At 39.9% G+C, this 108,692-nt stretch overlaps 1 protein-coding gene across 2 annotated transcripts; it reads right to left on the bottom strand.

The window, feature by feature from the left end:
- Positions 1 to 2,818: 2,818 nt before the first annotated feature.
- On the bottom strand, positions 2,819 to 82,878 carry jag2b (jagged canonical Notch ligand 2b). Of its 2 annotated transcripts, XM_041804958.1 has the most exons (26): positions 82,552 to 82,878; positions 81,616 to 81,936; positions 47,012 to 47,066; positions 36,036 to 36,293; positions 35,242 to 35,302; positions 31,016 to 31,146; positions 28,810 to 28,929; positions 28,370 to 28,483; positions 28,178 to 28,291; positions 22,952 to 23,065; positions 22,435 to 22,481; positions 22,179 to 22,352; positions 17,511 to 17,673; positions 17,269 to 17,430; positions 15,231 to 15,344; positions 14,999 to 15,112; positions 14,726 to 14,839; positions 12,320 to 12,436; positions 12,056 to 12,083; positions 11,406 to 11,491; positions 9,623 to 9,736; positions 9,380 to 9,495; positions 8,776 to 9,033; positions 8,548 to 8,679; positions 6,715 to 6,865; positions 2,819 to 6,589 (listed from the first exon to the last, which is right to left on the bottom strand). In XM_041804958.1, exons 1-26 carry the CDS (start codon positions 82,618 to 82,620, stop codon positions 6,063 to 6,065), a joined length of 3,774 nt encoding a protein of 1,257 aa, XP_041660892.1. In that variant the 5' UTR covers positions 82,621 to 82,878; the 3' UTR covers positions 2,819 to 6,062. The 2 variants fall into 2 exon arrangements, with proteins under 2 accessions (XP_041660892.1, XP_041660893.1); XM_041804959.1 differs by lacking the exon at positions 22,952 to 23,065.
- Between the last annotated feature and the right edge of the window lie 25,814 nt (positions 82,879 to 108,692).

Genomic DNA, 108,692 nt, shown 5'->3' with positions numbered 1-108,692 from the left:
CAGGAGAGGAGGTCCTATTGGAGCAGTGGGGGCGAGTGTGATGGCAGGACGGAGGAGAAGTCGGCGAGGTTATTGAATGGATCGATCCAGAACGTCTTTAGCCCACACAGACGAGGGCAGGGGCAAGGACTGCAGAGTTTTACAGTTCTTTTTCTGGTTTAAAGAACAACACAGAAGAGGATGGAAGTTGTTTTCATAAATTCATTTTTTTTTCATGTAGCTCTCATGTTTCTACAGTAAAAAACTTTAGTCGCTTATGCACATGCTCAAAATAATTTGTTTTTGACAAGCACCAAACACTGAGGAGAAATGTCCTTAGTGTTACAGAAAAAAAAATGTTATAAATAGAAAACTAAAAGTGAGTATATCAAATGTTATAAAGTATATAAAGTGCCCGCGAGTGTACTCTTGCAGTGGACAAAGAACCCTCAATGGTGCACTCCAAGTGGCCAGAATGGGATCACATGCCCTCTGGTGTGCCTTTTCACTGGACAAAATGTACTAAAATTCTATCTAGGGTGCCCTATACCAATGGGCAAAATGTGTCAAAGTACTCTCCAGGGAGCTGTCCCAGTTGACAAAATATGATAAAGTGCCCTCAAGGGTGCTTGCCAAAAGGAAGAGAGGGAACAAAGTGCCCTCAAGGGTGTCCCCTCAGTGAAATAAACAGGACAAAGTGCCCTACAGTGTGCAAAACCCGTATACTTAACTAGATAAGTTGCCTTCCAGTGTACGGTCCCAATGGACAAAATGTGACAAAGTGCCTTCAAGGGCAAAATAGACCATGATAAGGTGCCCTCCAGGTTCCCTTCCTCTAGACATAACATAAAAAGTGCTGTTTGGGGTGACCTCCTAGAGGACACTGTGTGACAAAGTGTCCTCAAGGGCGCCTTACCAATGGAAAAAATACGCTGAAGTGCTTCCCTGTAGACAGAACATGATAAAGTGCCCTCCCAGAGGACAACACATAGGCTAATGTACCCTGTAGGGTGCCTTCCCAGATAACACTGCATGACCAAGTGTCCTCCAGGGTGCCTTCCCAGTGGAAAGAATGTGGAAAATTGCTCTCCCTGTGGACAGAACATGACAGAATCATGTAAAACCTTAACACAAAAGGCTTAGTAAAACAGAGTAAACAGTCTGCTTGCAGAACAGATTGTTCTCCATAGAATCACTCTAACATAGCAAAGGTAGCTTACATAGCTCTGTTAGCTGGGTAATCTTTACATAGATAACACAGCTACTTAGCTATGTGGAGCTAAAGCTAAAGCTCACCAAGATCATGGACATCTGCTAACTAAGCTACTAAGCCAGCGTTAGCTGCATCAGTTACGTAGCTTTAATATCGACATACAATAGCATTAGCTATTAGCTTTCTTGGCTAAAGCTCATGTTGCTCAAGCTAAATTAGCGATATTGGCATATATAGTAAAGTTAACAACAGAGCTAAAGTAGCTGTCAGCTTTAGCTAAGGAAAACCACTGTTTATGTATCTTTCATGAATGTAACTTCTAGACTTTGTTTATGAATAAAGTATATAAATAAAAGAAATATAAAACCAGAAATACGTCATTCCCAAAAATTACAGCACTTCAGTTCTGCCAGACATGGCGTCTCACAGTAACAGTCTGTGAGGGGAGCGTCTGAGATCTGCGGTTCTCAGGTAGAGGGCCTTGGCTTGACTGGGCTATAGTCTTTCTTAAAGTAGTAGTCCAACTTCAGCATCATGGAAACTACTGAAAGTTCAGTTTGCTTAAGGCTAGCCACTCATCTATTCAATATTAAACTGTTGATACTACTTCCTGCAGTCTGGCATTAGACAGGTTGTGTATAATAGTGTTTTTTTTTAGAGATTTAATCCACAGAATGAGCCATTTTTAGACTAAAGTGGGGTTTATGAGAGTAAACAGAAGCTGTAAAGTTCTGAGCTCTAAAACTAAAACAATTTATGAAAGGCTCAAACATTTTAAGCCTTGTGTATCTACATAATAAACCTTGTTCTAAACTCCTAAGCTCACTTGGACCTGCAATTGGCATGCTGCCCAAGTAAACATTGATGATTTTCAGTTGGCTGGGCTATAATTACAACCTTAACACTGCAAAATACTCAGCTGAAAAGCTGATAAGTTAATGCTATGATGCTGAAGTTGGCCAAATGTTGGCAGGTATCAGGCATCTTATGATAAAGTTAAGTAGCAAAGATTGCTGAAAACTGATGTTATACTGTATTTAATGTTACAGACATTATTTATGAGTTTACATACTGGTTATCTAACACTATGTCGCCTTACCTCAGAACAAATGTAGACATCCTTGGCCATCTTTACGTTGAGTCTGCCACAGAGATTAAACCCAAAGGGACATTAACTGTGCTTATGTGAGGTGTAAGGAGCAGAATAAAACACTTTGTTCTCTAGAATCGCAGTATCTTGCATCAGTGTTTTCTTCACTCCATGGATATCATTTGACCATTTTTTCTAAATTACAATTTAATAACACTAAAAACTTCAGGAAAATCAAAGTTTCTACTGTTTCTTGTTGGGGTCTAAAAGCCTGATGTCACCTGCAAAAAAGGGTGATTGCTAATGGATGAGTCTTAGCATTGGCTGAGTAAGACAACAGTTATGTGTGAAACCTCTTACATGCTACATCCTTACATAATGATATGATTAAAAATAAGTTCAAAGAAGTGGACTATAGGTTTGAATTTTGTGAATTCCTCAGCACACTAGCTTCCCATCTTGAAAAGATTTTTCAGCTAAACTTTTCCAGTGTTGTGTGCTGTAAACCAAATATTACAAGCGTGATCAAGAAGTGTCAAAACTGCTTTAATAAATAACTGGGATGATTATTTGGAACAATGAAACATCCACTTAAAGAATGGAAACCTTTGCACTTTGTATAAAACCAACTCCATATCCCTTGTAGAATAAAATGTATACAATATGCATATTTAGCTTTAAACACCAGCAGTTTCTTTAATTCTTTATTTTGCGGTGTCCCATTTACAGAAAATACGATGGCGTTTTGAGACAATGACAAGATATGAAAGGGGTTACTTTGAACTGAGTTGGTAACTTAAAAAAAACCAAAACATCTGCATGGTAGCAAAAAAACATCTGCAAATATTGTTCCCTTCATTAAAGCCTTGAAACCAAACATTATTACTACTGACATCCACATTCATGACACTCTAAAGAGCCATGGTTGTTGTATTTTTTTCCAATCCTCCATCGAGTGTTTTATTCGAGAAATCTCCATGATAGCAAAGTGAGACGAGGAGAGCACTTTACTCAGGCGAATAAAACACGCCACTATACACCACACACTGTTTTAAAGACTTACTTTCCTTAATAGTGAAAACAAACCAACAACTTAAAAAAAAAGATGACCGCTGATTAAACAAATTATGCATTACATTAAGGCACCTGAAACAAAAGGGGTTTGTGATGGGTTTAGAAATGGTTTGGAACTTTTTAAGGCTATAATGTTGGCAGGTTTAGACCACTAACTGCCAAAAGGTACTGTAGGATTTTTATTTTTAACATCATTCAGATTAAACAAAAACACTTTTATGTATCAAAAGCAAAATAAAAGTAACTTAAGAGTGGAAAGGAAGTAAAACCTGGGTAAATGACATTAAGAGTGGATAACGGTGTTATTTTCTACTAGATGAAAACTTGACATTTAAGTAAGTACTAAGTAGGTAAGGTTATTAACATTCTGGTGATGCCCTATTTGTGATGTTTTTAGTGTATAAGCTACTTTATTGAACATTTTTACACCAGCATTAGTGGGCCTTGTCCGCTGGCTCTACTACTTGGATGTAAACACGCACAGTGAATGCAGAATATCTAGTAGGAGCAGCGATCTGGTATTATTTTGATCTATGAAATGCAGATGAAGTTGTATTAGTCCAACCTGTAAAACAGTCACAAAAATATTCACAGATGTGGCTTGCTTGCCCTGGCTAGTGGACCTTCTCCTGAAGCTCTACTATTTGGATGAACAGAAACATGTGGTAGGAGCACGACATCTGGAAGGAACTGTAATGAAGCTGTCTGCAACTAGCTAGAGTTGTACAGTAAGCTGTAGCCCTGACTAGTGGACTTTGTCCTCTGGCTCTTCTACCTGGATGTAAAAAAGCAAGGGGAATGCAGGGTATCTCATAGCAGTAGGACATCTTGCAGTATTTTGATCTATAAAATGGTGATAAAGTTAAATGAAGAATGTGTGCATAACCACATTTAGTGCAGACATAAGGACATTAACCCGCAAGGAGGGCCAAAGGCTGGAGGTGCTTGCACTGCTAGCTGTAGCCACATTGGGCAAACCAAATGACAATGGTTACCTGCATGCAATTCTAAATACATTTTGCTAAATCTTGACTGTTTTCTGGACTTGTCACCTGGGAATATCCCTGACTTTGACATGACTGGAGAAGGTGTTTATTGTATATTTAACTTTAATACCCTATTTTTTTTTACAAAGTTCTGACTTTCTCCTTTAAAAATAACAAGGTTAAAATGTTTCTGCTCCATTTGGCAATGCCTTTATGAAAGACACATTTTGCATCATCCTAAAAAGATACCTTAAATAGAGAATACTTTGTGGAAAGGAATTTGGATTTATTTGTAGCATTAACAATGTCATATTTTCAGTAGACCAACTTCTGTTAAATTGTTAGTTTTTGCATGCTGGTTGACGAAAATCAAGGTAAGAAAAGAGACTGAATATTGTATGTTGCATTGTTACACCATGCAAAATTAGGGAAAATTATAAATGGAAGAATTGCTTTGCCGACCCTCCTGGTGATGGGTGGTGTATGGGAAGATCTGAGTAAAATAAGATCATCCTTTTGATAAGTCGAACAAAATTATGTGGAAAAAATATAAATACATCCTTGATGACAAACCATTTTTAAACCCTTCAGAAATTCCTTCATAGGTGGTACCTCATTGTAAAGATCCTTAACTTTGGGACTCTGGATATGAAGCGTTATAAAACGTGCCTATTTTGACTGGCATAAATAAAAGGAATGGCATTGTAAAAAAAAAAAATAATAATATTAATAATAATAATAATAATAATAATAACAATAATAATAATAAAAATGTGTGACTTGTCTTTAAGTTACTTATTTCAAATATACACAGCGACTCCTTTAGTATTTACACATATGTACAGAGCATTCATTTCTGTTTGGATCAAATACCTTGAATGGCGTTGCTGTGAAATTGAACTCTTTAAATGTACACTTATATCCCTTTGAGATTTGACAACAAGGAGGTCAAACTGGGCAGCGCGACTTGAAGCCTCGACATGGCTCTTAGAAAGGCACTTGCTACCAACTCAAATACTGCAAAAAAATCCTCAAACAGAGCTTTCAGCCAAGACAACTGAGAGACAGAGAAAAAAAATGGAAGGCCACATAGTAGGCACTGGGGTTTCTGTCCCCTCTCCCCTCCAGGCCAAATGTTTTGGTAAGGCTGGCGCATGACGGCCACAGGTGGAAGAGACAGAGCAAAGGCAGGGTTTCCTCTGTTACTGTGGCTGCAACAGTCCTTTTCCCTCAAAACCCTTCCTTTACAGTCTCTTTATGTGCGTCTGTCCCCACACAGACACTGATCAGGAGCCTGCTGACATTTTAACAAAATCATAATCATCTGCAAACCAAAAATCTTTATACAGGTTGTTCTCTTTCTCCATTTCCATGATTCACTGTTTCTTAAACGGTACAATTCCTTAAACAAAAATCACAGAGAGCTCCTTTTGCCTCCTGACAAACATTTTAATATCAGCTCCCTCTGTACACATAAAAAAAAAATAAGTGAACAGAAGCAAAAAAAGGATGTTCACTGTACTCTGGCCTCCTGAATCAAAAACCATTTCAGGTGACAGTGACGAAAACATGAAAACAAAGCAAAGAATGGCTTATTAAAACACAAAGCCTATTTTTCTTCCAAAAGTAGTCCAAAAATAAGAATAGTCGCTGCCTAGCAGCTTCTCTTGCTTCTCTTGCTTCTCTCGCTTCCATATTGCGAGTCCTTTGTTTAAATTCCTTATACACAATGGTCTCTGAGGTCTTTCTGACCTGTCAAGGCTGCACTGACATTTTTCCAGCGGTTGTCTTTGGGGCTGTAGCCTGGGGTCCGGTGGGGTGCTTTTAGGGGTGAAGTGGAGCTGTGCAGGGTATAGATCACTCCCTCACTGGACTGCACTGCAGTCTCAGAGTACTTATAAACTTGCTGCTTTCCCGCCTCCGCTCCACCACACTCCTCCTCGAGCTCAAGCTCACCCTCTGTCTCCTCCTCCTCCTCCCCATCATCACACGTCCGACAGGTGGGGCCCATGAGCTTTTTGCGCTCCTGCTCGGCCTCCCTGTTGCTTTCTTTCAGCTGCTGTTGCTGCTGCTCACGTCCCACAATGAGCCGAAGTGGCTCCCACTGGTTGTTCACGTTGGCGTCGGCAGCTGATCCTACATTCCTCTCGCGTTCTTTTCTCCGTTTGCGCGTCCACCAAACACATACAATGATGCAGAAGAGGCAGAGCAGGCAGAAGAGCGCACACAGCAGAGGCACCAGGTAATCTATCGATATCAAGAGAAGAAATAAGGCCATATAAATCACTTTAAACAGTAAAAGGTCACAAATAGGGACCTGAATGGGGCCCATAACAAAGCCCTGTGAGACACCGTTGTTAATTATTACTCACCCACTGAGGGGGACGTGATTTGTGTTTCCACTTTGACCTCAATGACTGCAAGCATGATGGTACTGTTGTGTCGCTTGGACAGGGTCCCCACTATGGCGCTGGCTGCCTGCTGGATCAGACTGTGGTCTGGTAGATCCTCTGGCTGGAAAGACTAAGAAACAAAGCAAAGAGGATGGAAAAATGACTCAAGCACCAGGAAAAGTTCAAAGTTGCATCTAAAATACTTCTCCTGCTCTATCTAAATGTGTTCACTGCCAAAGTGTTCCTCTAAAGAGTTTTTCTTATTTGCCATCTGAAATTAAAACTGAGACTAAAAGTAGTGCAAATAGATGATCTGACCTACGCTGGCTTTGTGTTAGATAGCTCAACATCACCTTTACAATTCACATAAAAAATGGGAAATAGCAGAGGCATTATCACAAAAATGTCTCACTTTGACTGTATGCAATTAAATTTCTAATCTTTGTTCTTATTAAAAGCAATGGATTGTGTCAAGTGTAGGGATATTTTTATTACCATTTTTATTATCATAATTTTTCAAAGAAAATGTCGCATGTGATTGCAATTCTGGGGGGATGTGAGGGTGGAGTGTCCCATCATGCCCTTGGGCAGAGTGTTAAGATGTATTTTAGTTGTTGCCTGTTAAACACTGATCTCTGCCAGTGTTAATTTTTGCAGTTATTTTTAATTTTAGTCTTAGTCTTAGTATTTAGATGGAATGTATCAGAGTTTCAGTCACATTTTAGTAATTTCTACCCTTTTTAGTTTTAGTCTACTTTTAGTCGACAAAAACTCAAAAACATTTTAGTTTATTTTTAGTCCAAGCACTTATTATCTTGCATAAATCTGGTACCAAATCATGGTAGTATGTTCTATGCACTCTGCTAAACCTGCGGTCCCTGCTTTCTACAGCCGAGAGGCAGAATAGCTACAGTTGCATTGATTTTTGACAGATTTCCTCACAGTGGAGAAATATCACAGATTTTGAGTGTCTGACAAAAACTACATTACATTTTAGTCTAGTTTAAGTCATCTTGAAGAAAACTAAAATTACTTTTGGTCAGTTTTAGTCATCACAGATCTGTTTTTGTTAGTCTCAGTCTAGTTTTTGTCATGGACAAAAAGGCTGTCGAAGGACATTTTTAGTCATACTTTAAGTTGACCAAATTAACATTGACCTGACGGGGTTTTTGGTCATTTTGCTGTTAGACACATTTGCACTGTGTGTGAAGTCATCCAGTGAGTTGGAGTTCCTGCCTGTGACTTTCACTGTTCCCAATGGACACTTGTGTGTTCATCAGTATGCATTGCCTTGCTATGGTATTGACTCTCTGCTTTGTTCTTGCAAGAGAAGACCGTCTTTGCACACTGTCAAGTAAAATGGTTTAAGTGCAGAGGTGAGCTGCCTGTAGGGATTAATAAATTGAGCCCAAATAATCAACAAATCAAAGGGATGCACCATGACAGCTGTCACTCTTTTAAACTGAATAAGTACATGAGAGGGAATTCTTAAGGGCTTGGGCTGTAAAATATAAGTTTATGAGAGGAATTATGCATTTCCCTTATAACTATTATGTTCACTTATATTAATTAAGTTTTCATCAATTTCATTGAAAAGCTACATGTTGTTTGAAGAGTTATCTTCTTAATATATTTACTGCATAAGAAGGGAAGGACTTATTCCTGCTAATCCCTTCATACCACTCTGATTGTATGCGCCGTGTTGTTAAGGATAAGAAAACAGGTAAAAGTAAAAGAGTAAAATAAAAAAGGTAATTATAGGACAAAGAGCACACTCATATTTGATAAGCATAGTTTGAATCTTTCACTTACTAGAGCCACCTCTACAGCATCCTGGTTGGAGTGAGAGAGGTCACAGAGCAGGAGAAGACTGTGTTTTTTCGCCAAGCTTCGGGTGTCAGGGAGATACCTCAATTCATAGCAAATGTTCTCCACTGTTGTTCCCTGAATAAACACAGTTCAACAACAGTGTAAAAAAAAAGGTCTTGAAACTATCTTCATCACTGCACCACTACAAGAAGAATCACAGAGATGACTCACTATTGGTACTTTGTCTCTGTTGAAAACAAGCGTTATCCGGCCACAGCTGTTGTCCAAATGCCCGCTGTTTGGCTGGCACTCTGTGGTCGTTCGTGGGAGCGATCGTCCTCCCGTGGAACAAACCCCCCACTCATGGCAAGGGGGAGAGAAGCAGGTGAGGTAGCTGTGCTCCTCACACTCTCGTCCAGCCGGGCAGGACTGATGTCTCTGGTCCTGGGCTGATGGTTTGAGCCGACAGGGGCGACGGCCACACAGCACCTGGCGTCACAGTGTTAAAGTATTCAACATCAGTACTGGTTATTTTTGTAGACGCTTCAGATTGCTAGTTTTAGTGTTATTTAGTTTCCTGCATAATAACAGAATTCATGAGCATGTAAGACTGGATTTCACAGACGGGGAAAAGCTATAAAATTAACAAACAAAGGGGAAAATAAAATCATGATAAGCAACCCTACGTATCACAGCTGTTCATACATTTATTTTTGTCTCTTTGGAAAGATTAGCTGCTTCAGCTTAGTAATTGAACATCTTTTTCCAGGGTGTTTATTTGTAAGTGAGGAGCAGCAGATATTTGCTGGCGATGCTTTTAGAAGGGCCATGTTACCTTTGTACACTCCACTTTGCCATTGATGCAATGGCAGCTGTTGCACTCTTCCTCCCAGCGGCTGCTGTGGGGAAACTGCAGCCCTGCATAGTGACAAGTTCTCCCAATACCGATGACTGTGAACAGGAAGAGAGACAAGTTGATCTTCAGCTGCAGGAGTTCAAAAGAGCAACCGTATTAAATGATCAAATACTAACACCATAAAATACGTCATGCGTTGATTAAAAAAAGAGGTGTATTTACACTCTTGGCATCGAGTTCCTGTTCTACCAAGCGGACAAATGCAGCGGAAACCGTTGATTTCGTCCACACAAGTGGCACCGTAGGCACAGGGTGAAGACTGGCACTCATTGATGTCTGAGTGAGAGAAGAGCATGAGATTTAAAATTAGACCAGAACACTTCTTGGCAAGAAAGCTTGGGTTCTAATGCAATAATAGGTGCAAATTCTAGCAAACAGATTTAGATTAAGTTTAATCTTTTACAACTTGATTTTCATCAGTTAGTTCTTTTGCAAGGCACCAAATCATGGCAAATGTTACCCCAAACCACGCTATTTAATTTATAGAGGAAATCAAATATTAATCCATCATGAGAACATCACTTAGCAACATTTAGCAAAGTTACAATAGGAGAAGGAACTGCCTCTTAGCAGGCAGAAACCTCAAGCAGGACCATACTCATGGTGAAAAGCTATTTACTGCAATTCTGTTGGGCTGCCAGAGTCAAGCACAACACATGTCAACACATATGTGTCACTCAGCAGTCAAGGTCAAACTCAACAGCATGTATTTTGTCTGGGCCTTTTCACTTTCTGGGCTTGTGGCAACCCTAATTCCTGCCCAGACAGTACCTTAGGCCATGCTTACTTGCCACATCCACCCCTTACTCCATCCTAAAAGGCATGGACGGTGTTATTTTTCCAACAGATTCTTTCCCCATGCCCCTGGTAATATGCAGGACGTTAAGAGCACAGCTGGAATTATGTCAACCCTTCTTCCCGATGGTGCCCTCAGGTGGCGTACTCCCTACAGCTATACCTTACTTTAGCCTCGTTTTTTGGCCGAAACATGCCTTAAAGTTCTGGACAGCACTGTTTACATTCATATCCAAGAAAAGTCTGATAACATCCAATCAAAATGCTGCATAACTACAGTGAGAAAAACATTATCTACTGGGTCCATCTCCAGTCTGCACACATGGGTTTTCTGCAGTACAACGGCATCATCCTGCAGTCCAAAGACATACCCATCAGGTGAATCGGTGACTGTAATTTGCCCTTAGGTGTGAGTGTGAGCGTAACTGCTAGTTCGTCTCTCATTGCCATGCGTAGTTCCCACCTCTTGCTTAACAGAAGCCAGGACTGGCTCCCCAGACAGGATAAACAGTATGAATAATGGATTAATCGATGCTGTTTTAATATATTGGAGCATGATGCGTATTGTATATTTTCTTGGAGTAATATCTATTGGAACACTAACCCAACACTATTTCTCTCCAGGGTTCAATACCTCTGATTTCATTCTATATAAGACTAAATTGTGCACATTCTCATCCACCAACTCCTCTGCTTTCAGACACCTCTTTGAGCGACACATATCAATAATGCCTTTTCACTAAAATCATTGGAAACCTCCACTATTGTCACTCAGATTCCACATGAACACAATTTGGATGAGAGTTCTCAAATTCAATCCTGACAGAAAAGGTGAACGCTATCCGGTGGAAACAAAGGAGCAGAGAAGAGGAATTTCGGGGTCACTGGGTAATTTGTCTTCAGTGTGTGTCTGTGTGACTGTGTGAGTATGGAGGAGGGACCACCTTTGACCTTTTGGGCGCTAAAGGACTGAGAAAAAGGGAGAGGGCGGCGTCCTGGTCTTATATTTAGGTGTCAATGTGTCCATCTCCTGCTTGTACCCATTTTTCTTTCTGGTCCATTTCTCTATCTCCTTAATGGTGCTGAGCTGCTGTGGTAATGTTTATGGTCTCATGTCCAAAATTATGTGTCAAATGTATTTATTACTCACTGATTCTGCAGTCAGGTCCAGCAAAACCAGGAGCACACTCACACCGAAACCAGTTAACTCCATCCACGCAGATCCCGCCGTTATAACTGAGAAAAGGAAAAAAACAAGAACAGTCAAATGCAGCAATTTAAGAGCCACATCCTCTCCAGCTGCAACAAAGCACATCCTTTTTTGTAGGCGTGTGAGCGAGGGGGGGGTTCATCAATACAAGTCCCCACCTTTCAGATGCTAATCGCCGTGTCCAGTTCCTCCCCTCCCCGCCTCTCATCATACCTCTCATCCATCCCTCCTCAAAGCTGAACTCCTCCCAGGTCACACAGGAAGAATGGACACGTATGCCCCCCCATACCCATCACCATCACTTCACCCCCCACCTGAATTGCCAAAGGGAAGGTGGGACTATTTTTCCCTTCATCCCAAACAAAATGCTCTCTCTTCACCCTGCTCTGTCCTTTAGAATATAAAAGCTCATTCCTGTGAGAGATTCCTCTTTTAAAGACAACTTCCACCGCTCTAAGCAGCCCTTCACCCCTCATAAAGGTCTGTGTGAAGTGTGCAGAGAAGGATCCAAAGAGAGGATAGGGAGATGGGAAAAAAGGGCAGGATGATTCAGATACATCAAATGATGTGAGGCAGAGAGAATTACATACCAGGGATGAGGGTTGCAGTCGTTTGTATCTGTTGGAGAAAAAGGCAAAAAAAGAGACTTTAAAGGTTGCATTTTGTCATTTCCTAACATGTTTCTGACATTGCAATTTATTTTAGTTTGCTAAACTGATAGAAAATATTGACAGCCGAGTATTATAAAAACACAAGCTAAAACATTAACGGCCCATTAAAGCCATTACACGTATCTTACAGTTAGAAATGTGAGGCTACTTTTCGTGTATGAATCGTTCTGCAGAGACACTAACTTTGTCCGCAGGTGGGTCCCTCCCAGCCCTCTTTACAGATGCAGGTGAAGGTGTCTCCTCCTCCCACACAGGTTCCACCATTAGAACAAGGACTGGAGGCGCAGGTGCTGTTCTTGGCTGTTGGAAAAACAAAGCATGAGTCAATGGACAGAAACACTGTGCAGTATAATGAGATGATAAATCTACAATGGCAATTTGCTGGACCACATGTGACTGCAACTTTGCAGTCCTTAGACTTCAATTTTACAGGGAAAATCCCCACAAAGGCCTTTGCACTCTGAGGGTGGCATGAATCAGAAAAAGAACATTGCTAATTATTCTGACAGTTTCACTGCAACTTTTTATGTACATCAGGGGCAGTACAGTTTTCCAGATTAGCATGCATGGATAACCAGAATTTTGGTCTCAACCTGGTTCATGCCAACGGTGTGGTCATTCCTGTTTTATATCTCTGTGTCACGACTTTGTGGAGCACCGCTCCCTCTCTTTAGCACCCTTGGCTCATTCATATCATTGGAAATGTGTTGGGCTGCCTGTTGCCTATCCCGATCTCTGACTAGGCAATGTAATATCATATGAAAAAGCCCTAGGTAGAGACAAATACTAACATAAAAAGAAAAACTTAATGTAGTACTGACAAGTGGAGAGGACGTTGTTGCTTCTGTGTTATGCCTGCAACTCTTTCACTGTAGACAACACTGAGCATTTTGATTGGGCAGATCTGTGCTTGTTGGAACCAAAACTTTGGACAAAAACAACAAATAAATTAAAGGCATGGTTTTGTTTGGCAAAATTGCTTTGCTGGTTTGAAAGCTTGCATTGGCTGGCTACAGGTCCAAAAGAACATTGTGAGAATAATCACCTGAATAAAATGCATCTCGTATACAAGCCATATCCTGTAATTTCCACATACACCTACTGCACTGCGCTCTGCAGCACCACAGTTTTGCCCCAGCTAAAGATGAGGACAACCTCCCATACTGGAAGTGAGTCCAGGGTGCTGCGCCAAGAGAGCATAGATCGCAGGGAACTGCAGGTTCATGCAGGAAAAGTATTTTGCCTTTTTGAGATTGACCTGCCCTTTATTCCTCCATAATTGCATGACTGTATTGCTTCCGCAATGAGTGAGTACATTGTTAAGTCAAATGGTTAATGTTTGCTACAAAGGATGTATGGTCTCATGTAAGATTCTGTGGTTTTCAACTCAAAAGTAAACTTTTAGTTGTGGTCCAATGGTGCTGTCATAGCACTATGACCTACTGACCTCTTGATGATCTATTGCTTGTGCTGCAAGGTCAGATTTAATGTTGATACAGTGATGATTCACAGTCAAGGTCCATGCATTGTGTTGATCTGCTCTTGGTAGGTGACAAGGTTTGGCAGCTGCTGAAAATAGACCTGAAGCGTAGCTCCAACGGCGTAGCACTTGTGGGACGCCAGGCAAATTGCAGCGCAGCCAGTGTATATGGAAATTGGAGGTTCGCTTTATTATTATTTTTTTTTTCCCTAAAAGCAAAATCTCTTCTCTTATACTAGTTAAACTAGTTAATATGCTTGTATTTTATTTGCGCTTACAGTGGATTAAAAAAAAAAATTCAGACTCCCTTAATTTTTTTCAATTTTGTTATGTTGCAGACAGATACTACAGTTGTTTAAATGGGTTTTTGTCCCATTAATCTACACCCAGCACTCCATAATGACAAAGTGAAAACAGAATTATAGGAATTTTACCAACTGGATGGAGATCTGAATGTAGTGATAATGCTTTCACACCATTTTTATGCAGTAAGAAAAGCTAAAGATAGCTACCAGCTAACCCCAGATTAATTTACGATGATTTAGTGGTGAAAAAAAAGGACTTTAATATAGAAGGATGTTTCAAAAACAGTCATTGTGTTAAACAAGAACAGCAGAAGGAAATAAATATGAGATATAGCTAATATGCACTCTTTGATACCTGTTAATGTACAGTATTATTCAGTTTAATGATTCTGTAATATTTGATATTTGAATTGCATATTGCATACTTTTTCATGCCTTGCAGGCCTAGTCTAAAACTAGCTTGCTTAAAAAATACAGAACCACTTAGAGTGGTAGTATACAAAATAAATGTAAACAAATCATCTACACTGCTTCCTCTGGCACCTCATATCATTTGCCAAACCCTTCCCTTAAAGTGATGCAGCCAGGTACACCAAAACTTTCTGTGTCATCCAGTAGCTTTAGACTGACGTAGTGTAAAGAAACCACTGACGGTCAATCAATAACATCAGTAAAAAGTTAAAAAGATAGCTCTAATACACACTATTCATCTGCCAAAGCAAAACTACCTAATTTTGTGCTGAAAAGGATTTAAGTTCTCCAAATAACTACAGTCTCATAGTTAAAACCCTTCTGAAGCCTCACCTGTGTTGCATGTGTTTCCTCCCCATCCTGGTGGGCAGGCGCAGCGAAAGACGTCCCCATGGTCGTAACAGGTGCCTCCGTTACTGCAGGTTGTCGGGTCACACTGGCTCTCCCCTGAACAACAAACACTGAGGTCTAACTCTCTTCATACAAGGCTTCAGTTAAGAAAAGATCATTTTAGCCATCCAAACATTCAGAGACATGCAGTATGCTGGAGCTGCAGTAAGCTTTGAACATAAACGCACACATTAACACAGAGCTAACATAACTCACGGGAATGGCAGGTCTTGCCCTTCCAGTTGTTGGCACACTCGCAGTAGAAGTCGTTCAACAGGTCCACGCAACGCCCACCGTTCTTACACGGGTTGTGTCTGCACTCATTTACATCTGAGGAGAAGTTTATTACATCTTTATTACACTTCGGTCATGAGAAGTCTTTCCCCAGGCATGAATTTTCTTTAAAATGATGGAAAAGATGAACATTTAGACTTTGAGAGGAACTCACTGAGGTCGCAGAGTCGACCCTCCCAGCCGTCAGGACAGAAACACTGAAAGGAGTTTATTCCATCGATGCAGGTCCCTCCGTTTTTACAGGGGTTGTTGATGCAGTCGTTGATGTCTAAAAAAGTTTGGTGCAAGAGTTAATCTAAAACTTTTATCAGGACAGGATTATTAAGTCCTTTTATTTAGTATTTACACATGGTTAACAAACCTTAAATTGCTGTGTATAAAGTTCAACAACACATTTATATTTATTGCTGAAAACCTATTACTACACAAAATGTATGTTTCTCATCACAGCTTTCTTGCAAAGTTAAATATTATTGAGAGCACTTTCTTTTTTTGGGTGAATTGCTTAATTTTACCACTCTATTATTATTACAATTTTTGTAGAGCTGTCAGCATAATGAATTCATAGTAAAGTAATTAAGGTCCAAAATGAACTCACTGAGTCTGTCTTAAAAAAAATAAATAAATAAATAAATGCCTGCTATTTTGTCCTTTTAGGCACAAAGTAGTCAAGTTACTGTAGCAGTGTGGCAACTGGGCACTGTTTAGCATCTCCTAGCTCTCACAGTCATGGAAAATAAGTACAGTGTTCTGACTTTTGACTGTTTAATTTCCTTTTAAAAAATCTCAGAGACTTGGCATCTTCTAATACCAGTCATTCACTTTTCACCTTTTCATTTATTCTATTTTCAATGGTTATGTCCTTAACCTATGCTGTAACTTTTGATCTACCAGAATTTCTTTTTCCCTTTAAAATAAGAGGGTTTTTATTTAGACACAAGAATTACAAAGTATAAGCATAACAAAGCAAAATTTCTTGAGAAAATCTCTAAGCTTAATTGTTAAAAGGTAAATACCGTCACATTCAGTGAATCATTTTGTACATGCATAGCTGTACACTGGATTACATAAAAGCTGTCTCCTATTTCTAAGTCACAATTTGATGCCACAGTGGTGCAGCAGGAAAGCACTCATTTAAACAGTAAATCAGAATGTCAAGATCATGAGATACGGTACACAGATGGCTGAGTGGTTTGGTTGCCCCCCATGTACGCTGGCGGTCCGGTCTTAAGTCCAGCCTGCAGCTCCTTTACTGCATGTCTCTCCCCAAGTCTCTCACCCCTGTTTCTGATTAATCCACTGTCCTCCTCTATCTATTAAGGCATGAAAAGCCCAAAAATAAACAAGAGGATCTGGCTGCAGACCTCTATGATGGGGCGACCTCAACCGTGAAGCAGGAAGTGATGTGCATTACCCAAGCTGGAACCAGAATGATGTATTGAATTACGTATATTTTCAGCTCACAGTCAGAGGTTACGGTAAGTGGCTATTTTTCACAACAGCAGAAATTTATGACTGAAAAATCAAAAATATACTGAGAGATAAAATTAAAAATAACACACCTCAAACTAAGGAAAATCCCAACAAGAGTTAGTACGTCACTCCACCCCCAGATGAGGACCCATTTGTTAGCCCTACTAATTTGACCATCTTCTCTAATTTCTTATGTGTCAGCATGCAAAATATTAAACACTTCTGTTTCTGTTGCATGGAGGAAATCATAATATCATAATAGAAAAAAATTATGTTGGTATTTACTATTATCTATGTTACTAAAGCTTAGTTTTTCTACATTTATAAAAATGTTATCTATTGTTTTCATCTGTAGGATCTTTTCAAAATAAGATAACATTTATTTCTTAATAGGTTTTTGATTATAGTGTAATTGAGTATTAACCACTGATTTACACTCGTTAAGTTAAATACTAGATTGGGATAAAACAGCACTTTATTTTAACAGACTGATGCTAAGTGGCCTTGAAATTGTTTTGGATTTTTTAAATAAAAGCTTACAGACTAAAAATGCAATACTTTTAAATTAATTCAAATAAAAATCTCCATTATAAACAACTCCAAACATTTGTTACCACTTTGAATAAGGAAAATACAAACAAAGTGATGGCTTACTAAAACTAATTGAAAATTATCTCTTTGTTTACATTATTTTTAAATCTCTGTAAGTCTGTACGTACTCTCATGACAGTAGACACCGCTGAATCCTGGGTCACACACGCAGGTGAAGTTTCCTGCTGGTTGGCTGATGCAGCGTCCTCGAGGGCCGCAGACGTTCGAGGAAATGTGTCGCACACCAGCGGAGTTGTTTGTTGCTATAGCAACAGTGCAGCTGTCAATAACTGCAAGGAAAAAAAAGTTTAAACTCATTTCTCTGAAAGTTTGATAAATAAAGCTTAACATGGCGGGAGACTTTGGTCACCTTGGCATGGTGTGGTCTGGCAGTCCTCTCTGAGTTGCTCGCATGTTTTCCCCTCGTAGCCTTCAGGACAGGCGCAGTAAAAGTCCTGATCCATGCTGTGACATTTTGCATCATTTTCACAGGGGTTTGGATCACAGGCATCAGAGGGGGACCAGCTAGAGATCTAAAGAGATAACGTTTAACATTTACTGCTGAGACATTACATGCTAAATGAAACATGGAACTGAAATTTAAAGACAGAAGATAAAGATAAAACAGATTAAATTACTGTGGGTTTATCCCTACAAGTTTCACCTTCTTATAGGAGAAAGACAATCTATTATGCAAGAAAGTCTGGTCATTAACAAGGCAAGAATGAAAATAATAAATCAGACAAAGCACGTATCATCACAGAAAGAACCCATGGTAACATTTGGCCATTTTACATACAGTAATACAGACATGGAGTAAAAAAACCTGCAGTTTTCATAAACAGTAGCCTACTGTCGCACCCGTTTGCCATGTATGGTGCTAAACATGGGAGTTAAGAGTCGGGGAACATTGTGGGTGAAGTCTGCGGTCACACACACACAGTTTATTTTACCCCGGGTGTCATGGCCACATACATTTCTTTTCTTTACTATTTGCACGTGTGTGGTCAGAGGAGCATGTCTGAGGGCAAGAGAGGCCATAAATCTTCAGCCACATTAGTCTTACCGTTTGCATCGTTCACAGCACAGGAGGCGTTTTTCACTGCAGCATATATTTACAACCACAAGGCATCATGTAACTTAATTGTGGTGAGACTAAAAACAATTTCTGTAGTAAAATGTATTTATGTTGATTGCCTGAATCCATCCTTCAACTGAGTGCTTTACAAAAAGACTTCTAAAATAAATTAGAACTACTGCCTGCTGGTTATGGGCCTCTGTGAGTTGTACAATTGTCAGACAGTGCAAGGCTGTGGGGGTATCTGTAAGGATGAACATGAGGTCCAGTGACCTTGATGTTTCACCTCCTACAACTAACCTCCAATTCAGACTGGGTGCAAGTTTGCTGCATGCTGGCTATGTCTCCCTGCTGTCACAGCCCTGGCTTATCTCAAAACTTCTTAATAAACCTCCCTACAGCCTAAGAAGGCATGGTCAAGACGATTAGCTGAGGTTCAAAAAAGCATCAAAATGGGGAAGAAAGGAGATTTACGTGACTTGAACGCGTGTCTGTGACAGTTTTACTTTCACAATCAACTTTGTGGAGGTGTAATGGGGGGGGCAATGTGATCCCGTCTGTGCAAGTTTCAGAGGTAGTAACAGAGGTGAGCTGAGGAGGGCAGACTGTGTATATGTGGAGCTCATGCTGTGCCGTGCTCCTCTGGGTTTCTGCAACAACGTAATGCAGTGTGACGGGGACACCAATATCACAGTGTTGTGGAATCAATATGAACATCTCAAGATGTAAGGTTCGTTATTGCACTGTCATAGAAATTCACTTTAAAAAACACCTAATGAGTGATATGTTTTTTGATGATTCACCATCTGCGACAATATTCTGCCTGGATGAAAGTTTTAGACGTACTAAAAGAGTAACTGTGGTATCCCCACTGGGATTCGGACTGCCCTTATTTCTCCTGAAGAAACCATTTAGATCAGGACAGGCCTAAACATCTTTACACAATCAACTCCATGGACCACAGAGGAGATATTAATCACTGAAATATGAAGTCGGAGGCGTTGTAGTTTTGGCTCTGCAGGGCAGGAATGTACACCGTGCCATAGCAAGCTTCAGAGAAGTGTAGTATGCAGGCAGAGATCCAACGTCACCTCATTCACAGAGGCTCGTATTTATAGTAGGGATGCTAAAACAGGACTGGCTCCTGACCAGCAATGTCCTCCATTCAGGACCCAGGAGATGCAGAGGAGTGTCGGTTTCCTCACGGCTAACCTACATTAGATCCAAACACACACACTTCAGATAAAAAAAACCTGCAGCTATGACACACACGTGTTTTGTACGTGTGATTATTGATAAATAGAGAGGTGTGCAGTCAAACCTGAGCTTGGCCTTTAGGGTGTGGAACATACTTTACAATTTTAAGGAGGATGATGGGAATAAACTGGCACACCGCAGTCAGATTTAATGACTGTGAAGTATTCACAAAGTTTGTTTACTTCAGGAGTTTTAAGAACATTTGTGCACAGTTTCCAACATGCAAATAAATGGAAATCAGTCATCCATATGTTGTCAACATAAATCACTATAGTAGTCAAACTGCTCTTATGCTCGAGTCCTTATGAGGTTTGGGTTAACTAAGGTGAAGGGTTGTTTCAATGTATTTATTTTTATGGCTCATTTTGCTGTTGGGCTCTTATGCTTTGTTACTCTTTTTTCCTTTATGTTAAAGCACTTTGTAAGGCCTTGTTTCAAAAGAAACCTGTGAAATTAAGTTATTATTTCTATTGAGTGTCTCAACGACATGGTCATTGGATAAAATCATTTACTAGCATGTTTTTCCATGGAAAAATAAACTTTTACTGGTTAGTGGCCAAACGTCTTGATTTAAATAATTTTGTAATGAATTAAAAACTGTTTATACCAGTGGTTCTCAACTGGTGGGTCGGGACCCAAAGGTGGGTCACAAAGCAGTTTCAGTGGGTCGCGACTAGATGTCTGGGAAAAAAAAAACTGTGGCAAAAGTCCTGAAGTCCTTATTGGACATGCATCAATACTTTTATTTTACCCTGTTTTACTTTGAAATTGGGTTAACTTCAGTGTTTGATCAGTATTTTAAGTAATTAATCTCCTCTTGCGTTAAATTACTACTTTTCCCATGATAATTACGTAATTTCACAAGTTCTCTGGAAAATTGACAAAAATTAACTCATAATCATAGAGAAAGAGGGTGTAAAATTTGTCAGTTCTGTGTGTTTTCTTTTTTATATCAGGTGTTTTGGTGCAATTATGCTCCAACTGCTCCAACTGCAACATATTCAACTAGCTAAACATGAACTGTTGAACGTTATTTAGAAATTTGGGTTGCGATCTGTCATAAGACAGACTGCTGGGTCCTGAGGCCAGACCAGTTGAGAACCACGGATCAGGTTGGAATTTAAAGGTTAAAATTAAGATATACAAGTAAGATTTTTTTAAAAATCAGCCATGCACTAATGCAGAGAAGCATTTCTGTTAATTCCATTTTGCTTTGTTTTCATCAAATGTATTCTCTTCATTACCTACATGATACCATACAAGATGATAGAATTAAGGATGATACAATACAAGATAACAGGATGAGATATGATGCAACAGGACAGGACTGGATAGGACATAATAGGATGTGATATGGGATTTGATACAAAAGGATACAACACAATACGACGCAATACAGTTTACTCTACTTTTGGGAAAATTACTAAAGGACTTTAGGAAGCTACTACACCAGCTATATATACAGCACTGTGCAGAACTTTAAGGCATGTCTGGGCCAAAGATTGAAGCTGGAGTAAGGCATGTAATAGTGAGTAAGCCACCTGAGGGCATCATCGAGTGGGAAGGAGGATTGACACAACCCTGGTCATGCTCTGGAGGTCCCTGCAAATTACCAGGAGCATGTGAAATTAATCTGTAGTAGAACACATACACTACACCTTTAGGATGGAATAAAGGGTGAATGTGCGACTAAGAACAGCCCCGGGTACCATCTGGGTGGGTAGTAAGGCTGGCATGAGCCCCTGGTTGTGCAGTGGATGTCCCAACGGCCTGAAAACCGCCGGTGGTCTCTGGGCATATTGCCAGGGGTGAAAAAGTCCAGGAAAAGGACATGCCATTGAACTTGACCTTGGCTGCCAAGCAACACTAATAACTGTAGCGCTTACTTGACAACCCACCCAGTCCACCCCAGGTTGTGGCACATCCTGTGGGTCCTGTCATGAATTCCTACTGCCCTTTAGATTATGATTATATGATTATATTAGATTAGATTAGATTCCTTTAAAGTCATTGTAAGACGAATACAATGACATTCAAGGCACAAGATAAAAAAAAAATGGTGCATGTTAGTTTTTATTTGGAGAACTTATGCACAGCACCATGGGGGACACAATCAATATTCATGAGACAAATGCATGCTGGGCCATAAAAAGGATTTCTCTCGCTTATGTCCTTATCTTCTGTTGATAGTTTGAATCAAGAAGGCAGGATGTAAGTGTGCCAATGTGCATGACAAGGCCAGGCATAGGTATAACTGTTCTCAGTTAGACTTGGTGCACCTGGAGTAAATTTAGGTCTGCAAGTCGGTCATAGCCAAGAGTGATTTTGGAGACAAGACCGACCTTGTTTACACCCAGCTGGAGCGCTTGGCTCCACTGCTGCACACATTCAGCTGATTCTGCAGCCGTATTGCCACGCTATATACCATCTGTAATCTTAAAGCAGCTTGAGATGCTTTCTTGTCTGATATGTGCTTTACAAGAAGGATAGAAGTGTAAGGAAATAGAAAAAGGAGAAGTTCAAAATAAGTACCACACGCCCAAAATTATGTTTCAAAACATCCAGTCTACATGGGCTCTGATGTCTAATACACCACTAGTTAATCCACAGACTATTAATAAAACAGTCTGGCACTGCTGTCTTAACAACTATCACTCTAACCACAATAATCCAGAGCTGCGATGAGAGCAACACGACACTCACCTCACACAGCTGTCCAGCAAACTCTGGCGGGCACTGGCAAACAAAACCATCTAACACCGCGTGACACACTCCTCCGTTCTGGCACGGTTTGCTCTCACACTTATTCCTCTGGATCTCACAGTGAGTGCCAATGAAGCCAGGAGGGCACAGGCAGTGGTAACCCTTCGAGTCCTCCTGGAGGAAAAAACAGAAAAGTTATGTATTCAAGGGCAACACAAGGTGCAAGGTCGTATGGATGCTCTTAAGATAAAACTACCTTGCACGTAGCTCCATTCTTGCACTGACCACGGCAGCCGTTGAGGTCTAAAAAGGAAGAAGAAAGAAAAATTAATCCTTAAACATTAGAGGGACTTAAAAAAAGTTAAAAGTGGCACATTTTAGTAGCTCAGTTATCATTTTATCCTCTATCAGGTGATATCTATGATATAGGATGTGCACGGATTAAGTCAAAGCTTTGAAAAGAAACTAGTGCAGTCAGGAAAGTGCCAGAAAGACCTTGCATGGATCTAAACCTGCATGCATTGGATCCAGATAGAGGAACTGGGCATGCAAGTTGAGTCATGATGAACAGAGCTGGAGCTTCATTTTGCCAAGACGAGAAAGAAACAGGTTACCACATGTGGGAAAAGTGAGCGAAACTACACCTATGTTCAGTGTCCAGGAAGTGAGAGGAGGCATTTTAAAATAAGCCAGAAGAAGAGGGCGTCAGTGGGAAGACAGGAGTTCAGAGGTGACTTTTGTTTGTTTTTTTTTTCAAAGGAAGAAATACTGACTGATGTCACAGTTTTGTCCGGACCATCCCCGAAAACAGTCGCAGTGATAGCTGCCAATCAAATTTTTGCAAGAGTAAGCGTTCACACAGGGCTTCCCTGCACACTCATTTGCATCTGTGAAGGCAGGATGTAGAAGGAAACAGAGTCCATCATTTGGAATAAACCAGGTAGAGAGAAAAGAGAGAGAAAAGACACCAGAAATCTACCTCTGAGGTCAAGCAGCACATAAATATTACAGAATTAATACAAATTGCAGTGGTATTATTCTGTATTTCATATCATAATAATAACATATGTTATCACTTATATGAATGTTATTTTAACTTAAAAAATGCTGGACTGCTCCTTTAACTTATTTAAAGATATGATACAAAATACAGATGGTTCTATTTACTTGCTATGTACAAGTTTTTCTTTATCTTATCATTTTTATTCATTTTACCCTTAACCCACAATGATGTCGGTACAGAAAGCGGCACATGAAGCAAAGAGTTCTGCATTTATGATTAACATAGAGCATAAGGCCCAGAGGGCATATCACAAGACCTCTGAAGTCTGAGTTCAGACTCCATGTAACATCCCCCTCTTTCCTCACTAAAATATACAGTCTAGACCAGTGGTTCTCAACTGGTGGGTCGGAACCCAAAAGTAGGTCGCAAAGCCTTTTTCAGTGGGTCCCGGATGTGTGCCTGGGAAAAAATTGCGCCAAATTGTCTATGAGACCCTATAAAACATACATTTTGTTTCCTGTTTCATTGTTTTGATCAAAAAAATCTCCAAAATTTGGGTTGCAATCGTTGGTGTTGGTTGAGAACTACAGGTCTAGACTGTATTATTCTCCAAGAAATAATTCAATTCAGTAATTACACGTCTGTTCACTCTTTGCCAATAGAGGACTTAATTAACTGATCTCTACTTAAAGCTCAAGCTGCGAGTTTTCAGCTGGTTAAGAATCAGTAAAAAAAAAAAGTCAAATATTAACATGGAAGTCTCTTTATAATCTAAAAAAGCAAAGGAGTCCATCAGTAAGATGTTTAATTATAACAAATTTTTTTTATCACCTGCAACCACTACAGTGGGGTAGGTGACTGATAACAGATCAGCAGAATTTGGTGGGTGTAGACAAAATGTTCTGTATTGACAACAATATTGGGGTTTGGAGAGGAAATGTAACATTTAATTTCATACTTTTTAGTACCCTTTTCAAGCCTCTCACATTTTGTTACAATTTTGTATCTTCAATTTCTAACACATTACACACTCACACATGTGTTTTGTGCTGATTTTAAGATACAAACATAGAAAAGAAAATGTTGGTATTTCTTCTTGTATGTGAATTAAGCTTTTTTGGAGCATTTTGAGATCAACCTATGAGAAAAAAGGACACTGGTTTGATACCATAAAGCAGCAGGAGAGGTCTGATTTTCTACTGAAGTGGCCTAAAATATTTAGACCAGAATCATGAAGTTCCTTTTTTGCAAGTTTTGAACTGCATCTAACACTTATGTACAGCTAAGACCTTATTAACTTGCATTTAAGGTTTTTCAATAGCTTTTAAAAACCTTAATTTTTGCTAAATAGACTTTTCACCTCCGAACACTTCTAAAAACTAGCAGATGCCCTGAATAGATGGATAGAGCTTTATCCAGACTGACTAATCAGCTCCAGTCAACTGTATTCTTATTTATTTGTCTTTGTAAATGGGCATCTCCACTAAAGTAGGACGATGATCTATTTTCAATCAAACTTTTCATATTGAGCCAAAAATCTGCCAGTAAGCCGTTAGATTCCCTCACTACATGAAACACATCAGAAAGAATCAAACCAACCTTCATTTAAAAAAAAAAAAAACATGACAGATAAGAGCACTTGTCCACTTTTAGCGCTTGCAGCACTCACACCCTCAGTTTCAGAGCGCTTCTCACCAACATTTATAGTTGCTTGGCTTTAACACGCTGCAGCTGTAGACTTAGGAACTTTACCTTCAAGAAGGCGAGTCAGATCAGTTTCTCTTCTGGCATTATCTAAAGTCCCGCACCTTCTTGATTTTGATTGGCCAATGAGGGAGCAGTGATAATGACGAGCGTGGCACTGTTCCAAAAGTTTTCAAATGAGAGTGCTGTGAGATAGGAAACAGCTGAGAGACCTGACAAAGCTTGACTTGACTTATCTACATCATCATAATGATGTTTTTTTTGGCAAACTTGATTCCCCCTTATTGTGAGAAAACCAAATTAAAATGGTTTTCTCTTTTGAGCTAATACAACTAAAGTTAGCACAAGTAAAGCCCTTTCATAGTTGACATAAATGCTACATGGAGAAAGAAAGTCCTGCCTGTAAGCTGTTTAACACTTATTATGGGTTTCACTCGACTAAATGCCTAAACCATCTAACAGAGGGTGCTTGCTGATGGGTGCTGAGAGTGCTTTTCCAGAGATGAGAGGTACAGCTTTGTCCACAGGGGGCACCAAAAGCAACACATACCTTAAGTTCCTCACAGGAGCTTTAAGATATTATCATGTAAAACAATATAGCGGTATATTAACAGGTAGAAATTTCTTTTGAACAGGATAGGATGTAGTCCTGCTGTGTGAATTATAATGTTAGATAAAGCTAAATTTCTCCTTAAACCTCTATAATGATAATAATGATACGGATAATAAAGTTTTACAGAGCTACTGGACTGCAAACTTAAATGTCCCTAAACTTAACAAAAGAAGTTGGGGGGACAGCAGTCACCAACACATTTTTAGTGTCAAGAATAAATGCTTTAGACATCAAAGGTGTCAAAACAAAGACCAGCAGAGCTGCTGAAATATTCAAAAGGAGGAGAGAGGTGTGGGGGTCTTCAGGGTGTCCTGCTGTGCTCATACACACACCTGTCTTTTTTTGTGAAACCTTAAACTCCACACACACAATCACCAGGTAAGACAGGAGGCTAATGGCTGCCTGTAAGCTGAGATGTGAGCTGGTAAGATGATACTGAACTGCTGGGATCTCTTTCCTACCTTCAGCCCTCCACACGCTCACATTCACACAACCCAGCGTTGTTTACTGCTCGTAATCCATTTCCTGGCTTCAGTTTGGTCACGTCCGCTTTTTGGGACAGTAGCAAAATGGAAACCAATGTTACCACCCGCGACAAACAAACAGCCGGATATAGACTCACTAGTGGCTCATAAAGTCATTGAGAAAAAAAAGGCGGCAGTGCAGCTGCCAGCGTGTACAGGATATCCACGGCTTGTAGTACAGCCATGGGGCTCAGGTTGCTGCTTGCAAATTTGAATCTTGAAGATACAGTCAGCCTGAGTGACTGGAGCTAAAAGATATTTTATTTGTATGAGGAAGAGGAACAAAAAAAGGAGAAAAAACTGCATATAAATATACAAATACAGTAGATATATAAATATACAGACATATGCATAAGTCTTAGGCACGATGGCACTGAGGATTTATCACAGGGCTCGGTGTGCCAAAAACCAAGGGGCTGGAGAGTGGAGGTAGGGCAGCTAAAGTCAAGCTCACATGAGTGGTTGCATGTGTTGCTCAGCAGCCAAGGTCAAGCTCAAAAGCATTACTTTTGTCTAGGCCTTTTCACTTGTGGTGATACACCGGGAGATGGCTAGCGGCGTTCTGGCCCTTTGGACATCCACAGCATTATTGTGGGGCTCATGGCATCCTTACTTCCCACCAGGACAGTACCCTTGGCCAGTGTTCTCCAGACCTTTTGTCGGATGACCCAACAGGGAGAGGGTTTTTTTTGTACGTATTGCTCATCAAGTCTGCCTTCAGCATCATCCATTGGTTGGTTGAGCTGATGGCCAATGCTTGATTGGATACTGTTAATTTCAGACTCAATTTGGTCCTGACCTGGCACTTTCCATGTTATGAGCCTGGAAGGGACCACTTTTCTTTGCCTGCTCAGCCCCTTGGGCCTTCAGTGGCTTTCCAGTGTGGAACAATGTGTTTCCTTTTTGATTAGCCAAGTATCACTGACTGTGACTTTAAGTCTTTGCCATCCAGTGGCTGGTAGAGTCTTGTTTTGGGTTTTAGTATGGTTGACAGGGTGAGTGTGATGGGGTAGAGCACCCTATTGTGGTTTTAATTTGTACTGCAGACAGAAATGTCCCATTAAATATTGTAGAAAACAAATTCTGAAAACTCATTTTGTCACATGACACCGAATGCCAGTTTGAATGGGATTGGAAGAAAGTTAGTATTTAACAGATCTAAATGGATCTCTAGCTGCAAATATCATCAGAAAATTTCTACATCCGTTGAAAACAATCCCTAAACTTTACCAAAAAAAAAGTTTTTCTCTGCAATTGAACTGATTTACCTGGCATAGAGGCGGTCAATATCACAAATTACTCAGTCCTACAGACCTCCTAGTGTCATCTAGCCAGATGAAGGTAGAAAAAAAATCTAGTGTCTAGTCCTGTACTGTGCATAGAGGATAGCTGAGCCCCTTCAACATTTAAAAAGTCCTCATTTTGTACCTTAAATGCTTTTAACTGAAACAGTGATCTCCTTTCAACCAGTGACTGAGCAAATATGTGCCATTCACCAACAAGCCTGTTTTACTAAACAGCTCTTTTATGCTAGCTTGTAGCTAGCTCCCGTTAGCTTCCTCCATCCTTTGTTGTCATCCATTTCACATTTAATAAACCAAACTGGTGCCAGATGAAGACCCATTTGTGAGCCAAACAACCAACTCAAATGATCTAGATGTCTAAAGAGACAGATTTCCTGTAACAACAAGCAATGCTGGACAGACGTCAGATGAGAAAACACAGTAAAATCAGAGTTTAATGAGCTTAACCATGACAAACCTGCAAAACTAAATCGGACCAAAAATGGACTACACACCAGCAGCTTGTTCAGGATTTTGACAGAGGCTTTTTAAATTCCTGTCTGCTGTTGTTTCAGTGACTTTTTAAAAACTTTTTTATTTTTTGCCCACATATTTCACTACTTTCAGGAGACAAAAGTAGCCTAAGACTTAAGAATGTTTATATTTCAGCAGTTTAAATGCTTGTCACAGTTGTAGCTAAAAACATGTCCTTTAGGTAGAGTTTCTCTATGCAGAACTACTTGCACCCCCAGGGGAGTTCTCTGCTGCTGTGTGACATCATCTACAAAGAACCTATAATCAAATGTTTTGTTCTATTATTTAAAACCTTTCCATAAAGAAAGTGTTAAAAGAGTAAAAGCTGCATCTCTCACCGATCTGGCACGTCTTCCCCTCCCACTGTGGAGGACACACACACTCAAAGCCATCCTCCAAGTCGACGCAGGTTCCTCCCTGTGCACATGGACTTGAGGCACATTCGTCCAAATCTAAGAAAATACACAAACTCAGGAATTGCTTGATTCTTCTAAAAGTATGATTTCAGGCCCTAAATGTGGACAACTCACTGTTAGCACAGGTGGGACCCTCCCAGCCAGGTGGACACTGGCACTCAAACCCAGTAGTGACTTCATGGCATGTACCACCATTGGCGCAGGGGTTGGATACACAGGCATGGTCAGCTGGTTAGAGAGGGATGTGTTCAAAGATAGTTTGTTTGAAGACATTCAGATTATAGAAGTGAATGATTGTGATTGTTGTGTGGTAATCTACATCATTAATTCATATGAAATAAGTGATGCATGCAGTACAAACCGTTTTATTAAAAATTCAACTGAGCTACTATTTTTCATGAAGTAGTAGTGTCCCTATTTATTGGGTTTGTACAGTCTTTCTTCTTTTGTGAGGATGAGGAATTTGTAGCATTTGTGTTTAAATGTAATGAAATGAAAGAATCTTAATTATTTGCAGCAAAAAAAACAAAACAAAAAAACAAACGTTTTCTTACCTATCTGACAGGTTTCTCCAGAGTATCCTTGTGGGCATACACAGGCGTACTCGTCTGGTTCGGTGTTCATGCAGGTTCCTCCATTTACACAGGGTTGGTGTCGACCACAGTAATTCAGATCTGGAAGCAGGGGCACATTCAGAGACATCAAAGAATTAATATATAACTATTTCAAAGTTTTCACACCACATTTCCAATTTAGCCCTAAATAATAGCAATCTATGAATACATGCATGCATCTTGAATTCTAACACAATTTTATACTCCTAAAATCTTAAATGTGACTCTTTTCATCTGTACAGTGCCTGTAAAATTATTTACCCCATTTGGATTTTATAAAGCAATCATGGTCAATATAATTTGGCTTTTTTTATTTATTTAACAAAAAAAAAAAAACCTCTTTACTGTCAAAGTGAAATCAGACAACAAAAATACACTACATATAAATATATAAAAATATATATAAATATATTCATGCACTTTAAGTGACTGACCTAACCCAACAGAGGTCCAGCCAAATGCTTCTTGTAGTCAATTAGTGAAATGTGTCTCAAGTGATAATAGTATAAAGACATCTGTGTCTGGAAGGTCAAGTCACTGGAAGATCAGTATTCCTGGCAACCATTACACCATGCAAACAAGAGAACACTCCAACCAACTCAGAGAAAATGTTATTGGAAATTATAAGTCAAGGGATGATACACATTTTTTCCAAGGCACTGAACATCCCCCAGAGTTCAGTTAAATCCATCATCAAGACATGGAAGGAATATGACACGTGTAAATCTGCCTAGATCAGGCCGTCCGCACAGAAAAATGCAAGAAAGAGACCAGTGAGAGAGGCCACCAAGACACTTATGACTACTCTGAAGCAGCTGAAATGGGAGAGACTCTGCAACAACTGTTGCCCAGGTTCTTAACCAGTGAAAGCTTTACACAAAGCCACTGTTGAATTAAACTCATATCAAATCTCCACTAGAGCTCATCAGAAGGCATGTGGGAGACTCCATGGTCAAAAGTCCTTTTGTCTGATGGTCAAAAAACATAATTTTGGTCTAACCAGTCCAATGGAAACCAAACACTGCACGTCACCATTAACACACCATTCCCACTGTGAAGCATGGTAGCGACAGCATCATGCTGTTGGGGGGCAGCTGACCCTGGAAGGCTTGTAAAAGTAGAGGGCGAAATGAATGCAGGAAAACACAGGAAAATCCTGGAGGACAATCCTATTCAGTCTGCAAGAGAACTACATCTTGGGAGAAGATTTATTTTCCAGCAAGACAATGACTTAAAGCAAATAGCAAAAGCTCTACAGAAATGGTTTAAAGACAAAAAGGTGAATGTTCTGGAGTGGCCGAGTCAAAGCCCAGACCTCAATTCAACAGAGAATTTGAGGCTGAACTTGAAAGAGGCTGCAAGCCTGACTGAGACCGGTCCACACAGACTCAGTGCTGTGATTGCAGCCAAAGGTGCATCTACTAAACACTGACTTAAAGGGGTGAATATTTATACAGTCACTTATTTTACAGTACATAATCTTATTTAATTGACAATACTTCTAAAAATCTGTTTTTAGTTTGACATTGAAGAGTGGTTTTGATTTAAAAAAAAGCCAAATTATATTGTCTATGTTTGACTTATTAAATCAGTAAAAGGTAAAACATCCAAGAGGATGAATACTTTTTACAGGCACTATTACTAAAATAAGCTATGTTAACAAGTGATATTGGTTTTACTGCAGAGAACTGCCTTAACTTGTTAATTAGCTGAGTTTTATTGTAGCCTGCTAGGAATGTAGAATCTTCTACTTTTTGTCCATTACAGAATCAACTCAACCCTCAGTGATCCTCTCCCACCATGCTCAGGTTGAAGGCCAGCTCGTCCTGCAGCCTGGTAAATAAAAGAGCAGGGATCTGTCTCCACTGGGGATCTTAGGACTAGTTCTCATCCCCTGAAGAGCCCTCAGTGACGAAGAGATGAGAGCAGATCGAGTGTCTCTGCTGCTGCTCACATCTCACAGGCAGTAAAACTATCCAGCTGCTGCTCTCCAGTCGCAGAAAGCCAAGAAGAACCTTGGCTTAGGTGCGTTACCTCTTATGTTAAGGGGTAAAGCACAAATCATCTCTTGTTCTGCTTTTTCTACTCTGCATCATATTTTAGGGACTGAAGCTTAAGGGGGCACTAAAAGGAAATGTTTCCTTACCTTTATCACACAGCAGACCTCCCCAGTTCCTCTCACAGTTGCACTGCCACGGCATGTTGCAGGTGCCGTGCACACAGCCGGGATAGACCATACATTCATCACAGAACTGGCCCTTCCAGCCGTAGTTACACCTGTCAGAGTCAGACACAGACGCCAGAACAAGACATTTATCATTGCCTTTCATTTATCTGTTGACTTGACGTCTCAATATTTCATTCTATTTAATTTCAAGTCTGAGGTGCAGCTTTACAAGATTTGAGCAGGTAATTCATGCTTCCTAATACAGATTTCTATTGATATTAACTGTGCACAAAAGAACAGAATTAAGAATCACCATGAATCTAAACAGAGTGGATTGAAACATGTCAAAACAGTGCTCTAAGGGTATTATAAATAACTTAGAGAAACATTGTTAACCTGGCCAGTTGTTTTGCAATAACCTAAAACCCCTGTCCACTCAAACTTGTACCGTGTATGTTTAAGACACAGTAACTTCCTTTTTGCTGGCCTCAGGCCAAAACCTTGCATCTCCATTTTTCTTGATATCAATTCTTTTTTCATAAATCAGTGCTAATGGTCTCCCTATACATCTATCAGTGAGATTTAACCAATTTTAAAGCAATAAAAGTGTCAAAAAGATGCTGAATTTGCCCACTCAGTGTTAAATCAATTACAACGGGTTGTTGTAATAGGTTGTGATTTCAATCTTCTTTTCTTAATAAAAACATTTATAAAAGATCCATGGCTCTACCAGTGTTTAAGACAAACTACTAAAAAACTACTTCCTGTTTCATGGCGAACAAAAATGGTCATGAATATTTTTTTGCAATGAGCACAACTTTCATTATTTAGGTTTATGTTACATTTGTGAGAAGTTAATTTGGAAAGACAGTGATTTTTATCTTCTTTTAAACATAATAAATTCCTGCAAATGTATTAGTGATTAAGGTTATGTTTGCCAACAAGATTTTCAGGTGTCAGACTGGGCCGCAGCATATTAAAGTTTGGGAAAGGCTGAGGGATAGCATTGTAAAGCATTTTGCATTACTTTATATTGCATTAAAATTTCTGGACAGAAAGTCTCAACCCTTATAAATAACAATAAACAACATCACACAAAGTCATATGGGACTTAAACCACTGAGTTGCTAGAGGTACAAACGGTGCAAAAAGCGTCTTCTTGTGGATTTGGCGGGTCTGTCAGTTAAAACACACCTCACACTGTATCTGCGTCAACCTTCCCCAAGGCCTCCTGCCAACTAATCTTAGCGGAGAGTGACATTCCAGGGCAGGAGGGGTTAAGAATACTTCCAGCGGCTCCCCGTACTCCCGTTGGAGTCCACGACTGAGGACTACGAGGGTGGCACAGCGGCTCTGGAGACGGTTGTGTGTATTTACCGTGTGTACGCGACAGCACTCGACTATTCCAAGGCTGCTGTGTCGTCGCGCCAGCTGTCTTGTCAATTGACGGCTATTTTGAGTCTCCTGCAGACGGCACCGCTGTCTCTATGAGAGACTGAAGGAAAGGCGGGGGGGGGGCACTGGGGAATACTTGACATGCTTCTTCCACTGTATATGATTAGCTTTAGAGGGTCTGACAGCAATGTAGCAATAACACTAACAGGACTTTGGCAAGAGCCTTGATAACTGCTTTTTAAGCTTGTAGGTATTACAAGATGTATTCAGTGGGTTAATTCTCGATCGCATTGACATCATAATCACTCATCTTCCACTTACAGGTGCAAACAGGTAAGACTTCAGAGTTTTAGCCTGAAATCTAGAGCTTTCTGTAGTGAAAACACCTCAAACCAAAGTGATTCTTGAACACAGAAAGCCTTAAAAGAATTTGTCAGTACAAGCCTCATGTTTGCTAATAAAAAGAGCTTCAATCAGCAGCTTAACATACAGCACGCAGCAGCTTTTGTGATTGTTATAAAGCCAATGGCAGAAGGGGCACGGCCTGTGAAACCTGTGATGAAATAAAGGGAATAAAAAGGAGAGATGGCACAGGATTGAACACCAGGTTTCGTGACCTGAGGCGTCTTTAAATTCATGCCACTGCAGGATGATGATTGTTCTTCTGCTGTTTTCTATTCATGTCACTCTTCCTGTTGATGCTGCGTAGGAATGAGGTGCTTCCCGCTGTCATCTGTCTGCGCAGTGGAATACGGATGCAGCCTACTCATCCATGCACTCTAAAAAAATGTGAGACAGTTTCCTAAAAGTGGTCATCCCCTTGTTTTCCTTGGCTCCGAGCCAAGCTGTTCTTCCTAATTACGGGAGGTGAGTGTCTCTGCCCATCTGGCAGGTGGGAGAGAGGGGTTAAAAATGATGACAGGAACTTCCACATCCTGCTAATGTGGACTGATGGGGACTATTTCCACTTGAAATGTACATAACACAGTGGGATATTCATTTCCTTTTTCTTGCCCCCTGCCCTTCAAGGAGCACCGCAATGCGGATGAGGAGGGGATATGACCATTCCCAGCACGTTTACAGCGGTCAAATTCACACACCGACAGCTCCCTTTTCTCCAGTGTGAGCTGTAGAGATGTTTGGTATTCTGCAGAGGATTTCAGGTGGCTAAAAATACAAGAAGGCAGGCGCGGCATTGCCCTTTTCTTCTGAACTGAGGTGGAGATGCCCACGAGGGAAGAAAAAGGCTGAGATAAAACACAACAGGCCATGACAAGTGGAGGAGTCTCCGTTTGGCAACGAAATTCCATCCTTTTTTATGTCTTTCACACATTTCTCTTGGTGTTTGGTGCAGTTTTGAACAAGTCTTCTGCAGTGACATTTGAGTTTTTACCAAAAGTAACTGTTGTTTTTGTTACAGGAATGATCTTATTTGTTACAAAGAGCATCTTTTTATTAACAAGAATCTGTTCTCTACCAGGAAGACCACAGCTATTGTTAAATTAACCATTTTTTAACAGCAATAACCTTTTGTCTCAAAACCCCTCACACTTAAAGTATACTTTCCTACCCGTCCATCATGTGCATTATGTTTACTGTGCAATGTTTTGAAGGCTAAACCTGCAGAAGCACATCAATCACTTAAAGGCTACCAAATCCACACAGATTATCATTTTACGAGCCCTGACAAGTTAAGTAAATACATTTTTCATCTTATTAAAGTGGCATTTTTTTCATGGGTGGGATATGTTAGGCAGCATGCGAACAATTTGTCCTTAAAGCTAACATGTGGCAAGGAGGCAATATGGGTGAGTTGTAAGGGTAAAGATGTAAAAGAGTCTGGGTCAGAAAACTGAGGTTTTCCCAGTAATACACATTTAAGCTAATGGTAAATGCAATCACAATCCTATTCACAATGAGGCTGTGCAATTGTTTTGCTTGAAAGGTTTACAAAAAAGTCTGGTTTACAATTGTGCTCCTCCACCTTAGTGTCAGATTTTGGGATTATCTCAGTATCCAGAGTGTTTTTTTGATGTCATGAGATTTCTCAAAGTTTACCAGGTTCTCCCAACATGCGTAGATTGTACTCATCATGCCAAATAAAATGCAGATACCGATGACTGACTAAATCCCAAATATAGGCATCAATATTCAGACAGGCCGATAACTGGTCTACCACTAGAATATAGTAGAAAGTATAGTAGTTTTTTGAGTGAGAAAAATAGGTGTTAAAGTGTTTCATATACTCCGTTTTTCAGTAGTTTAAAGTGTTGGCTTGGCCTCAGTAGACCCTGGATCTCAATCCAACAGAAAAACAACCAAATGTGCATGACAGCCAAGTCCTATCCACGGAGGACCCACTTCACTACATACAGGATTTAAAGGATCTGCTCCCAACATCTTGGTGCAAGATCACAGCTGGTTTCACCCTAATATAAGGAGGAGGGCGCCTACACAATGTCAGACAGGTGGTCATAATGTTATGGCTGATTGGTGTGGAAACAACTGTACTGTTACTCTTAGACCACGGTTCTTTTCAACAGGAGAGATTTTATAGCTTTATTTTTACTTTATTTATTGCTCTGTTGACTTCTTGTTGTATTGTTTTTCTTTACTACACCGGAAAAAAGACTTTTAATTTTAACTGTACCTTTATATAGGCACATTTAAGTTTATTTTCATTCTGAAACAGATAAAATCGAAAAAGCTAATTACATGTACAGTTTTATGACTCTAAACACCAGGCAGTGGGAAAACTGCATTAGCAGTACATAAAATTGACAGATAAAATATATTCCTTTTAGGCTTACGTGCATTCTCCTGGGGAAGCGCAGCCACCATGTAAAAGGTTGCAACCCTGCTTGCAGATAGCTGTGAAAGAAGAAGATAAAGATTTTAAGAGGTAATTCCACTGGGAGAGACGTATCATTATTTTTCTGATTAGTGTTTAAAAGGAAGGCCAGAGAAAAGTGGGAGGTAAGACGAGAGGCAATGAAACAGAGAGGTAGGAGCTTGTTTGTTTGCCTTCGTTCTAACAAGTGCAACAAGACGTGAGAATTCATGGCACCCTGACTGGGGCTGGGAGCACAGGGGGGCTGAAGATGGGACAACTTTATAGCCTGCGTGTACAACACTCCCCCTCCTCTTAAATACAAGCCAGCCTCTCTCCTCTCCCCTCCTCTTCTCACCCTTCGTCTTCTAAGGTCAGTTGGGTGATTTATTGAGGCCCCCCACTCTCTCCGACACCACCCACAAGCATGAACCCAACACAGTGCAGCATGTAACATCAGCAGGCAGCGTAAAAGGCATTTCCAACATGTCTACTTACATTTACTTACAGAAAAGATTCTGGGTAAAGTAAAAATAAGATACTATCATGCATTCTCAGGTTATTCATAATCCTCAATGCAAAATAGGGCGGCTCATGCTGCACATTGATTCATTAATCTACTAAAGAAGACATAAAATAAAAACCATCAAAGCTACAACTTTACTTCATTAAGGTAAGGCCAGAAAGATTTCATATAAACAGCAAAAATGTAAACTATATTTACACGTTTAATACTATAAATGCAGGTAAAATAGGACCTCAGTTGAGGCTCACCTGTCCTGCAGTCCGTGCCCATCCATCCGTCCAGGCAAACCTGTGCCCCTGAAGCCTCACAGCGGTAGTGACCGAAGTAGTCATCCCGGGGCGCACACACCTTGTTGCACTTGCTGCTGTAGTAGTTTTCATCACAGCGCACTCGGATACGATAGATGATACGAGCCACTGGTCCATCGTGAAGAATGGTCTGCCAGGGGTCACCGGGGTTGATCATACCGGTGTGAGTGCTGCGCTCAATCAGAAGCTCCTGTTCATCTGAAAAAAATATATATGACAGATGAAGGCAAGTTAAACTAAATTCTTTGACTTTATTTTGCTTTTTCAACTAGAGAAAATGCTTATAAGCATTGAAATGAACCCCACTTTGAAGAGCTGCTTTAGGAGCTTTATAGCACATAGGCAGTTAACCATATCTATTGTCTCGGTTCACTCTTTCCTAACAATGCATCCAGGTGCAGCAAGATATTTTCAACAGAAGAGCTCTAAAAACCAACCAAAGATGTTCGCTCACACACAGAGACACAAAGACCAATGAGCTAAGCACACTTAAGCATTTAACATTTAAAGAGTTAGATAGTTTCTCAGGTACTGTGATCAAAAAAAAGAGCTTCAGGGCCCCAGATCAGTGAAATGGATGGATAGAATTTCAAAACAGTAGCCTACTCTTCATATTGCACTGCACAGCAAACTGGTCAAGATATTTGCTGCCACACCCACCACAAGCCAAATGAGAGTATTTTTGAGCACTGTCAGATCAATCTGCATAAATTAAAACCCTTTTATCTGCTCATTCTTACTGACTTTATGAGCAAAGCTGAGCAGACCAGAAGTCCCCTGGCCTCCTCCTTTCTGTGTCAAAGCTGCTGTCAAATATTTACAGGCAGCTTTTGCTGGGATGGTTTGACTCAGTATCATAGGAAAATAGTTCCCCACTACAACTAGCATATCTGCTAAAAGTGTGTTTGAACCAATGTTTTGCTTGTTGCATGTCGAAAAAAGTTAGACAAAGCCTGAATTTTGGCTTGAGACTGCAGAAAATGTGCAAAAAATTTTACATTCTAGCTAGTCTAAAACTTCTAATGACAGACAAGCCCTATCAATTTACAATGGCCATGAAGGGCACAACCATTTGTACGGTTGAGTACAGGACAAACCGGTAAAAAAAAAAGAACAATTTAAAATGAGTGACAGTTCAGATTATAAGTGCAACAACTTCCTCTCTTATTAAATTGTCTCTAACTTAAATATGACAAGCCTTGATTTTCATATTACAGCTCATTAAATAATGCTGCTTGTTAAAGTAGAGTGGCTGGTAAAAAAAAAAAAAAATTCTGCAGATAGCAAATGTTTGAATCCACAAGTTTCAGTAGGCAAAGTTAAATTCCAGCCAGTAGTTTGTAATTTACTAGTCCTCTGACCATTCAAAGCACCCCGTGCCATGTTCATCCATTCATTCCATACAATGATATAACTTGATGCTGCAAAAGAAGCCCTCATTATTAACTAACCCCAATCATGCACATTAAGGATGCTAGCTGGGCCGCCTGAAGGCAACTCTGACTTCAGTGTCTTCCAATACGTGACTGGATCAAACCCCAAACCCTCCAAATGACAGATGACCAACTCTTCCATTCATCCACGTTGCCCCCAAATTGTTGTAGCATGCCTGTGACAGGGCACGAGAGTGCCTAGTATCTGTGTTTGGTACTAGATGATGAAAGAAAGATGAATACTTCAGGTCAATTTTGACAATAAACTTAACAAAACAATGCTAGCAAAAAGTTTGAAATAAGTCAGAACAGCCTGTTATTTCAGTTTGGCAGTAAACATCAATGCTTTGGCAGACAGCACATTCTAAGGGGAAGTATGCACAGAATTGACCAGGTATATGGGTTTAATGTACAGGATCATAAACTGCAACTACACATTGACACAGGGTTAAGTGTACATGAAAATATTTAAAGACCTTTTTGTTTTTCCATCTGTATAAACAACACTGCCAAATTTTCTTATTTACAATAAAATATGGTGCTTATCTATTTTTACCATCCAAGAAGTGGGCTGGGTTCTATGCACTGGCACAACAAATAGACCAGTAAAAGTGGTAAAATACACACCATCATTACCCCAAGTGTAGCTGCCCCCATCACACCAAACACTTCCCTTTACTGTCCTACTTTATTAGCACCCTTCTGTAGGGGTGCAAAGCTTACCCTAAAAAATACAAACACAAAGCCTGCTGAGTTTAAACATGCCATTAAGTTTTAAAGAAGAATATCATCAGGAAGATTTTTAAAATAAATGATGTCAGCACGTAATACCACCCAATGGACAACCTCGGAGATGCAGACCTTGCTGGCAATTGTGTGAAGGTAATCAGATGGCACTGCAGGCCACCATAAAGCGTTGTATCTAGTGCCATGGTGTTGTCATCGTGCTTACAATGACGCCCACCAAGCAAGGGTACAGGTGTCTGTGGAAACAATCTTGGGGTTCACCATACCAAACCATACTTAATCAAACCAGACCACCAGCTGGAAAAGGTAAAACATGTGCTCTAACATCTCTTGATCAGCTTATGTATGAGTTACTTGACCTTGGAAAGTCAGCCTCTTTAATATCATTTACAAGATGTGATAAAGCCAAGAACTCAATGTCCCTCATTTAAAGCCTTGAAATGGATAATGATGATTTGTTAACATTTAGCATAATCTATTTTGTCAGAGAAAAATCAGAAGCCCCTGAAAGCTAAAGCATTTAGTAAGGGTTTGTAATTTTCTTCTCTGAAACACTGACATTGGACAAAAGTCACTCCTTCATAAGAAAAGCAGTTCATTCTTATTCAGCAGACCGACACTTTGATACTGAAGTGTGCGAGGAAAGTACCCTCTGAATTTTAAGTATGCCATTGAAATTCATTGGTTGCAAATTGATCCATTTTCTGGAGATGGCACACATTAGCAGCTCCACTCTGAGCTCTCTGTATGTGCACCGTCATGTCAGGAGGTTGCTACCATTTAGCCTCCAGCACACCAACACTCCCATTAAAACATAGTTCTTCCTCGGTGGTGCCTCGCTGCAGCACCAGTCTCTAGAAAGACAGCAATCTTTGTCACAGTGGGATCGAAGCTGGCAAACAATCTCTGTGGAAAGAGGGGGTCTGATTTCCTCTCCTCCATGCCTTTAGGCTGCAGTGTAGAAGTGAGCGAGCAGGACACACTCACACATACACACACCTTCCTCTGCTGGGGACTGACACAATGTCTGACAGAATTAAGCAACAATAACAGAAATAACCCCCGGCCGTTGCCAGATAGAGAACAATGGGCTCCGGGCCCGAGCCGGGCTCTGCTACATCGGTGTCTAAACAGTGAGCCGGGCCGCCCAGTCCACTCCACTTCCTGCTCGATAAACACAAGGAAAACAGCCGGCCGCCTTTCCTGAGGACACAGGGGGAAGGGATGAGAGGCACAGAGGAGGACGTGACGCTGGAGGAGAAAAAAATCTCACTGACAGACAGACTCACTCACTGGAGAGCTCTTACGTAGGACGAGACGAGAGGCTGCTGCTGAGTCAGGCCAGAAAGAAAGATACACTGTCTGACAGGGTCTGCTGGGGCAATTTATATACAGGACTATGAGAGCTTACATCTAACTTTTATTCTTTTTATTTATCTAAGTTGACCATAAAACCTAGATTAAAGTTGTCACAAATTTTTTGATCCCACGTATGAAAACTAACAATCTTTATGTTTCAATTATCAATATAAATTAGCAGTTAAGTCGCGCAAAATCTGACCTGTGGTTCCTTTCAAGCATGTCTCTCACCCCTGTTTCTGACTCTATCTCAGTCCTCCTCACAAGATAAGGCATAAAAAGCCCAAAAATATAACTTTAAAAAATTAAATACAAATAAGAAATAAAGAAAAGTTCCTAGAAGATGGATGAATCCATAAAAACTGCTGGAAAACATTGCCAGTCTTTATGTAAAAAAATATTTTACTATACTATATATACTTTTTACTTTAAGCTGTTTTTGTGCAGAAAAGAAGTTACTGGCAAGACTTGGGCCACTCTCTTCAAGAACATAAGCAAATGTGGACGTAGTATGCATAACAACTGGGCTATCTGTGTCCTCAGGTCTGATACAGTTTGGGAGCATATGTCGGTTGGCGCTTCACCGCGTCAGCCTTCATCCTGTACTGCTCTGGCCTCATGATGGCCAGAGCACCAGACTCATGCCCCATCTCTTCAGGTTCTCCCAGACGCCCCCTCCACGCCACATGTGGTCACCCCCTGCATCTGGACCAGCCCACTGGGTCCTGGGCTCCCAGTAGTGAGCTGGATCAGGCTCGGCAAAGCGCACCAGGTGCAGCCATTCCCATATCAGGCAGCTTACCCTTCCCATCTTTGCTCTCCTGAGCACAACAGCATTACACACGAGAATTTTTCACAAAGCAGTACAGCAGACACCTCTGGGTATCAGTCAACACCCAGGCTTCACAAAACTATAGTAAGACCAAGAAGACCAAGGACCAAAAGACTCTGACAGATACAGGGAACACCACACTGTGTTTTTCAGCGAACCCACTGCTTCATGTGTGAGTCCAAATCTGCAGTTGATCTCAACCTCGTAGTCAGCGTTACACTGCCAAGGTAGGCGAACTGCTCTACAACGTCCACACTCTCACCATTCACAGACACATCTAATGGCAGCATCGAAGAATCCCCAAATGCCCAGATGTTTGTTTTGGTCCAGGAGTCGTGCATTCCCAACACTTCAGCCTCCTCACTCAGCATGTTAAGAGACCCCACAAGGACATCTACAGTCTCTGCAAGGACCACAGCATCATCAGCGAAGTCCAGTTCAGTCAGTGAATTGAACATCACCTATTGACACTTCACAATTCACTGCTCCTCTTACCAGCCCCATTATCCTGTCCATACAGGTACTGAAGAGTGTAGGAACTAAGAGCAGCTCACCCAAGAATCAACAGGGAAGAAGTCAGAGAAGAAGGCCGTGTCACCTTCCAGGAGTTTGCCAGCATATTTGAATGAAAAACAAAAAAAACCTCCAGTATTCAATGACTGTCACAACTATTTTTGTTGCCATGGTTTTCTAACAGGTAGAATGGCATCATAGTTAAAGGATTGGGTGGTATCCAATTTTCATTATTGGTAAACCTTGCCAAGCAGGAAGAACCAAGCACTTGCCAGTGTGCAAACACAAGAACAGAAAGCACCTTTACACACAGGTCATTAGTCATCCAACCAAAAACTGTGAGGATGTTTATTACAGGGTGCTGGAATTGATTACAATTTCAGCATTGTTTTCGTACTTCAATAGTATAAAATAACAGTAAAACAAGAAGCAATTCAGACCAAGCACTTGTGGACATGTGGAGTGCAGTACATAAAGAAACTGCATTAAACAGCCATGATTCTGAACAAGAAATCACTGCACAGGCTCAGGAATATTTCATAAATCATGGTCTGTCAACAAAAATGCAAGTCAACGTTGTATCATGCAAAGAAGAATCCATATGTGTACATGATCCAGAAACGCCACAGTCTTCTCTGGGCCAAAGCTCATTTTAAATGGAAAACTGTTCTGCAGTCAGATTAATCAAAATTTGAAATTATTTTTGGAAACCATGGTCACATGTCCTGTGGGCTCAAGAGGCTTGTTATTAGCATACACATGACAAGAACGGAACAACATTACTCACCAAAAACTCCAACAGCTGGTCTCTTTATATCCTTTCTACAGACAAAATATATTTTAAAAAAATCCAATAAAAGGGGTCTACTTTAATCACCATACTGGAGTCATTTTATGCATCAAAGGGCAGAATTCAACATTTATAATAATGATAATAATAATAATAACTTTCCTTGTATTGCCTCTTTGAAAACAGGTTTACAAAGGTTGTGACAATAAGCAGAATCACAAATAAGATAAAACATCATAACACAACAGAAGCATAAGAACACAACAAGAAAGACATCAATATAGCAATTTAAAATATATCTTGATATTGGTTTTAGGACATATTGACCAGCCCTACTTTAAAATAAATTGTTTAAATCTAACAAAACTTTTGGCCAAATTAATGTACAAATTTGAGTCAAATAGCTCAATGTTCAAAGAATCAGGATGTGGCAGGATCTGAGTATGCAGATTCCTGTTATATCTGAGTTTGCTGCGAGGAAATTGTTGTGTTGTCACTGCTACTGAATCACCTAAAACATTCAGTGAGCCCTCAAACAGCTCTAGAGAAGTTTGTAGGGGGAAACGCAGTAGGTAATGATTCTTTAGAATTATTTTCATTAATCTACATTCGAAAAAAAGAGTTAGAAAAGGGTCTTCACGACACTAAACCAAAATAACGGTGGTACTAGACAGGCTGGGTTAAATTTTGTTCATTTACTGCAATTTTCCCACACAAATATCTCCAGGGTTTTCAAAGAATGATGACAAAAAGAGAAAATATCAAGTGTTCCTTGGGTCAAACTGCCTTTTTGAAGGCAGAGGTCAGAAAAGAATGACCAAACTGCTTTAAGCTGATAAAAAAGCAACAAAAACTCCAATAACCACTCATTACAACCACAGTATGCAGAGATAACCCTGTAAAGGAGATTAATTTACCAGACTCCATCTCTGTCATCAGGCAAATCCATCTTAAAAAGCTCCAGTCCACAATGTTTGAGCTGACCAATCAGCTTCATTTGAACGATGTGGCAGTTATGGGCAGGGTTTAGCTGTGCCAGCCAATTATAATGGCTGCCACAGCAGCAGTTTAACTGGAACGGGACCACATTTCTGTGTGAAACAAAGAGTAAAACAACACTTAAAGCTTTTCATGATGGAAAAGCTGTTTTTGCTGTTCTGCTGACCTGCTTTAACAGGGGTTTGTGAGTTACGGGGTGGTGATTAGGCTTACTGTGAGTGGTTGTTTACAACGGCTGCTAGTGGAGTGATTAGCTCGGATGTAGCCACAGCTGCAGTTTTTTCAGAACTGGACATTTCTTTTTTAAACCAAGTGAAAAAAGCCCCTCTGAAAGCTTTTCATGACAGAAAACATGTTTTTGCTCTTCTCCTGGTCTGCTTAAGTATGGGTCTGAGATTGTCACAGTGGGGTCTGCTGGTATATCCAATGGCTGCTGCTGTGGGAGCTTTTAGATTGGATGTAGCTGTAGGAAAGCAGCAGTCTAATCAGAACAGTTTCCCTTGAAACAAGAAATAAGTCACACCAAAAGCTTGTCTTGGCAGAGAAGATGTTTTTGCACGTCTCCCAACGGAATTATTCACAGAAGAGCTCAACCATTCACAACTATGGCAACAGTGTCTGCTCAGGAGAAGTGCATGAGCACTACCTTTCTTTGTCTTGTCCATCTTAGCCTGGTCTGGTTTGTCTTAACCTCTGTTGCGACATTTCAATGATAGGGTCAGAATTTAACACAACATTCTGGATCACGTGACTGCAAACAACCTATTGGAATGTTTACTATATGATGATAAGTTTCACTGACGCTTTTGGGACTGAAGAACTGGGGACACCTAAGAAATATGTTAAGGAATTTTTCACAGAAACTTTATGGGTATGGAATGAAAAATTTCCAAGAAAATCCTGTTCTAAGACAAGGCTGCTGTTTTAACTTATTAGGTCCTCCTTATCCCAAATAAGTGGGACAAACTAAAATTTAATTCCACACAAAATCTCAGGTCTCAGGAGGATAGATCAGCTTCCTCTCCACCCTGATGCTCAGTTTGACACTGATATGTGATTGGCTGATAACATATTTGTTAATGAGCAGGTGAACAGGTGTACCAAATAAAGTGATAGTTCATGCCCATGCTTAATCCTACAGGCACTTTAGTCACCAAGAAACCTAATGAGGGTGTATTGGGAACGAGGCAGGAAACAGGAGTGCCTGTAGAGGACCCCTTATATAAAAGGGGAGAACATGCAACTCCACACAGAGGGGCACCAGTCTGACGGGGATTCAAACCAGAATCCTTCTTATATAGTGAGGTGACAGAGTGAACCTCCGCATCATCAACAAATCTAATCAAAGATCTACAAATTTGTCTTTCATCACAAATTTAAAGATTTCCTCAATATGTCAACAGAGTGATGCATCTGCCACATGGATTCGCATGTCATCCTTGCAGCTCATCTAAGGCCCTGAGTCTAAAACTGTGCTGCTCCTCACTGTGTCCTCAAAGAGGTGTCACACTATGAGCAGACTCCCCTTGTGATCTTCCACACGAGGGTAAAAGGAGCATTTGTTCCTGTCGTTTTGGTTTCTTGAACCCATGACATTAAGGCTGAAGTCAGCTGATGTTTGTGACCTCACAGCAGACTCCGAACAAAGACAGAATCCAACCTCCATGAGCTCCTCTTATCACCTCGATCAAATTCCTTCTACACTTTGGGGAAAAAAAGGAACATTTTCCTTCCTGATTGAGAAAAATCAAGCGTTTTTTTTATTCTTGTGCCTTTACACCCAAACTGGATCTAATTTGCTCATTTAAACCAATTTCACTGAGGCTGAAGTACGACTATCTGACAGGAAATCAATGGGACTGAACTAAATCAGCTCTCAGACCTTACATCCATCAGAAACATCAGATCTAATTACTGTAAACGTACACAACGTGCAGAAACAGAGCTTCCACAGAGTCTAATCAAAGAGCTGTGATGTCAAAATCTATTTCTTCTCCATTGTCCGCATTCATGAGTGGAAGTGCGTTTGATGTTATGGACAAAACAGGATGTAATGACCTCATATAAATGAGGAACAAGCTGAGACTGGATAGGACGGTGCGGTCCAGTATATAAATGCATTCATGTACATGCTTGAATACACAGAGAGGTATTGTACAGGCTGGTGAAATATGCCTGCACAGATCAAAGCTGCGTCCCCTCACTCAGACATTAGAGACCTGAGAGGGTCCTCTTCCTCCCAGACTCAGCTACTGCTCAGACGGAAAAGAGAGGCAGTACAGGAGCCCACCCAGCGGACATGAGCAAAGGAAAACAGGAAACAGCTGGTCACAACTGACCGCCACAGCAAGCATAGCTAAGAAAAACTAGTGCTTATTTTCTATATGAAGAATCTTAGACATGTATCAGCATGTTTTCAACCTGCTACCTATAGAGTGTAAGCAGAAATTCAATCACGTTTCCATCCATGACATGCAATGTATGCGGGTAGGCTCATATGCAGATAATTTCTCATCATATCAGCATGAGAGAGTAGCCAGCAACTCATTCCAGATCTACCACTTAAACTCGAACCACCTTCTTTGGGCCAAAGCTCATTTAAAATGGACTGAGGCAAAATGGAAAACTGTTCTGTGGTCACATGAATCAAAATGTGAAATCCTGTTTTGCAAACCACAAATGCAGTATCCTTAAGACTCAAGATGAGAGGGACCATCCAGCTTGTTATCAATGCACAGTTCAGAAGCCTGCATCTCTGGTGGTATGGGGTTGCATTAGTGCCTATGGCGTGGGCAGCTTACACATCTGGAAAGGAACTATCAATGCTATCAACTAAGCTTCAGAGCAGCATATGCTCCCATCAAGAAAATTTCTCTTCAGAGAAGACTTTGCATATTTCAGCAAGTAAATACCACATACATAAAAGCACATACCATATCCGTCACAACAGCATGGCTTCACAGTAAAAGAATCCAGATCTTTCACCACTACAAATCATTTGGTGCATCATAAAAAGAAAAATTTGGCAAAGAAGTCCCTTGTATGCTTAGCAGCTAGAGTCCTACATCAGTCAAAAATGGGACAACATTCCTCTCCCAAAACTCCAGCAACTAGTCTCCTCACTTCCCAGATGCTTACAGACTGTTGTTAAGAGAAGAGGGGATGCTACACTATGGTAAACATGGCCCTGTCCCTAGTTTTTTGGAATGTGCTGCCGCCATCAGATTCAAAATGAGATAATATTTCAATGAAATGGTAAAATGCTTTGGTTTCAACGATTGATATGTTGTTCATGGGATTATGAGATTTGTAAACAATTGCATTCTGTTATCTACATTTTTAACCATGTCCCAACTTTTTTGGAAATTTAAGTAAATTAACCATATTAAAAATATTGCTCATAAATGGTTGAGGCTTTGAAAAAAACACTCAGAGGGTGATTGGATGAACGTTCTGTCGGTCACATCTTTATGGGCCAATCAGAGCAACAAAACATGTGATGTCATAGCTGCTACCAAGGTGCACGAGCGCCACTACCGAGAAATAAACTGGGTCTGATGTTCCACAACCCCGGTCTGAAGAGAGGAAGGAGGGCGGCCAGAGTCAGTGTCGACACATTTGACATGTGCATGTGTCCCTCAGCAGACAAGGTCGAGCTTAACAGCATTTCTTTTGTCTGGGCCTTTGCACCCCTGGTGATTCGCCCAGCAACCACCAACAGTTTTCAGGTGCTTAGAACATTCACACGACAACCAGGGGGTTGTGGCAACCCTCCTACCCGCCCTAACAGTACCCTAGGCTATGTTTAAGCACCACATCTACCCATAACTCCGCCCTAAAGCTGTGGTTTTTGTTTTGTTTTCATCAGATTATTTTCCCATGCCCTTGGTAATGTACAAAGACATCCAGAGCATGACCTGGGTTGTGTCACTCCTCCTTCCTGCCCGATGGGACCCTTAGGCGGGCGTACTCGCCATTACACGCCTTACTTCAGCCTCAAATTTTGGCACAAACATATGTATTCTATCACACAATACAAAGAAAAAGGGAAACACCCCTCACAATAATACACTCTGTCTAATGGAAACTGTTTACTTTAGTATAGATGGACTAAGTGGTCAAACCATTACGTTTCTGGAAATGAACACACTGTCTGCACTTCTAGAAGGAATAGCCAACAGCATTTGTTTCTCCCCCATCAGTAAAAACAGCACTGATGAGAATGTGTCATGTTCAGACTTACTGTTTCGTGTGCCGTTGTCCCAGTCAAAGGCCTCTACGATCAGCGTGTACGTCCGCTACAGACAAGAAAACAAAAAGAAATCAAGTTAAGTCTTGGTGAGTAACATCCAAACTATCTCGTCTCTGTCTACTGTATTTCCCTTAACACAAGAGTAAGATTATACATTATCTTTGACAAAGGAAGACCCTAGAGCCTCTGGCTGATAAGACTCTTTTTAATCATTTAGTCTGATGCTGAACCAAAGTCGAGGGAAATACAATCAGCCCTAAAGGGAAAGCAATATTGATGCATCTGCCACATGGTGGTTCATGATTTAAACATTTACGTAGTCTTTCATTGTGCACCTGCATGAATAGGATACAAAAACCCATGCAGCTGCTATCAAATGTTCTCTAAATCATGTTACTTTTACTTTAAATGATTACTATAAGTAATCACATCTAATTTGTAGAAAATGCTGCTATTTCAGTTGACTAGAGTATGATAATACAAAAGAAACCCACATACTTTAATTGTTTTACGTAGTTATGTAGTCCATGGCCCCCATGTGAGAAAAATTATAAACCTATTACAAGACAGCATCAACCTCTGGAGGTTAAAACAGTTTCGATTTCATGTAATTTGATGTTTTTTTGAAGTCAAATTATCATCCATGAGAAGAAGGAACCAAAAAGAGAAATCTAAACAGAGAGCCATTATTTGTTAATGTATCCTCAAAGAGAAGTAAAGTTCACCAGCCATCACAATGTCCACAATAACAGGGGTGATCATTAAAGCCAGTCATGCCACTCTCCCACAAGCCTCTGCGTTCACAGACCCACATACAAGCACACACACACTCTCTCTGAGATGATGCAAAAATCGATTTCGTTGCTACTACACAGTCTCATATGAAACTTGGCCCTGTTACCAGGAGGTGTGCTTGAGTTACAGTGCCAGTGAAACCCAATGATTCAGAAATGAGGAGAGCCAGATACGGTAAGTACAACTATGGGAAGAGGCCAAGAAAGGATGCAAAGATGAGATGTGGAGAGAGAGAGAGAGACACAAGGGAACAGAAAGTGTTGGGGATGTACCAAACTTTCCTCTAAAATATCTGCACTCTCTGGATATCCTGAGGCAAGCTAACTTTAGCAACCTGACTTCACAAACAAGTCCTCTGGCCTGTATCTATTTATCAGAAATAGTGTTTTACTATTTTAGGACAGGAAGTGCGTAAAACTGATGCAAGAACAGCACAGAAGTTACCTTATATGTGGCTGTAACCGAAAGTTGTGCAGTGATTCTTAATCCAGATTCAAATCAAGATCAGGATAAATTTATATACATTTCATTTATAGTGTTTTCTGTCTAAATCAGTGGAGCTCTATTGTACAGGCTGCTTTGAAGCACTGGCTGCTCTAGTTTCCTGTTTAGGGGCCTGTGACAGCAGAGGGTGAAGTGAATAGTCAAATAACCAACTTCTATGACAAAACAATCTTAAAAACATAGAAATAGCATGTTTTGAAGACAGGTCACCTTTAAAATTACAGACTTCTGTGCGCATACCTCTTGAGTTTTTGTTTGCTTAATTTATTTTTCCCTTTACTTAAGCAGAGCTGGGTGCACATCCATTAATGAGTTAATTGCTGATTAATTTTTATTATTTTGATCAATGATATCCAAAACCTTAACGCTTCTGTTTCTGTTCAGAGCAACAGCATGCCACCTCCTGAACTCTGGAGAGAAAAATGAATCACCAGAATGCCTGGGGTGCTTTTATTGTGAAATGCTGCTTGACATAAAGTTCCGTACTTTCAGAGCTTTGTTAGGCAAGAGAAGACTAGTAATAGATCAAATATTTTCTATTTCTTGTACATCTGAAGTAATTCATGGATCTTTTATGTATGTGGTATGTTTGGATTACAATTTTATGATCAGGAAAGTACAAGAGAGATTCAAACAGTGAATAGTTTATCACAATAATCAACTTTCTAGCAATGAATGGAACAAGTAAAGCAGGGTGCACACAACAAGATTACTGACAATTTAGGGCCCAATTCCCCCTTTCTTAACAAAGTCAGGAAATGTCCAATGACCTAATGGTTCTTGCCAGGTTTACTTGTGGTGTATTAAGAGTGATTTTTCCCTCTCCAATCTGCCTGGAGGACAATCAGAGCTGCCTGATTTAAAATAGTAAATACTGAACATGTTTTTTATTTATGATCAGAAATCCTGTTGTGTCTGGGAAGGAGAGCTGAGCAAGATTGTTACATGGAAGGAGGAAGCACAACAAACACAGCCATGACAATGACAGTAAATGTGAAGTATAAAGTTAGACGTCCCAAATGAAGGAGCAACTTAAGTGTGTATCTGACATGTCCTGTAAAATAATCAAACTCACAAGGAAAGGAGCTGGACTGAAATTACTGCTGCAATGAATGTAGCAGGTAGCAAACAGCTAGTTGCATTTAATTTGTTTACTCTGAAGCCACACTGGACCGTGTTTGATTTGCAGTTTTAAGAGTGTAAACTCTGGTTGTTAGTGAATGAATCTGTATGTGTGTATTGCTGTATTGGTCATCTGGTAGCACATCACACACTATAAGAGCAAAACTAATAAATCTGTATTTGTCATCATATGTGGGTACTCTCACACTTTCAAATGTGGTTGAGATTTTTAAAATCTTTTAAAGATTAAAAAATGTGTTTACTGACTAGTCTAAAGTGGGGAGAAAATGCTCAGGAAATGGTCTAATTCATCCCAGGGTTACTGTGTCCGCAGGTATACAATTCAAGTCTGGTGTGCTGAGTAGAGTGTGGCTAAAGGTAGCAGCTAGCCCCGCCAGCCTTCGTTCATCCTTGTAGATTAATACTGTGCTTAATGTGGTAACTCATCAGTTTGGTTGCGTCGTTAATAGGACAGAGTTGAAAAAAATCGATTCTCCTATTCAGATCCATTCTTTTTTTAAAAAATACAATAATGATTCATATAATCCAAAGATCGATCTTTAAATATCTGCCTTTTCCTTCTCCTGGCGACTCCTCGCAAGAAAGTGACTTATCTCTGTTAAAACAAACATGGTGGAGCCTGGCAGCTCTGCTCCACTTAATGAACCACAAAACATGAAAGAGGATATCAGACAGTTTTTTGGATATAAACACTACAAAGACAGAGGAAAACTGGACGAAGAGGCCATATCTAGGATGGGCAACATGTAGGTAAAATAGTGATAGAAATACTACTAGTTTAGGGTCAATTTTTAATGCAAACCCTGACATTTTTAAGAATGTGCCTAGTCAGAACATTCTTTGTGCTATCTCCAACTCTGAATTCTCTGAGAATCTCTTAAATGTAGAAGCAGCATAGGTTTGGTTACTAAAATATCCCTAAATGAATCCATATTGAATTGAGAATCGAATCGAATCCGGGCCTTGAGAATCGGAATCGAAACGATGCATGCAATCAGTGGCAATACCCAGCCCTAGCCAATAAGCATGAGTATAACCCTCAACAGCCAACGACCTTATTTCTGTTTTCTAGTTCAAAACAACCACGCCATTCCTACCAGATGCTTACCACTAAGCTTCGCATGTTTATGCCTGGCACAGTGCGGGGGAAAGCTCTGACAGGGAGACAGCGGACGTTAGCTACATTTCCATTACAGTTTTTCGCAAAATAAAAGTGATATCTCTTAAATTTCAACTAAGAACAATTGCGCTTTGAATGTGTTGCCATTGAAGGGAGTTTTGGGCATGAGCCTCATAATTCTCGTAAAATCTCATCTTGCGAGTCTCCGCTGCAAGGAAGCTGGACGCTCAAAACCTGTTGCATGTTGGTACGGAATGATTACATCTACAGCAGTTGCCTTGATAATTTTGAACAAAAGACTGATTCAACGGATGATGGTTCAGAGGCAAAGTCTGTATGGCAAAAGCCACGTATAAGGGTATAAGTATGATGTTAAGAAAAGCCTCGTCTCTTCTGTCTATACATTATGCGCCATGTTGTCTAGGAGTGAACAGGTCATGTGACAACGTATATTACATCCTGTGACGTGTCAATGTGGAAAAAGTGTTTCCATTGCACTTTTGCGAAATACTTCTATATTGAAACGTCTGAGAAACCTCCTCATGAGAGCATAAAAAAGGAATTTGCGATATTTGAGTTTTTACGAAGTTCAGGTGTTTCCATTACCAGTTGTTTATTGCGCTATTTAGATTTTATGCATTTCTCAGGGTGATGGAAATGCAGCTATTAATTGAACCTACAGAGGCTACTAGTGGCCGGAGGCTTTATTACAGTTTAAAAGAGCATTCGACCAAGATATTAGGTCAGTGTTTATCTAAAAATGATAGGTAATTGAGATTATTTAATATGCAAATTTATCAATTTAGTTAGCCAAGTATGGACACACGTTACTATATGTAGGCATTGATAACAGTACTGGCTAAAAGGAAATTGGAGGTATTGGCATTTTGGATGAAAAACAATATCGTACATCCCTAGATACCACCCTTATCAGTGAGAGAGGGCCCAGTGTTGGTCCATTAGAATTTGCAGGTTTGCAAACAATGACATTTCTAACCATTGGACGTCTCATAAAGACTCATACCTTTGGTGTTTTTTTGTTTGAAATATCAAGCAGAGGAGGTGACAATAACCTAACCTAATAGCCTAATGTATGTGTTAAAAATGCTAGTATTATTACAGCCCTGAAACAAAATATTACTTTTGAAAATGTATCAGGTATTTCAAGGAAATCTGCATTTAAAATGATAATCTCATTTGGAATATTATTAAACTTTTTAATAAACAAAATTTTAACTAATTTGCATTGATGCAACATTTTACACAGCTAAAGCTCATGCAAGTAAACAAAAGTCCCACAGGCACAGATAGATACTAACCAAGCTAACCAGCAGCAAAGGAGTAATCTAGCTGGTGTGCTGCAGGGCACACTGCTAGGCAACCAGCTGACCTAAATAGCACTCATTACGTCACCACTAGTGACAGTTGTAGTAGCCACAATGTGACTGCTTTGACCTCTACTGTAATGTCACTGATAGGACGTTGACATGGGGGGTGGTCAAGAAAAAAAAAAAACATAAGGCAAGTATTTGAGGGAGTTGCGGTTGATTCAGTGACGCGGGAAAGAGAAGTCACAGGGAGGGGGATTGGAAAATGTGTGTCTGTGTTGTTGATCTGGGGGACCAACAAGCTGGTAGGCTGGTTGCTGCTGGGCTGTGGGATTAAGTAGGCTTGTCTGGCTGTGGGTGGTGGCGGAGGAAGGGGAGGGGAGTGTTATTGTGGAAGACCACGGGTGACAAGAGAAGGGGATGGAAGATGACGGGACAGGGGTGAGGTAAAGGGCTTGGGTCACAGTTTGAACATGGGGGGTACAGCTGTTTGAGACTACCAGTAGGACATTAGAGGCTTGGCTGGGGTTGGAGAGGAGTTTGTCAAGGAAAGGGGATAGGAAGGAAAATCTGTTGGGGGGGGGGGGGGGGGGGTTTGTGGCGACGGGTAATGCTCGTGCTGCTGTTGCCGGAAGCTCGAAACAACCGGCCCAACCGCAGACGCACAACAGATGCAGCCTCGAAGATGGATTATTTGACATGAACGTGGATCATCCCATGACATGTCGCTCGGCTTCTGACCTTTCCACCCATTCCCCCTCCCCCCACCATAAAAGGGTGGGCTATCTGCCCCAGTCTGAGCATGTGGGTGGGTGTATGCATATGCCAATGCATACAAGAGGAGCCATGAGTGCTAGTGAACGCATTTGAGTTCTTGGGATCATGCCTGATGAATTGTGAGAGCTGCAAACAAACCTTGTAATGGGAGCCATCATGGAAAGAACAAGTGGCCTTATTGTGACCTCCACCTTTTAGGCTTACCTAATATCCCGCTTGCTGCATGCCAATGTGTTGTAAATGTTCAGCTAAATAGATCCCTGAGTCAGTGTGTGATGAGGTCGAGCAAAGCCACGGACTAGTCTGGTTTCCCACAGACCATCCCAGTCTGTGATTAGCTGGATTAAGTGACAGCTGCCCAAATGGTTGGAACAAGATAGATGGATGGGCAGGGGGATAAAGGGGAGGACTGGGGGGAGGGAAGGGGGGAAGGCTACTGAACAAAGACCCTTGTCCCAACACCATAACTCACCCCCATCCCAATCAAAACCATTGTGAGTGAAGAGACACAGTCAGCACGAGAACAATTAGTGTCAGCATGGGTGCTACTGAGCCTTGACGGGGCAGTTGTGTGTGCAAAGTCAAAAAAAAAGTTGCCAGTGGTTACTATACAAGTCATAATCTCGTACCCAACTGTGCTTCAGCTCACTTAATTTCATTAACCTGCCCCTTTTTCTCAACTCAAAACATCCGTCAGCTACATCTGACAGTGCAAAATACTTCATCCGAGACTGTGAAGAATCCTCTGTCAGTCAAATCTCCAAAACCCTTGGCGGCCCTTCCCCTAATGGATTAGAGGATTTACTCAGAGAAATCCTAGTTTTCAAGTCATGAAGGGGGGCATGGTGAAACAAAATTGGATGTTTGTGTGTCATGCACTGAGTGAACCTATGTTTGCTTGGAGTGACCTAATAATCGAGCCACATCTGACCGACTGAAAGGAACCAAGAGTCGTGAATGCACTAAAGGCAGGTAGAGTCCTGGGAGTCAGCCTATTCTGGTTAAGACAGAGGCTGTGGTGTTGATGTCTGGGGAAAGCCACAGGTGTAGGTTCCCACGCCAGATGAGTGGTGGATGGATGATTGGATGGTGACTGGTGAAATAAAAAAGAGACAAGGGACAGAGAGAGGTGGCTTTGGGAAGTGGAAGCCGGGGCAGGTTGGGGTCACCAAGCATGGGATCTACACACTTCCTTCTCAAAGGAGAGGTCAGCCCTCTGCATGTGGGGTGATGTGCCTGTTTGCATTTGAAGAATACTAGGAATGTGAGATCCAGGCCTGCTGTGTAATCCCATGCAAGATCCCAGTAGTCTGCCAACAATTCAGGGGTGCATCTGCATTGAGGAGGAACTCTGATTGACTCTTTTCTAGTCCAGACCAAAGATGTTGGGAGTTATCCCAAGGAGCTGTTCTTACAGCCTCCCATGCATTAGCTATAAAATTCACAAATAAGCACTTCCCGTAAAAACTCCGTCTGCAACCTTGAGCTATTTCTGCTCCCATGTCATTGAAAGGTGACCTGAATGTCCACCTCCCCGTTCCCAGCTCTTCCTCGCGGGAGTTCCACAGACATCTACTGATTTATTGCCTTCTGATGGGACATGAGGTCATCACGATTCATCCCGTGGCCAGTAATCGCTGCATGTAATCTTCATTAATCTGTGATGTCAATCCCAGCTTTTGGTTTTACTAGGGCTGAGTCTACACTATTCCAGCAAGGGCATCGAGCTACACCATTTCTGCTGAATAGTAGGGGCAGTTGGAACAACAGCATATGATGCTGTTTTGCACACTCTTTCAAAATACCCGTGCATTGTGGATGATACCGAATAATGGACAATTGTTGTGTCTTAACAAGGAATAGAAGAATGAATGATGGGCCCAAAAGTCCTGTTAATCAATTCCAAATTGAGCAGTTGCACTTTTTTTTCTGATAAGTTGCTAGGACTAACTAAAGGCAGCAGACCAGCATCAATGCCTCCTAATGAAAGCGATGCATTAATGCAACAAGGAACATGCTGAAGATTTCCAAGTCTACACTGCCTGCAGCACAAATAAAGAGGTTTTCAGTGAAAGGGGAACTTGCAAATGTGAGCTACATCAACTTCCCATCACTTCTACCTGGAGGGTGGACTCGGATGCAAATCTGTCTGGGTCTAGCTCCTCAATCTGTTCAGAGGCAAGGATCAAAGACCCCCAGTGGCAAAATCCGTGCAAATATGGAGATGATGCTGGCAGGCAGGGAAGTGCAAGGTGGAGGAGTTTGACCCTTTTAACACCCATACTTAACATATCTTTTTCCTGGATTACAATCTTGTATACATAAAAATACCACTGACATGTATAATGTATTAAAAAAAAATTCAGCCTTATTCATAATACACTTCTCCTTCAAGCCAGTGTAAAATCCAGAACCTTGTTTGAGCACGCCTTGTGCCATATGAGCAGTTCAAAGGCCTGCAAGATTTATGCAAGCATTTACATAAACTACCTGTTCTTTTAAAGAATCCTAGGGGCTGTCAGCTAATCAGAGTTAAAACTTTGAAACGATATCAGTTAAAGTCAAACAATGTCAATACTTGGACACCAGTTGGATTGGATGATTTCTTAGTTTAATGATCCTCCATCTCACCACCTAAATTACATCTAAATCTAAATGTTGCATGGGAGTTTGACTTTAATACTTGATGCACTCATTCTACTCCTGCACAACTCTACCTTAAGTGACAAATGTCGCATTTTCCACAGCCTCTTATTGCTTTCAATAATTAAAATAACAGGAATTGGAATTTTTTAACCCCAGTTTTAAATAAGTATTGATCTATCAACATTTTTGACCACCGTCTATAAGGTTCACTCAAGTTCTACTGTGGATCACAAGAAGAAGATACATTTTATACAAACCCTACATCTAAAAAAGCTGGGATGCAGTATAAAAATGTGAATAAAAGCAAAATGCTAATTTGCAAATCATTCTCAACTTTTTATTTACTAAATACAGCTTAAGATAATCAAAGTTCCAACTGATGTTATTGTTTTTGTGGAAATAGAAACACATTCTGAATTTGATGCCCACACCATGTGCGGGCGCAAGAAAATACTTGGAAAGATGTGGAAGGAACAGCTGGAATAATCAACAAGTAAACAGATTAAATGTAGGGATGCACAATATTGGATTTTTGCTGATAACCCAATATCTACAAATTAGCTTTAACTGATACTTAAATGTAGTGCACACCTAAAACTTCAGTTCTTAACAAATTTCAGTCCTTAAATCGCACTTTTAGGTGTAAGGAATGATAATGAATGAAGAAAAAGACTTCAGCCAGTTTACATCTGTTGGCTCAGCCTAAAACTCCAGTGGCCTGTTTATTCATAGGGCCAATATTTACAGGTGATACAGGCGTTTCATATCATATCCGCCAATACTGATATCTTACCGATAGTATTACGGGGTGACTGAGGCTCAGTAGGTAGCATCATGTGTCCTTGGGAAAGACATTTAACCCCAATTTGCTTCCACTGCTTCTCCGTTTGCATGTAAATGGTTATAATGTGCTTGAATGGGATTAGCTAATACTGATGGCCAATTCTCCATAGCATCCTTAGTCATCAGTATGTGAATGTGGATGGGTGTGTGAACCTGCAATGTTAAAGTGCTTTGAGTAGTCAGGCAACTAGAACAGCGCTACACAAGCCGAAGTCCATTTACCATATCGTGCATCTCTAGAATTTACAGTCCACCATTTCCAGCCCATAATATCATCAAAAGATCCAGAGAATCTGGAGAAATCCCTGCACGTAAAGAGCAAGGCCAAAAACCAACAATAAATGTCCAAGATCTCTGATCTCTCAGGTGTCCCTGCATAAAAAAAATCAGCATCATTCTTAAAGGATATCACAAAGGCTCAAGAGCACACAGAAAAACTACTGTCAGTTAACACAGTACATCACTGCATCTTCAAATGTAAGTTAAGAGTGTGCAAAGTAAAAATCACATATCGACAATATCCAGAAGCTCCAATAACTTCTCTGGGCATGAGCTCATCTGAGATGGATTGATATAAAGAGGAAAAGTGTGTTGTGGTCTGACGAGTCCACATTTCAAATTGTTTTTGGAAATAACAGCTGCCCAGTTGAGGCTAAAGAGGAGAAAGAATCACCTAGATTTTTATCAATGCAAAGTTCAAATGCCAGCATCTGTGATGACGTGGTTGAGAATTCATGCCTATGTCGAATGAAACTGTACAGCACATTACGAACATAAAGTAAGACAACAGAAACCTTGCACAACAGGCTACAGGGGGAAAATCCACTTTCAGTTCTTCGGCAATTGATCAGTCCCCAGACGCTTATAGAGTGTTGTTAAAGGAAAAGATGATGTAACATGGTCTGTAAACATACTCCTGTCCCAACTCTTTTTGGAACATGCTGCAGGCATCTAGTTTTACAAATGAGTATAACATCAAAAAAAGACAAAAGTTTGAGGTTTAACACCAAGTAGCTTGCTTTTGTGCCATTTTCAATTGAGTACAAGCTAAAAAAGGAAAACATTTCGGCTAATTCTGTTATCACCACAGTGGGTCTAAACAAGTAAGCATTTTCTTGGACATTAATAGCACAGGCTCCAGGTTCAACTCCCACTCTGGGCCATTTGCATGTCATCCCCTACTCCCTGGGCTCAATTTCTGACTCTTTCCACCATTCTGTCTTCATTTAGAAGTCATGAAGAGCCACAAGTAATCTGAAGTGTGCTTTTTCTTAAGCTAAAATATACTATGCAAACAGATGTCATTCATTTTCTTACCTTCAACCTGAGAGTTAAAGAAATCAACTAGTATTGATATTAATTTCCTTTGTGTTTAATTGGAAACTCTCCAGACAAGCTAAGCACCAGCCACTGATTGATGGCCTTTCAGGACAATGTTCATTCACACTGCAGCATCAACATGTGTGTTTGAGAAAGCAGGTTACAGACTGAATCGCAGTCATATCTCTGCTGGGTAGAGAGGTGGGGGGCTGTGAATCCTACACACAGCCCGCCTGCCAGAGTCGTGTGCCAAGAGATGTCGCACTGAAGGCAAGGCATTTGGCTGGCTGTTGTACACCGGCTGTGCGCGCACACACACGGCTCATTGAGCATGCTGCAACTATGCCAATAGGGTCATTACCCATGCACTTCCAATACAACAAACCCCTCCCCTCCTGGTGCTAATTAACCAGCATGATCCAAGACTATGCAACACGTAAAACAAACATCGGCACATGCACATTTGCATAGAAATGCTACATGGCTTCACATGCAAAAGCACAGATAGGCATGTGTATATATCACTAATTCAATGTTAATCCTTCCCAGCTAAACAAACTTAAGGCTGCATGATTTCACAACATGTGGAAGGATGATGTTTCCTTTGTTATTTTGCATGCATGAAAATCTTGTGCAGGTTGGCAATTTATGCCATTGTGTACCAGAAATCCTACCAAAAGAAACACGGCACTAACAACTTCAAAGGTTTAAAACAATCAGGCTGAAGCTCAGTTCTCATGGTGTTAATTTGCCTTCAGAAAGAGGCCACTGCACCAATAGACATGCCTCAGAAACATTAACAGGCTAATTCCTGATCCAAAGCAACAGGGCGCCTGACTGGAGAGCAATGCAGCACCGCCTCCAGCTGAGCACCATTATCATTTCAAACAGGTTCAACAGTACAGTGACAATTTAACTGCCCATGTAATGACGTTCTTTAATTACCCCCACAAGGAGACTCTGGCACCTGCACACCATTCATTTACCAAGAGGAACAGGACACAGTGGGCTGCAGGGACGTTCACGGACTCTTGGGACACACGAGTCGGCTTTGGGTTTAAAAATGCTTAGGGATGCATTTCAACAAAATACCCAGAAATCCTAACAATCAAACGCAGAGAAATTAAAAACTAAACTCAAAACATAACAATTAAGTCATAAGATGTGTTGGGGAATGAAGGGACCATCTCAACTTTGCTGAGGCAAACAGTTTAAAGTTTTGCTTTTTAAGCATCCTATAAAAAAAAAACTATGCTGAATCAGAAAAGACGTCATCAGAGAGGTACTATGGGTGGGAATCACAGTCTAATTTATGATATGATACTAAAAGGTACAATGCAATAACCATAACCATAAGATACAACACAATGCATTACAATACTGCAACTGTCATGTATCTTCTTGTTTTTTTTTTTCTCATTATTTCTAACTTTAACTTCTACACCCCTCCAGTGAATAGGTGTTTACAAATTAGCATTTTGCCATAAACACTTACCCCTAAAATACACCAGATACATGTTTGGTCCGTCTCTGCTCTAGCACAGTACCGCAGCAGATAGGTTTTAGTTATAGTCAATGAGAGAGCTTCCAACAACTCCGCTGGCAGTCCGGAACCCTCCGCAGCAGATATGCTGGACTTCTATGTCTGCCGGACGCCGAGGCAGGTGAAGTGTCGCCAAAATCAAATTAAAAAATCGGGTTAAATTTCAGAATAAAATACTCTGTGTTGACGCCAGACTTGTGCCAGACTGTATTTCCTTTCACTACATCAACAAAAAGTCTTGATTGAGCGTAGCAAAGCCCGAAATCAACAAGTCAAAGGCGCAAAAAGAAGCGCATACATTTAAAAAGCATTACTGACCCATAGTAGAAATAGAAAAATCTACATGAAAGGACAAAACAGAGACAAATCAGGTTCATCCTACTCCTGTAGTTCAGAACACTGGCTTCACGTGTATTTATTATGTTTTATGGCACTGCTGTAGTTTCTACTCGCACGAACAGGTGTGATTCTGTAACTACTGCCAAACTCCTCAGTCTACTGAGGGTCTACTGTTGGCAGTGCTGCTCCATGCTGCACTGCAAACGCAGTCAGTGGGAGTTAACGGACGGCGGGGCACGCAGTCAAACTGCAGTGCAGCCGTGCTGCAGCGGAGACGTAGCTGGTGTATTTTAGGGGTTAGAGCAGTGCATCTGGAACTTGTGTGTTATTAAATTTTGATGCACCAATGTTAATGAAGGTCCATGTTAAATAAATAAAGACATTTCCCTGCCAGGGGAAATATCCTATCTGTAAAAATCACCACCTTGAAGGAAGGAGGAAAAACGCTCTATTTTCCAGACAATTTAACACTGATTCAAATTTGTAAAACCCACTGGCAGATGTAAATAGTGACCAATAGCCCTGATTTGTGCAAAATGAAATCACAACAAATGAGGCAGGATATTTTGGCCTGATGCCAGCAATTAGTGACACACTGCCCACAGTAATGACAAAATCATGACGAGGCAGATTTTCAATAATCGATAGAGTGGATAATGATACATAATGACCTCTTATTACAATTACGAATACAAAGAGCCTCTTACAACACAGTTTAATCAAAGTATCAATGTCTGGCTCCAGCAACTTGATAAATGTATCACACATGCCAGGACGATGATATTATGCTGAAAGTTCCACCCCTAGTTTTAGTTAGTAAAGGAGTCAGGGATAATGAAGGAGCCGGTTTAATCATATGTGAACGACCACCAAGAGGAATTTGACTAGAACTGAAAAAACATTGCGTATCATCACCATAATTAGGGATGCATGATATTATCAACATGATATAGGTGCCGGCAGATATGAACATTTCTGCAGAATATTTTGGCTACAAATATACCTGCCTATATCAGCTGTCAATACTGGCCATACTAACAAATAAGTTAGTGGGGTTTTAGGCTGGACCAACAGACCTACGTCAGCTTAAGTTTCTTTCTTTATATGTCATCATTCCTTACATTTTAAAGTGTTTTCAGGACTGAAATTTGTCAGTTTGTTCATTTGGCACTTTGTTTGTGTTTGGAGGACTGATTTTTAGGTCTGTACTACATTTAAATATCGTTGTCTCTATATTTGTATCAGATGGAATCAACTTGTGAATATCAGCATATCTGATATTAGCAAAAAGCCAATATCATGCATCCTTAGCCATTATTATAAGCTTAATGTACAGGTATAAGGAAAGGAAATAGCAGGGGACAGTATGATTCAATTCAATACGCACAATAATATGAGAGCCATATACAAACAAGACAAACATCAAAGTCTGATCTGATTAATGGAGAAAGCAAACTGGCCGTAAAAAAGTCCTTGGATATGTTTAACGTTATGTTTAATTATATTAGGACAACCACCAAGAGGAATTTGCATTTTTAGTTTCCTTTTTAAATCTCTCATTTTCTCATTTTCCTTTTTCAATCTCATTTCCCTGCTCACATCAGATGTGCCAATGCAATCCATACTTTTGAGGTACAGCTCAGAACTGCCTATTGCGTTGGGCCTTTGAAAGCATATAAGGGTATTTTTTAATTAATGTGCACCATTTAATGCAATAACATTTGTCTGTGATCCTTATAAAGCACTATGTCTTTACACTTTATGTTATTCTGCCTTGGCCCGAAAAGCACTTTAGTCAACTCACACTGATTTTAACCCGCTATTCAAATATGTCACTTGAGAGATGCATTTTTTTTATTTTGCATCATTTTAAAACTCTTCAAAATAACATGCACATATGCTCCAAGTGTAGGTTTGATTTGCAGGTACAGTTTTAGGAACTGAACACACCAGACTCCTTTTGACCTGTGATACTTCAAGTACACAGGTAGATGTCATGTGTTCACAAAGCAGACTCAAACAACCCCTTAAAAGCACAGGATCCGGGCTACATCCTTCAATTAGCTACCTAACACATGCACCAGGTGGTTCTTCCCATAATCTTGCCCTAATACTATTTATTTGTAAAAATGCAGGCTTGACTGCGACAGGCAGCTGATGTTTGTTTTGCGCAACAAAAATAAAAGAGACCACAATGAAGAGCATCAACACTGACGACTCCTAGCTATATTTTCACAGCAGTCAAGAAACTTTGACAAGCGACAGGTATCCACATCAATCATTAAAATTACAAAGGAAAAAAGATTACAGTCCAACATTAAGAATATAATTTCTTCTACATCTCAACCATTTATTAGAATGATTTTAAAATAACAAAAAGCAAAAAAACTGCATAATCAAACAAGATCCATAACTAAATGTCAGGGGTTCCCCATGTTTAAAGCTGTCAAGAAAGTTTTCTACAGAAGCATCTCCATTAATAATTTGCATATTGGTCTGCAGTCAAAAATGACAAAACCAAAACACATGACCAGCATGGTGGTTTACAGTGAAGCAGCAACCTGAACAGGAAAAACTGGACTATTTTCAGGCAGCATAGCTAGAGAATACCCATCAGCATTTTGACTTTTGATGCCTTAGGTCAGACATAACCTGATTGTTTTTTTTTTTATTATTTGTAGCCTTTTATGCCTTTATTTGTATAAAAAGACAGTGGATAAAGTTGGAAACACTAAGAAGAGAGTGGGGGAGAGACATGCAGAAAGGAGCCACAGGGTGGACTTGAACCCGGGCCGCCTGCATACATGGGAGGAAACCTAACTGCTAGGCCATCTGCGTCCCTCTGAGTGTTTTAAAAATGACTGTGGGCTGTCAGCTCACACTGTATAATAGTGCTGCACCATTACTCTGATCCCATAAAAGAATGGAGTTATTTTTGTATTCCAGTTTACTTGAAAGGTTTTCAAAAATGCCTGCAGAAAGGCGATGAAGTTTAGAACAGTGCCACTATTGCACTTAGAAGGACCTTTATTTAAAAAAAAAAAAAAAAAAAAAACAAGAAAAAAACTTTGATTGTTTTTGAAAAATAAAGTTATCCTGAAGATGTACGGCTGCTTTAAAAAAAATATTGCTTATGCTACATTATATATGCATGTTTTGGGTTGCAAAAAACACACTTTAAAATAATCATTATTCTCTACATTTTCCTTGCAAACCAAGCCAGTAGACTCATGATAATATTTATGTACTATATCGCAATAGCAGTATTGTCCAGAAGCATTGAAATCCCACATTATTACCAAATTGTGGAGCACTATATTTTTTAGTAATAACAGAGATGCTCCAACATAATTTTCTTCCTGACACTGATTCCAGTACCAGAGTGTTGTGTATCAGCAGGTGTAAACTTTCTGGACTGACTGTATTAAACATTATTTTAGCCCTCCAGTGAACTCAGAACATGGCTCAACAATTAAAATGGTAACGTACAGCCTCTCTGTGACAAGTAGTCACTTGTCTTCCCAATTATTGTGAGTTTTACTGCTCAATATTAAAATAACACTAACACAGAGGGCCACATCACAGGCTCTCTGTCTCTCTTTCTCTCCATTATGCTCTATTCATGCCATCGCCATAAATATCAACATGTTTAAACATGTTGGTCACTGCATGATATGATAATGGAACAGCCTTCCATTGGTTGTCAGCCCCTCACAAAGCACTCTGGGAAAACAATATGGTCATTAGCATTTGAGCTAGCAGCAATTTCGGACCTACTAGTGTGGATTTAATCTTTAAAGTCCCTGAAAAGTCATCCGAGTTCCGGGCTGGCTAAAAAAGCTTCCATAAGGGATATGAAGGCATGGATAGCATCAGTGGAATGGCACAGAAGTGTCTCTTCTTATTCTATACAATAACACAAAACAAAACTGTATCTGATTGGTGCATAAACACATATACGCCAATACTAATATCAGCATTTTCAGCAGTATCGGACGCATTTCTGCTACTGGTATCAGTATTGAAACAATGCTAAGTAATATAAGCAAAGATCACAATTTATGTGCTGCACTGTGCAGTCCGTCAGTCAGGGTGTGACTTGGGTGCTTCTATGTTGAGTTCAATCAGAGCAAGGAAATGACAATTAGCATTAAAGTTCCTTTTTCAAACTTCCACAGACTGAGGCAGAAGTCTGACTGATTTATATTTCAGTCATCTGACATAGCTCCACCAAAAACACTGTCTAAACCCTCTCTTAGACTCAGACTCACCTTGATAAACGTGTCGTGTCTTTTGTGATAACAGGGGGGAGACCATCATGCACCTGCCATCTCCATGGTACTTAAAGATGTGGTCTGCTAGATTGTTCAGGCACTTTTAGGGACATAAAGCACTGCAGTTGGGGAATTAACTGCAAACAAAATAATAATTTCAAACATGACCTGTCAGGGGCAGCAGATCAGGACGTGATTGGCTGTTGTGCCCCCCTGGACTAAAATTATGCTCAAGCTGGAATTAGGACTTCAAAATCAGGTGTGCGACTCAAAAACTGGGTCAAAACCATGCCTGCCAATTTAACACCATTTAAAATAAGACAACAGATTCAATGATCATGTTGTTTCATGACAATGGCAGCACAATGAATGAAAAATATTCGTATGACAAGCTCAGAAATCAAAGCTTAAAAGATTTTTTTGTGCAGATATACTTATGAAAACTGTAAAGTTTGGACACAAAGCCATTTGAGTTAACGAGGTAAGGAGGTGAATGGTGCATTTCTTCACAGGCCAAAACATGATGAAGCAGAGCAGAAAGTCACTGAAACAGATGTTACATACAGACCCCTAAAAGTTTTTCTATAAAGTCCTCTTTTAAGGATTAAATAAGGTTGAGCATTCCTGAGAGCTGACACTGAAATAGCTCCAAGCTAGTAATGAGAACCGTCCTTAATAGCTGATTCCAAAAATACCAGAGTCTTGTTCAAATTCAGGCTACAACTTCAACAGGCAGAGCACAAGTTAAAACATCATCACCCCCCTTAGGCAAGGAGGAGGAAAAAACTACCATTTTATTCAAAGACCCTAAAAGCAGCACTTGAACACACTGTACTTTATGGCAGTAGAAAATGAACAAAAAGTGTCTCCTCTTCCACCGACATCTCAACATGAGGACACAGATCTGTTTAATATTAAGAATAGTCAGAGGCACATGTTCACATGGAGTTTAGAGCACACGGGTTTCCACAGGGCCACTCAGGATCACACACACCCACACCACACTGCATCTCTGTTGATGCGCAGATGAGTAAACGGTGAGTACGGGAAGCACAGAGGAAGATTTCTCAGACAAAATGTGTAACATCTGAGGGGAGAGGCATTACTGGAATAAAACGAGGGCGGTGGATCTCTCCTTCTCGCTACCTCTGTTTCATGGACATGTGGGTGAGCAGGGGATGGACAAGTGGTTGATATAACAACTCACAATATTACATTTGATTTAAATTATTCATGAGTGTGGGAAACTGCACAACAGTCATTATGAATCCTTTGCTCTTTGAGGGAAATCAGATTTTGCAGGCTGATTCTTTCATATGGTTATCAGGTTATGAAAGAAAAAGTTAGGGCCTGTGTCAGCAGCATCAAGGTCAGAGTGATTCTCATTAAGGCTGAACGATTTGGGAAAATAATCTCATTGCAATTTTTTTACCCAATATTGCAATTGCGATTTGCAATGCAATTATTCCTTAAGTTCCTCATCTTATGTATTTTCCAGCAAACACAAGCAATAAGTCATTCTATATTACAACCAACACAATATTAGAATAAACAAGGGCTGAACAATTTTGGAAAATTACCTCAATGTGATGATTTTGACTCATTGCAAACTGGATATGAATTGTACTGAAGGGAGTGATCATTTTCAATCTCATATTTAATCAGAAAAAAGTGCAAAAATGAAGAAAGTTTGTTTTTTTGTGGACTATTTAAAAAAATGGCACTTGAATGTTGTATGATATGTAATGCATAACATCTCTGCTGCACAAAAAAGTTTTTAACTGGTATTGTGGTACAAATTTCAATAAACGCATAGGATATTGATGCAGTAAAATCAGTAAGAAATCTGGTTTAATAATTGAGATCTCAACACCAATCAAAATAATCATGACTATGATTTTCTTGTCTGAATTGAGCAGCCCTGATGCAAATGCACAAACATGTCTGTATAGTCGTGCACTAATGGAGAGATGTCAAAAAGAGGGAGTGCCTCCAAGCAGCTGGGGTTTTTAAGCAGGGGCACCGAAGGCAGCACTTAGGAAGTGAACTACTATCTCTACAGCTACCAGACCAATTTAATATCTAGCTATATTCTTCACACATACTATGCTTTGATAGATTAAACAAAAGAGGGAGGGGCACAAAAAGCAGCTTCATGACATGCAGCACACACAACACAAAAGTTTTTGTGTTTACTGATGAGCATGAGTTATTTCACAAAGCTGCTTTATCAGCGACATATACAACTGAATGCACACATATATACGTTCATGACGCTAAGATATTACACTCAGTATGCAGAAAACCCTCAAACACACAAGAGGCACTATGGCTCTGCAGTGGAGTTAAATATTTGTGTAAGTGTGATTACAGCCTTGGAATCCAAATAAAGCATGAGCAGCACTTTGACTAAAAGGGAGTGTCAGTTCTGCCTGACCTGCTAATTGTATAATCAATATGGACTGAGCTCAATCACAGGTGAGACTGCTCTAAGTGGCTTTCCACGCAGCAGCCCTGGGACTGGACGGCGAAGGAGGGATGGGGGAGGGAGCTGCTGAAAGGGAAGATAATTGTTTACTAGAAGCCTATGTAGCCGTCGCCTAGCAACGCTCTGACAAGCTCCGCATCAGGTGTGGTTAACCATGGCAGCCTGTGTTAGACCTTACTGTGTGTGTGTGTGTGTAGCCAAAATAAAGCTTATAGCAGCCAGAGGAGAGAGAGAGAGAGAGAGTGAGAAGAAGTAGAGTCAAAGATTCAACGTGAATGGTTTTCTGCTATCCATACTTCTGTCCTTCACCTGTTTAAAGCACTGTCAACAACAGCGCTGATTTTTCTCCTCCCATCAGGTTGATCAGCATGGGTTTGAATGAAATAAACACAGACACAGGCTGCAAATAAATCTTTATAGATTCAATAATCAAAAAGGTATAAAAATATATAAAAACAAACACAGAGTGTCATTTGTTTCTGATTTCCAACAAAAGGCAAGGAAAATGGATTAATGATGGCTGATTTACAAAAAGAAAACCACAATAAAGATAAAAACAACACCAACAAAGACAGCTTCAAGCTAATAAACACAACAAATTTCCTCTATCCTCATTTACAGTAAATGCATAAAAAGCCCAAAATGCAAGTAAAAATGATGTTGTCAAACAGAGCACTGGTATCTTAGTAGTTATGTATACAGGCTTCATGTAAAGAGGCTGTAGTCCTTGATGCAGGTGGAGTGGGTTCAAAGCTGTTTAGGAGCTCTTTTCCAACAGTTCATCCACCCTTTTGTTATGTTTCTTACTCTATCAACAATAAAGACATAAGCCTCTAAATAAATCTTTAAAAATGCAGTTATCAAAGAGTAAAAGTATCCATTCAAGGACATTTTGAGTGCGCCACACCACGTTCAAGCACGGTACACTTTCCAGATGGAAGAGGTGTGCTACAACAGCTCATGCACAAGCACAAGCAAGGGTGTGCAATGTGAACATGATGCTGACTTCACATGACCAAGAGACATTTGCAACCAAAAAAGGGAAGGATTAAATGAGTTTGTATTTCCTTCCAATCCTTTTGCTCATTTAAACCAAGTTGCTTAAATGGTTGCACATGGAAGTTATTGTCTCTCTTTCCTTCTCTTGCTCAATAAATTTTTTCAGAGCGTTACCTCACAATTCCACAGTAATCCAAAGACGAAGCACGCTCTGGAGCAAATCGCTCCCCCCCAGTCAATCTTTGCAATTCCACTGTACACACTCCAGTCCACCTCCAGTGTGTCCCAGAAGTGCCACCTCACTTTAGATTCACACAAGGTGTATTTTTTTATACTGGCTGCTGCCAAACCGCATCAATCTACACAGAGCATTGAAAAGCACCAGGCCAACTTCAAAATAAAATAAAATGCACGGACTCCTGATTGTAAATCATCAATGTATCAACATTACAGCCTATCCTGTGGCACATGCTACAGGTCACCAGTCAGTCAGTCAGTCAGTAATCACTGAGCTACAAAAGGGTCATTGCCAAAGAAAAAACACTGAATTTTACATGTTGTCTTCAACACAGACAACAAGCCCTTGTGTGAATGTACCCTTGGTTTGTTTCAGTTAAGTGAAACTAAAGCATGACAATGAGGTAAGGCACTTTTTTCTAAATTTTGTTGATGGCCAACTGAACAAACAGACTGGATATGTCCTGTTCTTTTTAAAGGTCTCCATTTTTGTTATTGGTTAGCCTGCTTCCTTTTAGAGTTCAACTCAGTTACAAACTAGTCTGCATGGCCAAAAAAAAGTGGCAGTTGGTGTCAGGCCATATTATGCCCATTTTTGTTTGCACCCCTTTGGATGTTGCTGTCTTATCAATCAGCGATGTAAGACAATGTTGATTAATCATTTAAATGGAACAAAAAAATGCAGTTGTGCATTTACCCCCTGTTAGCTTCTCTATCACCTGATGTCGTTTTAATTTCCAAATAGTTCTTCAAAGCTGTCCTGTCATCATTATAGCTCATCGCTGCAGAAAGAGTAAGAATAGCCTGTCAAGTTTATTCAACAGATTGTAACCAATAGTCTCTAATGCTGCAGTGTGCAACGGGTTTTAGACCATGGACTACAGACATCAGTGGATCACTGCATTCACTGAAAATTGCATGTGAGGATTGGGGAATTTCTGATGCTTGTGCAATCAGTAAAGAGAGGTGCCTTCATATTAAAAATCACATTTTCTCTGTCTGAAAGTTGCGAGGTGGAAATTTTGCATACCAGTCAAAGTCAAACCTTTACTATATCTAATACTGGTATACAATTGTAGGGCACAGACATACTTCAGACAAGGAAATTACTAGTGGAGTCATTTACAAAAGAAGACTCAGTCTAATCCTGAATAACTGGTACTAGAAAGTCAAGAGCAAGGACCTAATTCATCTGCATGAGAAAAGGGAAAGTCATACGTAACAATGCTTGACGGTAGCACAATTAAAACATGAAAGCAATGCCGTGCATATGGCGTACGCCGGAGCAGCAAGCCAAAACCATTCAGATAGTTTGGGCTTGGTCCAAGCGAAACAATCTTCAGCAGGTCTGTGCAGATTAACACGTTTTTGAAAAGAGAATAAGATCCTCTAATAACCTCCCAATTCTGAGATGATCAGACTTGTAAAACTGATACACGAGGCAAGTGAATGAGCAGCAGTTTAAACAAACCAGCTAAATACACACACTTCATCTCCAAAGAGATGAAGTGTGTGTACAGTAACACAGGTGTCTGAAATGACCTTAGACTGTAACAATAATAAATCATATGACTAACTCCTGCTCAGAATCTTCCTCTGAGGCCAGTTGCGCTTGCAGATCAACAACAGGTACAGCTACATGCATCTATTTACAAGCTTAGGGAGGTCTGATGCATATCGAAGTTCAGAGCAGATACAGTTACAGGCAGGCTTCCTTCAAAAGGACGCTTGGCGGATGTAGCTGGGGGGCGGGGAGGGAGGAAGAGAGGAAGAGAGGCACAGAAATTTCACCAGCAATTTCATTAGTGATCAAATGGAAGTAAGACGCGTCTACCCCCCCTTTCCCTCTTTCTCTCCTGAAGCGCTTACATAGCATAAACTAACAAAATGGAAACTCAATCAGATGAACCAAGAGAGGCCTTAACTTGGTCAGACGACTGCTAGAAAGCATTGGTGCTTGAGGTCCATTCATTAAATTGCAGTATAGTTAAAATGCTACAGGAACTGTCTGATAAAGGCAGCATACTATATCCCTTTTCCACTATTTTACAGTCTCCTATGGTATCAATGAAACATGTGTACCATGCACACAGGTGTGCTTCCGTGACTGTTGGTGGAGATCTATGGGTGAAAACACCAGGTAAGGGGCAGGTATATTACAATGTGATGTCCCAGTGAGCGAAGATCCAGAACTGACCATCAGATTTCAAGTTTTCAGACATAGAAGGACCACAAATGAAAGACTGGGTTGGCTGATTCAACATTTGAAATAAGGGTTGGTAGACATTTTAGACTAGGGCTTGACATTAACACCCTCCAACCAGCCAAATGCAGGTGGATTTCAGCCGTGGCAGGTAGTGCAGTGACTCCCACTAGCCACTTTGCACTTTCCACTTTTTGTTGAATTTATCAGTGGCACATCCTGTGTTTTATTCTAACTGTGTCCAGCTGTTAGTGTTGGTGAACAATGTTAGTGGTAGATGCTTACGGCAATGAGGCTGTTTTGCACACAAAATGGTCAGTTTTCCCCCCCAAAAATTAAAAGTGTTAGATTTGTGCGCACTTTTATTTCACCACAGCGTGCGCATCGCGGAACGCCGAACGCGGAATCGTTCTGCGGAGTAAATTGCTCCCTCTCTAGTCTATCAGACCATTAATATAGCTAGCGCTCTAGACCGGCAGCGGCGCGTGCCTGGAGCGCCACTCCACTCCTCTTTGTTTCAAATACGCTGCAGGTCTATTTTCAGTGCTGGCTCCTGCCAAACCTCGTAAATTCACTGACTTTCAGAAAGCACCAACCATGGAAGTCACAAGCGTAGAACATCCGGTACTTTCAAAATAAAACACAATGCACGGACTCCTGATCTTAAATCGTCACTGTATCAACATTACGTCTTATCCTGCAGCGTGAGCAAAGAGTCACCGAGAGGTCAGTGGGTCATAGAGTTACAACGACCCCACTGACAAGGAAAAGTTAACTTTTGGGGATATTTAGCCAAAGAATTTTGCATAAAACCACAGATCCTTTATGCAAACATTAACCTTTTAACTTCCTAATGTAATCACTCAATGGCAGAAGCAATAATATGATGGACTTATACCAGAAAGGATGATAAATTAACCCCAAAAGGTAAAATAGTCCACTGTTGACATACTATTCCTGCTTGAACTCGCACCTCTCCCGTGATCTCTTCCTGCTGATCAGGGATGCGTGCCGTGGTGCTGCGCTCTAGACTTGCTTCCAGTGGGCGAGGTCACGCGCCTTAAGTCGGACCAAACCTGCGGCGCTTCTTTGCACAGCGCACTCGTCCTATGTGGGAATCTCGGGTTAGAATTTTTACTTTTAAAACTCAGTGTTAGGTCCAAATATAAAGCTACAGCCAGCCCTAAAGGTCTCAAATGTATCTTATTTCTTTGAGGCCTACACTGACAGATGCACAAAAAAGTTATAGCACAAGAATCATTTCTGAATAAATAAATCCAGGAATACTGTACTGCCAACAACCCTGTTTTCACAGCTGTGGTTGTTTATTATATCTCTGCTTGTGTAGAAATTTAATAGAACAAGACGAAGAGTAGTTTATGTCATACACTCAATTTAGCTTGGCTAACCATGCAGAGACCTCCATCAGTGCCAGTCATAATATCACCGTCTGTAGAAAGACGGACAATGCATATCTCTCTCCTTTCCCTGTGCAAAAATGAAGTCTGAATACCATCAGCAATCCAGTTAATTGCAGATTATAATTGCATTTGGCCAGCTAGTCAAGAGTCAAAAAAATGTATTTTCGTGCACCAACTCACTGATGTTGTACTGTTGCATCTCACTGCAACAGTACAACATCATGTTTGCAGAATGTTCTTTCTACATCAAAATACTGCTAAACTGCACTGTTACCACAAAACGCTAAGGGTGCTAAAAAATAGTTAGCTACTAGTGGAAGACAGCTGTGTTGCAATTAAGATGGTACTTTGATACAAAATGTTAGTGATGAGGGTTAATATTCTTAAGGTTTAGCCAGCTATTCACGCACATCTTAGAATCGACAAACTGCCACTTCCAAGCTAAAGTCAAAATTCATGACCGATAAAACTGCAAGGATCCAACAGGTTGCTACAGTCCAAAGCATAATAGATTCTTGTAACTGGCATTTCTGGAGAGTTCATTTTTAAACCGCAGCATGACATACCTTTTTAAAGCCTCAAATCCCTTAATAAAACTGAGCTTCTCAGAAAAGTAAACACTTCCACATAAAACCCTTTAATTATCACAAATATTAACTCAGTGAATCACATGGCAGCAACTAGAGCTATTCAGGCATGCAGACATGGTAAAGATAATGTGCTGAAAGTCATATTTAGCATCATAATGGGAAAGAAAAGTGATGGTTTTTAGTCGTCCGGCAGACTTTCATGTTGCTTATGCCAAATTCAGAACCTTCCAGCTGTTCAGTTTTGGTGAGCCTGTGTGAACTGTAGCCTCATTTTCCTGTTCTTAACTAACTAAAAACCACGGTATATTCAAAGTCACTTAAATCACCTTTATTAACCATTCTGATACTTGCTTTGAACTTCAACCAATCGTCTTGACCATATCTTGGATGCTGCTATGTGATTGGCTGATGAGATATTTGCATTAGCAGTTTAACAGGTGTACCTAATGAAGTGGTCAGTTAGTGTAAATCAACACAGTACAAATATTTTTAATGTTACAAATCAAGTTCAAGAGCAAATGGCCTCACAAGCCTGCTGGCATGACAGCTAAGCTCTAACACACAGATATGAGAGAACTATTCATCATCATGTCGCACTACTAAAAAAGGACATTTACTAAAAGGCCAATTCGCTAAATAATTCATTTTAACAGCCATCCAAAAGTTGATTTCCCACTTATTTGGAAACTCATTACAACACTAATGACTGAAACAAAACACAACAAAGCCTTCACAATGGGAAGCAGAGGCAGTTTCTATTTCCTGTAAATCCCAGCCTGTGGGGAAGCACTGAGTGTAGGCAGAGCTCGGAGGTGGCAGCAGAAGCATCAATAGTGAATCTCTTTACTGACATGCTGGCAAGAAAAGCCGGAGCTGGAGAATCACTGGACGACTTCCAAACAATGGATAAGCATCGTGCAATCTGAGTAAAATCAGCCATTAGCAGCTGCATCACAGCGGTGTGAAGATAACCGAGCTGACAGGAGACGAGGCTATGATGTCTCCGTGTCTGTGTCATCACAAGGGAGGCAGCGTTTCCCAGAAATGCAGGATGACTTTCACTGTTTCAGCCTGACTGCTCGACACTACTCTGAGAGATGAAAAGTGCTCATTGAGAAGTGCCTCAAGTGCCTGTTCAGGAAATTAAAGGCTTCAAAGGGGCATTGTCACAGCTCGGGATTTCAAGGTCAATTTGAAAAATCACTGATCTGCAAGAAATAAATTCAGTGATACTACATCAATCACAGAGTCTCAGGGAGTTTTACCAATCTAGTGAAAACAGTGCCTTAATATTGTGAATGAAATGCATATAGAGCTGAAATGACTGAAAGAAAATTCATCTCTATTTTGTCAGATGTTTGCTGGTTTCAGTATTCCTACTGAAAGCCCTTAGGTTTTAACAGTAAACTTTGACAGACAAAAAAACAGATGCAACGACTCTAGAAAATGTGATTCATGCTTTTGCTTGTCTGACTTTGAATGGACTGATCAATTAACTTGTTTACTGTAAAAATAACTCCAAGATTAATTGATAATCAAAGAATAAAGATGTTTGTTGCAGCCCAAAGAGAGATAGCTTTGCAATTTTATCCACAGACTGTATAAAACATGGATGCACTCTCAGTGACACGACTCATCGGTTAATGAAGAGTTGTTTTGAAGCCAAACGATGGTGGTCACCATATTTGAGACCTAACTTTCAATCATTCAAGAAACAGGTGAAAAGATGAAACTGACAAAATCTTCTGCCTAGAAAACGGCTACTATGCGCCCACCTGTCAGTCAACTCAGCCAGGCCTCTTATTGTACAGGGTTATGCATAACTTTGCCTTAATATAATCAAAAACAGTTATTATAAGAGAAGTCATACCCCATGCAGTGAAGATCGTTTCAGAAATTAGCTCTAAAGACCATAGCTGTTTTCTGAACCAGGTGTAAACATGTTTAATTCAGCTGTAAACAAAGGTATTTTAGTAAGGGACCCAATGGGGATTCCTTGGCTTTTGGACACACGACAAAATGCAGTTTTGCACTTCAGTATTAGCTACATCTCTCAACACCAGATGTTGATGCTTATTCCAACCTGACTTGCAACCTTGCACTGGCAAGCAGCAATCGGTACATTTCTATTAGGCAGTCCAGTTTGGTTCAGGACCATTTGGAACAGCAAGTCCTGATAAACTGTGCTTGCAGTTTCACAGCCAACTGTACCCTTACTTTAAAGATGCAGTGTGTAACTGTAGTAATCATTGCAACCAGTAGAATTTTTTAAAGAATAAGTAGGCTATCTGTTATTTGCTCCTTTCTGTGGTACTGTAGAAACATGCAAAACAAGATGTAAAAATCTAAGATGATGGGGTCCAAAGAGGGGACCCTCCTTGTGTCTGAATAAAGGGCTTATTCTAACTTCATAACACATTCATATATTCAGGTGAATAAACACAAATTTAGATAAATGCTGCTAAAATGCTACTAGGCTAAATATTACACACTGCACCTTCAAAGGCAAGGGTGTAACGCTGGATAAGGATAGCTGCATCAGATATGTGACAGAAAAACATCATTGCAGCTTGGCACAGTGTAGCTGCCAACAAATTCAATGAAGAAGAGAAACGCAACACAGTAAATGAAGAGCAACCATAAAGGCGATCCAGCATTTTTGTTATTTTGTCTTGGCATGTGGTTGTCTACACAGGAAGACAACAAGATCTGTTTGTGACAAAGCAAAAAAATGTTAGGAAAGTTAGGGAAAAGGTACTTGGAAGCTTGAATGATGACAACTTCAAATTAAAAGGTCATCCATGGGGCAGTGCTATGCACTGATAATGATCACAAAAAACAGACTTGATATATTGTAACTGACAAAATCCACAGGTAGTGAAGCTCCCTGGTGAATTATTTTAAATCAAATTAACCTTGTATTTTTTAAGCATTTTGTCTCCCCTGGTCTCATTGTATTAAAAAGCTTGTAAAATTAAATAAATCAACCCTGCTCTTTTGTATTGGCTCTATTTGTGCCATTATTTAATGTAGTTCCTGTCTGCAGTGACACAGAAGGCCACATCACAGGCAAGATTTAACTGCAAAGACATGCAAAGTCTGATACAGCATGATGCCCTGATGGAACAGCCTGCCATTGGTTGTCACAGCCTGGCATAAACAATTAGCAGCATTAGCAGGTGAAATTATTGAAAAATTGATTTTTTCAAAAACTGATAAAAAGATGTTCAAAGACAGAGTTACTGGTGGGGATTTAATCTTTAAATACACTGGAAAGTTACCAAAGCTCCAGGCTTACTAGAAAAGCCTACAAAGGCATGGATAGTCATTGGAACAGCAAAATGGCGGGCTGCAAGTGAAAAAAAGTGGCTATGATTTATGCTTCAAAAGTTATTAAACTTTCAATGACCTGTCTCTTCTTGTCATATATAAGACAAATTCAGTCTCAGAGAATTAAACACAAATTATAATTGTTTTAAGTTGACTAGTCCAAGGCCAAAAAAACTCAAAATAAAAAAAACAGCCAAAATAACACGCTCTTCATTTAAAACTGGCTCACAGCAGCAGCTGGTGAATAGTTTGAAGTTCATCAGTCATTCAGTGCTTCATTTATAAGTAAGTAGAACCTGCCACAGTCTACATGCAACTTTATCCCTAAATTGGGCTGTTCCTGCAAGCTGCTATCAGAGCTATCAGTTTATTGGTATTTACATGAAATTAAAGGGCATTGTGGCAGCAAGGCAGCGGCCATTTAGCACAGCTACAGGGGTATTAATGGTAGGTATTTGAGTGGGATCGGGGGGCCCAATCTCATAAGAGATAGACTTCCAAGGGATCTGACTGTAAGGCCAGTAGTTTCCTGTATCCCTATCCACAGTGTGTTCAAAATGGCATGTGCACATTGTTAATGTGGTGAATCCTTTGGTCAGTGGACGGACTGTGAAATGTCTAGCTCCTCCCTTTAGGGTGGGATAGGATTTTGGTAGCCCTCATCTTCTGATGGTGGAAATGCAAATGATTGAACATCATCCCAAAGTGAGCTGGACAACATTGCTTTGGTGGAACTGCAGCAAATGTGTGCCACAATTGTGTAAGCTTTCTCTGGAGAATAAATTGCACATGAGAGTCATGATTTTAGGCCCAAATCTGCACTTTTGTAGGACAAATAATGACTAAGATGACCTATACAGCTCTTTTCTCTTCATATGAGAAGTTCCAAAAGATGTACAATTATAATTCTAGTGTTTTAGTCTCATTTTCAGATTGTCTCAGAGGTTCAGGATGACAGAAGCACTTGTTGGTTTCCAAGAGGCTTCAAACTGGCCATTATCCAGGCAGCACAGCCAACAGTACACTACATCTTTGTTTCTTCAGTGAAGAAAAGCAACAACGCCACAGCAAGTGACCCTGCAGGCCTGTTGTGACATCTGGCTCTGGAATAGTGCACGGTTATCAGCCTGGACCACTTCACAGAAACACAACACACCAGAATAGTCCTCTTCACCTCCACCTCGAGGTGTCAGTCAAAGGAGGGGCTCCCAGCAGTTCACATTTGTAGTTAGAAGTGTGAAATTTATAAACAGACAGCTTCAGCTTAAATCCAGCAACTGCAGCAGAGAATCAGTTAGCCTGGGTGCTAACCTCCACACATGTTAATCTACACAAAAGCCTCCCTCATTAGGTATATGGCCTTTACTGTGTGAAATCACACCTTTGCCATTTTGCCCTGAAGCTTTAAAGGTGGCTGTTAATGCACTAAAAGGTGGGCTGCCTCTGCTATAAACAGCTGCGAGAAAATGCTCCGATCATTAAAGACTCAAAGAGGAAACCTGGATCAAACATGTGAAGGCAGAGACACAAAAGAAGCTCAAAAACATGCCAAGCTTTCAGAAGATCAGTGCACACACGCACAGATCCACTCATTACTGAACCTACCAATTATGTAAATCAAGTTTTTTTCCAATTACAGCAAAATTTAGTTAAAAAAGGAGCTTGAGCTTTTGTTCAAACAAAAGCTGAGTGCAGCTAATGATCCTCTCATTATTTATTCCAAGAGTCAGTGAGTTATTTGAAGATGTCTCACTAGTTCAAAGAGTTAAAGGAGACTTATTGAAAAGTGGAGTTTTTGTATGATCAAATACACAGAGATATTCTGTCAGTTATCAAAGAAGGAACAGATGCTGGTCGGACGGCTTCTTTTTGCATGTTTTGCTCCTTTTGGGATGTAACTAAGAATGGCATCATTATCAATTTTGTAGTTTTACTGTTAAATCCAGTGTAGGGTTGTCCCAACACCAGACTCTCAAACTTTAATGGGACACTTAAAAGATAAAGACCTTTTATGGACATATGACACCAACGACGTCATCTACTACAGTGGACAGCAGATGTGCCTATTTTGATATTAAGCTACTGTGCATTTTAGCCAGTAATTATGCCCAAGTTGTAATTCAGAGCCATATAAGATGCGGAAAGAGACAACACTGAATTAGTCTACTTAAAAGAATTGTCATTAGCTCTGTCAAATGAAGTGATTTACCAAGAGGACCCTATTCGACCCCTTGTTTGGAGACATGCAAAAACATATTCTGCAAAAGTAGCTTCCAGTGTGGCTCTTTGCTCTCATTACAATAAAGAAATGTGGTTGAGGTCTGATTAAACTGCAGCTTTTCTACAGAAAAGTTTGAGCTAATGGCTACAGCAGTAGCAGCCACTGTAAACACCAGCTTATAGTACAACTTAACCTAAACCATAACAACTGCAAACTCATGCCGAAGCAAAAACATCTTTTTTGTCATGAGAAAGTTTTCAGTGTTGATCTTTGCTCTTTATTTCATAAAGAAATGTTCGGTTTTGATAACACTGCAACTATACTATAGCTACATCCAAGCTGATTGCTACACCAGTGGCAGCCATTGCTATCGGCCTCCAGTACAACTAAACCACCCATCTTTACTGCCTGGTTCTCCTTAAATGGCACTGATTGGTCCAAATTGTTTGGGCATGAAGTTGTAGATTGGAGCTTTGCAAGATAGATTTGTCTAATGACAGACAGGGAGTCTGGCAAATCCATCTACTTTGCAAGGTAAGTGTTTCGTTGCTCTGGCTTGAACTGTCAGCTACATTTAACAAACACTGCCCCTATGGTTAACGGAGGTACTGCAGCCTTTGTTCTGTACCTGTAAGCTTAGACAGAGCATATGGACAAAATAAATGCAGAGTACTGACAGAAAACTGTCCATATCTGTATGTTTTTCAAGAGTATCAATGAACCTAGAAGCAATAACTGTAACAACTTCACAGCTGGAACTAGAAAAAATTGCTTTTTGTTCCATCCAACAATGTTTCTTTAGATTAATCTTCTGTTACAGCTATTGCATATTACATTTCAATAGCAATATAAAAGGATTACAGAATCATAATACAATTTGATTCTGTAAAACGTCCACCCCATTAAAATCTCTTTCACAAGCAGCAGGAATAATCTGTGGCAGATTTATACAAATGAGCGAGAGAAAACGCCCCGATAACGTGCCTTGCTGCATGCATACACACCTTTTTCTATCATCTATCACTCATCTGCAGTCAGTCAGACAAGCATAATTGCCCTGGAGGGGCCACCAGGGGCCACCTGGCACCCACAGTAGGGCAGGGAGCTGTGGAGTGACGCAGGGGGGAGTGAGGTGTTGAAATCATGCAGCAGTACATGGTGAAGCACTGCCCCGAGGCGTCGCTCACTTCAGCTGAACACATAATTCAAACTCACAGCGTAATGTCACTCATTCATCATCATAATAGAGAATTAATTGGAGCATCCATCCAACACCTACAACCAGGCTGCACCCTGAACAAAGTGCACGACAATCTCGTGGATCACACCAGGCTCCCCATGACTTTTTCACTGTTTAAGGTTGGCTTACATTGTAGAAAAAGTGTCACACTGAGATGGAACTAAGGTTTTTAAGATTATCAATACTTTGATACTTTTCAATAGAATGTTTTAAAACTGTAAAATATACTTTTAATGATCGGTAGAAATGAGAAGTACCAAACATCTAAATGGCTGTAGCTTAAGGAGCTGGACATAAATCTACAAAGTAGAGCTAAACTTAAGACTGAAGCACAGAAAAGTGTTATGTACAAACATTTCAATAACTGTCCTGTCATTTTGGATGAAAATGACAGGACAGTAAATGTAAATTTTTAGTCTAATTAAGGTTGTCAAAATGTTTATTCAGATACTTTCCAACCCTGCTTATTTCAAAACAATACAGGATCATTATTTTAAATGAGCAACAGCAATGAAAAGTACTGAAACTTTAAATACCTAAAATAGGAATGCACAATATTGGATTTTTGCTGATATCTGATATCAGAATTGACATCATATATACATGGAGTTCAGACCTAAACCTTCAGTCATTAAAATGCACGTTGAGGATTATCAAAGAAAAAGATTTACTTACAACTGATACTTGCAGATATTTACAGTTTATACCCACTGATACTTAAAGCTGATATTGGCCAATATTTATAACTGACACTGGCGAATATTTAAAGCTAATACTGGCCATTATTTTCAGCTGATATTGGCCGATATTTACAGCTGATATTGGCCGATATTTACTGCTGATCCTGGCCAATTTTCAAACTGATGTAGGCCAATATTCACAGCTGATACTGGTCAATATTCCCAGCTGATACTGGCCGATATTTACAGCTGATATTGGCTGATATCTACAGCTGATATTGGCCAATAATTACAGCTGATATTGGCAGATATTTACAGCTGATATTGGCCTGTATTCAGAGCTGATATTGGCCGATATTTTTAGCTGATGCTGGTCCATATTTACTGCTGATACTGCCAGATACTTGAGCTGATCTAGGCCAATATTCACAGCCGATACTGGTGGATATTAATAGTTGATATAAGCCAGTATTCACAGTTGATATGGTTCAATATTTACAGCCAATAATGGCCGATATTTATAGCTGATATGTTGCTTCAATACTGGCAGAAAATGTCACATCTGTTGATAAGATTGCCAACTTTTTAAGCCAATACCTGACAATACCAATATAATGCTGATAATACTGCGGACTCAGAACCCAAATTTAAGAAACTACAGATCTTCAGCCATATTTTTAACAAAAGCTGCCACTGTTGAAACTGGACAAACACTTAGCCACCAAAATCTTGTCATTGATTGGCAGAATTCTGAAAGTACCCCAAATCTGGTGCCTTGCACTGTTTTTTTTTTTGTTGGCATGCAGTTGAAACAGGTATTGATATAAAGGATGCACTAATGCCTTAGTTCATTGGCTGATAGCTGCCTTGATGACAAACACAGTCCTCTGAAAATAATGTGGCATGAATAGATATTAGTAGTCAGTGTTCATCTGTCGTGTCAGTTCAAATTTCACTTCCCAGGTGAATCAAAGAGGAGTTTTAACTGGGCAGAAGAAGTCACCTGTTAGACAAACTGATCTGGTTTCGTAGTCAAAAAAGAGAGACTGCAAGCATTGCAGTCATGGCAATCAGCTGAATTGTTATTCTAAGCAACCAGATCATCCCTAACTTTCACTAGTGCACCTCTAACGATATGTTTGATTTTGACCAGGATCCAGCCCCATTTTAAGAATCTGGTATCCTGACAAACCTAAAAGAAACTGCATAATGATTTTTATGTTTCATTTAAGCAGAATTTTAGTAGTGCAATGAAACTAAACCTGAAAACAATTTATCCCTGTCATATCACGATCAATAATGAAGCTAAAAAGAGCTAGAGACTTTCAGTTAGATTTTTGACAGAAAGCTGGTGAAAGTAGGGAGAGAGCGAGAAGTCTCTAAATTGCAGAAATGCATCAGCAAGGTTTTGGTACCTTGTTTGGCTGCAGTTGTTGATCATTAAAAGGTAGGGATTCCTTGAACGTTACTGTATTGCAAAAACCTTGTGTGAATACAAAGTACTTATTTATCTACACTAAATCAACTGTATTTTGCAGAGTATTTCCCACATTTCTCCAACAAAACTAGCAAGAGTAAACTGATTTATTGATTTTTTTCTGATGTAATTCCCCTTAAACCCCTCAGAAATCACTCTAATGTCTAGTCAATGTCTCCACTTTGACAAGTAGCCGAGTTCCTCCTCCAGGGTCTCCGTATCAAAGCATTTCCCTCAGTCTAATTACCCCATCATGGCTCTGGCAGGTGCAGGCTGCTGGATTGGAACAAAGCCAACCCTCATATATCAGGGACAACTTTAAAAGATGACCCAGATGACACTGTGAACCGCTGTAGCTGCAATTGGATCCTGGAGAAGCATGCAGCCGTTTAGTCATGATGCTTGTGTCAATTCTGATAAAGACAAGATTATACAAGGAAGCCTTGTTTGAAAAAAGGCTAGGTTCTCTGCAACCTCATGTTTTTTTTTAATATTATCTGCAAATTTGGCATTGTTGCAATCAAGTGAGTTGCAGTTTATTTGGACACAACGCAACTTTGAAAACAGGTTCCTTTAGTCAAGCGTGCCAATGAGGATGCCTGAAAAATTAATTAAAGGCACATTGCCAAAACAAGACAGGTCAGTGTTTTCAATGGGAATTCTTTTCTGTCATACATGATGGGAAAGTGAATCAAACTGCAAGTTGGGTGAGGAAATTTGATCACTAAGATGTGACAATGTGCATTTTTCAACAGTTTGCGAATGTTTTCCCACCCTAAATGAAACTAGTCATCATAACCAGCTGTAGTTGTGAAAAGACATGATGATTCTCATTCTTTTGAGTGTGAACTTTAATTCAAGCATTGCTGCTGCTAAGATGAACTTGATGCAGAATATGAGAGTGACTCTAAAGGATTTATCAATGACTTTGTTCCCGGAGATATGCATGCACATAAATCTGAAAATGAACAATTAATTATTCCATTTTAAACAAGGTTCAGTGTTATGCTTCTCTGAGCTAGTGAATTGTCAACAAAGACAGCTGGGGAGTTAATTCAACAAGAAATCACCACTCACCGGCCATGCAAACTGGAAGGGGATCAATATCTTCCCAGTCTCGTCGATTTTATTTGGGTTCTTCTTGGCGCTCTTAAAAGAAAACATATTTCCACCGAGAACTTGCGTAGATCCAGATCCAAACGAGCAGGCGCCGTTGATGTTGACCTCCGTCTGGTACTCCTTCAGGCAGATCTTGAAGTAAGTGTCGCACTCGTCTCGAGTGCAGCGCAGGTCCTGGGAGCTCCTGGAGCCGTCGCAGCACTCTCCGTCCGCCAACTCGCCGTTTACATTCTCCACGGAGATCAGCTGCAGCTCGAAATAGCCGGTTGACTGGGACACCTAGAAACAACATTTTAAAAAAGACCTAAATTATATATAGGCCTCTGTATTAACAGGGCTGCAGCGTGGTCAAGGGGGGGCTGCTCAAATTCATGCGTAAAAATGGACAAGTGGCCCAAACAGTGCCTGATTACTGTGCGTTCGCATCAAGCTCAAAGAGCCTGGCTGGATGTTGAAAATATTCATGAATGGAGCACGTGAACAGCCTGCAGTTTCCAGGCTGGGGCTTTTTTAGACAATCAGGTTACTCTCAAATTAACCGCTGCAGCAACCAATTGATGCAATGCAACTTACAACTTCTTGGTTCAGGCCTAATTCTTCCCTCCAAAATGAATTTTAAAAATCGTCTCCAGCTCTCTGCATTGTAACCAAAATGGAGAGTAGCCCGGATCAATCCCTCAGACTTGTATCTTGTCATGGTAACATGATCACATGCTCCACAACTGACGGCTACGTAATTCAATTATCGATTAAAATGTGATGCGAATATGCTACGCCGGAGAGCAAATGCAGCCGCCCACGCCCACCAACTTTTGATATTTGTAATTTTAAACATTTATTTTAATTCTGTAGAGGGAAATACATCAATGTGGATTAAAAGAAGAGCCGTCCTACCTCCGTCCATAACGTCAACAGCAGGCACACTATTGGGAGGCAATTCCTAATCCTGGTGCGATTCCACATGCCTCCGATTAATTAGAGTGACATAGGGGGGGAGAAGCGATAAGAAAAGACAAACAGCCGCGGACCCGGCGACTAGTTCCTCCTCTCCTGACATGCAAAAAGAAAATCTTCACATGCGTGTTTTCTCCTCCGTGTACGTCCGGATTTCACCGAGGCATTACATGCGTGCGTGGTGTGTGTTAGTGTGTGAGAGAGAGAGAGCAGGCGGCGAATTGCAGCGCAGTGATGGTCCATGTACAGGAGTGTCCCTCCGTCAAATCTCTCCACACAGCAACTGAGATGTTTCTGAGCCACAGCCTGAGGAGAGGATGTCTGCTTTGATTGGCAGCTCCGCAAACCACTTACAAATTGGCCTGCGGGCAGTCTCTGAGCCAACCGGATTAAGGGGCGGACAATAGTATAATAACCCCCACCAGCAGCCCTCCTCCTCCTCCTCCTTCTGCTCCTACTGCTGCTGTAGTGCTTCTCTTCCTCCTCCCAAAACTTGAAATTTACACATTGAGCTTTATATGGGCAAACCGCATTATAGCGCGCGAGGGAAGCACTTAATCAAACAATATCGCGATAAGCTGCGCACTTTCTTCAAATTAATATTTTTATGATGTTTTTTAGTAAAAACAAATTTTATTGATTATAAAAGGACCTCGTTTTATTCAGCATGTCTGTACGTAACTTAAAGACTAGCTAATTTCCAAATATTTAAAAAACAAGCAGTTTCTTAAATGTCATAATAAGCTAATCGTTTATGGCAACGTCACTTTTACTGTAAATTTGTCATAAAGAATTCGTTCTCAAAGCCTTTTTGTGGGTTTTACCCCAAACTGTAACCTCACAGTGGATTTTTATGCTATTTACTTCAAAACAGGTTGCTTTTATTCATAAAAAAACATTTTGTATTATCCATGCTGTTTTAAAATGAAGGAAAGACCTGAAATTATTTGCCTCTGTTGCTAAAAAATGCTCCCACTCACCTGTATTTGGTTTATCTATTTTTATCTGGTTTTAGAGACTGTTGAAAGTAAAGGTGCCACCAAAAAGCATCACTTTTCCACTCACAAGACCTGACTCCAGCAGCTCTCCTCATTTCAACCCCATACAAAGCAGCAGTTTAGAGCGCCCTCTACTGTCTGCACATTAATCTCCTCCAGCCTGAGTCTCAAGAGTATTAGTATGAAGATACAGCATGTACAACACCATAAAGTGGCTGCAGATTCACAAATTCTTGACTTATATTGTATATTGCATTTTGTTCTCTAAAAGGCTAGCTTTTTTTGTCACAACTTGTGACAGTTTGGTGTGTTTTTATACAAACACAAGACAGAAACTGACAAAAACTACTGGATTTTTTACCTCTTCAAGCAAAGAGAGCTATTGCACTGTGTTGGAAGAGTATGGAGCACCTTCTTTGAAACTGTGGATAAAGGAGCTCTCAGAACATATTGGATTGGAAAGACTAACTTACATTGCTGAAGAAAAACTAAATGAAGACGTTGTTGAACTCTGGGGGCCATACATGAATATTATAGAAGGCAGAAATGTGGGCTTCACCTGAAATGAAAATCTAAAAATGTGGGGTATTTTTCTCATGTTTTATCTTTTAATTTCAGTTATTTTCTCTAATCTTTTAAGTGCACCGTTTATATCTAAATAAAACATGCAAGTTTAGTGCAAGTGTGTCTCTGTATGTGAATGTGTATGTCTGCATTAGTATTTGTTTTAAATGCATGTTTTAAATCTGAATATGGAGATGAGATGTCAGTGTCTGCTCTCCCTGCTGCATGGAGCAACATATTCATTTTGACCAGAGGTGGATCATGGTAGATGGGACAGACCTGGGCGCCCCTTTGATCTGATCATCTGGCCCAAAACCCTTGAAAATGGTTAGCAAATTTGTTTTGTTAGCCGTTGATTTGGATGTTATGTGAGCTATATCAGTGTGGCCCTGTCAGCCTTATATTTTTCAGTGAATTGCCCTCATTGAAGAAAGTTTACACTCCTGCCTCAAGGTGATTGATTTTTAATGCTGATTAAATAAACTACTACAACTGTTTCTACATCAATAGCACCATGCATGTGTAATATTAAACAGTAGAAATACAAATACACATTAAACAAAATGAATACACTGGTGTTGTTTTGTTACTATAAAATGCTTTAACTGTCTATACATGACGGTTATGTTGCACAGATAACAGCTTATTACCAGATAGTTAAAGTAAAGCTGTGGTACTTTAGCACAGCCCCAATTCCAAAAAAGTTGGGGTGTTATGCAAAATGTAAGTTAATCAGAATGCAATGATTTGCAAATCCATAAACCTACATTTCATTCACTATAGAACAGAGACAACACATCAGATGTTGAAACTGAGACATTTTACCATTTCATGAAAAAACAGCCCATTTTGAATTTAATGGCAGCAACACATCTCAAAAAAGTAAGGACAGGGCTATGTTTACCACTGTGTAGCATCCCCTATTCTTTTAACATCATTCAGGGGTTTCCAAAAAGAATTTCAAATTTTGATCCCCCTGACCACAGAACAGTTTTTCATTTTGCCTCAGTCTATTTTAAATGAGCTTTGGCCCAGAGAAGATGGTGGCATTTCTGGATCCTGTTGTCATATGGCTTCTACTTTGAATGATAACACTTTAATTTGCATTTGTGGATGGCACAGTGAAGCGTTGTGACAGACAATAACTTGGAAAGTTTTCCTTTGTTCATGCAGAGATTTGCCTGTTTTAATGCAGCGCTGCCTGAGGGCCCACAGATCACTGCCATCCAAAACTGACCATTGACATTTCTTCTGATTGTCTTAATCTATTGTTGATATTATGCACTGTCGATGGTGGGATATTGGAAGTCTTTACAGTTTTATTCTAAGGAAAATTTCACTGAAATCATTGTGCAATTTTTAGAAAAAGGTTTTTTTGCAGATTGGTGAACCTCCGCCCATCTTTACTGCTGAGAAACTCTGCCTCTCTTAAATACCTGAGTAATTTAGCGGACGTTGGCCTCCACACAGTGCCTGTTAATTGATTTTACAATCAATCATGGTCAATATTTTAGCTTTTTTATGTCAGACTGAATTTAAGTAATGTCAATCAAATACAAATATTTAATGTAAAAAAGTAACAAACATATTCACTCCCTTCAAGTCAGTATTTAGTTTACAGCACTGAGCCAGTGTGGATAGGTCTAAGTCAGGCTTGCACATCCGGACACTGCTATTTTACTCCACTCTTCTTTACAAAACTGCTCAAGCTCTGTCAGGTTGCACAGGGATCAGGCGTTAGCAGCCTTTTCAAGTCCAGCCACAAACTCTCTACTGGACTGAGATCTGGCCTTTCTCTTGGCCACTCCAGAACATTCACCTCATTGTCTTTAAACCATTTCTGTGTTGCTTTTGATGTAAACCTTTGGTCATTGTCTTGTTGGAAAATACATCTTCTCTCAAGCTGTAGTTCTCTTGCAGAATGAATAAGATTAAAAACAGGATCCTTCAGGATTTTCCTCTGTTTTTCTGCATTCATTTTACCCTCTACTTTGACAAGCCTTCCAGGGCCGACTGCTGAGAAGCATCTCCACAGCATGGTGCTGCCACCCCTGTGCTTCACAGTGGGGATGGTGTGCTTGTGGTGATGTGCAGTGTTTGGTGTCTTGTCTGACAGCTATCAGATCAAAGGACTTTCCTCCACTTGACCACAAAGTCAAGTTTGATGAACTCTAGTCCAAATTTAATATGAGTTTACTTGATTGGGGCTTTTCTCTTTGTCACTCTCCCATAAAGCTTTGACTGGTGAAGAACCCATGCAACAGTTTTTGCATCATCTATCTCAGCTGCTAAAGCTTGTAACTCCTTCAGAGTAATCATGTGTCTTTGTGGCATCTCTCGCTAGACTCCCTCTTGCATGCTCTCTCAGTCTGTGAGGACGGCAGAGGCAGATTCAAACATGCGCCATATTCCATCCATTTCTTGATGGATATAACTGAACAACACAGCGATGTTCAGTGCCTTGGAAATCTTTTTGTATCCATTCCCTGACTTTCACTTTTCAATAACATTTTCTCTGAGTTGCTTGGAGTGTTCTTTTGTCTTCATGGTGTAATTGTTGCCATGGATACCGATTAACCACTGACTGGACCTTCCAGACACACATGTCTTTATACTACAGTCACTTGAGACACATTCACTGCACTCAGGTGATCCCAGTTTCACTAACTGTTAGACTACTAGCACCAAATAGCTGGACCTCTGTTAGATTAGATCAGTCATCTTGAATAGGGTGACTATTTATGCAGGCACTTATTTTACATGACATGTTTCCACCTTGACATTGCAGATGTTTTTGCAATTTTTTGATTAAAAAACATATCATATTGACCATTATTGATGTAATAAATCAATAAAAAGGTAAAACAAGGAGGTGGAAACTTTTTATAGGCACTGTACGAAAAGGCTGCTTTTAACTTGTTCTATTCTTAAAAGGCCCCAGTGTATTTTTCTTTAATATCTCTACTCAGGTGTGTAGAAACATGCAACATGCCACCATTTAAGTCCTCTACTCCAATTTTGCAAAGGGAAACTAGCTAGACAAGCTGCCAATCAAAGTGCAAGTAACAGCACCCCTCACCTCTTCACCTCCATGTCTGTGTCTCCTTCTCATCAGGCGACTGCCAGCCTGTCAGATAGGCCTTATAGGAGGCTACAGATAGCCTGAGTCTCTGCAGCCGCTTTGACTGGAACATTTCACACGCTGTCATAAGTACATGAGAGTGTCTTTAGTCCAATCACACCTGTAAAGAGCCTCAAGTGGTGAAGGAAGAGTGTTTTATGAATGAGTGTGTGCAACTGTGTGGGTTCTCTGTGTTTCATCAGTATTGTTTTCAACAGCAGTGGCAGAAGTTAGCCCACATTGAAATATTTGGTGATTACTGTTGTGGAGTGCTGTGAGATTTTGTATAAATATTCATGCTCTCCAGGGGATAAAACCTGTGATCTCTGGGAATCTGACTTTACTCTTTGTGGCTCAACAGGATATATTTCACACTAGTTTGGTTAAATTTTCAACATAAACCAGACCAAGTCACCATTTCGATCTAAACTCATGGTCCCCAGAGAATAAGGTCTACTTGTCCTATGTTGATCCTATGAATTTTCCTTTAGCCCGAACATAGACCCCCACTGAGTCCTGGGCACCTAGTGTCAGCATTAGAAATATGGTCTTGCCAACAATACCCAGAAGATGTGCCAAGAGGTCATCACATGGGAGTTCAGCTGGCAACTCCAGCCATCAGTCAACATCCAGGCCTCACAAGAGTATAGTGAGACCAGAAGGACCAAGGGCTCAAAGTCTTTGCTTGTGCTTCGTAAAGCAGAAGCAAAGCAAAGTCTACTTTGACTACAGTAGTTGGCACAGGTTTAGTCGGTTCATGGGATTGCTTTTTGTAGCCTGTAGCCCAGCACTGCATGTTTCGGAGTGGGGATGTAGGCATCCAAGGCAGACAGCTTTCTTGGTCCCAGCCCATGGAGGTCAGCAAAATCATGGACCATTGTAAAGTTAAGCTATGACATCCAATCTTCAACCTGAATAACCACTCTAATAAAAGCAACAAACTCTTTTGCAGGTATAGTATCAAAATGTAAACCACTTTTCTTAGACCAAATTTAGAATGGGTTAAAATAGGCAAAAATGGCAGAAAGTGGTTAAAAATGGGTTCAAAGTGACAAGATGTGTCTACGATGGTAAGAATTAGTTATAAGAGACAAAAAACAGGCAGAATAAGTGGTGGAAATGGCATAGAAAGTGGCAAAATGGCTAAATAGTGTCAGAAAATGGTAATATGGGTCTATATCAGCAAATGTGTTTCAAGTGGCAAAAATTGGTTATCAGATGCAAAAACAGTTAGAATTGGCAAAAATGGGCAAAAAAAAAAGTGCTGAAAAGGGGTTAAAAAGTTGCACAAATAAAAATGTCAACATCAGGCCAAATAATAGCATGACACACTTCAGCTCTGAAACGAAGCAACTGTTAGCCAGAGCAAATGCTAGCACCAGTGCTACTGATCCAGCACACATGCATTACCAATGAGTCAAAACTTGAGAGGCCCCATTCTCTGGGTTTTTCAGGGGCCCAGCCACGTCTGTGGGCAAATAAACCAAATACCCCACCAACTCCATTGTTGAAGAGGCTTGCTGAAGAGGATGGCTGGATACCCTGGAGGTGTGTCAACTCAGAAGAGCCAGCAACACTGACATAACTTGTTTGTAACATTGCTTACTAGCATTAACCAACTTACCACTCTGTCTAGTAGGGCAGATTGGAATGTATTGTATGTCTTAATTATCTCTTTTTGCAAAGCAAGCACTTTGCTGATGAGCAGCAAGAGGATAGCAACCATTAGCATCAGGAAACAGGGATGAGAGAGTGGCGGAGAGACATGCGGGAAAGGAGCCATAGGTCGGACTTGAACCAGGGCCACCTGTATGCATGGGTAGCGCCCTAACCACTCTGCACCTCAGACATTAGTAACATTTTGAATGATTTCAACATGTTTTTAGGGATGTTGAGTCATTTTTTACACCCTACTTTATCCGTCTTTACTCTGTCTCTGAGGCCAGGTTCAAGAATCAAGCAGATTAAATATAGATAAAAGTTAGTCATATTGAGGGGTATTTTTGGGAAGGAGCCTGACAGAAAGAGATTGCCAAAGATAATAACAGTAACAAGAACAGGGCTTAAGAAAGGGTCACCTCCTAGTTAGGGTGGGACTTGGACCCAGGTCATCCGCAAGAGAAACAATAATATGTCCAAGATAATTTTTTCAAAATATGCCCATAAAAGAGAAAAAGGCCAAACCCTGACATAAGATCATGAAGATAGAATTGAACCTGTTTAAAGTTTAATAAAGACAGTCATGTCTAACATCAACAAAAGACTGTAAGTCTGATATGGAGCTAAAGTACAATATCAGGGCGTCTGATGGTGTGCGCTACCTTGTCTTTCTGTTTGCATACACCTCCTACGAGTGTGTGAGGACACAGCACACAGAGAGAGGAGTGTGTGTGTGCAGGAGGAGAGAGGATTATGAGTGGGAGCACTGTGGGGGGTTTGCCAGCCTCCAGGGGGGAGGTGAAGTGGATTTCTTCTCTCATCCATTTTTCATGGCTTTTCTCCTTTCAGATCTCCAGTCTCTGTACATACGGCTGACGGGTCGATTCCCTTTTATCTTTAAGCATCTTTTGGGGACTCAGCGTGCGTGTCTGGTGGCGTACGGGGGGGGGCTGACAGTGGCGACATGGGTCAAGGTTGAGACGTGCTGTTTTTCATCAAGCTCTAATGACTATCTCAACACACTGGGTGCTTAGATGGCGCTTTTGTCTGATGTCTTCAGCTTCCCTAAGTATCTTTCTGTAATCATTAATACTGAATCCTAAATATTTAAAGTAAACGACGAGGTTTTATGCGTTTCTAAAGCTCAAAAGGGTGGACGGATGTGCCCTAACTTCCTCTCCCAGGAATATTATGGAAGTCAGTCCATATGGACCATACATACATAAACAGTATTGTTAAATAGCCGTTTATTTCCCTTGTGGATTAATTCAAACACATATGTCTTTTAAAAAGGGCTCTGAATAATTAATGAGCTCTCTTTGTGACCTCTAGGGTTCATCGCCATTGACCGTACTTGTTTCCTGTCCTCCACCCTTCTTTTTGACCTACACAGACTGTTATCACTGTTTCCATAGAAAAATAGATGATCATTAGCATAAAGCTCTTAACAACATGCTTTTAGAAGTTAAACTTATCATCCAAACAGTATTGATTTATAGTATTTGGTATAATCCTGTTCTCTGGTTGTAAATTAGCACTTTTTAAAGCACTTTGGTCAACCTTAGTTATTTTCAAATGTGCTAATAAAGTTGACTTAAAGTTGACAAATCTCATAAACCCATATTTTAATCACAATATAACACTAACAACATATCAGATGTTGAACATGAGTCATTTTTATATTTCATGAAAAAAAAGTAGCTTGTTTTGAATTTGATGGCAGCAAAGCATTCCAAAAAAGTATGGACAGCACCATGTTTACCATTCTTGGAATCTTCTTTTAACAACAATCTGTAAACGTTTGTGAAGTGAGGAGACCAGCTGCTGAAGTTTTGGTAGAGAAGTGTTGTCCCATTCTTGCCTGATGTAGGATTCTAGTAACCTGACACACCAGATGGATTTGTTTCACACATCCATCTGGAAAACCTCTCATACACAGTGTTCGGGTAAGGACAGAGACTTTAAAAAAATCCTTGTGATTGGATGAACGTTCTGTCACATTTTTATGGGCCAATCAGAGCAACAAAACATGTGACGTCATCGCTGCTACTGAGGAGTAAATCCATATAGAACTGCATAACGTGAACCATGGCAACTATAGACATGTCAGTACACGACTTTTGTCGTTTTTGAAAAGAAGACAACTCAGTGCTGTTCTTTGTTCCTCTTTTAATGAAGAAATGTCATCAAGTTCTGATAAAACTTACGCTTTAGCAGCATCCACGCTAATGTCTTCCTCCATAATTGCATCGGCCTCTTGTTGCTGCTTGCTAAGTCACGACTCCTCACACGCTGATTGGTCCTGTCACTTTCTAACCGGGCCAAAACGGTTCAGACGAGAGCTTTGCAAGATAGATTCGCCAGTGAGAAACACGGAAACATGCATATCCATCTGCTTTGCAAGGTTTCAGATTCAAGATGCTCAACAGTTCCAGAACCTCGTTGCTGGATTTTTTTCATTTTATGATGTGCCAAATGTTTTCTTTTAGTGAAAGGTCTGGACTGCAGGCGTCCATGGTTTCCAAAAAGAATTTCAAATTCGAAGTCACTGGACCACAGAACAGGTTTCCATTTCACCTCGGTTTATTTTAAATTAGCTATGTCCCAGAGAAGACGGCACTGTGTCTGGATGATGCTAACATATGGCCTCCCCTTTTCATACTTGCATTTGTGGATGACACAGTGAACTTTGTTGGCATATCATAATTTCTGGAAGTGTGTCTGAGCCCATGCAGTGATGCACAGTGCCTGTTTTTAATGCATTGTTAACTGAGGGCCAGGAGATCACATGCATCCACCTTCAGCCTTGTTCCTTGCATACAGAGATTTCTATGGACTCTCTGAATCTTTGATGGTATTCTGTAATGTGGATGATGGGATATTAAAAGTTTTTCCTATTTTATGTTTAAAAAATTTTTTTTCTGAAATAGTTCCACAATTTTTAGATACAGTTTTTTCATGAATTGGTGAACCTCTTCCCATCTTTACTTCTGAGAGACTCTGTAGTTCCAAAATGCTCCTTTTATACCCAGTCATGTTACTGACCTGTTGCCAGTTAACCTTAATAGTTGCAAAATGCTTCTCTAGCTGTTTGTCATTAGTAGCACTTACTTTTTTAGCCTTTTGTTGCTTGTTTTGCAGCCATCAAATTCAAAATGAGCTAATATTTTTCATGAAACAGTACACTTCTGAGATTCATTACATATTATGCAATGTTCCATTGGGAATAAGATATGGGTTTATGAAATCTGCAAATCACTGCATTCTATTTTCATTTACATTTTACACAGCACCCCAGCTTTTTGGAATTAAGGTTGTGCTCACTGGTGTATTTTTGTGGATAGTGTTTGTCTTTCTTCAACTTTTTGTAATATAGAAGAAGAGAAGGTTAAAAATTGATGGCAATGAGGTGACATGTGGCATATGGCAAAGACATTACTACCTTCCCAGGTTCAAGTCCAACAATGGACAGAATCAAAACAAGGATGCCATAGTTTTCCATCTTAACTGCACTTTTATTAAAACAGGATACAACATATTCACAGTGCAGATAAAAGCATATTTCCTCACACATGAACCAAGCTATCATATCTTTTATCCCTCACTGTTCCTGTGACAAAGATGATTAAGTTGTTTATCAACGGTGGAAAGAATGGGGAAGCTAGAAGTTGCACTGTACCAAAGCCTGAACAGGAATGCAGCTTTTCCAGTAGACTGGTTGCCAAAACCATAATGCTGTAAGGCAGTAATGAAAAAACTGGTGAGTAAAGCTTTGGTAATCATTTAAACACACTTTAACCACAGTGTTGTAAGCTATATAGCACCAGTGCTAAATGAAACTAAGAACAAAGGAGACATTTCCTGGATACAGGCAGGTTTGACAGCAAAAATAAACAAATAGCTCATTAGTGAAAGTTGAGGGCACAAAAGATTTTTACCTGAGAGCAATGTTTTATTAGAAATTTTGAGAAGCTATCAAGCTAGTAGTTACTAGCTTAACTCTTAGAAGCAGGCTAGCTAAACTGAACATATCTTGTTGTCTAATAAGTGATAGTTCTTATGCATATTGCCTAGCCTATTTCTTGGACAAGCTAAAGAGCTGTATTATTTTAGCTTGTCTACCAAGCTAACTAACTTGCTCTCGAAGACTCAGTAGGCCAGCTAGATAGCTAGGTAGCTAACACAGATGGCAATGAAAAAGTACACTGTGAAGAGTAAAAACCCAGAGTTCCAACTGAACCTGACACTGAGTTATTTTCTTTACTGTCACATGTTACATATTTATTTCAAGGGCAACTGAGGAACAAAATGTCTTATACTGCCTAGCTATCCCATGGCTTAATGGCAAAGACTCAAGTAGCCTGTCCCAAATCCAGAGGGGTCTGGTTGCAGACTGTAGCTCTAGGACAACTCCCTTCACAGTCCGTTATTAACGCGACACCTGTCATAACAGAAAAACATGCTAAAACTTAAAAAAATAAAATCAGGTTAAACTTTCCGATAAGTTAGGGTAAAAGTTAAGGTAAAGGTTAAGATACCAAAAGTTAAAAGTCAAAAACCCAACCTGCCAAACCTAATTACAAAATGTTTGATAAAAGTCTGCTTACAGGAAAAAACTCGTCCTTCATGAAAACACTCTGATATAGCTAACATAGCACACACAGCTTTAGCTGCATAAGATATGTAGATAACAGAGCTACATAGCTAAAGCTAAAGCTCATGAACATTTATACCAACAAAGTTACAAAGCAAACATTAGCTACGTAAGCTACTTTTCCACATTATTTATGTACACTATGTAGATACATTAGCTTTAGCTACGTCTACTAAAGCTCATGTTGGCAAAGCTAACTTAGCTACCTTCCTGACGTAGTACAGTTAACTACATAACTAGCATAGCTATGTTAGTTTTAGCCAAAGCTAAGGGAGCTTAAGTGAGCCACAGTTTGTGTATCTACTTCTATAACAAGTCTTTGCATAATTTTAATCCCTGGTTACACTTCTGACCTTTGTTTTATTTATGAATTGTTTCCAAGGTGGGGGTTCACACTAGGGGCCCAGTACTGGGTCCAAGACCCCTTGAGCCCAAACTCCGATTCGTTTTGGTCAGTGTGAATGCAAATGAACTGTGCCTGGGCACCGGGCCCAGGCCCGTTTGGGGAGGTGGTCTAGGGCACGATTCAAGTGCACTCTGGCACGGTTCGAATCAGATGTGAATGCAACTGTGATTGGATACGAGACAGAATGTCGTATCAGCTATATAGCATCATCGTAAAAACTAAACTTCTTTACACGGTGCGGCAGTTTGTTCACATTTTTCCTCAAAAGAAGGGGGAAATCATCAGAATAAAGTCAACAAAAGATCAGCTATGACTCACTTTACAGATGAACGCAAGTTGGACTCAGTAAGATGAGATGTCACCTCCTGTCACCTCAAAAACTGCAGTATCCGCGCAGAGCGGATCCATTTAATCCACTGAGCTGCATGTAGATTTGTAGATATGAAAAAAGACGTTGCTGGGGTCTGTAGAAGTGTATTCCATTGTGGCAGGATTGACTTTTTGCTTGGTTACAACAAAAAAATGTCTTCGCTCAGGTCATGACCCGAGTGGTTGCCATGGTAGCTTCTTCTTGGTGGGTTTGTAAACCAGCTACGTACATATTGCCACCTGCTGTATAAAACTGAGTACATATGCAAGTGGGCCCCGGCACGTATCGATGTTGCTAGTGTGAAAGCAAGCCAGCGGCCCAAGGGTGTTTTTACACCTCAAAGTCTGGACCAAGGTCTGTGTTTTTGTTACACTGTATATATTTGGTTCAGTTGCTTTTTGTTTCACATTGTAATTATCGCAAACGTACTAACAGACTTTACCTAACAAACCGACATAACATCGTCATCAACTATGTCTCTCCAGTTTACATTGGTTAGCTGGCTGGGCATCTGATGCAGCATGCGTCACTTGTTTGTAGATAAAGATGAATGAAATAGTCATTTCCACTATCATATTTTTGTAGATTTACTACCAACATCAACAACTTGAAGAGCAGTAGATAAGGCTAGCCTGAGTTCGCCTTATGAGCTTCCTCATTAGATGACACCTTTATCGTTGTAGACAGGACAGGAGAAGACGGTACACAATCCTGCGAGCCATGGCAATGCTGATTCAGGAGAGAAGGTGAGTGGTGTGATATAGCCTAGTTAAATGAAATGAAGAGGGAGTTAAAGGAAATTAATGGTGGGTAAAAATAGCTGTCAAATATCTATGATCATAGTCTGCAGTCACCATAAGGAGTACTTCTACTGCATCAACAAGGAAAAGTGGTGGTTAAACCATTTTTGACTTGTTTACCTTAACACTAATATAAATGGAAGTTTATTAATTACAAACCTCCACTAACAAATCCATTTGAGGAGTGCCATCAAGTTTGAGTGACTTTTCTTACTCAGTTTCCGGTACGTTCCCATGGTTGACTGAGCTATTAAGAGTGGGGACAGGGCATTTCCGCTGCGATAAGATGAGACATGTAGTCACCAGAGTATCATACCCTTATGTTCTGCTCTGCTGATAGTACTGTATGCGTTTGTGTTTTCCCATGCTGAGGACTCAGATTACATACAGTAAATACCACTCTGTGTGATATGTTACTGTTCAGAGAAGAGGGGTAGTGACAGACATTTCCAAACTAACTGGAAATGCATAGTTGGGTTTCAGTTACATTGGGTAAACAGGGAAACGGTCGACCACAACACACACTCGCACATATTTTTGTGAATGATTTACAATAGAAAACCACAGTTACAATGTTAACCAGTTGAGCAAGTATGTGACACTTTATACTTTGTCTTGCTTTTCCTGTTCATGCTTTGGAACTGATTTTGCAGAGGCAGTCCTTGTTTAACCCTGTGGATATCTGACACATGACAGCAAAATGAAAGGCTGCTCATCAAGGACAACCTTTCATTTTGTTTGTTTTCAGTGACAGCCTCTGCTTTTTATTCTGTTGCTAAAAACTCAACGATTATTTGCAACAAAAAGAGAAGGCAAGGGGGGAGAAACTGGGAAGCTGCATCCTAAAACTTAACTTAGTTTCTTTTGCTTTCACGGCTTTACTATCAGCAGGTCATAAGAGTAGAGATCTATTGCTAAGATTACCCAAATGCTTCCTGTCTCACCATATATCACTGATTAAAAGACATGATTTAAGAAGGTCCATAGTATATTTCCAGATTTCTTTCCTGTCAGAGCCTACATGGCAGACAAAGCTTTCCCATTTGACTCCTTCCACATGTTGGGATACCAGCCATAAACCCCTAAATCCACCCCAGCATGCACAGACCAGGACCTTGTAAATATACATCACTGATAAGGCCGAGCAGATGCTGCCATGGTTGCAAAAAAGGAGCAGAAAAAGCCTTTATAGCCAGCTTGATGTTAGGCCTTTAAATTGAAAGCAGCTTTCGGATATCCACCTGGTTCCTACTGAAGACTCTTTATCATTTTGGAGCAAAGCTCTTCCTGAAAACACGATGCTATGTTAATCCAAGGTTATGACCTAACTGTGCAAGAGATACAAGCAGCAAAACTTCAAGATGTTTCCATGGCAGGTCTGTGGCAAAGATAATTTTATTTCATCAGCTGATCTGATCAGGTGGCAAATGTGTAAGGCAATGGCTCCCATACTCAGGGTATGAATTCCTCTAAAGCAGTGGTTCTCAACTGGTCTGGTGCCAAAACACATTGAACGTTTATGTCCAGTTGAATAAAACCTCCTGTAGCCATACTAACCATGACCCTTTTCCATAAAGAGCAAAAGAGGAAGAAAGAGATGCAATTAGAAGGCTACTAAGTCCACAGGCTAAGAATGCCTTGGTGTCAATGAGTAACACAGAACAACAGACCGTTCATCTCTGACAGGCACTCTCACGGCTGTTCGTCTGAGATGCTGTATATCACGGAACAGAAATACACGATAAAACTTTCAAAATAAAATCAGATTCAACTTCTATTTAGGGTTAAAGTAAAGGTTTATGTAAAAGTCAAAAACCTGTCCTGCAAAACCTGATCACTAAACATTTAATAAAGCTGAGTAAAAGGCCAGCTTACAGGAAAAAAGCTTCCATGAAAACACTCTAATACAGCAAGTTTAGCTTACCTATCTCTGTAAGCTGCATAAACTACATAGCCAACATAGCTACATAGCTAATGTAGCTGAAGCTAAGTGCACAAGGCAGCTACATAACTACGTACCTAAGATAGCTATAATGATGGTTGCTAAATCTCATGTTGCTTAAGCTAATTTAGCTATTGATAACAGAACTGTAAAGCTAAAGTAGCTATGGGGCTACTGTTGCTAAAGCTAAGCTTACAAAGCAACTATGAAAGCTACATAGGCATTATCTACATAGCTACATTAGCTTTAGCTACATTCACTAAAGCTCACATTACTACGGGTTACTTCGCTACCATAGCTTATGTGGTAGAATTAATTACATAGCTAGTGTAGCCATGTTAGCTTTAGCTTTAACTTGGTATACATAATTTATTCCCAGATTAGACCTCTGACCTTTCTCTCTACTTTAGTTTTAAAGTTTGTATGAAATGTTCTTTATACTATCATGTTTGTAATGTGGTTGTTTCATGAATGTAACGGCACAACTTTGTTTATGGATAAAGCTATTTTTCTTAATGCAAAACTGAAAATAAATTGTACCAGCAAATTACTTCCTTTCACTTGCACTTCCTCTCTGAGATATACGGTCTCAGATGTACAGTCTGAGAGAGAATTACATAGCTACACTATGTAATTAACCTTGCTACATAAGCTAAGGTAGCAAAATAAACTGTAGTAATGTGAGCTTTAGCAAATGTAGCTAAAGCTAACATAGCTAAAGCTAATGTAACTATGTAGATAACATAGCTGTATGGCTTGCATAGCTTCTTTGTTAGCTTAGCTTTAGCAACAGTAGCCAATAGCTACTTTAGCTGCATAGCTTTGGTATCTATAGCTAAATTAGCTTAAGCAACATGAGAATTAGCAGGCATATATATAGCTAACTTCGCCACTTAGTTATGCATCTGCCTCGTGAGCTTAGCTTGAGCTACATTAGCTATGTAGCTACGTTGGCTACAAAGTTTACTTTCCCTTTTTCCCCAGTCATGGTGCTATCATGTTGTTACTGACTTACCTGTGAAATGTTTCAGGTGTCTTTTGAGCATTTTACAACTTTCCCAGTCTTTTCTTGCCCTTGTTCTGACATTTTTATAACATGCTGCAAGCATCAAATTCAGAATGTTTATTTATTAGTTTATACATTATCTTTGCTATATTTAATTGTATATAGGTTGAAAAGGGGTTGCAATTCCCTGTTTTATGTTTTTATTCAGCTTTCCAACTTTTTGGGATTTAATAGGAAGAAGCTGATTTTGGTAATAAATAGATTGAGAATTGAGAATATAATAATTCTCTCATTAGTTTACATATAATCCAACATCCTTTTGTGACCTTTAGTTTCCCTACGGCCTTTTAGAGGGATTAATACTTTTAAATTGCTTCGAAACCAGCTTCACAATTGAAACCAACAGCCTTATTCCAATTCCAATACTAATCCATGGTTAAAAGTATGATTGCTTTACAGCAGTGAAGGTGAATAATCTAAAAAGCACAAGATTCAGGGGATATGCAGGATATTTTCTAGGATACACAGGAAAATAAAGTTTAAAACCCTCCCTCCCATAAGTCTAACCTCTCATTTGCATACAGATGGAGAGTGTGTCAGGTCAGAAAGTGCTGGAATCATTCTGGTTTGGTGAACATCAGTGTCTCCTCTAACTGCTTGGGTGGATCTTGTCTTTCCTTCAAAGGGCAGGTTTAAGCTGCTCCCACCTGTGAATGGACTGCATTCAGAAAGAGGGGTGGTAATCCATCTGCTGTGGTAACACACACACTCTCACACACAGATCCAGATGGTCTCTGGAGAGCGGAGAGAGAGTCCCATGTGTCCAGTTACAACATGAAAGCAACAGGGATGCAATTTAAGTCCCCATCCCTCCACCCATCCCCAGCACCCTTTTAAAGATGCATGGGTGGTGGCCAGGGGAAGATCCACACAGGCATAAAGACAGCTCTGCTGAATCACCTTAGATACAATCATTTTCACACTACAGCAGCTCTCATTTCCTCAACAGTTAGATGTGAAAATTGCTTTCGTTTATGGGAAACATGATAACCATCAGTTTACATTTTTCCCCCTCCATATCTCAATGAAAGATTCTCTGCATAAATGTGTTGTCTTGTTTCCTGATTCACATCTAGAATCTTTAGACCAGGATGTGTTTGTTGAACAGAGATGATGAATTTCAACAGGTCTGCACAAAGGCTGTTGAAAGATCTGCTGAAGTACTGCAGGTTTAAGTTAAATACAAACACGCATACATTTCATTGTTTTCAACTTTGAATTGAAGCTCTTTCGCTACCTCATACCATCATTGACTTCAAGTCTCCTACTTAATCATTTATTAGCAGTGTAGAAAAATTAGGTTCATTGTTTATATCAAACCATAATGTTATAATGTTATATGAACAATTAAAAAGTCTGTGAGCATAAGATTTGTGTATACACAGCTTTACCTAATATAAAAGCCCTTGCTTATGGGTACCAAAAGACCCAAGACAGTCTGGCTCCAGACAATTCATCGCTGATGGCCACTCTCACTGACCATTCATCTGAGACGCAGCAAAAAATATCGAAAACAAATCAGATAAAACTTCTGTTTAAGATTACGGTAAGGGTTACGATGCCAAAAGTTAAAAATAAAAAAAACAGACCTGCAGAACCTGACAACAAAATATTTCAGAAAGCAGAGTAAACTGTGTGCTTATATGAAAAAAGCTCATCCTCCATGAAAACATTCTAACGCAGCTAATGTAGCTCATGTAGAGTGTAAGCTACATAAGCAACATAGATAACGTTCAAAAAGGCAAAGCTGCATTAGCTACATAGCTCTGTATCTGCATAACTAAGTTTGCTTTAGCTACAGTTATTAAAGCCTACGTTGCTATAGCTACATTCACTATCGATAACAGAGCTACGCAGCTAACGTAGCTAAAATGAATCTCACAGAGTAGCTATGTAAGGCACACAGATACGTTATCTAAGCAGTTCTTAGCCTTTAGCTATGTTTGTTAAAGCTTACATTGCAAGGGCTAACTTAGCTATCGATAAGGGAGCTATGTAGCTAATGTAGCTATGTAGCTGATGTAGCTACAAAGCTAAAGCTGAGCTCACAAAGCAGTTATCTAAGGCACATATGTTATCCATGTAACTATGTTAGCTTTTGCTTAAGCTCTCAGTGCTAAAGCTCATCTAGCTACACTGACTAATATGTCTGCAATGGTTAAACATATCAATGTTAAATTGCCATATTTGAGTGGTAAATGTATTAATCTGCAATAAAGTTTGAAATAATTTATTTGCTTATTTAATAAAGTAAATTACGTAGCTAGCGTAGCCATGTTAGCTTTAGTTAAAGTTAACAAAGCCAAACTTGTGTAGGAATGTATGTATGGATGTATGTGTGTTTGTATATGTGTGTAAGTGTGTGTAGGCTACTTTTATTTATGAATATATGTCGATATATGTGTGTTTTTGTGATAATGGGCTGTCTGAATGTTTTTGCTGCTGTAACAAAAGTAATTTCCTGAAAAGGATAAATCAAGTTTCTATGTTTTTTTCTACCTACTTTAATACCTTATCTTTTTTTATTTATATATTTTTTAAGTTTTGCTGCAGCCTATATACTAAACACCACCCGGAGCATGCCATCTGACGTGATTAAATTGCCCATTTTTTTTGTATGTTGCAAGCAGCAGCTTCACTGCACAAACAATGCAATGATGTACAGTGATGCAGACCAGGCTGTCACTTTTAAAAGCTTTTCTCACTTAATTAGGTCATAATCCCCTATTTAAAGAATGCTGTGGTCTATTTTGTTTTGTGAATAAATCCTGTGGAGTGCTGTTAATTCAGTTAAATCCAAAAAAAGACCAGCAGAGGTGGGTAGCGACTCCAGACAAATTGGTCCGTACTTCACAGCAATCAGCATTACCATAGTCAGATAGTTGAAATACTGCACTGAGCAAGCAGAATTACAAACTCCACATACAAAACCGATGATACATTGGTGCTTAAAAATGGCTACACTTTGCTGAATGCAATGGATATTGTCATGTAGGGAGAAGGTTTAAACCCTTTTTCCTCTAGGAAAAAAGATCGGACAGCCTCTCAGAAACCAGTTCAATTTATATTTCAGGTTTTACCGGTATTTCACACAATTGAAAACGGTAAGCCGGATTATCTCCCAGAATGCTTAAATCTCTATTTTCGTGGTAGGGAATTAACACAATTTAACTGGATATTTTTGAGAGGGAGGAAAATTACCAAGATTTTTACAACATATCAAACATAGCCCTGAAAAAGAAAGGCATTAATGTTAATGACAACCACAAATGGGAAAATTCTTCAAAAATGATCAAAATGATTGAGTGAATAATCAAAAGGACAAATTAATGACATTTTGGGCATCAAACCCATTTTATTTCAACTTAATGCAGTTTAATTCCACACAGTTAGTGCACATGCAAAGTATCATATTTAAATATATACTGTATGTTTGTACCAAGTGTCATATTTTAAAAGTTAACTATTCCAACATTTAGATAATAAATTAAGAAAATTGAAACATTACTGAAAACACTGCCCACAATGAGAATACACTTTGAATAAAGCATAAAATACATGATCAATTCATTAAACTGCAATGTTCATGTTTGCACTTTTTTTCTGAAAATATTAAAAAACAAAACAAATTTAGTGTAAGACACCAAAAAGAATGAAATAAAATCACAACTGGACAAATTTCTTTGTCATTACCATGACAAAATTCATAATACTTCTTTCACTTAAAGGTATTATGTGTAGGATTTTCACTGAATATTACACTGACAAATAGAATAGCACATGTGCTACACTTTATATTCACATTAAACTGCTTGTTCACAGCATTTCTAATCACCCCTTCCCCTCCCTGCTGCTTCTGAATTTTCAGCTACCAGTCTTTGCATAAACAAGCAAAAGTGACTGATTTGATCCAGAATGAAAGTGCCATTTTTACAAACAAATACTCTCTGAATCTTCTATAAAGAAACAAATATAGAGTCAAATTTTCTGAACCATCACATCTATGGTTTAAGCTATATTCAACAGTAAAACATCTTGTTTTAATTAGAGAATACTACACATAGCACCTTTAAAAACATGTGCTGCTCAGCTCATGAAAATACAGTAAGAAAATTTTGTGCACAAACCCTGAACAGAAGAAAACAAAAAAACAACCACAGTTGAAGAAGCAACTACAGCATAGCCATGAGGGGGGACATCTAAAAAACTCTGATACCGGTGATTTAAGTGTTTGTCACACAAAGTTTGACTTTTCTGTCGTGTTGCTGAGCGATTGATATGTTAGCATCTCAGAAGCAAGCAAACTGATACGAAATATTCTCCTGATGTGCCTGAGTGATGGAGGTAGAAACGTCCAGTGCTGGGCTGATGGTTCAGTTCCTGCATCAGCAGGAATAAATTAAAAACCATTCATTTACCTCAAAAATTGGTTTTATATTTAAGTAGGATATGGCTTAGCAGTGGCTCAGTCTGCAACCTTCTACGTGACTGTCAAAAGTGTTTACTTCAGTCGCAGGAGAGAGATTAGGCTTGTAGCAGCAGGAAAATTAAAAGAATAGCTCAAAATTTTAGGATATGTGCTCTTTCTGTTTTTTTGCTAGGCTATAGATAGGGACATTAACTTAAAGTGTCATTTTAACTCCATTCTGAGTTAAATGGCCTTCAGCGTTGAAGTTAGTTGACAGTGTTAATCCATTCAGTGTTAATTCAACTCTGTAGAAAGTCAACTGACCTAAGCATTACCAACTGGCATTTCAAATCTGGAGGGTGGAGTTTTCCCATCATGCCCTTGGGCAGAGTGTTGAGGAGAGTTTAGACATTGCCTGTTTTACAGTGATCACTGTTGGGATCCCTCTGCTCATGTTCCTGGTGATTTTTTTTTGTTTTGATGTTAAACACCTCTGCACCATGAGTGAAGTTATCCACTACATTTATCACTTCCTGGATGTGACAGGGGAGGATCGATAGGCTGAATTTCAACTAAGCATGTATTCTCCATCCTTGACATATAAGACACCTTACTTTAAGACAAGTATGCAATTTGAGGTGGCAATTTTTATTAAATATCAAAAGTGCATTGCTCTGTGTTGTTAATAAAAGATACAAATACCTTAAATTTACACCCAAACTGATTGGAAATAACACAATATTGTGTTAAAAGTATACTTAAGTGTGTGGAAAAAACACTGAGTGTTAAAAATTAACACTATCAACACTTTCCAAAGTGTTATTTTGAATCTGTGAGAATTATAAAATTCAGACAAATTTTGAAACCAAACACTATGGGAGTTAAAATAACACGGATGAATTTTGCTGTAAAGAAACAGAGAAAGTCTGTTAGCCAAGGCTAACACCTAAAGCTAAACCTCTTAGGTTCACACGCTGTATCTGGGACAAGAAAGTACAAAGGCCAAGAAAAATTCTTCTCTTAACTCCCACATTTCTAAATGTTATTTTTATGAATCAAACACTCAATCACTTAGCTAGATTCAGGTAGATTTTTGTTACCTTCGGATATGTGATAGGCTAGCAGTTTCCATCTGTTTTCAGTCTTTTTTAACACCCAAATGCATCATTCATTGTCAATCTCTGCCATGTAAAATAAAAGAAAGGGTGTTTATGTAGCTCAATTTGACACCTACCCCATCAGTGGTGTTTTAGAGAATAAAACTACACAGTAAATGTTATCAGTCATGGTGCTGGTGCTCTTGTTTGCTTTTGTGGACCATACAGAGACATCAGTAATAATTTCAGACTGGTTCATGACCAGATAAAACCTCTTCATGGGAGCTTTAAGTAAACTAAAAACAGGCCTGACAAAAAGTTTAATTTTCATCAGACTTAACAGCTTATATAGTGAATCTGCCTGAACCTGCTGCACCTGAGGTGCTGTTCCACATGTTGCATTTATTATGGCAGCTGTAATCTCAGCATCATTACACCCAATTCCTCTTTCAGCTTAATTTATTTTTGTAGATCTCCCTTTCATTTTCACTATGTTGATCTTTAGAGCTACCATATGCCCTCCGTGTGAAATATTGAAACATATGGTGCAGGAAAGCAGAGAAAAACTTCTGTTTTTGTGATCATTTCCCTAGAAAGAAAGCTAAATCTAGCAAAAACAGAAGTGAAATAGAACATTTCTATGTTTGACAGGCACATAGTGTTACAGACTGGCCTAGAAATGGCTTCCTTAGTCGCAATTTATCATCAACAAGCCAAATCAGAAGAATTTTCCTCATTACAGCAAAGTAAGATTTGACAAAAATACACAAAGAACTGCTTATTTTGTAATCTTTGTATCAACGTCGGAATGATTATGGCTAACCCCTTTAAGAAAGTGACATGGATAATTTTCTAATGAGTCATTCCAAGAATATTAAGTGAACAGATGATGAAAAACTGTGAGCACCATTTCCGAATCTTTCTGCGAGGATCTCTAAACGAGTGAGATCCACTCAGACCTGGTTCAACTGAAAGAAGAGATTGTCACATGGAAGAAGAGGAGTGATTAAAATAAATGGAATGAGGTCAATAAGCTGCAAAAAGAAGAGAAATCTATCTGCTGTGTGTCCTTATTTTTTAATCTTAATGCCACATGAAACAAACAAATAAAACTAAAGAGACATCAAAGGGTTAGTTCATGGTTTTCTAAAGGTGCAATCCACATTTGTCCAAAGCGTCCTGATGTCGAAGTTCTCAGGGAGATTTTGCACCCAGATTTAAAACAGTCAGTTTTAATAAGGGACGAGTAAAATCAATAAAGTTCAGATGCCCCTTTGTGGAATTATTACCCAACTACAGCCTGCAGAATGGGCTTGACTGAATGCTGGATTCCGATGTACTAGTGTATATCATACTGTTTGATTTACCAATCATCATCATTTGAGGAGAACGAGGCAGCAGCTATGGGAATTGTTCTTAAACTTTGGCAGTGTCAAACTCGGGTTACTACCAGAGCTGAGAATGCCTACTATGCCATTTTGTCTTGTTGCTCCGATTGGCCCGTAATGAATGTGACAGACAGATCATTCGTCCAGTCAGCTTTAGAGAATTTTTTAAGTCCTGCCCTTCCTAAAAGCTTTCCATGGGAGGTTTCCCAGATGAATGCAAAATATATCCACGCAGCGGATTTATGAAACACTCTATCTGGGGTGTCAGGCTAAGTCAGACCTAGAATCTAAATATCAAACATGTTTAACACTTACGATTTGAGGTCTGGGAGCAGTAAAATAGTTAAGAGTTACTTGGACAAATAACCGTGGCTCAGGAGACGCCCCCTTGATTAGGATTGATTAGGGCAAAACGGGACTACTGTCCTTGTCCCAGTATACTTGCACAACAGGAAGATCAATTTGACAGTTGCATGTCTGTCTCCACCACAGAAGGCAGTGATGTTCCCCCAACCAGTGAATTACTGTGGTCCTTCTTCCTGTTGATCGGCTAATAAGTTAGCAAGCAGCTAACTGGTTGTATGCCAAACAGTTAAACACTGGCAAACGTTACAGCTCTGTAACCTGACACGCCAGATGGATTTGTTTCACACATCCATCTGGAAAACCTTCCATAGACAGCGTTTGAGAAAGGGCAGAGCCTTTGAAAAAACTCAGAGGGTGACAGGATGAACGTTCTGTCACATCTGTACGGGCCAATCAGAGCAACAAAACACATGACGTCGTAGCTGCTGCTGAGGTGCACCGCTACCGAGGAGTAAACTCCATAGAGAGCTGTATAACGCAAACCATGGTGACTTTAGACATGTCAGTATGTCGTCCTTCCAACATCCTCATGTCAGTCATGATGATTGGTTAAATACTACTAAGTAGTCTGTCATGTTGTTGGTCAAGTCACGGCATGAATTCAGGGCTCTTTGATCACCTGATCTGACAGGGCAATCATCAAAACATACAAAACCAACTGTCCCTTCCAATGAAATCTCCATCTTATCCTGCCCAATTTCAACAGTTGAACAATTCAAACAGTGCAGGTGGGGTTTAATTTAATGGATACACTTCTGGAACGAAAGGAAATGGGATTGACAAGAAACAACTTTGCCCCATTTTGCAGGCTGTAGCCAGGTATAGCAGATCCATACAGAAAACAAGAGTAATTTTCCACTTTCCAAGGGAACAAAACAAACAAATTCAAGCTGTTCCAGCTAACGATACAATCCTAAATGGAGGAATGATCAATGACGGACAGAGGGACAAACAAGCTTAGTGACTGGGTGTAAATATGGCTTAAGGGTTCTGCATATATTCCTACAAAGTGTGGGTGGAAATAAACCCCCAAATATTTGATTCTGTGTGTGAAACCAAACAGTTTAAATTCTCTCTCCTTTCGTTTGTTTGCAAAGAAAATAAAGAGTATTGAGAGCTCGAGTGGCACCATAAAACTGAGTTAGGACGCCTGAAAATGAAGCTCGGTCATCCTTTAAGAGAACTCAAGATTTATGAGGGACAAGGACAAACAGCTGATGAATACTATAAAAGACAGACAAGACAATCACAAGGATTTATAGGTAAAAATAAACAGGAAATGTTGACAATTGATTGTCAGCTGTGCCTCAGACTCAAAAAGCTTCATAAATCAAAAATATCCCAATCAAATAGGTTAATTTCACCAGTGAATGTGGTTTGTTTTGGTTGAATATGGCAGATTTATGATCTAGTTGTATGACTTTATATGTTCAAACAATTATAAACATTCCACTTAAATCTCACAAATAAAAACTTTCAGCACATTTACTCATTGTTGCACATTTTTCAATGTTTAAACACTGCAGGTGCACCTAAAAGAGTTCAACTCTCAGCAAGCTTTCATTTGTTTCATTGTTAAATTTTAATAATGTGTGATAAATGAGATGTTTAATTTTCTTAAGCATTTTATCTTCAGAGTTTGCATATTTCTAACAAAACTACGAGATGGGGGGGGTTCTTTCTTTTCAGGAAATAGTTAATAAATAAATGAAGTACCAGCCCTTATTGAATTAAAAAAACTAACATTGTTGCCGTTAAGCTGCAAGAGATTTTGATACTAACATGCTGGTTATCATCACATCCAGAGGTCCACCCTGAACATGACCAACAGTTTGACTATTTGGACCTGAGATTTCGGCAAACTGCTGTTGAGATTCACTTTGTGAGATCAGGTTTGTGAGTTAATGACCTTCTGATATTTACGCATCTGAATCTCTAACATGGATTATGATCAAAGGCAATCTCAAAGATGGTTCAAGTCCTTTTATATGTGCTTCAATGTCCGCGGGTAAAATGAACTCTCTAGAGGATTTTTAATGTTTTCTCTACCGTGTTTCTACTCTCTGGCTTTATATGTAAGGGAAAGTAAAAGAAGAATTCCTTCAAAGTGCTTAAAAAGTAAACTCATTTCCATGTTTACGGGATTAAAGGATTGGCTAACATGATGAATAATCTTGTTGTCAGACAGACAAGACCTCACTGTATGATAAAGTTGTCATGACTAGAGTTTGACTGATATTGTTTTTTCAAGGCTGATAATGATTATTAGTAGTCCATGAACAATTAAACAACAGCCTTATCAACATGAGAGAAGGCACCGAGCAACTCGGTAGCAGCAAGACAACAGGAAGTGATGCCATACGTTTACTGTGCCAGCGCTGATTGGCTCGCCCTTGTGTGACGTCGAGTCAATCAGATAACGTGGGTGTTAGCTGAGATTGTGGAGAGGGAAAACAAACATGAGGGGAAGAAACACCTTAATAAAGTGACAATACAAACAATTGTCCAATTTCAGCCAAAATAATCAAAAGGCATCTGGTTGCAGACCTCTTTGGTGGGGCGTTTTGGGCTCATCTGTTGTAGCCCTTTACAATGAGACAGGAAGTGATGTACTAACTCTTGTTGGGTTTTTCCTTAGTTTGTGGAGTTATTTTTTAATTTCATCTCTCTCCTCCTTACCCTAACCTTTAGAGTTCGGGGGGCTAACCCTAACTCTCTTTGAAGTTTCCTTAGTTTGTGGTGTGTTATTTTTCAGTTTAACCCCCCTCCCCCTAACCTTAAGGGTTCAGGTGCCTAACCTTAACCTTTAAGGTTTTGGCGTTTAACTCTGACCTATAGGGTTTAGTTGCCTACCCCTTTTAGGGTTAGGGTGCCTAACCCTAACCCTAAAAGAGGGTTTTCCTTAGTTTGTGGTGTTTTTTTAATTTATTCTCCCAACCCCTTACCCTAACCCTCACCTTTAGGGTTCGGGTGCCTAACCCTAACCCTAAAAGAGGGTTTTCCTTAGTTTGTGGTATGTTTTTTTAATTTATTCCCCCAACCCCTTTCCCTAACCCTAACCTTTAGGGTTCGGGTGCCTAACCCTAACCTTTAGGGTTTGGGTGCTTAATCCTAATTCTGACCTTCATGGTTTAGGTGCCTAACCCTAACCTTTTAGGGTTCGGGTACCTAAATCTAACTCTCTTTGAAGTTTCCTTAGTTTGTGGTGTGTTATTTTCAGTTTAACCCCACTCCCCCTAACC

The sequence above is a fragment of the Cheilinus undulatus genome, linkage group 14, assembly GCF_018320785.1.
Source record: "Cheilinus undulatus linkage group 14, ASM1832078v1, whole genome shotgun sequence".
Classification (NCBI taxonomy): domain Eukaryota; kingdom Metazoa; phylum Chordata; class Actinopteri; order Labriformes; family Labridae; genus Cheilinus; species Cheilinus undulatus.
Note: the sequence above shows the minus strand (reverse complement) of the source record. Positions and strands in the feature narration are given on the sequence as shown.

Coding starts and splice junctions, on each gene's coding strand:
- jag2b (XM_041804958.1), bottom strand. CDS start 82,620: ATGTGGAATCGCACCAGGATTAGGAATTGCCTCCCAATAGTGTGCCTG. Junction 28,292..28,369: donor GGGTCCCACCTGTGCTAACA/GTGAGTTGTCCA, acceptor GTATTTTCTTAG/ATTTGGACGAATGTGCCTCA. Junction 23,066..28,177: donor GGGGAAGACGTGCCAGATCG/GTGAGAGATGCA, acceptor CTGCCTTCACAG/ATGCAAATGAGTGTGCAGGG.